Source organism: Coenobita brevimanus, chromosome 80 (genome assembly GCF_032717465.1).
Source record: "Coenobita brevimanus isolate Jiangsu-jjx chromosome 80, ASM3271746v2, whole genome shotgun sequence".
Classification (NCBI taxonomy): domain Eukaryota; kingdom Metazoa; phylum Arthropoda; class Malacostraca; order Decapoda; family Coenobitidae; genus Coenobita; species Coenobita brevimanus.
The window spans coordinates 19,718,223-19,862,401 of record NC_137033.1 but is presented as its reverse complement, the minus strand read 5'-3'; the positions used below and the strand labels follow the sequence as shown (position 1 = coordinate 19,862,401).

The window sequence follows — 144,179 nt, the reverse complement described above, 5'->3', positions numbered from 1 at the left end:
GACTGGGAGAAGAGAGGAGAGGGAGAGGAGGAGAGGTTGTGAAAATGAGAGAGAGAGAGAGAGAGAGAGAGAGAGAGAGAGAGAGAGAGAGAGAGAGAGAGAATGTAGGGTGAGGAAGAAAATGAGAAAAAGAATAAATGAAGCAAAGGGAGAGAGAAAGAGAAAGAAGAGTACGAGAGGGTGAATGGGAAGTGAAGAGGGGGAGAAGGGACACAGAGGTAAGGAGGGGGTCAGGGAGAGAGAGGGAAAGAAACAGGATGGGAGAGGGAAGGAGGAGAAGAGAAAGAGGGAGGGAGTGGGTATAGGGGAGGGGGAGAAGAGAGAAAGAGGGAGGGAGGTGGGAGAGGGGAGGGGGAGAAGAGAGAAAGAGGGAGGGAGTGGGGAGTGAGGAGACTGCCATGTTTCTCTTCTTTATCGAATTTCCTTCAGTTCGTCTTTCTGTTTTCGTGACGATGGGGAATTGCTGTTTTTGCCACGTGTATCTGGTTTTGTTTTTTATATAGTATGGAATGTCAGCATACTTTTTTTGAGAATTATAGGTCGTTTCAGTCTTGGGAATATCGTGTCATGAGGCTGGAATGTTGGAGTTGTTTTGGTTGCTTGCGTATTTGCTGAGTGTAAGCCAAAACTCAAGCACGTATGACTCTGCTGAATAACCTCGTCTGGAGTCATTAGGAATAGTGTTAATTTTGCCCCAGTCATATTTCCAGATATCTTGAAAGGAATGGATGTTGCTGATGGTTTTCTTTTGTTCTTTGGATCTTTCGTCTGAGCTTAAAAATTAAAGAAGTTGCTGTACCACTAATTAAACTCACGCTGTCATACCTTACTCTCACTGTCAGACTGTCAGATATTTATCAATTCTTAACCTCTTCGGCTGTAATCTTTAATTCTTCCAGACTATTTCGCCAAGTTCGGAGAGGACTATTTGAAGTGATAGGGTAACAGTCAATATCCATTCATGCATCAGTAACCTGATTTCTTTCCCTAAGGTCCATGTCATTTGGTGGTATAAAGTGAGAACTACATTATAGAATTCAAGGCTTTAACAGAGATAGTATGTGTCTGTGTGTCTGTGCCTGTAGCCTTTGAATGTATTGTAGTCCTGTCTAGTTCAATGCAGCACTTCCTCCAGTACTGCATGCACCCCACTCTCCCTCTCCAGCTCTGATTGCAGTGTCTCTTTCATCCTACCCAGACATTTCCGAATCTCATCAGTCCATTTGCTTTTCTGCCTGGATCCTTGTCTCTCTCCATCTCAAGGCTCTTACTCCATTTGCCCCATCCACTGTCCGCAAACACTAAATAAACATCCATCAATCATTCAGCCATGCACCACCCTCGAAATATAAACCGTAAAGGATCTGGGCTGTGCTATGTATTTTTGACATCAAAGATAAGAGTCATCAGTCTCAACCCCTGAGTGGCATTTTGTAGGTAATAATCCCTATGTAAACATAAAAGGGTTATCTTTGCTTGTTTTGTATACGTTTATATACAAAAAAATTTCTACTTCCATCCAGTCCTAGTTCAGGCAATGTAACCCTCACATGGAGGGCACACTATAGTATTGTATTCCAGCTAATGCCAGGCGATACTGCTCAGCTGAGAGTGAGTCGCTGGAATCTGAGTGTGTTAATACTGCCACCATTAATCCTCTCACGGTGGAAACAGCCTCAGCATTTTGTTCCAGATAAAGTCGGACGATACTGTTCAGCTGATAAACGAGTCTTAGAATCCTGAGAGTATTAAGCAACACTGTAGTCCAGGTTTCGAAAACTACTCACTTTGATCCACTCATACCATTTCCCACATAAAGCCTGATGCCCTTTACTGCTCAGGATTTACCCTCCAACGACGAGAGATGTTAATCATTTTAATTTTACTGCGACAAACGATTTTTTTTTTTTAAGCTTCAGACTTGCATCTCGTCGTCAAAGGGTTAAAAAAATAAACTTTATTAATCCTTTAGTACTAAAATAAATGCCAGAAATAAGTAGAAAAAAGCACCAAAAAATAAAGTAATGAATAATGCCATTGTAGTGAAATAGTAACAAGTTCTTTAATAAAACTAAGTAGGGCACGGATTATTTTTTTTTTAACCACGGAATGAATGCTCTCCCCGCCGTATTGTTCTGTTTAACAAAAGCCACGCGCCCCACGCCAGTTCATTTAGTTTTTATATGGCATTATCGGGAATGGAGACTGGCTTAATTGGTTTGCTATGGGTTATTTTGGAGTCCTCTTGTCTTTGTCCACCTCTTACAGTTTTCATTGTATCTATCAGTCTGTGTCTTTCTGTCTGTCTAGCTATCTGTCTATAAATCAGTCTGCATGGCTGTCTGTCTGTCAATCTGTCTGTCTGTCTGTCTGTCTGTCTGTCTACGAGTAACTGTCTATCTGTATGAGCTGAGTCTATCTGGCCTTCCCTTTGTTATTTTATTGTCCATGTGTCCTTAACCACACCTCAGTTTTCAGCGCATCTATCTATCTATCTGTATCTATCTCTCTAACCATCTATCTATCTGTCTATCCTAATAAGTACTTTATATTAGCAAATACATGTGTTATGACTAAGGCAATAAAAAATTCATATATCAAATTAAAAAATATAAACTACAGAAATAAGATAAAAAGTCTTTTCTCCGAAGCACAAGAGCACTCCTACGTGACACACACACACACACACACACACACACACACACACACACACACACACACACACACACACACACACACAAAACACCTGAAGAAATGTTTTAATACATATAATAATAATAATAATAATAATAATAAACCTAGTAAACATAAAAAATCAAAATCCTTCAAATGCAATAAATAATAATATGGTAGGCAAATTGTGCTAGGCAAGAGGAGGTGTATTATTCTCTTGAGCTAATGAAGTAATGGGCTTTAATTCACGGTGTCGTCTTTGAGTAATAGGTATCCTCGTTGTAGTCCAGCCCCGGGGATTGTACTAATTATCAGTCATTAAGGTTATTAGTGCCAAAACTGACCGAGACATCTCCTAATGGGTGGGAATTAGCCTCCGGGTAATGACGGTACTGCGAACTGGAAAGAGTAATTGTCACGCAAATGTGTGTCGCGTATGTGAGTCAGCGCAGATTAGTACAGGAAGAAGCTCCTTTGTTTTCATGTACCGGTACTGGCAATAAACTAGATTAAACACTTTCATTACCAGGGGCTTTTCTCAGTATTTCTTTTTTCTACGGTACCTAACGTCTGATGTTCTAAGTTTTCTTTTCTACCTTGCCTCGGACGAATTTAACCGCTTCAGTCCGACGACTTATTTTTCGCCTTCACCAGGGCCACCACGAGACGATTTTATTCATCTTAGGACTGACCATTGAGCTAAAAGAGTTAAATACAAGATTTATTAACCTCTTCACTGTACGACTTCCTTAAATAAAATCGTTCTGAGGTAGCAAGGAGGGAATAGATAACAGGTCCTCGTAGTGAAGTGGCTAAAAATAAAGAAAAAAAAAAAAAACTACTAACTTGACCGTGAATCAGAAAAATGCATTTTAGGGTTAGCATTAAATTCTATACGTATAACTGTATTTCAGAAAATGTTGTACGTATTTGATGATCATAAATTTTCAGAGTATGCGAAAGTAATATTCTAAGGTAAAAAAGAAAGCACCGTTGTCATTTTATTTTCACCTCGGACTTAGGGCCGTATCCTAGATGGCATTAGGGATCTCGTGACATATTATTCCCAGCAATTAATTCTGCACACAACATTAATAAAGAGCATTAAAATAATACAAACACATGAATTATACATTTCCTTGCATTCTCATTTGCCTGTTGCATGTCCCTGACGGAGATGGCTTTCACTGTCTGGTAATTTTCCTTGTCAGTGAGGCGGAATGATCATTAATTCACTGCTCCCTTAACGATGCTGACAGCTCTTGCACCTGGAATAATTCTCATGTTTAGTTTATTGGGGTCTTGATTGCATTGTATCTAGACCTGCTTATGTGTGTGTGTGTTGTGTGTGTGTGTGTGTGTGTGTGTGTGTGTGTGTGTGTGTGTGTGTGTGTGTGTGTGTGTGTGTGTGTGTGTGTGTGTGTGTGTGTGTGTGTGTGTGTGTGTGTGTGTGTGTGTGTCTGTGTGTGTGTGTGTCTGTGTGTGTGTGTGTGTCTGTGTGTGTGTATGTAGGTGTGTGGGTGTTTATATATGTGTATATGTATTGGCGCGTAGGCCTATGTGTATTTGTGTATGTAAACATCCGGTTTCTATTGATCCACAAATCTAGTGGTCTTGGGCAAAACGATATGTCTGGGTGTATTTGTATATTTGGCAGGACGATATTTCCACGCACGCCAAGGGGTATTTGAGGGGTATTTGAGCTTTATCCTTGAATTTCTCTCTCTCTCTCTCTCTCTCTCTCTCTCTCTCTCTCTCTCTCTCTCTCTCTCCCCCCCCAGATAAAAAAAGACAGCAAATAAAGAGAAAGTTATCATGTACTTTATTTCGGATTCCTTGAAGAAATAACTTTGAAGGTTATGTTTCTGAAGACTCTGTTTTGCAAAAGAAATGTCGCAAGGAAGGATTACCGAAGGATTGATGTCGACGCTTCATTTCGATAGGCCTACAGCTGAAAATAATTTTTGAGGCACGTAACGAGGATGGAACGTGTCTGGCCTCTTTCTGTTGTTATTTTCTAGTACTGCACTCTGCTGATATGCTGGAGAGGGACGCCTTCACGTGGTGGCAACGGTGTGATCAGGTGGTGGAGCTGCTTGGCAATACAAACGTCCCACTACTCCCTATCCCCCCAAAAAATGAGGATCGTGTGCAGCAGGAAAGTGGCAGTTTCAGCCTGCAGTGGTCTGGGTTCACATCCAGATGAGCCTATGGACGCACCTAACAGGCTGCCACTACAACTGCACTCTGCTGTGAGGGACGGAGGCTTACCACGCTTGACACCCACAGTGAGCCATAAATACTGATTAACCATATGTTATCAGAGTAACTGTTTCAAATACAGTCAGTCCCTTTAGCAGATAACACAGACAGTATGGATGATACTGATGCTGCATGTGTCACCATTAGTGTCTGGTGTATCAGTAACCATGCGAAATGAGAAACTACACTAAGGAGTAAATTAAAATAATGGCTGCATGGAGGAGGCTGCCATATGCAAAGAATTTATGTACTGACTATTCTAGCATAAATTCTTGTTGCATGTTAACTACAGGATTATACGGTCGTCTATTATGAGTCCAAGCTGGCCTTTGCATTTGTGTGAATGGAAAGAGTTACAATATTTGCTACATCACATGGCTATCGAAACACATATCGGATTTCCGTGCTATAAATATAATGAATAAAATAACCATAATAGAATGAGGCTATTGAATTTGCAGGCACGTTAGCAAGACCATTATACACACATATGACTGTATAATGCCAGCACCCGGTCAGCTTCAATACTGAGCTCTCTAAATCCGCTATCAATCACGGTCTATAATATATCTCGCCCGCCTACCACCAATCATCCTCCATTGGATTGGCCATAACTAGGTAATTAATTTAGTTATGATTACACTCAAAGGTTTATTATCACCACAGCGTTCCCAAGTACAGGCTGATGTAGGGCAGGACGCAATGGCAAGAGTTATGCTATTGTTAACGTGGTCTTGCTTACCTTCACTAGATGCCGTATTATTTTTACCTTATCGTTCCGCATAACACAGCAAGTAACGATAATGGTTTTGTTTTGTTGGTGCGGTTCTGGATGCTGTTTATAGACTGTGAGTTACTGCTACCTCACTGTTTCACAAAGTCAAAGTTGATGTATAGCCGTAAATTCGCCAACACATCTTCACCACCTGAAGCATGAACCATTATCATGTGATGATAATAATATGAAGCTTGTGAGTCCACCCCCCCCCCGGGCTAATTATTGAACTTTTCACAGCGAAATACCTCCTTTACGAAGATGGTGGACTGCAGGAGAAGAGGAACTCAAGCCTGCATTCCACCAGGTTCAATCAGATGAGCTTAGGGTTCCAACTACTGCTGATACTTTTTTTTTTTTTTTTCCCAGCATCAACTAATATTACTGTGTTCAAGAGAAACACTGGACACTAATGATGTCAAAACTACCATAACGTAAAACTTGGACGAAGCATAGTTACCACGTTTTGTTCAAGCCAACGACAGATGATCTATTTCAGGTTTTACAAGCTCACTCCTGTCAAAGGATTAATGAAATGTAGGCAACATTTCCATAAAACTAACTACTGCTAATTACTGGGTGCAAGTACCTGACAACTCAATTAATATTTTTAAATTATTTTTTCCACATACTTTCAACAGCAGGTTCCTGATGATCGTAGTGCCAGTAATTAGATGCCATATTTGTGATTTATTTTCTGCGTTTCACCAGCAATTAACCTTTCCAGACAGGGGAAGTGGCGCAGACAGGGAATATGATAGATAATTTATTCTGGTAACGTCACACGATTCTGTTCAACTGAAGAGAGATGTTTCCAGTTGTTAGCTGTTCTATATGGCCTTCATTAACCCATTCACCATGAGGATCCTGCAACCGCTTCATTACAATTACTCGTTATTCATTTTTCATCAGGCCGGCACTAAATGTTTCATGCAGCGTAAGGGGAAATTTCTTGTTCTGAAGCTAATAACTCAGGGTATATCTAGCCTCCTCAGTTGGAAAGTCTCCCTAAACTTGGTTAAAGTATTCTAGAGATAAGAAGAATACACTGAAAAAAAAAAAAAACATCAAACTGAAAGGATTAAAATGAAGAGAGTATTTATGAACACATGATATAAATCACACATGATGTCCTGCTTTGACGTGTGTGAATTTTAAGTTAGATAACCTTCCATTGATACTGACAAACTACGCCATGTTATTCAGGCTAATTTCAGGCGATTTTACTTAGTAATGGGGAAAAATCAGCCCAGGACTTAAAAAAAAAAAAAAAAAAAAAAAACTGTACTGAATAACTCTGAGTACCAGAGTTTTCAGCAGCTGAATAAAATCGTCTGATGGTCGTCCACAGTACAAGTGGGAGAAACAACCTTTGCGCACCAGTCTGACCGGCCCAAGAGTAGAACTCGAGTTCTTCCACTTAAAAGCTGGACGAACTAACCAACGTTCTACCAGCCTTCCCACTCCCCCCTTCACTCCTCGTCAGAACTTCAGGACGCGGTATTAATTAATGAGTTCTGCTCTAAGTTCCACAAAAACCTGACGGTAATTAACAGTACACGCAGCAACGTCAGGTCAGGCCTTGTTAGCGTGATTCAGAATACTCTCAACAGATGGCGTGCGTCTCCCCCACTACCAGGGGAACTGAATCGTGATATAGCGCAGATGAATTACGATCTAATTTCGGACCAAAAAAAAATGTTGGCAGTTCACGTAGCAAGGAAAACAATTAGTCATGAATTGTTGGCGTAATTTCAGAGTACGTTCATGTAACAGTTATGCTTCTACCAAAGGCAGGGAGTTAGAGTAGCGTGAAAAACGAACCGTAATCTTATATCCACCTGAGAATGTCAGTAGTGGATGTTTTTTTCTTTCAGGCACCGCAGTTAACCTGATTCACCATGATTACGCATTTTGTTTCATTCTTGCTCTCTCCTGACGATTAATCCCTGGCGTGTTATACTGAATTATTTTGCTGACTCCAGACGATTTCACTCAGCACTGGGGAGACCCGTATAGCAAAGGGGTAATTGACTGCAATATCTAACGTTTGGAATTTGAAAAGTTTCCCGAAAGCGGAATAGTCAGAAGGTGGCAAGAACAAAATGAAAAGTACACCATCGCACTGAAGAGGTTAAATTCGGCATTGGGAAAATTTTTCATGTTGAAGGAGCTTGATCGAGATTATTTCTGGTCCCTTCACTCCGGCAGGGTTCTTCAAGGTAAATTTGTACAGTATTGGAGCAGTGAGAATAAAATACATCATAGGTCTTTGCTGTGTAAGGGTTGAGGATATACAGTACTTCTGTTGCGGGCATGGAGGTACAGGCAGCGGAGGGGTGTCTTTCAGGATCATCAGTGAGAATCCTGTGGACGCTGTTTCCATCTGGGATTCAAACTCGGTACATTCCAGCGCTCTTGAATATTACTGGCGTGTCTCTGAATGTAAAGATATGAAGCATCACAGTAAGTCTTGCCGTAAACATAAATTCCACCTCAAATTGTGAGTAATTACACAAAGGGAAAGATATGATAGAGAACTTTTTTTCTGCTTTTACTGCTGTACAACGACAATAACCTCTGTTGGTACGCTGCCAGGGACTTTTTTAGTGTAATCAATCGCTTCATTATGTCTGCAGTAACGTTCAGCTAATGGAACACAGCTCTTAAGACAAAAGAATCGAGCAACAAGATGACTGAGACATTGACATAATCTGAAGTCCACCTAAAACCGGATGATTTTGCCCTGAAAATCAAATTCGGTAATATCCCTAGTCATGTTTTTGCAGAATGAATACAAACGCCAGCAGGCGTCAGTGCATAATAAAAATACAGCTGCGCGATGAATACAGTCCTGCTATAACATAAATTCTACCGAAAATTGCGGGTAATGACTCGAGAAGGATCAAATTCGGTAATATCGCTATCTGCTTTATTTGGGAAATAATCGCAGTAGCTGGCGCGTGTCTCTTGATAAAGGTATTGGAGTCACACCATTCATAAAGTCTTGTACAGTGAAAGAAGTCTTGCCGTGGCCTAAATTCCACCTAAATTTGTTTGTAATTACGCGATGACGAGCAGGTAAAAAGCAGGTAAAGTGAAGTCCTGACCGAGTGCCCTCCTTCAGGACCGTGTCTGGTGATCAATACACTGGCACAACACCAAACCCGCCTCAGCCACGGGGTTGTTTGGGTAAGTTTGCGAATACTTGGGTTTGCCTGGTGTTGCTGGGAAGTTGATTGGGATGTGTGAGAATAACTGAGCTTGTTTGGGACTGTACAGAGATGCTTCGAGTTGTCAGAGAACCACCAGGGTTGCTCAAGAATGTTACGAGTAGCTTGGAGTTCATTAGGAGTTGTCTGAGGTTACCTGAAGCCACTGGGGACGCACAAGATTTATGAGAACTGCTGAGAGGTGTTTGGGAGCTCTTTGGAACTACCTGGGAATAACTGGGGTTGCTCAGGGATACTTAGGCAGTGCTTGGGGTTGTCCGGGGAGTTGATCGGTGTTGTCTGGAGTTCGCCTGGGGTTTTCTATAAAGTAAGGTTGTGAAAAAATAACCGGAGTTGCTTGGAAACGCTGAAGGTAGTCTGAAAGTGCCATGGGATACTCGAGATTTTGAGGTAACCGTCTGAGAGTAACTGGGATTACTTGGGAATATCGGGAGATTATTTTTGGCTTCCTGAGAATGACAGAGGTTGTCTGAAAATATCGAAGTTATGTCTGAGGTGATTTGGGGTCAACTGACAAAGACTAGGGTTCATGGAGACGACTTGAGATTTTGTGAGAATGTTTTATTTATTTTTTTTTATAATCCAATCAGAAACAGTATTTTATCTGAAGTATTCCTCACTGCGACACGGATGAAAGCTAGCGTACGAAAATAAAAGTCTAATGGTACAAAGATATAAGAACACCTACACATTTCTACTAACAGAAGTACTCATTAGCTGTATAATTATGCTCTAATTGTCACTTATTTACAACAATTAACCTGATATTATGCCCTTTGCCTTCGCTTATTTCCGCAATTTCCATATTACACTCGTTCTTGAGATACTCCCTGATAATGCCGTCTCACCGCAGAGGGAGATTAGGGCAGGAGGTGAGGAACGGCCGCCACACACGAAACACATGGATTCGTGGTCTGTTCCCTCCTTGATACACTTGGGATTCAACTAATTTATTGTTCGCCTCAAGGTTGTCGCATTTCTGGTCCTCGTGTTTTTATGTAGTATGCCATTACCATACCCATTCTCTGTGTTATCGACAAGCTACAATTTCTTTATCGTAGCAATTGTATCCCCACGTTGGAGTACAGACCCACTTTCTTTACCCCGCCTACTTGTTTGAAGGTGGTACTGTTCTTCGTCCTCGTATTTCATGTTGTACTTAATTATCATACATTAATTTCTGTTCCACTGTACTTAGCACATGGATTACCTGGATATGCTGACTGCTCCATGTTCGGTATTTTAATGTACAATAAAGTTACAGCTTCTTTATCACACTTATTTCTTTTCAAAGTCATACTCTTTGGGGGCCTCATGTTCAAAGCAGTACAAAATTATCATAGCTGAATTTCTGTGTTTCTGTACTCCACACATGCATTACCTGGATATGCTGGCTTCTGTTTACCTGACATTCTCACGTACAATCCTTTAATTTACCCCACCTGGTAATTGTGTCCTGGTCGTACTGTTCTGGGGATTCATAATTTAGATCGTACTCTATTATCGTGCATTAAGCTCTATATTACTGTACTCAACACAAGGAATGTCTGGCTGGGATTACTGTTTCGTAGCTGGTATAATATCGTCCAGGGATAGAGAGAGAGAGAGAGAGAGAGAGAGAGAGAGAGAGAGAGAGAGAGAGAGAGAGAGAGAATATAATACAGAATCCTGACTGATCTATCCCTGTGCCATTTTCATTATAAGCTGACTTATATTGTCGTCCTTCAGTAGCTTACTTCGCTCAGCTTAGTTGTAAAAAGACATTATTATGACTCTATATCCTTTCCATAGCTCTTTTTCTCGTGATTAATATCATATTTTAGTGCTGATCTATTGATACAACTGATTATTATAGATGGGGAGAAGGCAACAAAAGGCCAGATCAGAGTAAAATCAGTAAAGTATTCTCACCTGCGATGCAACGTCTTTATCGCACCTGCTTGTTTGACTGCCCACGTAATCCCTGTGTTCGTGTTTTCAAGTGGTAATTTCCTTAACTCCTTCACAACACGAACACGATTTTTACCATATCTCCTGCACACTCCGGACGATATAATTAAAACTTGGAGACGTTTTTCGAATTGGAGTGGTTAGATATAGTCTTAGTTAATCCCTTGACTAATTGAGGTGAAAAATATAGTTGAATAAATACGTTCAGTGACAGCATGAATAAAATGAAAAGACGCCACCGTAGTGAAATATGTTAATTCAAGCTCCACACCTACCCACATCATGTACAGCTTCCCTACTGCACACTGCATCTGGCCAAGGTAACTCGAATTGTTGTCGCACAATATCGGTCAGGTGAAAAGCAAGCAACCAAGCAAGCATTGGGCACGTACAAGAAAGCAATCCCAGTAATCCATGCCTGGAATTCCTGGTTGGGCGTAGAGAATTGTTGACGTGATCCAGGGCAGGAAATTATTTTACATCGGCGGCGTTTTTATCCCGTTGATTTTCTCTGTCATCTCTGGGTTGTTGTGGTGATACCCGTGTTCCTCGTTGCATTGCTGTTGTTTTGCTGCTGGGAGAGATATCCTGTAATTGAATCTGTTCCTTTGCTGTCGAGTGTGAAGTTAGCATGATTAAGTCGGGCTGAGTGGCACGACGTCTTGATGTGAATGGGGAACTTGGGTGCTGTTTCTGTGTGGGATGTTGCCTCGCGTGTGCCATTACCCTCATGCCTTCCAGCTTATCCTTTGATATACTTGTACGGCGTATGTCTCCGTACGTACCGAAGAAAAATTTGTTGAGAACGGAGGTGGAGGACGCACAGCCACCCCTCCTCAGACTTGTGCCTTTGATGGCCGTCTGCTTTATGACAGCTGTGCAGTCGATAGGGAAAAAAAAAATTATTTAATGTTCAATAGTACTGTTAAATATTTTTGGGTAACAGAAAAAAAAATGAAATCAATGGAGCGTAGTACTTGGGGAAACGGAGCGATACATTACATTATTCATGCATGAGAAGACAGTGGTCATGAATTTAAAGTGTGCCATGAGTCTGTCGTCAGAAATAAGCTTACGAGTAACTCTTGCCAAACACAGTTAATGTAACGCCGAGGGCTTGCTGTTTAATATTATGCAGATGGTGGACAGAAAAATGGAGAACTGCAGACTGTGGCTGTAAATGCGAAATCAGGCAACGGATAGATCGAGTAAAAATAACGGACTGATCTGACGCTTTTGGTCTCCGCTTTTACTAATGAAAAATTGGTCTCGGTTACCTGATCTGTTATTCCGCGGGAAGTTTTTTTTTTTTTTTTTTTTGAGAAGTTTCCAAGATGACAGCAGAATCCATAACATTTTCCGCAGGCAGATAATCTCAAGAAATCAATGATGTGAAGAGCTAATGAAAGAGTGCCGGATAACTGAGAGTGTGAGAGAGAAGTACGGAGTGAGAGGCAAGTGAAGGAATGATAGTGAAGCGAGGGATAGTGAGTAAAGTGAAGAAGAGAAAGAAAAGGAAATGGAGGAGTGCCAAAGAAGTGAAAGTGTGGAAGAGAAATGAGCAGGCGAGAGGGAAGCGAAGGAGAGTGAAATAAGTAGTGAGAGGGAAGTGAATGAGTAAGAGTGAAATGAAAGAGTGAGGGAAGAATGAGGGAGTGAGAAGCATGAAGAAATGAGAAGTAAGTGGGGAGGGAAATGAAGTAATGAGAGGGAAGTGTAGGAAAGAGATTGAAGTGGTGGAAATTAACTCCTTTATCCTGAAGGTTAATACATATTTTACTCTTGTTGGGAAGAGTAATCTAGCGTATGAGAATCACCTGTTAGTGAAGGGATTAATAAGTCGACAGCTATCTTCTAAAAGGTCAAAAACCCAATCAAGTCGAGTAAACGCCTAAGAAATTACGAGGAGTGTTTGTGGTTGAAACTAAGCTTCAACTGAACGTGAACCCAGTGGACCGCAGAAAACCGGCCACTTCGACTGGTCGCTCCAAGAGATCTTTTGTTGAAGCCACGTTGAAGGGCATCAAAAGTACTGTAAAAAAAAAAAAAAAAATCGTCAGGCTGAAAGGGGTTTACGTTTCGAAGGTGGGGCTGCCTGTTAATGAAGGGGTTAACGCAGGTTGTGCATAACCCCTTAAAGTTCGAAACCTTTCTCTTATTCCACTGAGTACGGAAATTTATTTTTTGTTTTTATTCTGGCCCTCTTCTGACGATTTTATTGAGCCTGAAATAGAATGCCTAAATAGCAAGGGTTACGCACAGCATTAATAAACCCCTTCAATACAACAGGTCTTTCCTAAGTTGAATAAAATCGTCTGGCAGCAGCAGGAAGAAACTGAAAATAAGCATCCTGATTTAGGGGGTTAACCTGAGTAGATGGCCCTCAAAATAGCAAAAGTAAAACGAGAAAATGGGTCCCAGGGCTGAAGGGATATTAAGTGGGAGGATGAGGTCGTGTGGCCCATCCGCCCCTCCTCAGCAGTGGACCGGCCGGGGCTGAGAGGAGGCCAGGACAGTTCAAGAGGATTTCCTGAATTAAATGTCAGCTCTGCTTCAGTCCCGAAAAAAGGTTTTGTTGACATATTTTCGTAACATGATACAATTTTGGATGATTTAAAGCCTACCGAAGTAATCCTATCATTTATTTATTTCTTTAAAGTTGCTTATTGCTTCATTCAGTGCAGTCGGATGAGATCTTCTTATATCTGTGAAGGACTATGGTTCAACTCAAGTTACGCATATGCAAACCATAAATAAACTTCATATCAGAGGATTTTCATGTCAGTTAAGTATATTTACTTCACTGCTTATAACTAAATTCAGGTAAGAATGTATTTAATTGCAATCGTTTCTTCCTGCATACACTTACTAGAAATCTGGATATGGGTGTGGTTCCAGAAACGTCTGAGATGAAAGAAAATTTAAATTTGTAGTTAAATATCAGTTAGTTGTTGATCAGTCCAGTCTCGTTTGAATCAGATATACTTGTACTCTTTACACTGTCTTTCCGATTTCTAAAGTAAAATATATGTATTGGCACAGACATAATACAGACAATAGTAGCAGTAGTAGCTGCAACCACAAACTCAGCTGAATGTCACACCGATGGACTGCAGGCTTAAAATTCTCCTGCAGTCCACCATGCACACTTCGAGGGACAGGGAAGTAAATGAGATACGTTCGTATAACCAGGCAGTTGAGTCCCCCTGTTATATCAGCGCCACCACATGAAGGCGTCCCTCTCCAGCACCAGTATATAGAGAGAACATTGAGTATGTTAATGCTCACTTGCACATACACAGAGTACAGTCGCTGACATAAATATTGATCCACTTCATTACAGTAGATGACCAAACAGTGAGCTATGACTTTCGTAACCCAGTGATGCAATCCTTGGAGTCCGACAAACGTTTCAGAATATTGTGCAAGAGTTACATAATTGTTCCACTAAATAAACGATAATCTTGTCCTCAGTTGTTCATTATAATGCGTATACTTGTCATCCTTGAGAGAGAGAGAGAGAGAGAGAGAGAGAGAGAGAGAGAGAGAGAGAGAGAGAGAGAGAGAGAGAGAAAAGGGAGGGGAGTCCTACCACACACACAGACGTCTCCATCCTCCAAACCACAAATAATTATGCAGGTGGGCTGAAGATCAGACCCGAGTTTCCTGCGGGCGGCTTCCAGTGATCAATACAGAGGCAGCCTGGCCACAACCGGGCTCTGCTGGAGCAGAGTTCAGTCCCAAGACCGGTCAGACTCCTGGACAAACCTTGTTTGGCCTATGTCCCTTTTCGCCTTGCAGTACAAGTGGGGAGGTGGATGTGAAGTGGATTGTTGCACGTCCGATTACAGAGACATATTGTCTTTCTTAGTTGTCTCTCTCAGTGACCCACTTGTTATCTATAGGCGTTAATCCTAAGCTTTCTTCTACCTGAGGGTCACCTGAGGCCACCAGATCCACCTCCAGGACAGACTTCAGGTGATGTTCTCCAATATATTTACAATCGATTGCCTATCATAACTTCGATTTCTTTCTGTAGGCTGGTCAAGGAAAGAAGAAAACAGAATCTTCTCGTATTTCCTGTTCCTCTTACAAAAAGGCAATCTTTGTTACGAAAGGAAAGTTGTCAAATGTTGTATCCATTTTCTACAGGAAGTAAAGGGCAAGGAGAGTACAGAATCTTCCCACGTCTTTAGTTCCTCCTGCATAAGTAAGTCTAAGTTTCAACAGAGAATCGATCTAAAAATGTTTGAGAATCCCACCCTTGACCCGTAATCTCGGCCGTGTGTCTTAATCGGGTATATGATTGGGATGGGGAAAAAACTTTCTGAATAACCCTGTTGTTATCGAGAGGCTTTCATCCTAATCCTTCTTATTCTTTTCGTTCCGCACCAAATCTACCAGACACCAATGGTCTGCTTATTTATTTTTTGCCAGACACTTAGAGATTATCATGATCGAGATTAAAACTGTCCAAAATCCTCGAATAACTCACTGTTACTCTCTACCATCTGTCAAATTACTCCTTTCTTCTTAACTCCACCACTTTATCTTACCACTTTGGAAAAGACCGTACTACATCGATAAGCTGAGAGCGAATTCAATTACTTATTCACAAAAACATCGTGGTAGTTCAAGGCTGACTGCAAAGAAAAGAAAAAAGAATTTGCCCCACCGACATAAAAAAATAAAAATAAAAAAAATAATTAAATACACCAGTGGGTTTGTTTATCTATGTACAAACACTTATTACATTTGCTTTAATACGTGAAAAAAAAAAATCGCTGTCTCCTAGTAAACTGAATTGTTGGTTTTCCGAAAAATTCTAGAGGAGCTTAAGCTATATCTGCTTTTTTAATCTCTAGGGACTGTAGCAATCTCTCGGGGTCAATTTTTTTTGGGATGCAATTCCACAGACAGTCAACATCGGAAATTCGCTTCAAGCATATGATATGAGCCGGTGATTTGGTGACATTATGGTGACGAGATGACTTAAAAGGACTGCTCTGTGTGTGTGTGTGTGTGTGTGTGTGTGTGTGTGTGTGTAATTCACCGTGTCGGTCAGAATCACTTGATGGTCGTGATCGTCAGCTTTTACTCTCCCGGAAGGGAGCTGAGAGCTCATATAGTCCGATCTAAGGGCAAGGCTGTGACCTGCACACACTCACACACCCGTCCCCTTGCTCAAGGGGACAGTAACCGCCCACTTCGTCAGTGAAACTTTTCTCAGCCTGTGCGAGGCGCGAACTCCCGTCTGCCAGATGGCAAGCGAGAACGCTACCACTGAGCCAGCGGTGTGTGTGTGTGTGTGTGTGTGTGTGTGTGTGTGTGTGTGTGTACAATAGGTGGACGTAAAGGTACACACACACACACACACACACACACACACACACACACACACACACACACACACACACACACACACACACACACACACACACTAACAAACAAACACACTGCCGAAGTTGCATACACATGTGGACAGACGAGGGAGGGGAGGTGACTAACATCAACACGCAATGTCACTCTCATTACTTAGTGAGACAAACACACTCCTGTTACTTTACCATATTTATGCATTGACTGTTGACCACGAGTGAAAGCAAGCAGAAATGGAGAAAGAAGCAGGAAGAGAGAGAGAGAGAGAGAGAGAGAGAGAGAGAGAGAGAGAGTGAGAGGAGAGAGAGAGAGAAACTGGTGATTGGGAGAGTAACTAGTGTTCAGAGGGAAGCGTCATGCAGTAGTCAGCATATATAACGATTGAGTGTTGTTGGTGCTGTTGTTGCAGTGCTGGTGGTGGGGAGGTAATTGTCACTTCACTGGGCGGAGGGGAGGGGAGAGGGGGTATGGGAGGAAAAAAGGGAGGCATGGGAGGAGGCGGGAGCATGGGAAGGGAGGAGGCGCAGGGAGAGGGGAGATGGGGGCGTGGGAGGACGAGGGTGAGGCGAGGGAGTGGGGAGGGGGAACGTGAGAGAGGAGGGTGGCGTGGAATTTGGGAGTGTGTGGAACGGAAGGGAGATGGAGGCATGGGAGCGGGAGAGTAGGACGTGGGAAAGGGTGTGGGGGATGTAGGAACGGAGGGGCGGGAGAGTTTATCAAGCCAGTAGTTACTTGTCTCACTTAATTTATGGGGGAGAACGTATGACTGGAATATGGTTGGCCGGATTGTTTCATGGATTCCGTTTTTTTAATTTCGTATTGTAGGTTCTGAGTTTTGCTTCGTTTCGTCAGTTTATCAGTGAAGCTTTATCAGGATATCTGCTCTCTGTCTGTCTGTCTGTCTGTCTGTCTCTGTCTGTCTGTCTGTCTGTCTGTCTGTCTGTCTCTCTCTCTCTCTCTCTCTCTCTCTCTCTCTCTCTCTCTCTCAGATTATATTATTTAGCGACGGAGATACTGTACGAACTAATGGAGTTATATATAACCTTCACTAACAACCAATGAAGGTCTCGTAAGCTCAGTAATATTAGTCTAGGAACAGCAAGAACAATATAGAAAATAATGCGTGCGCCAGTCTTCATATATCTGGGCTTTGTTATTCCACTGAGAAGCTCATGATGTATGGCGACGAGGGAGCAAGAAATATATAAGATCCTTTAGCCATCCAGACAAGAAGATGGCCTAGATTAATGGCTATCGATTGCAAGAGGCTCATTCAAGCACACGGTCAAGTTTTGCTAAGTCCTAATCTTCCTAAGTATACGCCTCGGAGCGATCGATGTTATATCCAAGTCCCCATTTATACTGCTGGGTGAACGAGGACAAGGGAATATTTCTTTGTCCAGGAATTGTTCATCCAGTTGCAAGGTGAATGTGCTAACCAATAAATCATCGGCAGGGAGGGGAAGCTAGAAATTTGCACAGGAGTTCTGTGGACCCAGTGAGGTAGCAGAATCGGTGTGTTTTCATCTGACGAAACTGGTTCTTTCACAACTTAAATGCCGCATGAAATTCAGTGAAGCATAGCTATGAGTGGGGGGGGGGAGGGATTTCCTTGGTTACTAATTAAGGTGACCTTTCCATCTTACCACACCTGATCATCAACCGAGCTGAATGAGGTTTCTGTCAGCTTATAGTAAGAGTGCTATAGTAATTCCCTCTCGCCCACTCCCGTATAGCCTTGTTTATTGGTGGAACAAACAGAGCAGCTATTGTTCCTGAATTCAATGGAAAACCTTTATTAACAGAGTTCCAGAGGTAACTAATGAAACTCAGCGGAGCGGAGAAATGGAAGCAGTTATCTCTACAAGAGCCAAGACTAATAATTGAGCAACATATTCACCGACGGGATTAAACGCCAACTGCCAGAGACTCTCACGTAATCGCGGTATTTAATTGCGTCTCGGTAGCGTGTATCTGGGAATCGCGCAATGCAGACCCACCCCTCCCTACGCCCCTCCGCATGTGTCCTCCTCCCTCTCTCTTTCCCCTACGCCCCCTCCCTCCCTTGTCATCTCCATCCCCACCCCACTCCCTTTCCCTGTCTCATCCCTTTCCCCTTCCCTATGCCTTACTTTTCCTCCCTTTTCCCCATCTTCTTTCCTACGCCCCCTTTCTCTCCCAACTCATCTCCATCTCCACGCAACTCCTTCGTGTCACATCTCTTCCACCCCCCCAACCTCCTTCTCCCCCTCCATCTTTCCAACTTCCTCCAACCTCTCTCCCCATCCTCTGCTGAAATATAAGTAGGTGGTCCTTGCTTCTTATGGAGGGGTGGTGGTGGCGTTACTAGAAACAAACTCGTTCCGCAGTGGAGAGATCCTGGGGTCGTGTCCCTTCTGTATATTCTTTACAAACGTAGCATACTGATGTTCATATATTCAGTAACGTGTGGGCGAAATCACTGGAGCAACACAGCTACAATTCACTTACTCTAACCAGCCGATTTTCGTCATTTTGCAGCCTATATCCAGTACTGAGCTACGGTCCTACATTCCTTCCAAGTCATTTCTTCGTGACCAGGACCATATTCTAGGGCTGAACTCTTATTACAACTCAGTATTCAGGATTGAGAGATGGCAATTTCACGCCCAGATGAACACAGCATAGCGGACGTGGCGACATTATTCATTCTGTGTAAGTCTGCTGAGCCCTAAGAAAAAAAAAAAATCACTTTCTTTGGAATGAGAAAAAAACAAAAAACTTATGGAAGGAAAACGTAATATGAAGAAATACCAGTAAAACTTATTCACCTACAAGTCTGTAATATCTTTCGAAATTATTATTAGCTGAAGGAGTAAAATCATAAGAGGTCACGTATTGTTAGTGGTTATAGGTTATTGTTTGCCGTTGCTTTCTCAGGCCTACCAAATATAAGCACATGTACTCTATCCTCCATACACACACCACAAAGCCAGGCAGGAGACAGGACGTGTGTGCTGGGGAATACCCAGGTCCTGTCCTCCCCACTTACTATTTTTTAATCAGCCCATACACCACTGACCGGGCTAATGTATGGCCCGGCCTGCACTATATGTGCAGGGAATCTTTCAACAACAACAACTATCCTCCATAGCAGAAGAGGGATTTGGGTCGGGCAAGAACTGTTGTATTACTCAAAACAACTTTCACATTTCGGTTCAGTTCTTTCACCATCACACCATGTCTGAATGAAATATCCCAACGTAATCCCAGAATAGACGTCTCGGTATTAGTGGCTAAGTGTCAACGTGGGTGAGTGATGACGCCACCTTGTGTGTGTGTGTGTGTGTGTGTGTGTGTGTGTGTGTGTGTGTGTGATGACGTCACCTTGTGACACGTGGGAGCATTGGTGAACCTCAGGGAACGTGTATACAGTACTAGCTCACGCTCACAGACTGACAAGATCACGATCCATCCCATCCCCACCACACACACACACACACACACACACACACACACACACACACACACACACACACACACGCTTTAGACGGTATTATTCATAGGCGACCCCATTATAGTCGACGAGCTAATGACACCAATAGCTATCATCCCAGCCACACCTCCCTGCCAATTCGAAAACTGTCCTGAGCTGAATAAAACTGTGGAGGTGGGAAGAACAGGATGAGAAAAATGTCATGGCAAAGAAGGGATTAACGAGCAGGTCGCTTTGATTTACTTCATGCTTTATTTCCCTCGTCTCTACAGTGTTTCCCCTGAGACTGAATAAAAGTCATTACAGTTTATGCCACACTTTTTTTTTTCTTTCCCTTTTTTATGCTTCTGCCTCCAGAACTGAAAGCTTCACTTGCTTCTCTTTCCCATTTTTGTCTTGGCTTCCCTCATATCTTCTGTACTCCACCCACTTCTTGTCTCTAAAATCCTTAGGTAATTCTACCGTCACTTATTTTGTCCATATAGACTTGCCACTTCAGCATACGCAGGTCGAACATCAGCATACTTGATTTACAACCTCGCCTCTCCCGTACTCGTTTCAAACTTCCCCACGCCATCTCATCCCGGATATTGTTCTTCATTGCCATTTTCAACTAGTCCACCCACTAATTGCACTGGGGGTCCTTGCCTCACACCATTTTGTCCGGAACTAGAGTTGGCACCACAGTCAGCGTTTTTCCACAACATGAAAACAAAGTCGAGGTAGCGTGAAATTCGGTAAGTTTATGTTATCGAGTTAGAAATTAATGATGGATGCTGGTCAGATTAACCCTTCAATTTGACCACACTGTGCTGTCAGCCAATATGCATGGGGTTAGGGATCTTTATCAGGTATGAACGTGAGGTCCTGCCTCAGCTGAATAAAATCGAATGGAGGTAGCAAGAGTAATACCATACAAAATACGTCATTAAAGTAAAGGGTTAACGTCTTACTAAATATGTGAAGTTAAACGAAATTTCTGATTACGTCTACTACCATCAAAAAAAAATAAAAAAAAATCCAATTGCTTAACTTCCGTCCAAGCGTCTCTCTAACTGGCAAATACGTAATAAAAATAATAAAAATAATCACGTATTCTTAATTCCTCAGAGGGCAGAAAAAAGGTAACATTATCAGTAAAAGGATGAGTAAATTCCTGATCAAGCGGCAGCCAGGTAAAAATAATGATGAACTCGTAATTTCTCAAAGGGTAGAACCTAATATAATCAGTGCCAGGTACGAAGTAGATCAGATTCCAGGGTACATGATTATCGTCTAGTTTATATAAACGGACTGAACGGATAATTTTTTTACACACACACACACACACACACACACACACACCAAGCCACAGTTGTACAAAAACCCAGGGATGAGGGAGTATAAAAAGAAGCGGAAGAGACGCGAGGTGCAGTGAGCGAGCACAAAGGACGTGTGGGATTTATAAAAATATGAAATATGGGAGCGTTCCACACCCGCAGAAAGTAATGGTAGGAATGGTGCCGTGAATGTTGCCGTGAATTCAACGTTGAAGCCGCGCGAAGAACGCCACACGATATTAAAAATTGTGTTGCACAATGGGAAGGCGAAAGAAAATCGTGCAAATGGAGAAGCGAGCGTGTCGACTTTAGCAAACAGGCGTGGATGGGACGGGAGAGCAGGAAAGAAAATTTAGTTCAGTACAGAGGCGGCTTCATCAAGTTACTGAAGTTCTGAAAATTCGCGAAAAAAAAAAAAAAAAGAGGAGAAAAAGTACTCGCTCGTTCACTTTAACTCGGCGGAGACTTTCGTTCTTTTGCTATTTCGTTCGCGTAGCTCGATTGCAAAAGAAAGACTGTGCTATACATCCCTTCCATAGTGCTTTATAGGGTTCATGGAAGTTGAAGGATGAAACAAAATGAACTACAATTTAAAGTCGTAATGTCATCTACTAGAAAGACTTCTAGCACCTCTTTCTGAGCGATCAGTTTTGCATTCTACAAGTAGAAGAGATAGAGATAGAAACATAGATAAGAGAGAGAGAGAGAGAGAGAGAGAGAGAGAGAGAGAGAGAGAGAGATTGATAAACCACTGGGGTCAACGTGTGGCAAAGGGTCACCTCATAACTTCTGAATGGCAAGGTAGGAAAAAATGATGGCGCAGGGAGCAAGAGGACTTTCACCCACTCAACTGCAGGGCGTCGTATTTTTTCGGAGTAAATAAGAATAAACTTACACGTCATTGTTGTGAAGGTGTTAGAGATATGTACTGACAGCATCAATGACGTAACCTTAACATAAGCAAGAAGAAAAATCCCAGGTAGTTGCTGAACCAAACAGGGCTTCGTTAAAGTGAAATACCTTATGAGGGATCGTCCGAGTGAAAACTATGTGGGAGCTAAAGTGAAGTACGACAGAGGTCGTCGACAGTGTGAAAATCCTCGGAGTGTGACTGACTAACAGGGCCGCTCCTAGAAAAGCTACCGAGTCCAAAAGTACGACACTACGAACAGAACACAGGCAAAGTTAAAGCATCCCCCATTTCTCAGACCTGTTGCGTCCCTGTTTCGCGCAAAACCCAGTCTTCGAAAAACACCACACCTTTTATCTACACGAGTTAGGTTTTTCACGTTCTTGCTAACTCCAGACGATTTTAAGTAACTGAGGAATTATAATCTAACCGTGTTGGAGTTAATGAGGGCTTGATCTAATCTTTAAATGTGAGGGGTCTAGAAGAAGCCTTAATTAACCCCTTCAGTAGGAGGAGGTGCTTGCGAACCTTAATAATATTCCCAAAATTAGCAGTGTAAAACTAACTTCAGACGTCATCGTATTAAAAAAAAAAAAAAAAAAGAAGGTAAAACGACCCCAGTTTTTTAGACCTGTTGCGTCTGTCTCGCGCAAGACTTTACTCTTCGAAAACGCCACAACTTTTAACTAAGTGGATCCGATCTGATATATTCCAAAAGATGGGAAACTTTGACGACATCTAATCTCTTTCAGGAGTTATAAATTTCCTAAGCTAGCCAGAAAGCCACTCATTATCTCCCATTTCATTTTTTTGTTATATTAAGGTAGGAATTGGTCTCACTCAGGCTCGAATTACACGGATCAAAGTTAATTAAGTAGCGTTTGGGTAGGTTAGTGCCTGAAATGGTTTGTACTCGTTTCTGTCTATTTTTGCCATTAACAAATCGAAAGCAAGGTTGGAAATATCTGGTTTTCTCTCTTTTTTTTTTTTTTTTAATACGACGTGCGATTTTTGGCTTTACCTCCGATGAAATTAGGCTATTCCCATGGTTATTTATTTGTTTTGACCAATTTTTATTTTGAAAAATTCTGCAAAATAAACAGTTCCTGGGGTGGTGTCTGCTGGTCCATAACTCGGAAACTCGTGAAGTGTGATGGATGTGAAGGCCAAATTCGTTCAGAACACACACAAATTGATTGACAGATTGATGGAATATAATTAAAATCTGGCGGCGCAACTGCCAGAGTCATATGCCGCCGGTACACAAATGACAATAAATACATTTCAGTTAGTTGTATAAAGAAGTTGGTGTAATTACGTAATAAACTAAAATGTTATAAAGCGACAAGCAACGTTCGATGTCAAGCCGGTCATAGGAGTATTCAAGATCAGTGGTATACTAATGGGTCGTCCGCTATTCTAAGTGGGGCTGGTAGATTCGCAGCACTAATTTTTGCTGCTTTTTCTGCACATTACAGTTCATAATTCTCTTTTATGTTAGTGGTACAAATTACGTCGATATTGAAACTGTAAGTAACATACAAGGGAAACAAAGTAATAAGCTGAAAAACAAAACCGCCAACGAAGAGGTATTACGAAGCATCACTTGGATTTATTCCAAGGCTTCGTACAGGGGGGAACACTGCCAGTTAAGTGGGTTAAAAAGACCGAGTGGCGACCGACCTCCAGGCTACTCCCCTCAATTGAATAAAGGTTCGTGTTTATGATATTCTTTCATCCAAACCCACACAACCATGACATTACCATACCCAGACCCTTACCCATGCCCACCATCACACACACTCAAAGACCCTTGTCCAATAGTCTTGTAAATTAGCCTGCAAGTAGCCTATCCTACTATCGTCTGTAGTCAAATAAATAAAATAAAATAAATAAATAAATAAATAATAATAATAATAAAAATAATAATAATAATGAAAAGGATATTTTAAATGTATATTTGATTTATCTGTGAAATAAGGCCAAACGAATAATGAGATTGCGAGATGACACTTATAATGAAGATGATAATCCTGTATACTGGGGAAGATCCTATGTAAATGCGTTTCCATATCTAGTTCACCCACTCAGTACTCCCCCTTCCCATCCCCCCTAATCACCCAGCCATGAGCCGTGTGTCGTTTGCTCCAAATTTCCTAGTGATATCTAAAGCGCGTGGGAGCACAGAACGCTTCAGAATACGGTATTAGATGTTACTGGTCTTTCAGGAATATCACAAAACCTACATTTGCTTAAATATTCAATACTCACCGAAGTGTGAAGTTTGAAGAGGTCAGACGAACTTCATTGTTACTGGACGATCGATTGATGAACTGACTGGCTAACTCACTGATTGACGGTGAGCCCGCTTTACTTCCAGTCATATACAGTGTAATGAAGTCCGTCGCCTTCCCTGGCTCTTTCTGACTAATGACTAATTTATGCGTGATTATGTCAGTGAACAATGCTGCGTATTGTCACCCGTACAGGAATGATAGTATGCATCTCAGTCCGCTACTTCACATTCGAGCGTCTGTGAATCCACTGAGGCGGAAGAGGTGAAAGGACTTTAAAATTTGACTACAGTGTCTGACAAGAATATTGGTTTAGTTTTTAGTCGAGTAATTATGACACTCGTACACATTACACATAAAAGGTTGTTGGACACAGATCACATGACTGTTTCGAAAATAACTGTTCGCTGTCTGTTTATCACAATGAAGTGTATAGGTATTTATGTCCGCAACTGTGCAACATGAATTACAGTGGTAAAGCAATTCGTCAGCAGTCCGATGAGAAGACGTAGTTGAAATATCTCATGCTGGGATCAGTTATTGAGGTACTACTGACACTTATTTAACAGCAAGCACAGTGTTATACAGAGTGGAATTAAACTGCTTTCTGATTATTAAATGTGCGTCTTTCTTCACGTTTACTTTGCATTCGTGATAATATCTTAAGGGCGTGCCACATCGAAGTCACAAACACTTCGTAGATTGATGAGAAGACGGTATGCCATAATGTATGATTTTCCAACGGCACTTTCCTTTGGGAATATTGTCACAAAGTATTCAGTGTTCATATTGTTTAGTTATTAATTTAGTCAACTTGAGCAACCAGCCGTGTAACAAGCAATCATCTTAACAGCTTGCAGGATCAATAGCATCATTCTGTGAGCCTGCGATCACTAATTTTGCTCATAGCTAGCAGAAACAATTACTTTTACATTTATTTTCGTAGTGCCATTTTGAAGTGATTTAGTTTTCTTATAACGTTTACAACGTTTGTTAAAGCCCACATGTTCCACACTGACCGAATAAAAAGAGACGCACGGACCACTAACATCCACGCTCCTCTGGCCTCTATACCACACAGATGTAGGTCATTCCGAGAAGATAACGTAAACACAATTATGCTGGCTCCTCCATTCACTATCTTGCCTCGGTACACACGAAAAGCATCCTTGTTTACGCTCCCTCCCTGCCTACCAAGTTTACAAATAGTGAGTTGGCTCAGGTGTACTCTCCGTAAACGAATACGAGTTTAAGAAGGCAAACTATCGAAGGGATTGAGTGAGAGATGAGCACTCTGGTGGATATAAAACGATATAGACGCGGTGCTATGGGAGTCTAAAATAAAACTGACGCTGGTCCAGATGGTTAGTTAGCATTAATGAGAAAGTGCTTTTCTGTGTGTGTGTGTGTGTGTGTGTGTGTGTGTGTGTGTGTGTCTGTCTGTCTGTCTGTCTGTGTGTGCGTGTGCGCGCGCGAGCGGAAACTTACATAGATACATGGGCGGGGACGTGATGGAGTGGGTGAGGAAGGGGGTAGGTGGGCAGGGACGTAATAGAGAGGGAGAGGAAGGGGAGGGTGTAGCACTGACGAATGAGAAGCGTAACTGACGCTAAGCAATCACTTTGACGAATGGCTACTGGCTCCCTGACTATTATTTCCATTCATGCCGTATATACTCCCCCTGATGTATCATGACTTTGGCTTTTGCTCGGTGATGGAATTTAACTCTTTGTTCATAATTCTTTCACTGATGCCATGTGTTTGTGTATGTATATTTGTGTGTCCCCAGTGTGCTTGTGTATATGTATATGACCTCAGACACATGTGGTTTTGTGTATACTCGCTTGTGTGTGATTGTACGAATGTATGTTTGTCATTGCAAGTGTGTATGTGTCCAGTGATGTATTTGAGTATGTGTACAGGTATAAGTGCTCCGTAATCTGCCTATTTATCTATCTATCTACCTGAGAGAGAGAGAGAGAGAGAGAGAGAGAGAGAGAGAGAGAGAGAGAGAGAGAGAGCGTTCCTACTCATGCCTCACCTTCCTTGGGTCACAACAAAATTTACACCCGGTGTGACGTCACGATCGATGTTATATGAAGCCTCGTGAATAATTCTCCGCCTCGTCAAACATCCAGCTAGATCGCGATGTTGACAATACAGCCATTTTTGATGATGGGGATAGCAAGATCCTGGGGGGCAAGTCCATCTTCAGCTCTGCGCCACAAATATTGACCTTTTCGTATCTCCTTCCTTTGAGTTCCGCGACGCCATTTTTAGCTTTTATTATTCATCAGGCGATTTTATTCATCATACAGGAGACGTTTTTATAGTGAAGGGGTCGGTGAAGTCTTTATCTAACCCCCTATTTCGAAAAGCCTGCCCTAATCTGAATAAAATCGTCTGGAAATAGCAAAAATATACCATTAATACGTCGCGTGATTCATGGAGCTTTCGATTTTTCTGGCTGGGGAATGTCACTCATGCTGATTAGAATAATTATGCGAAGATGATCGCAAAGGAAGTGTGGATGTTCATTATTCTGGCAATTAAAGGTAAACAGCACTACAGGTAATAAGTGATGAGGTACCGCCATGCACAAGATCAATATTCGACAGTGTAGCTAGCAACTTGGACCACTATAAGTCATTCCTCAATATTCAGCGATAACATAGTCTTCATCAATAACATTAAGGAGAATAATGAGGCTTAATATACAAAATAAACCTCTGTGGAAGAAGTGCTACGGTTCCTCTGAGTCACATACAATACGGCCCATAAATGTGGAAGGTAGAATTAAATTGTTAAGAAAGGAATGTTAGAGATCTTCAAAGCCACTTAGAATGCGATCCAAAGGTGTAAAAAGCAAAGTAAACCGCCATGAAGAAAGTGTTACGAGACCTGCAAAGCCACTTGCAACACGATCCATAAACGTAAAAAGCGGCCACAAACACGAGCGCTAACACACGGCCAGGCCCCGTCCACACATTACACTGTAAAGCAAACACACACATCAGCTTTAAGCGCGCGCGCGCACACACACACACACACACACACACACACACACACACACACACACACACACACACACACACACACACACACACACACACACACACACACACACACACACACACACACACACACACACACACACACACACACACACACACACACACACACAAGTACGGACACACCACCACCACGAATCCGAGAAGTCACACACACTGGAGGCTTCAGTCCAAACACACGGGTATTCCTGTGTAAGCTGACACACACACACACACACACACACACACACACACACACATATATGCAGGGGACGGGAAAGGGATTGGTAGGAGCGCGACGGAGAAGGAGGGGGAGGGGCTGGGGGAGACAGAGTATACGAAAGGAGAGTCACAGGGAAGGAAAAAGATGTAAGGTAGGGAGGGAAGAAAATAATACAGAAGAGGATGGAGGAGAGGAGAAAAGAGGATATGAGAAGAAAGGTAAGCGAAAGGAGACCGGAGCTGAAAGGAGGGAGAAAAAGGGAGCAGAGTTGTAGGGAGGGACGAAGGAAATAAGTGAAGAGAACGGGAGGGAGGGAGGGAGGAAGAGAATAAGGAGGTAAAGATGGAGGAAAGGAGAAAAGCTGCGAATGACACGCGCATGTATATCCTTTCAGCTCACAAATTCAGAGGACGGAAGGACGGATTGTTGGAAGGGGGGAAGGGGAAGATACGGAGGGAACTTTGGAGGGAAGGAGGAAGAGGATGAAGGAGAAGTTGGAGGGATGGAGGAAAGAGAAAAGCAATAGAGTTTGAGGAAAGGAAGTAGAGAATATAGATGATGACCTGGAGTGAAGGAGGAAGATGATAAAGCCGTAGAGTAGGAGAGAAGGAGGAAAAAGAAAAGAAAGGAGTTCAGGGAATGGAGAAAATGGGACTTTAAAATGCTAAACTGATGAAGGAAGGAGAAAAAAGGATTGGGTTTTGAAGAGCAAGAGGGAAAAAAATGATGATAGAAAGAGGCTAACGGCGAAAAGGATGATTTAAAAAGCAGGGGTTAAAAGGAAGGGATGTTGATGTTGAGAGAGAGAGAGAGAGAGAGAGAGAGAGAGAGAGAGAGAAGTGTTTATGGGTAGGGGAAAAAGAAGGAAAGTTATGAGTTATTGGTTAAAATAGTTTGGAATGTATGGGGAAAATGAGTATTGAATGACAGGGGAAAAAAAAGAAGGAGTGTTGAAGGGAAAGAAGGAAAAACGATGGAGCGCTAAAAAGAGAGAAGGGGTGTTGAAAGGCAGAGGAAAAAGAGGAAAAGTTAGAAGCTGTTGGGGGAAAAGATTGTTAGAAAGGTAGGGAATGGGAGAGGAGAGCGTTGGAGGTAGTGAAGTGAAATTGCCAGGGGGAGCGAAAAGAGAGAAAAAGAGAGTGACGAAAGAGGAAGGGAGAAAGGGAGGTTAAAGGGGAGAAGAGAGTGTCGTGTTAGAGGAAGGGGGAGGGGGAGAGGAGTTGGAGGATAATGGAGAAATAGAAGAAACATTAAAATTCCACAAACAGATATGAGTAATCTAAAGAACGAAAGGGAGAGGAGAGAGTGGGATAAGTTGAAAGATTAGGGATAAGACAAGGAAATATTATCGGAATGAAGTGAGAATAATTTAAAGAGAATGAAGGGATAACTTTGCCAAGACGTGAGGAAAGGAATTTTGGAAAGCTAATATATAGTCCTTCCGCAAGTATTATAGGCAAACAGCATTGTGATTATGATGACCACGATGATGATGATGATGATGATGGAAAAGAACTGTAGATGAAATTAATTTGATGGGGAGATTATTAATGAGCAACAGTGAGGAGCTGTCTATAGCATAATGGAGTGAGGGGGAAGAGTTGCTAAGTAGAGATGAGTGGGCTGACATCGTGAATGATCAGAAAAGGGAAAGAGTGGATGATTTTGAGAAAAGCTGGAGAAATGAGAGGGGTTGGAATCTGAAGGAGAAGGGCTAATGAACAAAGAAGAACAGAAAAGTATATCGAAAAGTTAGGAAAAGGAAGAACTAATGAGAAACGAGAACGACCAAATGTAAAGACAGGGAATAGAGGGGGCTGAGAAAAGTGGTTAAGTTGAGGGTTGGGAGCGTGAGAGAGATTGGTTAAAAAGGAAGAGGAGAATGAGTAGGGTGTGTTGAAAAGCTGGGGAAGGGAGAAGGCGGGGGTAATAGAGGAGAAAAGGAGGAAGAGCAAACGCCGGAGTGTAAAGCAGGAGAGAAAAGTGTTTGAGAATGGGAGTATGGTATTTGTAGGAAACAAAAAGGTTTGGGGAAAAAGGCATGGAACAGAAGAGACGGAGGTTAGATAACTGAATAGCAGAAGAAATAAGAAATTACTCGAAATGGAAAAGAAAGTGAGGAGGGGGATTGAAAGGGAAAAGGCATTAAAAAAATTAAAACGAAAGAGAAAGACTTGATATAAAAGAAGTACATGAAATAGTGACGACGTAGAGAGAGAGAGAAAAAAAAAAGTAAGAAAAAGGGTCAAATAGGAGAAAAAAAATTGTGAATGAAGAAGACAAGAAGGGTGCTGGAAAGAGTGAAAAATACCCAAACCAAAAGAGAAAGTATACAGATAAGACTGGTAAGAAGAGAAAAAGAGAAGAGTGAGAAAAGACCCTAAACAGAAGAGAAAGTACTTCAAGATATGAGGGAATACGGAAAAGAGTGAATAAAAGGGATCCAAAAGCAGAGGGGAAGGTACTTGAAGCATTGAAGAAGGAAATACCAAAGAGACTGACTGAGTGGATGAAACGAGGGTTCAGGCAAGAAAATAGGGGGAGAAATGGAGGGGGAGGGGAGATGAAAGCAAGAGTTGTGGAGAGCAGAAAGATGAAAGGAGGGATGTTGAAGTACAGTAAACGATAAGGGAAAGAGGGGGTGATACAGAGCAGGCAGAAGAACGTGGAACTATGTGGGAGTGAGGGAAAATGAGGAAAGTGGAGGTTGCTGAGTATACGCAATACTGAAGTCGAAATGTGAGAAGGAGCGTGAAAAAAAAAAAATGAGTAAAGGGGACGTTGTTGAATATGCGGAATGTTGTTGTGGAAATGTTGACACGCTAGAAAAGAATCTTAATTGGTATATAAGGGAAGAAGAATAGAGTATGCAAAATAATGGAAGGCAGTTCGAAATATGAAGCTATGGGACGTATTCTAAGTGACATAGGGGGCTTCGGGCAACTCTTCCCTTGTTTTTTATTTTTCACATTGCACCTTAATATTATGTTATACCTGTTTACATAGTTTTCACTTCCTTAAATCTGAATCAGTGACACTCAACAGGATTTTAAGGAGAAAGGCGGAGAATAAATCCCTGAGGAAGAGGTATTACGAAATCTCCAAATCCACCTGGAGTACGATTATATGTGAAGCCATGCAGAAAAGAAGTATTGGAAGTTTGAAGTGTTCGGAATATATAAAAATAAATATTGACATGCGAGGAAAAGCGAGAAAGTTGTTTTCTTGAGCACATAAGGGAGTCAAAATGGAAAATATAGAGGGAGCTTAGAAAATGAAACTTTTTGAATGCATAAAAAAAAGAAGAAAAATATGTAGATAGAATTTTAGTACATGGAATATTAATGTGGAAGCGTTGAAAAGCGAGGGAACGATTTTAAAGTGCACGTAAAAGAGGGAGAATTATGGAAATGAAAGATGGCAAAAAAAATCCTAAGGCGTCAAAAAGAGGTTATACGGAATTTCAGTGTATGGAATTTTGAGATGGAAGCATTGAAAAGCGAGGGAAACGGAAAAAGGCATGAAGCAAGTGGAAAAGAATGGAGGATAAGAAGAGGAGTTGGAAGAGAGAGAGAGAGAGAGAGAGAAACAGACAGACAGACAAACAGACAGACAGAGCGCAGAACTGAGACTGAAATGGAGTATGGAATGAAGAAGGGAGCGTCAGGAAAGAATTTGAAAAAAAAAAAAAAAGGAGGAGAATACAATAATTAGCTAAGACTGTGGGGGAAAGAAACCGAGACTACTTGAAAATTAAGGAAGAGAAACTAAAAGTGTATGGAAAGGGAAAGTGAGAGTGCATAGTTGAAGAAAATTGGAGAGACTGGAGTATATGAACAGTAAGTGAGCCAGACTTGAAAGAGAAGTGAAAGGTCAAAGAAATTGCAAGAAAGGGGAGCTGAAGGTGCAAAGAAGGGAGCTAGGGATGCGAGAAGAGAGAATAAGGAAAACTGAATGCAGGGGGAGAGAAACTGGAAAGGTTAGACGTGCATGAAACGGGAAGTGGGACAAACCTGGATATGAAGGCGACAGGGCATGGGAAGGGCTGGTGGGATTGCTGGTGCAAGGGAACAAGGGAGGGTTGTGAGAGGGAGGAGAGGATGAAGGGGAGGAGGGAGGGTACTGAGGGAGGGAAAGGGAGTGCTAGAAGAGGGAGGGAGGGAGGGTAGTGCGTTGAGGGAGGGAGGGAGGGAGGGAGCATCGTCAATCATGCAGGCAACAGGAAGGTCGGGTCAGGCACCTGTCAGATTACTCGTGTCTCCCAGGCCACTCCCTCACACCCACACCCACCCCCTCTCATCCACTTCTCATGACCCACGCCCCTCACTCTCTCACCTACCTCTTCTCATCCACATCCTCTCACCCATTCTATCTCACTTCCTCACCCACACTGTCTTACTCACACCCTCACCCTTATCGTCTCACTCACACCCTCTCATCCACACACTCACACTCGTACCCCTCACTCACTCCCTCTCACTCACACATTATCATCCACACCCTCAGACCTACGCTGTCTAATCCACACTCTCACAAACACCCCCTCTCCCACACCCTCTCATCCACTTCCTCACATTCACGCGCAATCACCAACATCTCTCACCCGCACCCACTCACGAATACCCCGTTACCTACACCCACTCACCCACTCCTCATACTGAAAGGGATGGTGTTACTACGTAGTTGATCTTGCCTAATAATCCCCTTCCATGATCGACTATAATCTTCCATCACCACTCTCACCTTCACCCTCAGCTTCCACCCACCACCCTGACCCACCTCCCTCACCCTCCACCATCCACATCCCATCCTCACGCTCTCTTCACACTTGTCTCAGTCGCCACTCTCTCATTTTTCACGGCTTTTGCGTGTGGATCTGGCTGCTTGCTCGTAGAACCGATAACATATTTTGCTCAAACTAAAGCGTGAGGTTCATATCCGGCACACTATTGCCTCAGGTCTTTGGCAACCCGTTTTTTAAATCATTAATGGTTTTTGGTGGTATATGCCTTTTTTTCTCGTTCATTACACTAGAATAGAAAAAAACAAAAGAAGATTTACTCGCTTTAAGATTATGTGGTAAAATTTTAAGGTAAATATTGCAAAAGGTGACATCAAAATACGAACGTTTCTTTTCCGCCTTTTCAACGTTACTGCATTCATTGATTCCTTTCAGTTTCTCTCTTCGCTGCAGTGTTCCATCTCTCTCTCTCTCTCTCTCTCTCTCTCTCTCTCTCTCTCTCTCACACACACACACACACACACACACACACACACAAGATTAAGAAAATCGTCTGGATGTGGCAAGAACAGGTTAAACCCCACCCTCAAAAAAAAAAAAAAAAAAAAAAGTCACAGGTTTCAAAAGATCAACTCGTTCAACTTGGCGACGTTCTTCATGGTTTTTCCCTTTCTGTTCTTCATGGTTTTCCCTTTCTGTTCTTCATGGTTTTTCCCTTTCTGTTCTTCATGGTTTTCCCTTTCTGTTCTTCATGGTTTTTCCCTTTCTGTTCTTCATGGTTTTTCCCTTTCTGTTCTTCAATTTTTTTCTCTTTCTGTTCTTCAATTTTTTTCTCTTTCTGTTCTTCATGGTTTTCCCTTTTTGTTATTCATGGTTTTTCCCATTCTGTTCTTCATGGTTTTTCCCTTTCTGTTCTTCATGGTTTTTCCCTTTCTGTTCTTCATGGTTTTTCCCTTTCTGTTCTTCATGGTTTTTCCCTTTCTGTTCTTCATGGTTTTTCCCTTTCTGTTCTTCATGGTTTTTCCCTTTCTGTTCTTCATGGTTTTTCCCTTTCTGTTCTTCATGGTTTTTCCCTTTCTGTTCTTCATGGTTTTTCCCTTTCTGTTCTTCATGGTTTTTCCCTTTCTGTTCTTCATGGTTTTTCCCTTTCTGTTCTTCATGGTTTTTCCCTTTCTGTTCTTCATGGTTTTTCCCTTTCTGTTCTTCATGGTTTTTCCCTTTCTGTTCTTCATGGTTTTTCCCTTTCTGTTCTTCATGGTTTTTCCCTTTCTGTTCTTCATGGTTTTTCCCTTTCTGTTCTTCATGGTTTTTCCCTTTCTGTTCTTCATGGTTTTTCCCTTTCTGTTCTTCATGGTTTTTCCCTTTCTGTTCTTCATGGTTTTCCCTTTCTGTTCTTCATGGTTTTCCCTTTCTGTTCTTCATGGTTTTTCCCTTTCTGTTCTTCATGGTTTTTATCTTTGTTCTTCATGGTTTTCTCTGCATGTTCTTCATGGTTTTCTCTGCATGTTCTTCATGGTTTTCTCTGCATGTTCTTCATGGTTTTTCTCTTTCTGTTCTTCAATTTTTTTCTCTTTCTGTTCTTCATGGTTTTCCGTTTTTGTTCTTCATGGTTTTTCCCATTCTGTTCTTCATGGTTTTCCTTTCTGTTCTTCATGGTTTTCTCTATGTTCTTCATGGTTTTTCTCTTTCTATTCTTCAAGTTTTTTCTCTTTCTGTTCTTCATGGTTTTTCCCTTTCTGTTCTTCATGGTTTTCCTTTTTGTTCTTCATGGTTTTCTCTTTATGTTCTTCATGGTTTTCCTTTTTGTTCTTCATGGCTTTCTCTTACTGTTCTTCATGGTTTTTCTCCTTCTTCTACCAGACAATTTTGCCCGGGTTAGGAGAGGCTTTTGAACTAGGAAAGTCACATAAACCCCTCATTAACCTGTTCACTTGATGAGACCTTTATTATGAAGGAAATGATCTGTAAGTAGCAGGATAACAGTTTAAATGAAATTACTAGATTGAAGGCCAAGTGACGATTTTTAAACCCCAGAAAGACAAAAATAAAAAAAAATATATACAGGTAGGTAAAAGAAAAAAAAAAAATATCATGAAGCTTGCCTAGTAATATATAAATTCAGGTAAAAATTCATATGTCGAAGGTGTATCAATTAAAGCGGAAAGGTAGAAGGTCATCCATCCTCCCTCGAGCAGGTAGAGAATATAAGCAGTTACACCATTCCATCAGTAATAGATTTTTAGAGGACGAAGTTACGAGGAGTGAGAATATAATACAATTCCCTTCCATCAAGAACAGCTTCCTAGAGAACAAGGGGAGTTACGAGCGTGAAAGTATAACTGGAGAGAGAGAGAGAGAGAGAGAGAGAGAGAGGAGCCTTTTCCCCCTGACAGGTGGGGAGAATAAGTACAGGTGCACCATTCCATCAAGACTAGCTTCATAGAGGACAAAGGAGAGTTACGAGCTGTGAAAATATCCCTTGTTTTGCCCGGGTCTACAAAAGTTACGCCCGTGGCCTTTGTTCCCCCCAGCCGACACAGTGAAGCTTTATTCTCGGCTTTTCTTGAGGGCTAAACTTTTCCACCCAGGGAACACGCCACACAAAACAGTCATACTTCTGCTTTTTTTTTCATTCTCTTTCTCTCATGTGGAGTGTACAAAGGCTTCTAGGGACACATGAGGCCAAAATAGAAGGGGTATGAAGAATATAAGGTCCTGCTATGTATCTGTGACTAAGTGGAGAAATGGCTGACGTTTATATATTACGCGAAAGAAAGAAAAATAAACCAAAAAAATAAAAGGCCAAATTCTAGAGCATGCAAAAGTTTTCATGTATTGTACAAATAAAAGTGAACACTGACAAAGTCACAATAAAGATCCCTTTCTTTGAGGATGCCTGAACGCACACATTCTTTTCGAAAGACTGGGTGTCATAATCTGTGGGAAAGAGAGACAAAAGATGATTCTATAGTTAATGAGTTGCATATATGTAAATCTTAGAGTACTAGTTAATCCTTGCACACGAGAGTTGAGATAAAGAGGTGAGAATGTAGGCAAAGGAGTGCTGTGTGCCCCCCGTAATGGGAGGATAGGGGCTGTGTGAGAAATGCAAGCAGAGTAAAAATGAACAGCAACTAGCATTACAGAAATTAAACAAAAATATTTGAGAGTATCAAGAGTTAAATAAAAAATATTATGGGAGTGAAGCGGTTAATATCATTTCAGAAGCATATGTGGGCCGCTGTCAACAATATTTATCCGTTAATATTCAGTCTAACCCAGGAAAAGGAAGGATTTTTTTTTCTAATCAGATATATAATGAAACTGTTCTCTTCCATCCCCTCCCACGACATCCTACCCAACTTCCTCCTACTCCAGAGCCTCCTCCTCCCAACAGCATTCTGCCTTCACCTCCTACTCCCTTCTCTCTCCTACCTTCCCCTCCCGCAACATCTACCCTTTCCCCCTCCCTCAGACCACCTCCCTGTCTCTTGGTTTATAGGTAAATGTTAGAGGGCACCGGTTACTGCTCTTCTAATGGCCTGAGTTTTTAATTTAAGGTTATTTTTAGTCAGAGCTCACAAGCTCATGACTTGGACCATCTCTTTCGCAATGGCATCCTCTTTAGTATTTATTTGCCTGCAGCTTACCCCAAACGATTAGACTCAGCTGACACCGACGCATAGAAGCCTGAGTATTTATACTGTACAGTCACTATTAACGTTGTCATGGCCAGGACGCCGCTTGTTCCTTATTCCAGCTGGCTCCAGACGATTATATTCAGTGAGTTATAGGATCCTGTGAGTGTTAATGTGTATAGGGAATTGCTTTCTGTCATGAAATTCTTAGTGCACCCGTAAGAACAAAACTTGACCTATTATTCTGCCTCGTCTACTTGACACTGAAGGTACCTGATGACCATCGCTTTCTCTCCTGGTGTATCATATCAAGAACTATTGTCTATGGACAGAGAAATATACATACCCTCTCTCACTTTTAAGAGTATTAGCCGACAGAAGAAAATAAGAAGCTGAAGAGATTTATTATTAGACGATTTTTTTTTTTCCGAATTGTACATCATTTCGTAGACTGTCTTCAAATTAAAGCACACAGATTTCAGTCCCAGTTCTCCTTTGCCCACCTCCAACACTCGATTGACACCTTATTCCATCAGTGCCGTGTTGAATAGTGGGTCGAAGTAACATAAATGCTTGTGGATAATCTTGCAACTTGACATTAAAAACGGCCTTCATCTGTGTTTATGTAATTTACCTGTACATCTGAAACAACATGTCTGATAATTGATTGACATCTGTTCTTCGCCCTACTTTGGTATGAAAATAGAGCCTGAATTTACTGCAATGAAGTTTATCAAGAAGAACGCAGCCGCAGTACTGACATTTTACTGGTAATGTGGGTCCTTTGTTGGCTACATGTGGGACCACTTTGGTATGAAAACCGCCCTCAGACTATCCTCCTTCTCGTCTCCCCTGCCCCTTCTTTTTCGTTTCTCCCTCCTCCTTTTCCCTTCCCCCTTTCCACCTCCTTGCATTCCCTTCTCGGTTTCTTCCCCTCTCCCTCATCATTTTGCGTCCCGCCTCTCAATCTCACCTCCCTCTTCCCTCCCCAGCCCTTCCTCTTCCTCTCTCCCTCTTCCTTTTCCCACCCCTTCTCCCCTCCACGACCCCCCCCCCCCTCCCACCGTACGCACGCAAATGAAACACGTATTCAATTAATTTACCCCTGGAACAACACGGAGCGGCGCCTGATACTATCCTTTTTAATGATACCGTGTAGCAGACTACAGTTTAATCCAGGCGTCCAGGTGATTGGCTTGCTTGACATTTAAGGCCAAGATAAAGTTAACGAATGGTGCACTTGACTCGCATATATTAAAAGACCAAGCGCACACACACACACACACACACACACACACACACACACACACACACACACACACACACACACACACACACACACACACACACACACACACACAGTATTCTCGTGGGCTTCGGTAATTTCGTTAAAAAAAAAAGAAAAAAAAGATCTTCCTCGGTGATTTACCTTGCCAATTTTATTTTAACTTCGTGTTGCATGGTGGTGATGCAAGCTACGTCAAAACCGAATAGGCGTACATATATGCAAGGGATTATTAAATGTTAAATAAAAACAAATAACTTTCATAATATAGGACTCAGATGATGACGGGCTTATTCATTGGCAGTTTCGGGAAGTCATATTGCAAATTTCTGTTCATACTACATACTTCTGTTCAGCTTTATAGATTTTTCTTTTAGTGATTCCCCCTACTATCTCTGGATGTGAACATGGATTTTATAAACAAAATGACCAAAGTGGAATTTCCAGTCTTCTTCCCTCGCCCCGTCTCTTTGTTAGCTCTTCCTTCTCCCCCCTCTCTCTTCCATTGCTTTACCCCTTCCCTCTCTATCTTTCGTTCCTCTTCCATCTACCCCTACTTTTTTTTTCTTTTTCTCTCTCGTCTTCCCGCATTCTTTCCCCATCACTATTCCACTTTCTCATCCTCCCTCCTTAGCTTTCCTTCCTTTCCCTTCCCTCTGCTCATCTTTCATTTCTTCCTCTTTTTTTTCCTCCTCCACATTCCTGGCTAATATATGCTCCAGCTCCCCTACGTTTGTCCACACTGACCCTCTTCTTATTTTCTTGATATTTCTCCACAATTTCTTCCCTTCCATCTAATACGCTCACCCCTCTTTCTCTTGTATTTCTGGTCGTCTGTTTATTCTCTCTCTCTCTCTCTCTCTCTCTCTCTCTCTCTCTCTCTCTCTCTCTCTCTCTCTCTCTCTCTCTCTCTCTCTCTCTCTCTCTCTCTCTCTCTCTCGTTTCCTTTGACAATTCCACCTACTTCACGTAACTCGCCGTCTTTCATTCACTCCATTCCTCTTCTTGCCTCGCTCTGTCCTTCTCTTCACTTCTCGCCCCCTTCCCCCCCTCCTCTTTCAGACGGCGAGAAAAGACCCCCTCCCCGCCCTCACCCCCCACCCCCATTCCCGCCCACGGTAAAAAGGGAGGATGGCGGAGATTGAGATGGTCTGGGAATCGGAACTCCAGATTGGTTGAGGGACGAGAAGGGGAAGAAAAAATTAAAGGCTGAAGAGTGGAACAGATTTAGACTTGGGGTATAAGGAAATGTTACCTTTCTCCTTCTTCCCTCCCCCTGTTTCTCCTCTCTCCCTTCCACCCAAACCCCCTCCTCCCTCACCCCCTCCCATCCCCTCACCTCCAATCTAAACCCAACCACTGCTCCACGGCGCCCAAAAGAAACACGCTAAGAATCAACCCTTTCGCTCCTGTTACATTCCTTTTAGTTTATTTTTTATACATTTAGACTATTTCTCCACCTTTCGTACCGGAGGGGTTAATGAAGGCTTTATGCAGTTCCTCTAGTAAGTAAATATCTCTTTAACTGCATAAAACTGTCTGAGGGAAGCAAGAAGGTAATCAAAAGTACGGCATTGGATTGAAAGGGTTAATACTTAGCTTCTGCACTTGGGTCAGTCAATTTTTACTGTCAAATTTTTCCCCTAGAATACGATCTGCTCAAGTTACTGCTCCATCCACGTCCCCAACCGCATTTCTGGGTGGACGGGGACAGTGTGGATACAAAATTTTTTCAAAGATTATGACCAGCTCCTAACTGAATTCTAGTTTCACTAGTTTGGAGCCGGACTTGCTAACCAATGCACCACTGACTCTTCTGCCTCTACCCTTCCTCCTCCTTCTTCTTGCCCCCTCCAACACCACTCCACATCCTATTTTTCCCCGCAAGAGTGGAATCCGGAGCCAGTCAGGTGGAATCATACCACTTTTAACCCGGGGTGAAGTTAAGAGGATTATACATTTTCCTATATCAGTCCAGTGAATGTTCTTTTTCCCGTCCAAGGCTTTTATAAACTTTGAATGTTTTGGTTTACCGTATTATTTATAGCATAGCAAACGGTGATTGTTTTGGTTTACCATATTTTTTTTATAACATAGCAAACGATAATTGTTTTGATTTGCCGTACTCTTCATAGCACATAACACATAATAAATTTTTGGTTTGCCGTATTTCTTTAACGTAGCACTCGATTTTTTTTTTATTTGCCGTCCTTCTGTAACATAGCACACAATGAATGTTTGGGTTTGTCGTATTTTTTTTTTTATAACACATTGCATACAATAAATGTTTTGTTTTGCCGTATTTTTTGTAGCATACAGTTCATGATATATGTATATATTTTTTTTTACGTTTTCCTTATAGCATAAAACACACGTTAAATATTCAGGCATGCTCTGTTTTCTGTTACACTGATAAAACATAGATTACGATCAGTGTTTGGTCTACCGTATTTTCTATAACACATGCCGTATAACTCTTCAAGGATAAATGCTTTGGTTTGTCGTATGGTATTTTTATAATCACAGGACACGAAAAATGCACTGGTTTGCATTTTATTTATAACACAAACCCGTGGATGTCATTTAACTTTTATGCTTCCTATTCGCAGATTATTTTACTGTGCTTACATTTATTCTCTCTCTCTCTTTCTCTCTCTCTCTCTCTCTCTCTCTCTCTCTCTCTCTCTCTCTCTCTCTCTCTCTCTATCTATCTATCTATCTATCTATCTATCTCTATCTCTCTGAAGCTGGTAAAGTTAGACAGTGCCTTCAATAACTCCTTCAAATATAAAACATCCTAAAATTAATAAAATCCTCTGAAGGTAGCAAGAATATACGAAGTTAAGAAGCCATCGTAGTAAAGTAGTCAATTGTCAACCCCTCTTATGAATTATACTTTGGGGGGAAAAAATACGTGTAACAGTGAAAAATAAGTGCTAGACATTTTTTGCACTAGACAATACTCCCAATAAAATATCAAATATTTTCAGGTGGAGTTTTTCTCTTCTTCCAACACTGAGAATATGTCGCCTTTTATTCACAAATACAATAATTTTTTCATATGGGAATAACGGAATCCTTTGAACTACGGTACTTAACCTTCTCGTACTATCCTTATTTTATTTCATCTAACGCCAGACGCTTTTATTCAGCTGAGAGTGTTAATACTGGTACCATTTACCCTGTCATGGTCGGGCCAGCTCTTGTATTCAGTTCCAACTAAATTCAGAAAATTTTGTTCAACTGTGAGTGACGCGTGAGAGAGCAAATTGCATTATCCGGAATATGGATGTGACTGTGTAAGGTTAATGTGGACGGCTGTGTGGTCATTATACACTCAACTGGTCAAATACACAATGGGACAGGTGTAATGTTTCGCCACTCTAATAAACACACACACACACACACACACACACACACACACACACACACACACACACACACACACACACACACACACACACACACACACACACACACACACACACACACACACACACACACACACACACACACACACACACACACTCTCATGGAAACCTTTTATAATGAAAGAGTAAACGAAGGCTCAATTTAACCCCTCCAGTTCAAATAACCTCTCCTAACCTGAATCAGATCGCCAGTACATATCAAGATTAGGATATGTAATACGTCGTCTGATTAAAGCTGATAATTAAAAGGAGTTAATTACTATGTTCTATAATTTAGCTGCGAAATATACTGTATATACCTTTTACGTGAACGGCTCTCGGTGATTGTCATTTGCTGAGCGTGCTAAATACAAAGGGTGAAGCCTGCAGTGCTTCATCGCTCGCGTGAGGGTAAAAATTGGCACAATATAATAATGAGTCTTTACAGAGGTTAGTGCTTCCTCCTCCTCCTCCTCCTCCTCCTCCTTATCATCATCATCATTATTATCCTGCTTCTTTTTCCACCTCCGTGGGATTAGCTTGGATGGTCCAAGAGCCAAGGGGAAAAAAAACATGATAGTAAGAGAGCTAATCAACACCATACCCAGTGAAATGGGCCACACTCTCATTCACTCAACATTCAAACCCCTGGAATCCATGCTCCACCTCACAGGCACACTTACACATATCTTCACAATTACCCATCTGAGTTCATCCGTGGGCTGATAAATTAAAACGGGATGCCAAACCCCTGTCATGCATTCCTCCGTACAAATTAATCAAACCAGCTCCATCCCTAGTCATATCCCTTGCCTCATCAGCCTGCATACGAATCCATGCTTTCTCGCACTCTCTTTTACCATAGCTATCCACCTCTTCCCTTGCCTCCCACGCCTCCTCCCACCTTTATCTTTGCCAACTGCGTCTCCTACATCTTCAAATGCACTCACATATACCTTTTTCACCACCCTATTCATATCTATTCTCTCTATATGACCATGCCATTTAAGCATGCTCTCCTCAGCTCTGTTGTCCAAGGACTTTCTAATATACTATAGCAGTAGGCGTGTGTGTGTGTGTGTGTGTGTGTGTGTGTGTGTGTGTGTGTGTGTTGGGCAGCCGAAGCTACACATTCAAATCGCACCAAAATTGGCACAAAAATCGCAAAAAATTCGCTGATGTGAAAAAACTTGGTCCCATCACGATTGAGAAAGTTTTACTATATTTAATGAGCGATCACATTTTGACCAAAAAACGCTGCTCCGGGCTCCCGGCATAGGATCTCCGTAGAATTTTTTATTCACAACTATAACTAAAATATAATATTGCAGCGCGAGAGCCCTCCGCAGAGTGCGAGGGGCCCAAAGGGCCCACGAGCAATTGTCTATTCTAGGTTGATTTCGGTCTTTTGCTCAGTTGGTATTTTATCTCTTTACCTGAAATCGAATGTTACCCCGCCTGATTTCTGTTTATTAGAAATCGAGCAAAGATTGTTCCGTGTGTAAAATTCAGCAATTACGTTTCCAGCTACTTCAGAATTCGAAAGCCGATTGTCAGTACTACAACGCATTTTGTTTGCTTGTTCTGGAAGACTCATCTCCCATTCTTGTGAAAAACTCACAAAATTAAAAAAGATATTTCGAAATATATGCTCAGCCGATGATTTACAGAAAGCTTTGGTTACGGACTGAAGAAAACTTTTTATTTGTTGTTAGAGAAAAGAAGATGAAAGCTCTAACCCAAGGCCACCTTGTTATAGTTTAGTAACAACTTTGTACCTGATATCAATAGTAATAATGATGATGATGATGATAATAATAATAATGATAATAGTAATAATAATAATAATAATAATAATAATAATAATAATAAAATAATAATAATAATAATAATAATAATAATAATAATAATAATCTATCTATCTATATACCTAGGCTGCTTCCCCCATGGAAAGGGAGGTAGCCGAGACAGGACGACACACTCCCCATTTACTCATCCATTCAAACACAGTCAATCGCATCTTAGCCCCAAAGGGGAGAAGGGACAGATCCTCACCGCACCACACCACACATGGGTCAACTGCGCAGTGCAGTCAGTGACATCCGCAGCAGGGCCCGACAGCAGAGCTGGTTTACCCCTGCCACATCATAATAGACCCATCCCCTTACTCGCACTTGACCTGACTAGCTAATCAGACCAAATGCGGGAGAATATCCCCTCAGGACTGCGTCATCATTTATTCATTCACAATTTCTCTCCATTTATTTCTGTCACGCACAGCCACTCTTCCTTGCTCAACAGACATCCCTCTCGCATCCAGCGCTCTCTTCACACTGTCCATCCATCCTATTCGTGGTCTCCCTCTCAGCCTTACACCTCTCACATCAGATCTAGTTATCTTTTTCACCAATCGCTTATTATCCATTCTTTCCATATGCCCAAACCATCGCAACACCCTCTGCTCAACTCTACCAGCCATCTCCCGAACAACTCCAGTTCTCCTTCGCACTTCATCATTTCGCACTCGATCCATACGCGTCACTCCACACATACTCCTCAGACACCTCATCTCCATTACATTCAAACTTTTCCTCTCTGCTACACCCATATTCCATGTTTCAGCCCCATATCACGCAGTCGGTACCACAACACCCTCATACAGCCTTCTCTTTATATCCATTCTAAGCGAACGACATCTAAACACTTATTTCATTCCTCCCAGCACCTTTCCTACTTCATTTATTCTAAACTTCACTTCTGCATCTATTCTTCCATAATAATAATAATAATAATAATAATAATAACAACAACAACAACAGTAATAATAATAATGATAAGAATAATAATAAAAATACTAATACTAATACTAATACTAATAATATCACAGCCTAATCCCATCGATGCAGAGCTTCTCTAGATTGGTATGTTTTCCTTTGTCTAGTTTCCTTTGTACTACTACTACTACTACTACTACTACTGCTACTACTACTGCTACTACTACTACTGCTACTACTACTACTACTACAGTTTACGTTCATCATATCCATTATGTAATAGAGAACTGACGCAATTACCTCCTTTTCTTCATCACAGAGACGAAATAGGAATGGCGAGATTTTAAACGTCATTGATACGCTTGGCTGCGTAAAATTCCATCAGATGCAAAAAATGACAATTGGTGTTCCCATCCAGTCCTGTGGAAATAAAAGAACGAGCCAGACTTTTAGAGGAAATTATTTAAAAAGGCTGGTGACAGGGCGAGTCCTGTGTGTGTTGCCATTTTTACACCTCTGTTAAATAAGACTTCATTATATTCAGATGTGTCACCAAATGGACTCTATTCTTTTTCATAACGAAGGGAGGCATTCAGAAACTTTTTAAGGGAGACTGAACAAAAACCTGGTGAGAGAGGAGAGCTATTTTAAATCAGATTGGCCAGGATGCGAGAACAAGATGTCAAATGAAGTCGGGGGAAAATGGGAATGAGGGTGAAATGAACGAAGCATATTGACTATACTCTTTTCACTCTAAGCTGGCCTAAAACTGCCATCACTCCATGCTCATTGCTTAGTTGTAATAATAGATTAATACCAGAATATTATAATGCTGGTCACAAAGAAGATCCATGGAAAGGATGCCGAGCCAAAGCATTTTTTTTTCTGCCATGGAATAAGCTACAAAAGAATGAAATTCTAGGTCAAACTAAGGTAGAAGAACTATAGTATTCTGAACGGTTTTGGAGATTTTCTAGCATCACTTCCTAAGCGGTTTATTTTGCCTATTACATATTTTGTTCTTGTGTTTTATTTTTGTCTTTTTATTATAGACATAAATCGCTGCGCGTAGTAAATATCTTGTAAATTGCGTTATTAAGGGTTCAGGTTGCTACTAAGATCCGAGAGAGAGAGAGAGAGAGAGAGAGAGAGAGAGAGAGAGAGAGAGAGAGAGAGAGAGAGAGAGAGAGAGAGAGAGAGAGAGTACAAACAACTTTCCTCAGATTCTTTTATTTTTCGTCGCTCAACTGTTTGGGAAGGGCGAACATCTGAAACAACGACAACGATTTCTCAGGAATTATGAGTTCACAGCGCTAAACTCCTTGCCAACACCAGACATGGGAGAAGTTGCCTCAGCTTTTTAGAGTTTTTAGAGTCCTTGTGAACGCAAAATATATCAAAGTTATTTTGAGATCCTGTCACTAACAAATTCCTCTAGAACTCCGATGCAGGCCAACATTTTCTGATTTTTTTTAGTTCCTTTCACTAAAATTTCCTGTGAAACTGATCAAGGACAACGTTTTCTAGGGCTTTCACAGTTCTCGTCACTACCATACTCCCTGTGAACACCCTGAACATCGAGAACAAAAGGAACGTCCCCACACTGGTTTCAAGAGTTTTCCCTCGCTAAACACTTTGGGAACGCCGAGCACTCTGAACAAGGGTACTTTTTCTTCAGAGGGCCGAGTGTGTGTGTGTGTGTGTGTGTGTGTGTGTGTGTGTGTGTGTGTGTGTGTGTGTGTGTGTGTGTGTGTGTATGTGTGTGTGTGAATGAAATCGTCAAAATATAGGAGTAAAATCTTGAAAAATACTATACATACATAAAATAGGGCGTCTTCGGGCTTACCTGGCTAATGTCTGTGTTTACTTCCGGCAGGTGGTCATGTAACCCCACAATCTCCTCCACCCTCTCCCCAGCCCCGCCACACCCCTCGCCCCCCTCCCTCACTCTAGCCAACCCCACATCTTTTCTTTGTACTTCTTTGACCCCTCACCTTCTCCACCACACCCTACTCCCTATACGCCTCACCAGCCAACCAGGCACATCTCCCCCTCACCCCAGAACCCACTCCATCCTCATTCACACCCAACCCCACCCCGCCCCGCCCCACCCCGCTGACTTGGCACACTTCCCCATAAAACTCAAAACTCTCCACGGAGCAAGTTTGGAAAGGGGAATTTTCCGGGTCACAACAAAATCTGAATAATAAAACTGGCTCGTGTTTGTCTGGGAGTTGAATGGGTCTTGTTGTAGTTCTTAGTCTCTCTCTCTCTCTCTCTCTCTCTCTCTCTCTCTCTCTCTCTCTCTCTCTCTCTCTCCCTCGGATTTTTACCGACGGACGTTTTTGTTGTTTTTATTGTTGTTGTCATTGTTCCTGCTTCTTTTGTTGTTGTCCGTGACTCAAATGGACAAACTCAATGGAATGCAGGCTAAAGTCACCCGTCTGCCGGTGGGAGTTGAGGAACGTCTTTATAACAGCTGAGTCTGGTTATATTGGTGACACCACGTGAGGGCGTTTCCCTCTAGGAGCAATGCAAATAAAGGAAGAATATGGTCCAAGATGGATGAGGGGAAGGGTGTGTCGGTCAAAGAATGTATGAGTGCGGGGCCTTGTATTACTGATGTCATGCTTATCAGTGCTTGTTTCATAGCTCCTTCACTGCTATGGGGATCTCCTAAGCTAAACAAAATCGCCTGGGGTTAGCGAAAACGAAATAAACAACCCGTCATCTGATCCATGTGGCCAAGTCGAGAAAAGAATGCACTATTTTCTGCTCTGTATGTGTGTGAGGGTTCCGTTTCGAAGCCTTTCCTGACACCATCCAGACATGCGATTTTACCTTGTTATTACAGATGACTTGCCTGTCAGGGGTGGCTTGTGGTGGCCCCTGTTTTTCGTTTTATCTCGGTCGTATGTCTGGGGATGATGATAGTGATTCCTGGGCAAAACGTGTCATGGAATCCGATTAAGTTGATTAAGCCGTCACCTGAGACCCGTCATATCGATACCTGTAAAACTATTCATGACCGGGACAACTCTGCTATTCTAGTCCAAGGCGACGCTATAGTCTGTTGAGCGTGGAGTGAGTCATAGGACCTTGAAGCATTTAATAATGGCACCAATAACCCTTAAATGACTGGAACAACTCTAGTATTCGGTTCCAACTAACAGCAGACGATGTTTAATTCATCTGAGAGAGAGAGAGAGAGAGAGAGAGAGAGAGAGAGAGAGAGAGAGAGAGAGAGAGAGAAAGAGATTCACAGGAGCCTGAGCGTGTTAATGCCTGCAGTCAGGAAACAATTGTACTGTGCTGGATACCCAAGTGTCTACTTAGTATTACAAGATCTGGAAGCTCTGTGATTTGCAGCAGTAGATTTGCAAAACAGTCCTTAATTGCTTCAGCACGTGGTCGTTTATAATCATTTTACTGTTGCTGTTTACTGACGATTTTATTCGACTAAGGGAAGATTTTCGAACAGATGAGATTAGATTTAGGGTAGATTTTAGAACAGATGAGGTTAGATATAGCCTTAATACACCACTTCATTTTTCTTCACTAAACTGAATATAATAATCTGACGGTAGCAAAAATATTCTGAAAACGACGGATTCAGGGACTAATGTCCCTGTTTTTCTCCTAGCGTTTTCTTGCACGTAATAACTATATTCAATACCGCAACAAATGAAGAGATAGCGTGATGTTTGGAGGATACTGCCACCGCCCACACTATATTTTCGTTCTTAGTAAGATATGTAGAAGTTAGGTTTTGGGAAAGGAAAGTTGATGCATACACGGATTTCCTCCGTATCTTTAAATAATTTGGCGATTTGTCTGTTTCACATACAAGGAGAAGCTTTGATAACCAGATGCCAAATGACCCTGTTAAGTATATGACTTTTTCTAATCCTGATCGCAAGCTCAACTTTGCTCAGGTTAGAACATCTCCTATCCACTATACTGCTCTTTTTCCATCTTGAAGGAGAGAGAGAGAGAGAGAGAGAGAGAGAGAGAGAGAGAGAGAGAGAGAGGACAAGCTGTTTGGAGGGCTTTAAAAAACAAGTCTTCGCTGACCAGGACCCAGATTTCACGCCTGACCACCACGCCATCTGGACGACCATGGCCCACGCCTTGTTTTCTAACCCCCTCTCCGCCGACCCCACCACATCCACCATTTATTGGGCCAGTAAACCGTTCCTGGGATTTCCGAAAAAAAAAAAAATGTCTGTTTTATTATTTCTCTCTCCATTGTTTTTATTTTCACCTATTACTTAACAGTCTTTTACAATACATACATTACTAGTACTTTTTTTGTGTTCAGGTGTTTTCCCTATTTTGTGTATGCCTAGCTGTGTTTAGTGATTACTTAATTTTCTTATTGTCGGTACAGTTCTAGTATATTATATTCCAGCTAAACACCAAGGCGATTACATTAGGTGAAAATGAGCATAGGAGCCTGTGTTAAATATGGCTATGCTTTAACATTTTTATGAACTCCTCTACCAGTATCTCTTTGAACTGTAGGTAGTTCTATGTATGGAAATTAAAAAAAAATATGTATTAGCAAATAATGATGGAAAACTGTCCATTGGAGTTTCGATTTCCTGTAAGAAACTATGTGGTTTTTAATAGAAGCCGTAAAAGATTCACTTGGGACTTTCGTATCTAGTTCATGTACTCAGCATGTGTCAGTCTGTGCCTGTGCGTATTGGCGTCGAGTTGCTGAATACGTTCATTGGATGAAAGGAAATATTCACAAGAATATTAACAGTCACATTCTCCAGCGAATCACTCTCGAATGAAAAAAGCACGAGAAAAGGCACAGCAACAAAAGTTAAGAAACCTATTTTACGAGTATATTCTGTTTCAGTTATATATATATATATATATATATATATATATATATATATATATATATATATATATATATATATGTATTTGAAGTTGTGTCTGAGTGTAGGGATGGGGTTAGAACTCACGACTATCTTGGAGGAGTCCCGTTAGCCAGAGATGAGGTGAGGGTCCGAGGAACTAATACCTGTGATGCAGCTTGGAGATGGGCCTCGAGTGAATATTAATTGAACCCATCAGCTGGCTTTGGAGTAGCTGGGAGAAGTAGGGTAGGAGTTAGGGAGTTATAGGTGGAAGAGAGGAGTGGTGGGAAGGAGAGTTGCGGAAGGAAGAGAGTAGCAGTGGGATATGGTAGAACTGCGAGGGGGTGGATGTGACAGAGGGAAGGAGAGGAGTGGAGGGAAGACAGGAGGGGGATGAGAGTTGTAAGGGAGTGAAAAGCTGTAGGGGAAGAGAATAGGGGAGAGGGAGGATTGAATACGAAGCAGAGTATGAAAGCCTTAGTATCAAGTGACAGGAAAGGGGAATTACAAACAGGGTCATTGGGTGAGGGAGTCTGAAATAAAGTAGCGAAGGCAAAATAGAGAGGTGGAGTGACGTGCAGTGAAAAAGAAGTAAAACAGAAGGCTCAGGAAATGTAAAAATAGCAATGAGGGAACGTGAGTCTAGCAAGTTGGCCATTAAGTAGAAATATTTAACGATTGATTTGGTAACTGATGCAGCATAATTAACAGAAAGTCATGGCATGGAAGTCGTGGGAAAGTGTGGAAAAAAGGAAAGAGTAGGAAGAAATAAGAGATAGGGAAGCTGGAAATATTATAGACAAGAAAAGTGGAGAGACGGTATAGCAAGGAACTGGCAAGAAGAGGAGCCTAAAGGAGAGTATGAACGTCCCAGAGGAGTGTTGAAAGAAAGTAAAAATAACAGCGAAAGACGAGACGCTGAAAATTAAAAATATAATAGAAAGACTTTATACACAGGGTAGCGAGGAAATAACAAGACATGGCGCCAAACGCAAGGCATGAGGGTCACAGCAAAGTGTGGCGAGTAAGAAGTAACAAAGACAAGACACGAAAAATTAGAAGAGAATTGGCGAAGATTAATGGAGATTCGGAGTAAACGAGGAACTAGCAAGAAGTGAAGCCAAAAATCAGGTCATGAAAGTCCCAAGAAAAAGCGAATAAAAAAGAGTAAATGGAACGGAGAGAGCGAAACGTGCCACGGAAAGTTAGAAGAGATGTGGCGAAGAAAATTGAAGAGACGGAGTAACGTGGAGTCAACAAAAATTTTGAGGATATGGAACTCTCAGGGAAGTATGAGACAAAAATAAAAGAATCGAATAGCATGCAGGACACATAAAGTAGGAAAAATTATAGCGAAGAAAACTGGAGAGAAGAGTAGCATGTAATTACCAAGAAGTGTAGCTAAAAACATGTTATGCAAGCCCTAAGATATTGTGGAAAAAGGTAGAATGAGCAAAAAGGACGACGGGACAGGGAAACTTGGAAATATACAATAGAAGAAAAGTGGAGAGGCGGAGTAGCATGGAATTAACAAGAAGTGGATTAATAATCAGAGAATGAAAGTTCCAGGAAAGTGTGGAGTGTAGCATTAGCAGACAGGATGGAGGCTGAAAGGACGACGGAGTGAGTTAAAGCTGAGTCCGTAGCGACAAGAGCCCGCCAACTCCTCGAAACAAACTTAGCCCAGGCGCGGTGTACCAGGGCGGGATATTGCACTGAAATAGAAGCCGTAATATATTTAGCATGGTAAACTTCGCAGTACCTCCCTCATAGTGATTTATTCTGATTATTTACACGTTTAGCTCTCTCATGGTCGCGTCTTCAGTATATTTTTGCATATGAAGCCCAACGATGTTATTCACCTGGAAGGAAAGGTAGCAGAGTACGCTTCTTGGCATCTCATCCTCAGCTATTTACTTTACATAATAGATCCTTGCCTTATTTTGCACGTTATTTACTTTCTAATGTCGCACAGTTCGTATCAGCAACAGACAAGAGGATATGGAGGCGTACTATACAGAATAAATAACTGAGGAAAAATTGTCACGAAGCCTCCTGTGTCACTGGGAGTGCGTTCCTGAGACCACAAAGGTGTTAGTGAGCCCAATATTTTCGATAACAGTTTTTGAAACCTACCATGATAATAGGACGCATCGAAGCTTCTGTATCTTTAATGAAAACAGTCGGTAGTGTAGGGTACAAGAATTTTACACTGAAAATTACAGGGCCTGCTTACGTATTCACTTTTTGAGATTTAGTATTACGGGCGTAGATGCTGAGGCAGACATTATACATTCCTGAAAATGATGAGTAGAATGGAAAAAGAATATTATCCATAAGGAATTTGATCATAATATACTATTTCGATTTGATACAAGGACATACTGTATATATAAATGAACTGCTGTTTTAAATTATGATGGAACTGAAAACACACACACACACACACACACACACACACACACACCGCTTGCTGGTGCAGTGGTAACGCTCTCGCTTGCCAACTGGTGGACGAGAGTTCGCGCCTCGCTCAGGTAGCGAAAAAGTTTCACTGACGAAATGGGTGGTTACTGTCCCCCTAGGGTAAGGGGACGGGTGTGTGCGTGTGTGAAGATCACAGCCTTGCCCTTAGATCGGACTATCTGAGCTCTCATCTCCCTTCCGGGAGGGTAAAAGCTGACGATCACGACCATCAAGTGATCCTGACCGACCCGGTGAATTACACACACACACACACACACACACAAGGGTAGACAAGAAAATAAGAAAAGGACAAAGTTCTCATGTTTACCAGATATATTATTCTCTCACTTTCACATATGAGAACTTTCACTACTTCACTCACTTTAAAATTATCTCTATTTCTTGCAGGACTGAGAGACGCGAGCGGTGAAGGGGACGGCTGATGAGACTGGAGGATTGGATTCTACAGACCTCATCATCAATCTTCCCAGCTAATTCTCGTACCTAAATTAAATTCGCGAGGTGTTGTAGTATTAGTCGATGCTTTGCCCTGTATGATTTACAATGTGGTACTAAGGAAGTGAGACCATGTAAGCCCTCTTGAAAAAAATAAATCAATAAGTGTGGTTTGTCGGGGAGATCCGAAAGGGAGAGAGAAAAAACAATGACTAGTGGCGATGGATCCGGGCGAGCATAAGACCAGGAGAAAGAGAAGTAAGACAAAGAGTTGGTGAAGTCGCCCCCTTCGACGACGGCCGCGGAAAAGTGTTGGTGCAGCACAAGTTGATATCTGGCCTGGTGGCGGCGCTATGGTTGGCTGGCCGGGCGAGGCGGTGTGGCCCCCCAGCATCCAATGGGCGGCCAAGCACCACATCCTTCTGGCGGCCCTGCTTGTCCTCTCGTGGCCTCGGCTGCTCGTCTCCGCCGTCCTCGTGTCCAAATGTAAGTACCCAGTTTATCTGGCTGGTTCCAGTGCTAGTGCCGTCACTCATAAAAGTTCATGGGGGTCTGTGTGAGCGTGGGTGAATTATTTTTGTCCATTATGAGACTATCGTTTTTACAATTACGCAGTTACCCTCTTTGTTTTTAATACTCTTCAGTTCTCTCTAGACGATGGATTTGTATATAATGACGTGATCACGCACATACGAACATTCGGCGGGATTGTTTATGCGTCCATGATCATGTAACCTGATTTGCCGTCCATAAAAAAGAAGTGAGGATTACATTCACTCACACACCCAGAGATCTTTTATGACCGACAGTACACCATTTTGCCTGACTGATCCTTGATGACAAGTAGATAAAATGAGAGAGAGAAAAGGAAATGTCTTAAGTTCTCTGCTATGTTTCACCTCGCAGTAGTTTGCAATGATTCTACCCTCATTTGCCTTCTCATTTGGTCCTCATAATCCGTGTATAAGGACACGTACCATGAGACGTAACGCCGAATTATTTTTAAAAAGATATGATTACGTAGGCTCGGAAAAAGATGGAGTATCGAGGGATTAACTGTACCTTTCGGGACATATTCCAGACTTCAGGATTATTTTTAAGAGTCGTAATAAGAATGAACAAAAAAATAAATGTTAAAGCTTTCCCTTTCATAGATGACCTAAAGAAAGCAAAAATCAAGGTCAGTATTTCAGGTGTTTTCATCTATTTCTTTTCTTTTCCTTTTGTTTTCTTGTTTCCCTTTTTCTTTTCCGTTTCTGTTCTCTTTATTCTTTTTCACTTTTTCCAGTTTTATCCCGCCAGTTCATCACCCTAAGTGTAAAGTCCCGAGACACAAAGGTGCTCTAGGGAACGACAAGCACTTTACCTAAGCTGAGACTCATGTACAGTTGAGGACCAAAAGTTTGCCAGACATTTTACTTCTCCTCACTTCCCTCTGGTGGTTAACATGCCTAAGCCGAGAGAAGTTTGGTATGTTTCTCTGGCCATAATGATACTCTTTGGTTTAATGCGTCAGGGAGGAACTGTCATACCTGTAATTATTTAGACGGAGATGAATAATAAATAATCTTTTGGCCAAGACTGTGCATGACCTCTGGCATTATTGGCATATCGTTCTGTCTTGAGTTTTAAGCGCTTGAGCCAAAGTAGAGTAACTCCAGCAGAATTAGCTGTACAAAAAAGATACAAAAAAGAAAAAAAACAAGCTTGCGTGAGAGAGAGCACACTAGTGTTTGATATAGAACATCTGGCACATCGTTTATCTTGAGTTTTGAGAGTTTCATGCTGAGCGAGTCCAGCTGAATTACTAAAGACAAAATGAAAAGACGATAGGCATCCCTGAGAAGTACTGACACACTAACCCTGCCGTCCAAACATTTTCAGTTTAAGGATTCTTTGGATGGTTCCCATATTTTGTTTTAACTAATACTAAATGATTCTGTTCAATTGAGAGAAAACCTACAAGTCAAAAGCTTCAGAAACTGTCTTGTGAAACCTTTTATCTGCTATTGGTTCTCTTTGGAATTCTGTTTTAGCTAACACCGAGCGATTATTTTTTTCATTTAGTGGAGGCGAGGCGGGGTTCTTAGGGCAGAAGGTCACACTCGTCCCACCACACTATATGGAAAACTTTTTGCTGAGAAAACTTTGCCCGTTCTGTGTAAAGGCCCACTCCATCCCTCCCTCCCTCCTTCCCTCCCAACGCCATACACCTCCTCCATTCCACCCTCCTCACATTATTTTGTCCCCTCCTCTCTCACACCATATTCCTCCTCCCTCCTCCCTTTCTTCCTCCCTTCCTCCTTTCTTCCAACCTCCCTCTCTCCTCCTTTCCTCTCTTCCAACACAATACACCCCCTATCTCACACCATAACATCCCACCCTTCCATCCTCCCCCCAACATTTCCTTCCTTCCCACACCATAAACCCGATCCCTCCCTCCCTCCTTTCCCCATTCTGCCATTTAAGACTTCTGTCTCTCCCTCTCTCCCCTCCCACACCACAAAGTCTCAGCTTCCCTCCAGCCCTCCCTCCCTTCGTTCCCTCACCAGTCCCCCTCCTTTCCTTTCTCCCTCCCCACACCAAAACTTTCCCTCCTCTCTCCCTTTCCACACCAAAGCTTTTTGCCCCTCCTTCTTCCATCCCTTCCCTCCCACACCAAAAATCCTTCTTTCTGTCTCCCTCTCTTCCCCCCACACCCCAGACCCCATTCCCCCCCTTTATCTCTATGACTCTTCCTTCTTCCCACCCTCCTCCCCTTCCACACTAAATATCCTTCCTCCCTCTCTCCCTTTCTTCCCTCACCACAACTCCCCTCATCTCTCTCTCCTCTCCCTCTCTGACTCTCTCTCTCTCTCCCTCACTCCCTCCCTCCCTCCCTCCCTCCACCCTTCTCTCTCTCTCTCTCTCTCTCTCTCTCTCTCTCTCCCCTGACTCACCACAGTTCTTCCAGCCTTTTCCCCTCGCGCTTTCTTTTTCGGCCCAACCTTCCTTTGCATCTCTTTTATCTTCCTCCGAGACTCTCCCTCTTCCCTCTGTTGTCCGGCCTCCGCTTCACATCCTTTCCTTTGCTCTCCCCTTCTCTCTTCTCCCCTCCCCTAAGTACCTTCCCTCCAGCCTCTTGTTTCTCGGACAATGGAGAAATTAAGAAACTCCCACAGTTTTCCGAGGGGGCGGTGGGACGAAGTAGAGAAGTCAGGGGCCATCGCCAGAATAACCTCTCTACCTTTTATTATTTTATTTCTTCTGAATTACTTTTGTCCCCCCAGAAGCTATTAAGTCCAGGGAACACTTTTGGGCTCAAATAACCACTTAGCGAGATATCACTTGACGTCTCAGAAAAACTCCTCTTCATTTTATTTCTTTTTCTTTTTTACCACTCGACTGTGACACTTTGATTATAAGGGTCTTTTTGAAGGAAACTCGTCTGTCCGTCTATATGGGGGTCGTCATACTCGCTTGATATTTCAGCTTAAGAGGACCACATTCGTCGCTCATATGTGTGTGTGCGCAGGCGTGCGGTCTAGCTTGTGTGTGTGTGTGTGTGTGTGTGTGTGTGTGTGTGTGTGTGTGTGTGTGTGTGATATCCATACACTTCCCTACTGGTAAATATATAGTAACAATCATTATAATAATGATAGGAATAATAACAATGCTAATATTCATCCATCCATCCATCATCCAATCCTATGTCGCCCCATGAGGAGCGTAGGAGCCCAGGGCTAGGCAAGTTGGCCATGACATTAAGATGAGAGTGAAGTACTACTACTACTACAACTACTACTACTACTAATTATTATTATTATTGTTATTATTATTATTATTATTATTATTATTATTATAATGATAAAACAGCAAACCAACAACAGCAGTGCATTTTATAACAACCATAACAACAGCAATAAAGATGATAATAAAAAGAAATGAAAATCACCCGTTGCAACACACACCAAACAAGCCTATGCAATCCGATCCAGCCTCCCAGATGGAATCCCAGCCACAGCCAGTATATCAAGAGCATCACTAAGAGTTATTCCCCGCGTTAATCTCTTCACATCACACACCTCTCGCCCTGAACCCACTCTCAGTTATCAGGGCGCGGGAGGTCGGCCCTGGCAAGTTGTAGGCGTACAGATTTACGACTCCAGTACTGAACCTCCTTTTTATCCCTTCATCATTATTCAAGGCGAAGGAGAGGTCTGGGGCCCCCAAAATACCACTGTCTGATACTCCACACCAATGTTTTTAGTTTTTAATTCCTCAGTTCCCCACGAATTTTGGTTGTTTCAGAAGATATTATTCGTAAGTTGTTGAGGGAAGTGGCCTGATTACACACAGGTTACAGATGTTAAAAATTACACTGGTATTAATAACCGTACACGTCTCTCACATTTACCATAAAAGCATACATGGGCACATTTATATATCCATACTCTATAAGGATGTAAAAGAGCACTAAGATTTAATAAGACATTCCCACATATCCATCCACTCACACCACACACACACACACACACACACACACACACACACACACACACACACACACACACACACACACACACACACACACACACACACACACACACACACACACACACAGGCCCTTCTGCAGTCTCTGCCACGACAAGAGTCCCAGCGGGCGTTGAACAAGCGCAAGCTAACTTAGTTACAAGCACAGGTACGGGCAAGAAGTGACGAGAGAGAGAGAGAGAGAGAGAGAGAAAGAAAGAGAGAGTTGCTGGTTAAGTGTTTTTTTGTGACTGTGTGTATAAGGACTTTTTAGTGCTCACAAGTGTGTGTGTGTGTGTGTGTGTGTGTGTGTGTGTGTGTGTGTCCTTTTTTAATTTTATTATTTTGTAACATGCAAGTTAATTGTGAAGACGACCATAAGAATCAGCAGTTGTGGCAGTGAGGCTTTGCCTTCTTAATTCCATTACGTTTTAGTGATATTACTTTATGATCATTGCTACTGTTTCTTGTTTATTGAAGTATTAAATAAATGGCTAGAAATTTGAGTACGATTATTATCTTTTCAGTACAAGGACGTCTTTTTCACCCTATTGTTTCTGCCGACAATCGATTATTTTATTCAGCTTAGGAGAGAACTGTGTGAACTTGAGGAGTTAGATAGAGCCACCAGTAACTCCTTCACTACGAGGTTGTTCTTCTTGGCCACGACGGTATAATAACAACTGGAAAATTATGCAAAGAACGTCCTATTATCTCCACGTTTCTCTTATCTCCGGCCCTCCCTCCACTCTTCTTTGTGTCTCCTGCTTCTCCTCCCCCTTCTCTTTCCCTCCTTCATCTTCCTCATCTCATATCTATTCCTTTCTTCCTCTTCTTCTCCTCCGTGTCTCCCTCTTTTTAATTACTTATCTCTTCCTTTCGCCTCCTTTCCCTTTACCAGCATATTCTTCCGCCTTTCCTCTTTTCGCACGCGTCCTTCATGCTTCCCTCTTTCCATTATCTCTGCTTTTCCCCTCTCCTCTCTCTTCTCACTCGTTTTTTCAGTTCCTGTTCTCTCCCTTCGTCTCTTTCACTCCCTTTTCTTTTCCCCCACCTTTATATTCCACCCCTCTCCCTTCTTCCCTCTCCGCTCCTCTCTATTCTTTTCTTCTCTCCTCTCATCTCCCTACTCCTTTCTTCTCCCCTCCATCTCTCCTTACTGCGTCATCTCCCTTTCTGTACTCTCTTACTCTCCCCTTTCCACTCCTCTCTTCATATCTCCTTACTCCTTATTCCCCCTCCTCCTTCCACTCCTTTCCTTTCTTCATCTCTCCTTACTCCGCATTCCCCCTCACCCTTCCACTCCTCTCCTCTCTCTTTCTGTCTTTACTCCTCTTTCCATTTCTGTCCACCACTTCTCTCTCTTTTCCACCTCTCCCTCTTTTCCTCCCCATTTCACCCCACTCCCGCCTCCCCCATTCCATGAGCTCCCCTCGTATCACAGAGAATATTGAGGAATAGGTTGGTGTGCCTGCTGGATATCCAAACGCCACCTGGGAATATCCTACCTCGCTTCATGGACCTCTCTGGAAGCCTTCGTGGTTAGAAAATAGTTGGTCGTCGTCCAGTCTGTGTGTGTGTGTGTGTGTGTGTGTGTGTGTGTGTGTGTGTGTGTGTGTGTGTGTGTGTGTGTGTAATAATAGCTTGCAATGATCTGACTATCTATAGCTAGTCGCCTTCGTTTCGGAAGAGGTGACCAGAAAAAAAAAATCTTCTCCATGCCATTTTGACCTCCGTCATCAGGCTGCCATCTGTCAGACTCAGGAATATTGAGCCTTAATCTCACAGTACCGGGGATCCAAACCTGAAAAAGCTGCTTGTTCAGAAAATACGACAGGTAAGGTTTGACTTAGCCATTATCTATACGTGGATAAATTCTTTCAATGATATTGAGCTTAAAAACGACTAGGCGACACCGCTTTTTCCCGGTAAATTCCCTGGTAGCTCAATAAAATCACATAAAAACATCGTTCATTTAGAACACAATACAGTAACTCAAACCGTCGATAGGATGGTAACGGCACTCTGAATAGTCCAGAATGAAATTTGACCTTCGGTTCCAAAAATCATGTCGGATGCGCCAGGATATAGATCGCTGAGCTCCATTGTTTTCGTTTTGTTATCAAATTTTGCGTTCCAGTGATTCGCCTCGCCTCTCAATACAGCGAGGCAAAAATTGATAACAAAATTTGGAGTATAGCTGGGGCACTAGCAGGCAGACAGGCACCAACATACAGGCACTTGTGTAGATATATAAATACACACAAGTCTTACATACACACATATAAGCATAGACATGAGTGCATAGTGGTACTTATATAAGCAGACAAGCACAGGCACACATGCATACGTAGTTATACAGATTCAGATTCATAAACACGAAAGACAAACAAGTACACACACACACACACACACACACACACACACACACACACACACACACACACACACACACACACACACACACACACACACACACACACACACACACACACACACACACACACACACACACGATTGCAGCCCCCTGTCCGTTTTGATTTAGGTGCACACACACACACACACACACACACACACACACACACAAACCGACAGGGGTGTGGCTCTGTGCACTTGAGACCAGCAGCTACGTAGGCATTGGATGCATTGTTGCAGGACGAGGCTGGCTGGACCCTGGGAGAGTTGGGATGTGTTGCAACATTCACTCAACCTCGGATGCCTTGTGGTTGTGCTGGTGCGAGAGAGGGGAAATGTAGTGCATGTGGTGATGGAGGAAGGGAAAGCGAAGGTGGTGGTAAGAGAGTGATGATAGTGGTGGTGGAGAGAGGAAATTAAAATTAGGTGGTTGTGGTCATGGAGGAACGGAAATGAAGATGGTGATTCGAAGGTGATAGTGGTGGTGATGGAGAGAGGGAGTTAGGTGTTTGTATTGATGAGGACGGCAGAGAGAGGGCACTGTGATCTGGTACAAGGAGATTTGGTGGAAATAGTTGTGGCAGTGGTGAAGAAATAGTGAGTGTGGCGGTGGTGGTGGTGAGGAAAGTGGAAAGCAGCAGTGATGGAGAAAGGGTAATGATGGTGTTGGTGGCTGTGATGAGGGTAGTGATAAGAGAGGGAAATGGTGGTGCTGATGGTGGTAATGGTGATGATGGTGCTATTTATACCTTTTAAATATCGACAATGCATGCGTCAGTAATGGACTAGAGGATATCAACTCCATCACTCCTGTAACCTTTCTTCTTATACGAGTCTTTCTGTCTACAGGCGATTTTATTCATCAGAATTTTTGACATGGAGAGGCTGGATGTCGCCTTCATTAACCTTTTCACAGTGGGTGTCCTTCCTAAGCTGAGTGAGATCTCTTAGGGATGGCGAAAATAAATGAAGGAGTAGCTAGGGGCTTCATTTACTCTACCTCCCATCCCACAGGTTCAAGGAGTTAACTATCTGCATTAGACAGAAATAAGTCGCTGTGAAAAAGATGTTACAAATTCTCCAAAAGGTGCATTCTGTATTAGACAAGAATACGTTCCTGAGAAAGAGTTGTTTTCAAGAAGGTGTAACAGTGTTTTAAAGAAAAATATAACGGGAACTCCCAGAGGGTGTAATGTGTAATGGACAAGATTAAGTCGCTGAAAAGGAAGTGTTACGGAAATTCCAAAAGCCGTCGTGAATACATACTCCTGACGCGACTGAACACCCACCAGCCAAACATTACAACGGAAGCCCCATTGAGGAGGAGCCTGATGGGTGTTTTTGAAGCCCCACATGTTAACAATCAGTCTAACATCACCACCTGGGCTTAATACGGGTTGCCATTACCTGTGTTACTTATTGCCATGTCTGTAGTAGGTGTTGCCATACTTGTATTACTTATTGCAGTGTCTGTATCGTGTTGCCATACTTGCATTATGTGTTGCCATGCCTGAATTACTTTTTACCATGCCCGTATTACGTGTTACCATGATGATGATGATGATGATGAACTTGTATTTATAGATTTCTTTCGCTTTAATGTGCTTCCTGCAATACAAAAAGCGGATTTGTATTTTTAATGAGATTGGTTAATTACTACCAGGTATTTTGATGATTGCCTTGAATGAAGAGATTAATCAGTGTGATGAAATATATATGATGTTGAACACGTAAATAATTCCTAGTTACAGCAGATGATAACCTGGATGTTAGTGGAGAGTGAGATGGAGAAGGACAATGGGGTGTGGAAAGCGTCTGGATATAGATAGGTAAATAGTTAGGTTGATAGATAAATAAATAGATCGACAAGAAGGTAGATAAACAGAGACAGACAGACAGACGAAGAGAGAGAGAGAGAGAGAGAGAGAGAGAGAGAGAGAGAGAGAACATTACACGGATAAAGACTGCCGAGGAGAAAAAATACAGAACGCAGTCAAAAAATCTTTAAATCTTCTCCATGAAAGTCAATTAATATCAGAGGAAAATAAACCTAATCCAACTTTGATATACAAAAGGAATATAATCTTCAAAGGAAAAAGAAAAGTGAAGGAAAAAACTAACTGAAGATTCTTGGTAAGCGAGATTGGGTATAATGAAGTCAAGGTGGAAGAAGAAGAAATTGGAGAGAAAAAAGGCTGAGAGAAAAAAAATAATATGGAAAGAGAGAGAGTTTTGGGAGGGCAGGAGAGGAGAGTTTGAGAGGAGGCTATAAGAGACAGCTGTAATATGAGAGAGAGAGAGAGAGAGAGAGAGAGAGAGAGAGATGCTCAGTGTCAACAGCCTGAAGCCTGCATACAACAAACTGTTTTCAGTATGAAGTTCAGGAAGGGAAAATGGATTTATAGTTTTCCAGATGCTCAGAACACTTCAGCTTTATTCTCTGATATCCATTCACCATCCACTTTGCTTTCTCTCATCCAATTGCCAGTAAGTTTCAAATATATCCTTTTGTTTTTATTCAGTTTTCACTTTCATAGTCTCCCCGTCACATCATTTCACAAGGCTTCCCATTTTTCTTTATATTTTCATGTGCTTCTAGACTTTTCGAGGTAATGTTTTAGACTTGTGTTCATTTTTTCATTCATTCGTTAAATTGGCGCTTCTCTCTTTCCCCCTATGTCATAAAACTTCAAATTTACCATTGTATTTTCATCCACGCTTATCCCGTCGTCACAGAACGTTACATACATGTCCTTTTATTTTCGATCACTGTCGTCTCGTCTTTTATCACAAAACTTCACATATATCCTTCAATTTTCCATCGCCATCACCCTCTTTCCTCATCAGAAAACTTCACATAATATCCTTTTTGTTTCCCTTCACCATCATCTTCTCTTCCCTCGTCACAGAGCTTTATGATTGCATTTTCATTTTCATTCACCACCCTCTCTTCTTCCCTCTTTACAAAGCTGCACACACTATCCTTTTTATTTTCCTTTACCATCATCCTCTCTTCCCACGTCACAAAATTGTCCATATCTTTTTATTTTCACTCAACATCATCCTCTCTTGCCTCGTCACAACGTTTCACATATACCCTTCTATTTTCCTTCTCCATCATCTTCTCTTCCCTTGTTATAAAACTTCACATATATTCTCCTATTTTCCCTCACCATCATGTTCTGTTCCCTTGTCACAAAGCAGCACGTAATATCCTTCTATTTTCCTTCACCATCATCCTCTCTTCCCTCATCACAAAACTTCACGTAATATCCTTTTTATTTTCCTTCGCCACCATCCTCTCTTTTCCTCCCTCTTTCCCCGTCGTCGTCATCCCCAGTGTTTTGCTCCTCTTCCATGGAGATTGACCCGGGTAACGCGATTCGGGACCTCATAAAATCTAGATCTCTCCGTTCGATCGTCAGCAACTACCCAGGGAAGGCATTCGTGAGGGTTTTGAAGTCCATTTAATATCAGGACATATTTTTCGCGTTAATATTCCTATGATAAGACGATTTTATTCATCTGGGGATAAAGTCTAAACCCCCCTTGCTAGGTGATATTTTTTTCCAATTTCTTCGTGCTATCTTTAGACGACTTTCACCTTAGGAAAACTTCTATCTGGAGAGGCTGTGTATATTCTCCATAAATATCACTTCTAAGCTGAAAAAAAAAAAAAAAAAACTGTCAGCGTACAGTAAGAAAAAAACAGCAGTACATCAATAAATAGAAGGTGCTAATTTTTTCTGTAAAAAAAAAAAAAAGTTTTACCCATGTAAGTGCACTGCCGTAAGTAGTTTCGCTTGTTCAAAATATACTACTTTTTAAATTCACTCTAGCTTAGTCGTGGCGTGTTTCGTCGCTATAAGAGTAGATAAAGATATGGAAAAAAATTATCTACTATATTGGCCACACCTGGACCTCATAAATTTGGTGATATATTTTACTGTTTAGTCTTACTGCCTCCAGGCCATGTAGCTTCATCACTGTTCTCTCTCTCTCTCTCTCTCTCTCTCTCTCTCTCTCTCTGGTCATTAGTAGGTGACCCAACTTTGCAAGAATGCTTAGGAGTGCATTGTTAATAATGGAACTAGTAAACATTTTATTCAGGTTACGAAGCATTACTAGTGGAGGAGAGAGGGAGATAGGGAGGGAGTGGGGGTGAGGAAGGTTACTAGGGAAAAGGAAGGATATTACTAGAGGGTGGTGGGGGGAGTGATTAATAGAGAGAAAGAGGGAGATGGAGAGAGAAAATGAAAAAAGGTTTTGGTGTAAGAAGTACATACGAGAAGTGAAAGAAAGGAGATATAGTCAAGAAAAAGCAGAGCGGGAAGGCAAGGCGGTTCTGAGAAGAGCTAAGAGGAGTGATGTTATGAGAAGACAGGCAAGTAAAAGAGAGGAAAGCAGTAATTACTGGAGAGAAAATAATGAGTTAGAGAGAGAGAGAGAGAGAGAGAGAGAGAGAGAGAGAGAGAGAGAGAGAGAGAGAGAGAGAAAAGAGAATTAAAATCGTGGTGAAATGTAGGATACTGTTGAGGATAAATATGTAGGAAGAGATAGAGAGGAAGACAAAAGCGAAGGGAAGGGGAGATGAGGTAACGAAGAGGGGAAAGAGAAGAATTGATTTACGAGTAATAGAGAGAAGGGTAAGAAAGCAGGGGCAGAAATAAAAGAACTGGTGAAAGGAGATGCGAACTGGATGGGGGAGGACGAGATGACCATGGAGTTATGTTATTGTGGCGAGAGATAACAACGATGACAACAGATGAGAGAGACAGGGAGGTGAGACAAAAGATACGTGAGGACCTAAGAGGATGGATGAGAGATAGAGTGGAGGCGAGAAGAGATGAACTAATGAGGTACGATGGAGTGCTGAGGAGGAAAACGATGCTACTGTAGAAGAAGGAGAAAGAGAAGAATAAAAAGAAGAAAAGGAGGTGAGGAGTGAGTAAGTGCGCTGGTAAGTGAGAGAAAGGGTAAAGGAGCGCTGGAGTGGAGGCAAGGAAGAAGAGAAGGTAGGGAGAAAAGAGCAAATGAGAGGCTATTGAGAGCAGGAGAGCAGATGAGAGAAAAGGAGATGAGAGAGTAAGTTAGTAAGTGAGAGGCAGAGAAAAGGAGCGATGGAGAGGGGGAAGAGGAAAGGAGAGGAAGCAAAGAGAAGCGAGCAAAGGAGAGACAGTGAAGAGAGGCTGAGCAGGGAATGATAGTTAATATGTAGGAAGAAGATAGGAAGAGAAGGATGAAGAATCGGTAAGGAGAGGGCAGATTGGTGTGTGAGCGGCTGATGGAAACGGGAATAAGGGAGAAGGAGGAGGGAGAAATAAAGGTGTGAGGGAGAAAAGAATAAATGAGAGGCTATAAAGGGTGTGGAAGGAGGGAAAACACGCATTGTGTGGAGGGATGAAATGGGATGAGAAAAAGAAGTAGAACTGACGGTAAGAGGTTGGCTGAGTATTTGAGAGAGAGAGAAAAAGAAAGGATTTAAGATGAGGTGGAAGATGAGAAGCAATAAGCAGTGGATGACAAGAAAGCAAAAAGTCAGTAAGGAGGTCACAGAATGAGGAGTAAGAAGCCTAGGGGAAGCAGAGCCGGTGAAGAGAAAAGAGGAGAGGAGAAGAGGAGGTAAGGAAGGAGAGATCGAAGGAGAAAGCTGGTGAGGGGCCACCTGGAGCGGGATGAGGGTGCTCAGACGCTGCCTTCCCATAATGAAGAGAACCTACACAGAATATATAAATATTTTTTCCCAACGCATTTCAAGTATTGTTTTTTCATTCATATCGAGTTAATATTCTGACAAATTTAGAAGTTGCTATATGTAGTAGTAATATTGCCCTATAATTTTGTTTCAGTATAATGTGGCATTTATCATCCGCCGTTAAAGTCGGCAAATAAAAGAAAGAAGCATTGCTGTGCATTTTTGTAGGTGAACAGGTTATTCGTACAATTAATAATCCTGTGAATGACCGAGGTGGTGAATTAAACACACACACACTCACACACACACACACACACACACACACACACACACACACACACACACACACACACACACACACACTTTATTATATATCATTCAATAAAACATTTAATGTGTGGCAAGCAAAGCCAACGAGAAGAAAACCCTGCTTGTCCTACTCTAGTTGAGGAGATTTTCTTTCCTCCCGTGACACTGCACCGCAACAAAGAGAGCATAGTTTGAAGTCGAAGAAGAGATGCGGGTAAAACAGGCATGGCGCTGTTTACTGGGTATATTTCATGCATTAAGGGACATTTTATTCATGTTCCGTGTCCCGGCATTTCCCCTCTTTTATTTACAACCCACGGAATGTTAGGGTTTGGTGTTATTTAAATAGTTTTTTTTTTTTTTTGTCTCTACCTACCTGTTAGTCTGTCTGTCTGTCGGTCTATTTTTACGTTTATCTGTCTGTCTGTGTATCTGTTTCTATCTGTCTATATCTATCTATCTATTAACTGTCTTTCTGTTTGTCTGTCTGTCTATGTAAGAGAGAGAGAGAGAGAGAGAGAGAGAGAGAGAGGACCAAGACTGAAAAATATAAGAATGAGCAGAGACGTGTGACAAGAAGATAATCAAGGGAATGAGCAAGAGGAGGAGGAGGAGGAGGTGGCGGTGGTGGCTGTGGTGGTGGTGGTGGTGGTGGTGGTGGTGGTGGTGGTGGAGGAGGAGGAGGAGGAGGAGGAGGAGGAGGAGAAGAAGAAGAAAATGGAAGAAAAAGGAGGATAGCGGAGCAGAAGAACGATGTTAGGGAGGAAGAAGACAGATATACTCAAAGGAAGAAGAAAGGATGAAGCAGGAACAAGGAACAGTGTTTGAGAGGAGGGTGAGGGAAAAGATCAGAAGAAAGGTGGAGAAGAGGGATTGAAAAAGAAGACGAGGGAGATGATGAAGGAGGGAGAAAAAGAAGTGTAATACGGGCGAGAAAGAGGAGGTAAAGAGGAAGATCAGTGGGAGGAGGAGGATCAGAGAGATGGGGAAGAGAGAGGAGATGAGAGAAGGAGATGAGAGATAAGATAGTGGAGGGGAAGGAGAAGATATAAGAGAGAGATGAGGGTAAAGAGGGGGGAGAGATGAGGATGGAGGGAAGGGAGAGATGCCAATATGACGGGCAGGGTAGGTCAAAGCGCATGCTGATGAGATGCGGTGAGGAGGGAGCGCCGCGCCTGCCGGAAGCAATAGAGAAGAAACATTGCCGCTTTCAGATTCTTCCCCATCAGTATTTTAACCTTATGAAGCCGAGGATGTGTTACTTATTTATCTACTCTTATGTATATTTTCATTTCTTTATCTTTTATTTTAGGTTTGCTTTTTCCTCACACTTTTCTTCAGCTCGGTAGACTTGATAGGTTAGATGTCTCCTTCATTCCCCTCCTCCATATTACGGGACTCTTTTAAATTGAATAATATAATCTGTTTGGGGAAGATCAAGTCATATAAAGGCGTCATCTTACTACAAAAGTTAAATGTTTAATAAACAGTAACTTTCAGTGTACGGAACATGAAAATAGGGCATGAGATGCAACTGGGGGAGAGAGAGAGAGAGAGAGAGAGAGAGTGAGTGAGTGAGTGAGTGAGAGAGAGAGAGAACCACACTCCTTTGTTCGAACAAAAGATCAAGCTCAAAAAAAAAAATAATAATAATATATATATACAAAGACAAGGGGAACGTTTTGAAATATAGTCCTTTCTTGCCTGAGCAGCCCCAAGAACAGCGGTGAAAGGGAAGTGGTCAAATATAAGAGCAACACTTCACTCAAGAGGCAGTGAGATCTTATGGAACCCGAGTAACTGAGAGAAAGTCAAGAAGCTCCCGACAATGACAGGGATTCCCAACATTTTTAAAGGCACTCGGGATTAGGTAAGCCGGGTCAGGAGGGATGAAAGGGGAGACTTATTAGGAACAAGAGAGGCGAGGAGAGGAAATAGGAGCAGGGGAGAAAAATGGAGGCACGGTCGGAGAGAAATGTGAGAGGTCAGTAAAGAAGGCTTACTTGTATGTGTGTGTGTGTGTGTGTGTGTGTGTGTGTGTGTGTTTTGAAGGTTAACAGAGAAAGAGTGGAAACGTAACAGCGGAGAGGCACGACCACAGGAAGGATGAAAATGGAAAAAAAAATATTTATATGGGGGTCCGAGAGAGGGGAAATGGAGAATGAGAGGGACATCACGTGAAGAGAGAGGTAGTCGAAAATGAGAGATGGATGGAGAGGAAAGAACTGAGTAGAAGTGAAAGGGAGAAAAAAGGGGGAAAAGTGTGGGTTTGAGTGACTGGAAAGAGAGAGAGAGAGAGAGAGAGAGAGAGAGAGGAGGGGGGAGTAGAAGAGGAGGAGAGGTGGTCGAAAGGGTGGAAGGACAGGGATGGAAGAGAAAATTTTTAGTTGGAAAGAGGAGAAAGAAGTGAAGTTTTGAGTGAGAGGATTTAGAAAAGAGCGACAGTAAGTGAGGAGAGAAGGTCGGAGGTGAGGGAAAGAGAGAAGGGGGGCGTGTGATAGAGAAAAAAGAACCGACCAAGGGAAGGAGGCGAAAGAAAAACATGAGAGAGAGAGAGAGAGAGAGAGTGTGAGTGAGAGAGAGAGAGATTGGTCAGTGGGACAGTAAGTGAGGAGGAAAGGTGGTCGAAGTTGAGGGAAAGGGGAGGAGAGAGGAGGGGGAAGGAGGGATGGAGGGGAAGTATTGAGCCAGGGAGGGAGTGGGGAGGGGGGAGAGGGAGGAAGGACAGGGGATACGGAGGGCGGGTGGGGAAGGGTGGAGTGTGGGAGGTGGGTTGTGGGTGTGGCCACCGGACGCCGCGGGTCAGGGTCGACTACAACATAGTTATATACGTCGATAGAGGCAGGGGTGAGGCAGGAGCGAGGCAGTGGGAGGCAGGGAAGGTGACACAAGGCGAAGCGAGGGGATGTGGCATGAGGTGAGACAGGAGACGGGGAGTTACGGGAGGTGAGTTGAAATGAGGGGATATGGCGTGAGTCGAGGTAGTAGATGGGGAGGTGAGTTGAAATGAGGGGATATGGCGTGAGTCGAGGTAGTAGATAGGGAGGTGACATGAGGTAAGGCAGGAGTTGGAGTGGTGAGCTGAGGACAGGGGAGGTGCAGTGAGGCAGTGCAAGAGCTGGAATGATAGGGGAGGTGAAGTGGGGTGTGGGGAGGCGAGAAGCGGGGAATTGAGGTGAAATGAAGTGAGGTGAGAGGTCCTGGTAATTGGAGGGAGATCAAGCAATTACTTTGCTGTTCATTGGCACAGGGAGAGACAGCCAAAAAGAAGCCGCTCAACACTGACAGTGAATGTGTATATGAAAACAAGTTTGATATTCTGATGGATTACTCGGGGAATATGCATTCATTTTTGCATGCATATAGATGAGTGCATGTGCGTGTACTGTAGATCGTTTATAAGTCTATTAGGGAATTCTTGTGTGTGTGTGTGTGTGTGTGTGTGTGTGTGTGTGTGTGTGTGTGTGTGTGTGTACAGTATGTAAACACACGAGAGCACTGTGCTGGACATTGCACTGTCATTAGTGTTTCATGGCTATGTTTTCACGTGTGTATTAATAACCAGGCGCCATTACCCCAGCCAGGTGACTTCCGTGCTGGTGGCGGGGTTGTGGTGGTCAGTGATGAGGCAGCCACATCATTACACGGCTTCACCCCAGGCCAGGCATGATACTGGTGCTTCCTAATGGCAATGATGTGTTGTATTTGTGTTTATTGTTGTTGAAAAGTAATGATGTTTGTATTGAAGCATTAAGTATCCAGATGTATGATTTTAAATGAGAATACGTAAGGTTAGTTACTGACCACGTTCCCTTGCCAATACAACATATAATATTGTCTCCCTGTCAGCTCCATATAGCACCCTGTTCCCTGCCAACATCACGCATCATTATATCCTTTGTCAACACCATACATCACTTCGTTCCCCTGTCAACACCACACATCACACTATATGCCTGCTAACATCACCCATCATCCCGTCTCCTGCAAACATCACACCTCCCCTGGTCTCCTGCCAACACACACACACACACACACACACACACACACACACACACACACGGCTTCCCCTACACCCGCCTTGATGCGGCTGCTGAATCATACACAGCTATTGACAGCCACATAACTCCACCACTTTGACCGGCTTCACATCCTGCGCCACCGCCAGCTGTGCCGAGCGATGTAATTGTCATGTTGTTGCGCTTTTTTTCTCTTTTTTTTTTTTTTAGGGATCTGACGATTTTTTGTTTTTGATAAATGACTATCCATGTCTTGTTCGTTGCAGAGTAATTTATATGTATAGTGTGCATATTCATTTAATTATTACTTTGGTAAATTTTGCATTGCTGTAGTTTATTATTATTATTATTATTATTATTATTATTATTATTATTATTATTACAGGCAGTCCGTGCCTGAAAGTATGAAAAAAAAAACTTATTCGCATCTCAGGTGTCACAAATAATAATCTAAACGAAACCAAACCTGAACCATCCACAGCTTACTTCCACAGACCACTCTGCAGTTTTCCCCACCCGCCTCCCTTCTTGTCAATTATGCACCACTGACAGCAAAACAATTCCACCATCAACCACTTCATTCCATTTCTCTGTTCCATACAAGTCTCTCCCTCTCTCGAGTGCGTGCTGTGACCTTTATGCATCAAAACAGCCTCCCCATCATTCTTCTACCTCTTTCCTTGCTTACAGTTTCTTCTCACTCCCTCTACGTTTGATTTATGCATCTACTACTATCTACCTCTCACCACCAGTTCTGTCCATGTGGCCGTTTCAGTTAAACACATCCTGTTGGCCCCTTTGCTTTATATTACATCCATATTTGTCTATTATCATGTCGTTTCTCACTCTATCAGACCCTGTAACCCCACCTACATTTCTAACTCTTCCAGGTCTCTCGTATATAGGACCCACATCCCGCGTCGTGAATTACAGTCGGCACCTCAAATCTATCAACAATGATCGTGAACTTGATAGTAGAAATGAATATTTTACCATCTCAAACGTCATTCTCCATTACTTTTGGAACAGTATTTTTTTTTATTCAGTTTAAGAAAGCATTCGTGGACTGGTGTCATTCAGTGAAGTAATCGGTGATGTTAGCTGTTCTTAAATAAGCGGTGATAATAAGTCTTTCTTAATGCGCAGAGAGTATACTTGTATATATATATATATATATATATATATATATATATATATATATATATATATATATATATATATATATATAATGTTGGAAATGAGATAATGCGCCCGATGTCCAAAATATCCCCCTGTGCCAGGCAGGAGTGTATGAACATCATGGAGTGAGCGTAGTGGCAGCAACTTCCTGCTGGGTCACAGTGCCACATCAGGCTGTGATATCCCTAGCAGGTGCTGCTTCAGCCACGGCTTCGTTGTGTCACCAGAGGTTCCAGGTTATTTCATTTTCTAGTAAATGTATTCTTGAACAGGATTCAGTCGTCGGTTTACATATATTAATAAACAATCTTTACTGGAACAGGTGCAAGGCATGTATGAGGAAAGTTTTTTTTTTTTCTTTTTTTAAGACTTTCCCCCATTCTTCATCGATTCATCTCAGCTGGAGAGTTTTCCTTGATTAAAAGAACTTTCTCATCCCACAGACTGACACTAAGATTTTCAAGAAACTGTGTATGTTATTCCAGCCTTCTTTACCCATTATCAGAGTCCTTCGTGGAAAATTTTCTTGTCTGCTCGCTGGAGGCGTGGATGAGTTACGTGCCATGTTTCGTGCCAGTTGTCCTTGTACTACTCTAAAAGCCTGCTGTCTCTCGGAGCTTTGTCCTTATATATATATACGAAGTGTATATATATATATATATATATATTGTTACGGAACAGAGAAAGATAATGTACACATTAAGTGAGAATACTAAGAGTCACTACTGTCCCGTAAAGTTCCAGGTTCAAAACAAAAGAGTTAGGTAAAATTACAAGTTAAAGTTTAATGCTTAAACTAACAACAAAACATTCAGAACTCATAAGGATAATGTAATGGCAAATAAACAGGTTAAATATATGGTTAACTGCAATAGCCTCTATTAACACGAAATTAGCAAGAGTAAATTTAACTAAGTCAGCCCTGATAAAATGAGATACCAGATAATACTCAGTGAATGCCAGATAAATAATTACAGATACAAACTATTATAAAAAATGACTGACATAAAAACCCTACACGAATTACAAAAACTTCACTAGGCCTACAAATTAAACTTATGCATACAGTACAAGAAAAAAATGCAACAACAGTTATACTCAAATTACACACAGCTGCTAGATGGTTGGAGATTTCTTGAGCACTCACAATAATAATATCTGTACAGGGGAGGACAGAGATGTGAACAAAATGAGGAGCAGATCTAAGTAGCAATGATGCAGAGACTGAGCTCATTATATAGGGGCCAGCAGAGCCTGATACAACTTGTAAGCAGGACGCGCAAATGAAGCCATGGGGACAAAGAGCTGATAATCCCGCTCTAAGCAACAGAGAGAACGACTTGCTCTACTATAACGGTAGAAGGGGGGAACTGAGGCAGAACACGCTCGTGATCAAACATGCAGCAACTGAGCGTTAAAATTACACAAAGGATGATGAAATCATAGGCTATGTAACACCTCCCCACAAAGAAAAAAGAAATTTACAAAGGAAATTTCTTATTACTCTAAAACAATCTGTATAAGGCATTACAGACCATGCAAAGGTCTTTCCTAATGTTACAAAACATGAGATCTCCCTAGCACGTTCAGTCATAGGTACTTGCCAGTATCCCTTTAACAAATCAAACTTACTTATGTACCTAGCCTTTCCGATCTTGTCTATGCAATCTTCCACACGAGGGAGAGGGTAAGTGTCTGTTTTAGTTATCTGATTAACACGTCTGTAGTCAATGCAAAGCCGCTGTGACCCACCTGGCTTAGGGACTAGAGTGACAGGAGAACTCCACTCGCTCTGACAGGGCTCAATCATCTTGTGGTCCAACAGGTAGCCAAGCTCCTTCTGGATGAGAGGAACTTTCACTGGGTTCACACGGTAAGGAGGCAATTTAATTGGCTTTGCGTCTCCAACATCGACATCATGCATCAACACAGTGGTTCTTCCTGGAGTAGCACGGAACACTTGCGGGTACTCCTGCAGTAATGCCGAAAACTCCTGCCTTTCCTTAGAGGTAGATGAGAAAGCTTAGTCTGGAGATCATTCATGATATCAGGATTCTTCCCCAAACTATCACTCAGGCTCATACTGCATGGGAGAGCTTCACTTGCAGACTCGGGTGGAACAGCTACAGTGCAGACTGGATTATTTTCGTCCCGCCTGTGATATAACTTTAGCATGTTGATGTGACATAGTTGCTTGCTCTTTCTACGATCTGGTGTGGCGATGACATAGTTGACATCACTGAGTTTCTTCTCCACGAAATAAGGACCACTAAACTTGGCTTGAAGAGGTTGCCCATGAACTGGTAGCAGAATCAAAACCTGATCTCCTGGCTGAAAGTGGCGTAACCTGGACTTCTTGTCATACCAAGTCTTCATCTTCTCCTGAGCAGCTCCTAAATTCTCTCTCGCCAGCTGTAAAGCAGTGGACAGCCGTTCTTTGAACTTCATCACATACTCCAGCAGGTTGACGTCATCTTCCCCCGACAGCCAGCATTCCTTGAGTAGCTTAAGGGGTCCTCTTACTTCATGGCCAAACAGTAGTTCAAAAGGTGAGAAGCCCAGTGATTCATTTGGAGATTCTCTTGCAGCAAACACAACGAATGGAAGACCTTTATCCCAGTCTTTCTGATGTTCCAAACAGTATTTCTTGAGCATCGATTTGAGTGTTTGATGGTATCTCTCCAACGCTTCTTGGGTCTGGGGATGGTAAGCTGAAGACGTGATCTGGGAGATGCCCAACTCTTTCAGAGACCGCTTGAAAACATTTGACATGAAATTACTTCCCCGGTCGGACTGTACCTCCTTGGGCAGACCAAACTTTGTGAAGAACCCTAGCATTTCCTTAACCACGTTCTTTGCTGAGATGTTTCTAAGTGGAATGGCTTCAGGATAACGAGTAGCCATATCAATCATGGTCAACACATAAGAAAATCCTGAAGAAGTCTTAGGAAGAGGGCCCACAATATCCACCAACACACGGGTGAAAGGCGCCTCAAAAGGAGGAATGGGAACTAGAGGTGCAACCTTTTCGGTCTGATTACACTTTCCCACAACTTGACAGGTGTGACAAGACTTACAATACCAGGAAACATCCCTGAAGATACCTGGCCAGTAGAAGTGTTTCAAAATGCGTGCCACAGTCTTCCTCACTCCAAGGTGTCCTGCCAAACTGGAATCATGAGCCACTCTAATGATATCCTGCCTACAAACACGAGGGATGACAACTTGATGTACAACCTCCCATTCACAGTCGGCTGATGCTGTTGGGGGTCTCCACTTCCTCATAAGTACTCCTGACTTTACATAATAACAAGTAGAAGCACCAGCTGACTCTTCCTCACTGCAAGCAGAGTTAGCTAGACCTTTCAACTCAGGGTCAGCAACCTGCAACTCAACCAACTCCTGACGAGACAAATTATCAACACTACGGGGTACTGCCTCATCTGGTGAGTGGTCCAAATTAGCAAGAAAAGTGTCAGCTAGGATAACATCATCATCATCATTATCCTCTAAATCACCAGTAACTTTAGACTTAGCCCTAGTGACAGCACATGCAGGGAACACATCAGGGACATCACAATCATGGGTCGCAGCCACTGGCTCACTAGACAACTGAGGAGCTGGACACATTGACTTCCACCAATATCATTTCCAAGTAAGAAAGTTACACCTGACATTGGGAGTGTCTCAACCAACCCAACCATAACAGAACCATTAACAAAACCAGACTCTAAATTCACTCTGCACAGAGGGACAGAGAAGTAATTATTCCCTACACCTTGTAAGATTACAGTTTCATCAGAGGAATTAACATTAGAGCCTAGAACACTGGTCAGCATAAGGGATTGGCAAGCACCTGTATCACGATATATTTGAACTGATTTCCTGTCATTACTGTCCAGAGGACTGACAAAACCATCAGACAGGAAATTAGCACATGAACTCTTGAGAGTGTCACCCACGTTACTGCTCAAAAGAGGAGCTCCATCATGAGAATTTAAGTTACCCCTCAAAGCAGGTTCAGTTAACTCAGTTAAAGAATTCTGGGAACTCTCAAGAGTGGACACTAGACCAATTGACTGAATATTTAAAGACTCCTTTTTGTTCACATCACGCTGTCTCCTGAAACATCTCTCCGTAGTATGACCAAGCTTACTACAATAAGTACATTTACTTTTCTGAAATCTAGAGGTGAAGCTGGTATTTACTTCCTGAGAAACATCATCTTTATTCTCTTTCCTGTTACCTGTACTCTGAGTAGAGGCAACGTACTTACTCTCAGCTTTCCTTTTTCCTCCAGAATATCTCTTGTGAGTGAGAACATACTCATCAGCTAAAACTGCAGCATCAGACAAATTATCTATTCTTTTCTCATCAAGATATAGGCTTACATCTTTACTAATACATCTTTTGAAGTCCTCCAGCAAAATCATCTGCTTAAATTTACCAAAATCAGAATCCACATTCTTAGAATTTAACCACTGCTCTAACAGATCTTCTTTGATTTTTGCATACTCAACATGGGATTGCTTATCTTGCTTGTAAGTTGTCCTAAATTTTACTCTATAAGCTTCAGGAACAAGCTCATAGGCCTTAAGAATCAAGCTCTTAACTACATCATAATTATCAGATTGATCCTGAGGCAAAGATGCATAAGTTACTTGAGCTTTACCGGTGAGAACAGTTTGAAGGAGTACTGGCCAATACTCCTTAGGCCAATTAAAGCCTGTAGCTACCCTCTCAAACAACTGAAAATACTTTGTTAAATCAGATTCATTAAAAGGAGGGACAAGTTTAACATTTTTAGCCACATCAAAACCATCAGAGCTAGATGATCCAGTTCCACCTTGTTTCATGCGATACTCATGGTCTGCCTGAATCCTGGCAAGTTCAATTTGTGCCTGAGCCTGTACCTCTGCCTCTTGAATACGAGCATTTGCCTCATTAACACGAGCCTCCTGCAGGGCTAGCTGTAACTTAGCTAATTCAATCTGCGTTTGCTCATTTGGAGGAGTTACATTAAACAAGCTTTCATTAATCATGGCAACAATCTGATCTTTAGACTGATGAGAGCGAACAACAAATCCCAATTGTTGAGCAACAATCTTAAGTTCATTCTTTGTTCTGTTTTCTATATCACACACTGTTTGCACATTTGACAAAAAATCTTTGGCTTCACCAAGTGTAGAAATAGTAGCCATCATGAATATATCACAGTCACAAAATATCAAACAATATCCTTATGATAATATCCTGAATATCCTGATATGAGGTCGCCAAATTTATGTTACGGAACAGAGAAAGATAATGTACACATTAAGTGAGAATACTAAGAGTCACTACTGTCCCGTAAAGTTCCAGGTTCAAAACAAAAGAGTTTGGTAAAATTACAAGTTAAAGTTTAATGCTTAAACTAACAACAAAACATTCAGAACTCATAAGGATAATGTAATGGCAAATAAACAGGTTAAATATATGGTTAACTGCAATAGCCTCTATTAACACGAAATTAGCAAGAGTAAATTTAACTAAGTCAGCCCTGATAAAATGAGATACCAGATAATACTCAGTGAATGCCAGATAAATAATTACAGATACAAACTATTATAAAAAATGACTGACATAAAACCCAACATTAATCACAAAGACTTCACTAGGCCTACAAATTAAACTTATGCTATACAGTACAAGAAAAAAATGCAACAACAGTTATACTCAAATTACACACAGCTGCTAGATGGTTGGAGATTTCTTGAGCACTCACAATAATAATATCTGTACAGGGGAGGACAGAGATGTGAACAAAATGAGGAGCAGATCTAAGTGGCAATGATGCAGAGACTGAGCTCATTATATAGGGGCCAGCAGAGCCTGATACAACTTGTAAGCAGGACGCGCAAATGAAGCCATGGGGACAAAGAGCTGATAATCCCGCTCTAAGCAACAGAGAGAACGACTTACTCTACTATAACGGTAGAAGGGGGGAACTGAGGCAGAACACGCTCGTGATCAAACATGCAGCAACTGAGCGTTAAAATTACACAAAGGATGATGAAATCATAGGCTATGTAACAATATATATATATATATATATATATATATATATATATATATATATATATATATATATATATATATATATATATATATATATTAGTATATTAGTATATTTAGGCAGAATGTTTTCTTTTATACAAAAATCATTAAAGACCAAGGCATAGCCATTGTTCACTATTTTTCTGTTGATCTTTTCGAGTTTTCTTACACATTGTTTTACACTATGATTCAGGTTGTAGATAATATGTCCAAAATCCATGTCGTAACTATATTTTATTATTTATTTTCATTTTCCTAGGACGTTTCGTGTATCCTTACACATCATCAGCGACTGTAACATAGATACAAAACACTATAAAACATGACATATACAACATAAACCTATACAATATATATATTGAAATGTACAACAACGACTAATAAAAGTGTAGAGTCACATATATATATATATATATATATATATATATATATATATATATATATATATAAGTGTGTCAGGGGGGGAGGGTACTAAAATGTTGAAGTGCTACAGTAGATTCATGGCTGGCATACTCAGTTTCTCTCATTCTTAGTTGGCGGTCCTTTTTCCCCTGTCTCCCCTCTTTATGCTTATAATCTGTCACACATCTTCCCTCCCCTTTTCCTGTTATCTCTAGTCTTCCTACTTTTCTCTCCTTGGCTTCAACCTGTGGAATAGTTTTGTTAGTTATAACTTTCCGTATACCAAACACCCAGGAAAGGACCAACAGGTCTGTTGCTGTTTGCTTTCCTTTGTATTCCTTTGTACTCTCCCTCTCTTCCACCTCCTCTTCCTCCTTTTCCCTCTCCCTTTCTCCATCCTTTTTTCCTTCTCTCTCACTTCCTCCACACTCCCCACCTAATTTCCTCCGGTGCTTCCCCTGCTCTGTCACATTTACTCTGCACCTCACTCTGCCTCATCACTCCCCAAGCTGGCCTTGTTCGTCTCTTCCCTATCCATCCTTTTGTTATCCCTCCTTGTCCCGACCCTTCTTTTCCCTACATTTCTTCATCCTTCCTCGTCCTTTTCTATTTCTCCTTACTATGTCTCTCCCCACTCTGTCTCTCCTAATCCTGCCTCCCCCTTCATCCATTACCTTTCTGAAAATATCTATCATGTTCTCTCTTCCCCTCACTTTCATGACCTAATCATTCTTATCTCCCTTCATTCATTTGCTCTCTTTTTTGTCACTCCCAACCCTATCTTTCCTTTCTACGTCTTGCTTAATTCCCCATTTCTCGCCCAGTCCACTTCTAACACAGGATATCATTCTTTTTCTTCCTCTTACTTTTCTTTACCTTTCTCATCCTTAACTCTCCCGACACTTCCTGCTCCTTCTCCATCTTTTCTAACTCTGTTTTCGTTCTTCATGTATACTCGTTCCTCACTCTATCCTTACTTCCATTCTTGCCTCTTCTCATTCACCCTCTTCCCTCTGCCTCTCCTCACCCTGTCCCTCCTTCCCCGTCTCTCCTAATCCTGCCCCCCTTACTCTTAAGCCCTCTCTGACACAAGCTATCATTCTTTTCCTTCCCTTCCCGTTTCTTTTCTCTCTCTCCTCAACCTGTCTCTTCTTTGCCACGCCTTACTCACCCCATCCCATCCCCATCTTCCCTAACCTTCTCTCTTTCTCATCTATCCAGCTCTTACTTCCAATCCTGACTTTCTTTCTTCTTCCCAACCTTTCTCACCCTTCTTTTCCTCCCCTTACCCTGCCCTTCTCTTACCCTCTGTCCAAATCTTTCTTCTGGTTCTTCCATACACTTCTGACACAAGTTATCATTTTTTTCCTTCCTTTCCTTTTCCTTCCTCTCACTTCCCTACATCCTCTTCCTTATCTCTCCTTATCTTTCCTGTCCCTTCGTTGTATCTCAAAATTATGCCTGTTTTTCTCACATAGTTACTTATCCTGACACAATCATTCCTTCCTTATTTTTACCTTCCCTTCTCTTTCCTTTTATTCATTTCCTCTCTCTCTCTCTCTCTCTCAGTTTTTGAATTGCAGGAAGGATAAGAGGACTGTAAAATCTTCCCACGTCTTTTGTTTTACCTGTGACGTAATGAAATAAAAAATAGTTACGTTGGGGAGATTATCACGACTTTGTGTGTGTGTGTATGTGTGTGTGTGTGTGTGTGTGTGTGTGTGTGTGTGTGTGTGTGTTTTATTTTTGTTTTGGTGGAGGGATAAACAAGCAGCGTGGGAAACTTTCTATGTCTCTTCATATTCAATCGAAATCTGAGTTGCTCCTTTCCGTTGTCCCTCCCCTGCCCTTTCCCCTACTGCACCCTTTCTCACCCTGTCCATATCCCCTGCCTCACACTGCCTTCCCTGACTTTCCCTGCCCTGTCCTTTGCTCTACCCCTCCATTCCCTGCCCTGTCTCCTCTCTCACCCTGTCTCACCCTGCCCCTGTCCCCTGCCAACGGTAAGGCCAGCAATAATCCCACATCCCAAGCGTAGCAGTGATTCCCCCTTGGCTCTAAGAAGTCCTATGGGAGATGGAAATGGAAGGTTGAAGAAGAGGAGGGAGAAAATGGAGGAAGAAAGGGAGAGAGAGAGAAAAATCGTGAAAAGGATACAGAGAGAGAGAGAGAGAGAGAGAGAGAGAGAGAGAGAGGCAAAGGGGAGAATAATAAGGAAGGGTGAGGGTGAGCGAAGGGAGAAAGAGGGGAGATAGAGAGGAAGAGAGATGAAATGGCGAGCTTAAGCGAGGGAAGGGGAGCGAGAATACGGAACTGGGAAGGAAAAGAGAGAAAGAGAGAGAGAGAGAGAGAGAGAGAGAGAGAGAGGGGGAGGCAGGGGGGGAGTGGAATTATATGATGCTGTGAGAGATCAGGTGAGCGCAGAGAAAGGGAAAGAAAAATCAAAGGGAAGAGATGGGTGATGGCAGAAGGAGAGAAAAAAACAGGAAAGGAGGAGCAGAGAGATGTGAGATAAAAAGAGAGGGAGCTGAGGCTGAAAGGAGAAGAAGTGAATGAAAATGAAGAAGAAAAACGTAGGAAAGATGAGATAGACGGAAGAAAGGGGAGATAAGTGAGGATATTGTAGAAAACAAGGGAAATTAGATGATAGGAAGGACAGAAGGGGGAAGGGAAGACTTAGTTTCTAAGAATGGAAGAATGGGATTAGAGAGAGAAGGAAGAAAGAATGAAGGAAAGGGAGTGAAAGAGAGGTAAGGAATGGAAGGGAGGGAGAGAGAAGGGAGTAGATGAGGGATAGAGAGAGAAGTAGAGGAGAGATGGGGAGGTTGGAGAGAGAAAGAAGAACAGGAGGGGGAGAGAAGGATGAGAGGAAAGGGAAGGAGGGAGAGAGAAGAAAGGGGTAAATGGAGACGGAGAGAGAAGTGGAGGAAAGGGAGAGAGAAGGAGAAGAGGAAAGGGGGAGAGGGAGAGAGAAGGAAAGGAGGAAGGAAATGGATAGGGAGAGAGGCCAGGGAGGAAAGAGGAGGAGGGAGAGAAAGGAAAAGGAAGGATGGAGAGAAGGAGAGAAGGGCGTGGCTGATCTATATACTTCCTGCCCGAGGTGGTGACTTGCCCAAGGAGGGAGGGAGTGAAGGGGGAGAGAAGAGAGAGAGAAGTAGAAGAGGAGGAGGAGAGGGGAAAAAAGGGAGAGAGAGAGAGAGAGAGAGAGAGAGAGGACTAGATGAAGGGGAGAGAACGATGGAAGGAGAATAGGGATTTGAGGGATAAGGTGAAACGAGGGAAGGGAAAAGGAATTCAGAAGGGGAGAAGACAAGACGAAGGCGAGGAGGGAGAGGAGAGGGAAAGGAGGGAGGAAGAGAGAGAACCGCATGAAAAGAAGGGGAGATAAAAATGGAATGGAGTTCAGAGAGAGAGGATGAGAAGAGTGTAAGGACAGAATTTCAGAGAAGATGAGGATAAAGGGAGGAATAGAAGAAGAAAAGGGAAGGAAGGGAGGGAGAGAGGAGAAGGAATTTCGGGAAGTGTGGAGGAGAAAATGGCATGGAGATTAGAAGGAGGGGAGAAAAAGAGGGAAAAGGAAAGTCAGCAGAAACGCAGAAGATAAAAGAAGGAGTAGGAAGGGAGAGCGAGAGAGAGAGAGAGAGAGAGAGAGAGAGAGAGAGAGAGAGAGAGAAGGAAGAAATGTAGGTGATATGAAAAGAGTATGAAAACATAAGAGGCATAGAAGGGAATTGTCTCTTAGCAGTTACTTCATTTCTCCTCTTCATCTAAATCGTCTAAAACAAAAATACCTCTGAGCCTCTCAGCCACTTCTCTTTCACAGCTCACACCCTCCACTTTAAGCCACCCTCCCACACATACTCCTCGACTTTACCTTCCCACTTGTTTCTTTTTCCACCTTTCCCTTTCAGATCAGTATTTTATCTTCACAGTCTCTTAACCTCTTCAACCCGATGACTTTTTTTGCAATAACAGAACAGAGGAAGGAAAAACAAATTAATAAAAATATAATCCATACACCTAGATACAGGTAAAAATCTTACAGTTGGACTTGAACAGCCGTAGGTTGAAACTTGGGGGGGGGGGGGAGGAACCATTCTGGGGAACGAGTTCCAGAGAGATGCACTTCAGGGAATGAAAGAACTCTGATAGGTAGAAGTTCTTCAATATGGCAGTGTGACAGTCCAGTCATGAGCGCTATCTGATGCCAGTGTAGCGCGGGGGAATGCGTGGAGGGGTGGCACAATGGATGCAACTTCGTGCGAGCATTTGCCATAAAATTATCTGTAAAATAATGCAAGGAAGGCAACATTTCTTCTCACGTGTAGGGGAGGCAGTTCGTTAGTAATAGTAGGGTTATTATTACTTTAACAGCTTTGTTCTGAATTTTGTGCAGATGTTTTAGTGCAACCTCTCCGCATCCACTCCACGAGGGTGAGCAGTATTCCACCTGAGAGCCCACAAGCCTCACATCCATAAGTCAGAACTGGCACCAACACGCTGGTGCTCCTTTATTTTTATTCTTATTGTCTGTTTCTTGTTATTGTTTTCAGTGCACTTGTCACGTGTCTGCCATTCTCTAACCTCTCTTCTTCTTCCCCAACTTCCCTGCCATCTTCATCAAATGCAAGCTTCTTCGAAATCAAAACAAGTCCACAGCCCCAATGAGCAAAACAATAATATCACTAACATCACCATATTGGAGGGGCTGCCACCACTTCGTCCCGTTTAATTTTCGCTCTCCTTTCACCCTTTCTTCCTTCCACTTGTGCCACTTTCGAAGGTGTACTCTGGGCCTCTCTCCTACTGTTGACATTCACCGACTTTTAAAACGCCATCTCCACCTCGTGCATAATTCATTGTTCTGCACGTCCTCCTCATTTACACTCTGGTCTCTAACTTCTTTATGTCGTCTTTTTGTTTTCCTCTCTCTCTCTCTCTCTCTCTCTCTCTCTCTCTCTCTCTCTCTCTCTCTCTCTCTCTCTCTCTCTCTCTCTCTCTCTCATTAAACATTAATTTATTTCTCCCAAGCATCTCAGACCATGCATTAGTCATTCATCAAAGCAGTAGTCACTATCATCAATGAGACTTCACGTAACTCACTTTCACCAAGCAATACTCAGCATCGCCAAAAACTCTCACCAGGAAACATTCACTTTCACCTAACATCACTCATGGACAGTCATTTTCACCCACCATCACTCACTTTCACCAAACCTCACTCAAATACTCACTCTCACCAGGCAACACTCATCTTTTCCCAGCCTCACTCACTGACCCTCTCCTCCAAGTCACACTCATTTTCACCTAGTCTCACTCCGTAAAACCCAGTCTCACCAAGCACAAGTCACTTTCACTAAGCAACTTTCAAACCATACCCAATACTCACTTTCAACGAACATATGCGCTCACTCACACTCACTTCCACCCAGCCTCACTCAGCGACAATCACTCACACCAAACAACAGTCATTTTCATCCAGCAAGTCACTCTCTTCACACAGCTCTCACCAAGTCACATTCACTTTCACCCAACCTCTCTCAGCGACACTCACTTTCACCGGGCCACACTCATTTTCCCAGCTTCTTCAATTTCTTTTTCCCTTTTTTTTTCCAAGTTAACTCATAATATTAAAATTCTTAAAACTGTTCCCTCCCAAAAATGCTTAATCTCTTCATATTAATTAAATCTCATTAGTGAAATATTTTGATGCAGGAAAAAATGCTGTGTGTGTGGTGCCAGGTCTCATTAAGTGTCCTGGGTGCTGATGTGTCCTGGGTCTTGATGTGCCCTGGTGCTGATGTGTCCTGGTGCCGTTTTGTGCCTGGTGCCTATGTGTCCTTGGTGTCTGTGTGTCTCAGATGTTGATGTGTCCTGGGTCGATGTGTCCTGGTGCTGATGTGTCCTGGTGCTGATGTGTCCTGGTGCTGATGTACCCTGGTGCTGATGTGTCCTGGGTGCTGACGTGGTAAGGGTTCCACTGACTGGGTGGCAGGAATCGCCGAAATTGTCTGAAAATTTGAAATAATTTTTAAAACTGTTTTCAATATTCCACTCGTTTCATACTTTTGTTGATGCTAATGATCTGTTCTCTTCATGTCATAATTGTCACTTCCTCTTTTGCCTGGGCAGTGTTGTGTCCTGGGTTATGTTGTGTCCTGGGTTATGTTGTGTCCTGGGTTGTGTTGTGCCCTGGGTTGTATTATGTCCTGGGTTGCAGTGGGTCGTGTTGCATCCCGGGTAATGTTGTGTCGTGGCTTGCGTCGGGTAACATGGTGTCCTGTTTAATGTAGTGTGGTGTCCTGCGTAGTGTCATGTCCTGGGTGGTGGTGCTGCGTGGTGATGTGCCCCGCGCCACTCCCAGTAAAGGTGACATGTCCAGGCTAACCCCAAGTCACTCCCACAGTCGCCACTCCGGTCACAGGTGTATGTAGCTCCATTATACACACACACACACACACACACACACACACACACACACACACACACACACACACACACACACACACACACACACACACACACACACACACACACACACACACACCAGTTAACGCCTTTTGGTACAATGGTGTCCTTTTCATCATTATTTTTTCATTAGCTGGCTCACAGTGTCACTCCTACAATCTACAGTAATAGCTATAGGTATGCAATCACACACTGAGATTAATTTGCCCGTCGTTATGTTAATGTCACTCTTATTATACATCTTTTGTTATGTCTCTTTACTTCATCAAGTCCACACAGTCATGTTCTCAATCTCCATTCCTGCTCACAAGTGTTGATAGGTAAATCTCATACTGAGATTAATTTTGTCTCTTTAGTTTTATGACTTTTTTTTTTTAATGTATTTTTATTACCCCCAGGCGATTTTGAGGGGCACCTTAGGGGAGATGCATGTTAGCTTGTGTGTGTGTGTGTGTGTGTGTGTGTGTGTGTGTGTGTGTGTGTGTGTGTGTGTGTGTGTGTGTGTGTGTGTGTGTGTGTGTGTGTGCGTGCTTTTCTTATCCCATCCAGCAATTACCATAATCTCAAATCAACACTTTTCGTCGAAAGTAATGTTACAATAGATATCGTTAGTTATGAAGACGAACTGAGATGAAACACAACAGACCGATGGAACACAGAAAGAAATGCTGCAACTCTGAACATGTGTGAAATATATAAAAGACTGATGGTTGATAGACTTTGAATATCTTACTGGATGTGAGGTACATACAGAACGTTGCACCTCTCCTGTAATCATCAGTACATATTAATAGAGTAATGGTCACGACACATCCTGCACACGAAACGCATCTTCCCGGAGGACAAAATAACAAGGTAGCGTCTCCGTGCTCATGCAACACACACGACAATTTCTCGGCATCAGACATTCTGGGCAGCGACACGGCAGGCTGGAAGTAGTGAGACAGCCGCAGCACACAGCCTGACAGCCGGCATGTCTCCACTACGGCGGGAGACAAGCCGGAGCAATGAATTATGACCCGTGGCTGCGTGTAAGCGATAGTCCGGCCCTACGTCGGTGGTGGAGAGGTGGACTAAACTGAGAACCGAGGTGACACCTCTGTAATGCATTGTTAACAGTCACCTCCGTAATGTTGATTGCATGTTGCTGCCGTTGTGGTGCAGTGTATGATACGAGAATTTATGCACAGTCAGGGACAAGTGTTAGTCTACTATTCCTCTGCGTCTGCCTATCACTTAGGGCATGTACAGTAGCCTACGTCACTTTCCTCCCCGACGCATCATATCAGAGGAAATTATCAGACAAACATACTAAGCCTCTCTCATCTTAGGAATGTAGTCAGAAAAGTAAAGCGAGGTAGAGGGGAAAAGGCAGACGAACAGTAGTCCCCGACTGGACATAATAAATTGCTATGTGCTTACGCGAATATTGTTTACACAGTATTCGAGGGAGTTCTCGTGGACAAAATAGTTACGTGACATTATTTCCAATTATGTACGATGACGACTGCTGGCAGAGTACAAACTTACAGCGAAATTCAAAAGCATGTACTGTCAGTATGTCCACGCATTTCCGAATTCCCTGGGCTATCGAAATAAGGCTAAAATCAACAATGTACCCGATCACTAAACAGACGGCCTGAATAAATCGTGGCATTGGTGCGACACAACAGCAGCCTTCCATTAGCGATATGGAGTAAGTGGCTGTTATGCAACTAACATACGTAAACCATTCGAGTGCTATTGTTGTGTGGAGGGAGGCAGTATGAGCACACACAATACTTGGCTGTGGAAAATGTGGAGTGTGCTGGTTGTACAGTACGCTAGAATGGCACGAGTAAATGTGGAGCAAAAAACAAAGTTTAATTAATTATATTGCCATCACACTTTGTTACTAAGTCAATAATATATATATATATATATATATATATATATATATATATATATATATATATATATATGGAGCCTCTGAGGTTCAGTGGTACAGTGTGCGTTTCGTACACGGGTGAGCCAGGGTTCGCGCCCCGCCAGGGTAAAAAACTTTGGGAGTGTTCACCCGGCCACGTACTGCATTGACGGACACAAGGGGTGCTGTGGTTGAACCAGTGTCGCTTACTATAAAGTATGCTTGCACCCAGTCGGCTTGCGCGGGCTGATTACACTTGGTTCACAGACTACACACACATCCAAAGCCACTCCAACACTACAATTACACTTACAATCTTTGCTCACCCTACATACAATCGCTACCAGACAGCCTAAGCCACTTGGTAGAGATACATTGGCTGTATCGTCCCGACTTCGGTCGAGATAGGTCGGTCCTGCAGTGGATACTCAAACGGCTGATGATATATATATATATATATATATATATATATATATATATATATATATATAGTTGTATATGATTCAACTTTTAACAAAACTCTGATAATTTAGGCAGTACAGATATTTTGCAAATTGGTGAAATGTGAGCTCGGAATACCTTTAAATCTTTGCTAATATGATTCGACAACTGATGAAAAAAAAAAAGAGGTACTTTAAAATATTTTCACAATTATCTCCCTGAAAACTAGGCTAAATCAAGAATATTGATCACCGGTGCTTGCCTGTGTGCATGATGATGGCTCACAAAGACCCTCGAACGCCTCCAGTGAGATGATGATACGCTCCGCCTTTTGTAATTCTCAGGCCTTTGAAGGTGCAAGTGTGCGGTCGGGATTAAAGCAAATATTTACCCTGTTTGCTGCAAGACGATAAATATCTGGGTACACAAGGGGAGCTCCCTGCTTCCACCATCCTCACCTTCACTGCTTTAGACAGGCATCGCTGTTTCATCTCTTACTTTCACCTCGTCTCATGCTCTGCCGGCCGTGAAACTTTTGGGCAAAGCCTTCTCTGCCCCATCCTGTTCGTATGTAGAACTGAAATAGGAACCTGGGTTGTGGATTTGACTGTTGTGTTTCGTGGTCTGGGGAGTAACTATAATTTAGCCAAAGCTGAATGGCTCCTCTTAATGATCCCAATGTTGTTAGTGAAATTCAGCTAGGTCTTCTTTATCTTCTTCCCATAGACTGGCATCACTGTTTCACCTATGAACTTCACCCTGACTCATGTTCACTATATGCTTCGGAGTAGTCTATAATCTACCTTTATTCCTGACCTGAGGAAATCCAAGGTGAGAGTCGGGCCGGTCAGACTGGTGGACACAGTTTGTTTCTCCCTAGTCCTTGATCATCAAGCAATATACTGTAGTTGGGGGTCTTGATGAAACGTCGATCTTGGCGGGTCTCAGCTTCCCTCTCCACTCCACTTTCACTCTTATCCATCACTTTTATTTTCTCTCCACTTCATTTATCGTGATCCCTGCTTTCTGCCCACCTCACCATCACCCAACCTCACTTTCACTCAAAACCCCACCGTATTGAGCAGTTGAGGGTGGGGTAGGAAAAAAAGAGAAAGAAAGAGAGAGGAGGTGGGGGATAGAGAGTAGAGAAGGGAGGGAAGACAAGGTAGAGATAAGAGGAGAAGGGAGGGTAGTAAGGGGGAAGAGGGGGGGAGAGGATTTGCCTGCCCAGACCAACCAACACTGCTAAAATATTTCGGGGGGAAGCTTGCAAGATTTGGCCGCTGAAAACAAAGGGATTTTCCCCCGCCTATCCCCGTTCTTAGCGTCGGCCCCTGAGGAGTCCCGCGCCGCATTGTGATGAAATATTTCCCAACATAGGTCCCTGCTCGTGGGGAAAGGCCTGGTTAAAGTGTCGGGGATAAAGAACACCAACCCTCGTATATCTGACTTTCCATTTGTGGGCTTCCTGTGAGTGCGTAGGGACAGGATGCTCTTTCTCCCTGCTTTGCGATTTTGCCTCGTGTTTTGCGTCGCTCAGTCTGTTCTCTTTTCTCTTTTTCTCTCTCCCTCGTGCCGCTTGTACGCATAAGCCTTGGGACTTTTTTTTTTTCTGGCGCATTGTTCCTCTGATTTTCATTTCTTCCCTATTTCTCTTTCTTCCGTCCTGCATTTTGGTATATTCATTGAGATTTTTTCTTTGAGTGGCACGAGTCTTTCTTCCCTTGACTTTGCAATATATTTTCCGTAATATTTTGTTTTCCTTATTTTCTTTTCAGGCCTTTTTTTTCCAGCTTCTTCCTCGTGCTATGCTTTCCTATTCTTTTTCTTCTTCTGTACGTATACGTTTTGTGATTTTTTCCCTGGTGTTTTCCTTCTCTGCTCTTTCCTCCCCGACCCTCCTCGCTTTTAAATGCCTTGTGATTTTTCTCTCGTTTTTGCTTTCCTTTTCTTATTTTCCCTTCGCCTGGACGTATAAGACTTGTGATTATTCCCAACATTTTGCTTCTCTTCATTTTCCCCCTTCACTGGAAAGCATATTAGATTTCCAATTATTTTTCGTGTTTTGCCTCTCTCCTTTTTTCCCCTTCACTTGCACGCATAAGCATTGCAATTTTCCCTGTTGTGCTTACCTATTCATGTTTCCCCTCTCTCATTTCTCTCTCTCTCTCTCTCTCTCTCTCTCTCGTTTATCCCCTTTCTCATATTTCTCACTTTTGTCACATTTTCCATTCATCCTGCTCCTATTTTTCCTTACTTCGTGGTACGCAATTTACTTTTTTTTTTTTTTCACTTATTCCACAGTTGCCTCTTTCTTTGTAATTTTCCTTCCTTGCTTCCCTGCTCTGTGATTCGCTATTGCCTCTCTTATTCACTCTTATATCTAATCATGCTCTGCTTCCATTTCATTCGTGTTTCATCCATCCTCATTCCGTCATACGTTCATGCAGTTACCAACCTTCCACTTCATTCTGTTTTCCTGCTTCCTTTCTCGGTGTTGCGTTGTTTTTGTTTTTAACTTATTTCCCAGTTACTCTCTTCCTTCTTCACTCTTTTCTTGTGTTGTCTTACTCTGTCGCGATATATGTTATAGTTTCTTCCTTTTTTTTTCTTTGTTTATTCCCTCTGGCTGGCAGGTCTTTCTTTCATTTTCTTTCTTCTTTCTTGCATCCTCGTTTTGCGGTATGTTATTGTTTATTATATTTTTTTCTCTTTCCCTCCTTCCCTTCGTTCTGCTTTTTGTTTCGTTTCTTTACTGTTGGCTTTTGTTTTTCAGTGCTTCCCTTTGTTTCTCAGCTCCTCATTTTCCTGTTTTTGCTTATTAGTATTTCTCTCTACTGTGGTTTGCTTCCTTATTCTTCTGCTCTTTTATTCTCCCCACCAGATATATTTCCATTCCATGTTTTTTTTTTCCACATATATTTTTTTTTTTCTCTCTCTTTGCTCCTCCTCTGGTAACCTAATTTCTTTGTTTCTTTCATTCCCTCAGTCCTTTTTCTTCTCGTTTATTCTCTCTCTCTCTCACAATTACTTTGTTTCACGCACGGATTTTTTTTTTTTCCTATATAAATTGCATACTGTGTAAATTCTATCACGAATTTTCCTCATATTCTTCCTCTGATTTTTTTTTCCTTAGTTTCCCTCATTCCTTTCTCTCTCTCTGTCTCTCTCTTTCTCGGTTTGCGATAATCCTCCATTTTCTCCATTGCAATTTTCCTCAATTGCTTTTTTGTGCGCCTAACTGAAATTGTTTTTTTCCTTTCGTTTTCTTTCTTATCTTTAATTTTTCCCACATCAATAACTTTTTGCCATTATGCAGCTCTTCATTTTTCATGTTCTGCAGCTCTCTCCTTTTTTTTCCAGTTCTTCGTCTGCTTATTCCCTATTTTGTTCACCACTCTCTCCTTTCAGCATATTTACTTCATTATTTTTGGTTTTAATTCGACTTTCCTTTTTTCCATCATGGTCTCGTTTCCATTTTCATGCTGTTTCCTTCAGTTCTCTTGATTTTATCCTCCTCTACGTATCCATAAAATTAACATCGGTGCTTTCACGTTTTTAACCATTCTCTATCTTTGCACCTTTTTTCAATGATCTTATCTTTTCTCTCGTTATTTTTCAATCTGTGTACATTGATAATTTTCTTATATCTTTTTCTTTCCCGTTTTCTGCTTTTAATTTTACCTTCTGTCCTTGTCCTTGCATTTCATCAGTGATCTTGTATTTTCCTGTACCATTATCATCCCTCCTTCAGTCTTAACTAATTCACTGCCATTGCGTCCTTTCTATTCTATTCTTTTTTTTTTCTTCTTCCACAGACAATTTTATTCAATTTGAGGATATTCTCTGTTAATGAGTCGGGTGTTAATTAAGGATAGAAATTTAAGGAAAGTCTCTGTTAATGAATCAAGGATTAATTTAGGATACATAATTAAGGAAGTCTCTGTTAATGAATCAAGGGTTAATTAAGGATACATAACTTAAGGAGATTCTCTGTTAATGAATGAGGGTTAATTAAGGATACATAGCATAGGGAGGGTCTCAGTTAATGAATCAGGGTTAACTAAGGATGCATCATATCTTTCCTCTTTGAAAATAATCTCTCCTAAGCAGAATCGAACTGCCTGAAAATAAGAAGTATAATATAAATGTGGAAGGATTTGTGAGGGATTTAAGCTGCTTGAAATGGAAACTTGGTGATTAGAAAGTTCTTCGTGTGTGATGATATTTAACTTTAAAATGATAAATGGAATAAAAATCGTCTGAAAAAGCACGATTGAAGTAAAGGCGACGCCGCTGTACTCGTACCTAAGAAAATAAAGCTTCTATGAGTGAAACCTTGTTAATAAAAAAAATCCCTCCGTGTGTGATGGTCTGTAACTAAACAAGACTATGCTATAATCCCCTTGTGCCTCACCTAAACGGATTGGCACAAAAGCTAAGCCTCTCTCAGCTTTACCTGCTTTGAAGCTTGTATGCATTAATTATTATATTTTGTCTCCACTGAGAAATACAGGACCTCTGATGAGCAACGACACATGAACTACAGATTCGTACATTCTTATAGGGAATGTCAAGCATGTTTGCATTTTTTCTTTCCTATCTTCCTTCTTTCCTTCTTTTTTTCATTCATTCATTCATCCCTTTCTTTCTTCCTTCCTTTTTTTTTTTTTTTTTTTTTTCCCCTTTTTGGCTACAGGGTTATAAATATCCAGTTTTTACTCGTACTCGCTTAAAGGTCGCCTTTGGAGGCCTCCGCTCGATATCAGTTCCTATTTTCAGTAGAAAGGGGAAAGAAATTTGAATTACTCATGCCATGAGCGAGACGGAGCGAGGAATTTTCCCCTATTTTTATCCTGTTGGGACACCCGTTGAGGAGAGAGAGAGAGAGAGAGAGAGAGAGAGAGAGAGAGAGAGAGAGAGGCAAGATTGTATTGTTTGCTATTATACTAAATTTTACTACAACATTATACAGTTTTAGGAGTAAAAGGAGGGAAGAAGGAGAGGCGAGAGGGGGATAATACAACAAACACGTCACTCCTCTCTCTTCTGTCATGCTGGTAATTTCATTGCCGCACGAAGGATGAATTTACCCTCTGCACTAAAAGTAAATAATTTTTTTGAAGCAAAAGACCAGAAATGAGTCATAAGTCGGGAACCGGTGGAACGATGGAACTGGAAATTGTTTTATTCTTCAAGTCAAAGCATTTATCGATACCTTGCTCTAACAAAAATTGCCCTACGTTGCGCCGTTTTTGCTGTGTTACGGTAACAAACAAACATACAGAAGTCGAACCATTTTAACAAAGATTTGATATTATCCCTAATTATGCGTAATATCGCTGACCCATGTTGTGTGTAAAGTAACATAATCTTTAACCTTCTCACGCCCCGTTGTCTCTCATGTATTATATCATTCAGCTTCACGTGCCGTTATTTAGCTGAGAGTGAGCGTAGGAATCTGTGAGTGTTACTACCGGGGCCATTAACGCTTTAATGGCCGGAACAGCTGTCTTATTCTGTTCGAACTTACGGCAGACAGTTACGTATAGCCAACTGAGGGTGAAACATATGAATTAAATATCTTCCATGAAAAAATGAGAAAAGAAATGGGCACTAAGAATCTCCAAAGCCACGTAGAACATGACCAAAACCGCGAGTATATACAGTATAGTACTGTAGCTGCGAGAGACGAACTGCACGACCACACTGATCTACAGAACTCCCTGATCCCACTCCCTCGCTCCCCCGTCCACACACCATCGTCAATCATCCTTACGGTCGTTTCATAGCCCTTCCTCTCACACCTTACTTCCTTACCCCTCTTTTCCCCCCTTTCCCTCCCCTCATCCTCTTAACTCTCTTCTCCCTTCCCTCACTCCTCACTCTTTCACCCTTCTTCCTCCTTCCACTTCTTCTTCTCCTCTCTTACCCCTTCCCTTTAACATCGCCGACTTCCCTTTCTCCCCCTTCCTCTTCTCTTCATGCTCTTAACCTGCTTCTACTTCCATATTAACATCAGTCTCCATCCCTTCGCCCACTTCTCTCATCCTCTTACTCCTGTTCCCTCTCCCTTTCACCCCTTCTTAGCTGCCGTTCTCCTCCCTTCACACCTTACTCTGTTAATTCTCCTCGCTCTTCCCTCACCTTCTTTCTTACACACCTCTCCTCACCTTGCTACTGCTCATCGCCTCAAAAAGCACATCCCACTTTCGCTTTTCAATCATATCTCTTAGCACTAGTTAGTATTTCCTTCTCACCTCATTATCCTATCTTCCGTCCTTCTCTCTTTACAGCTTCTCCTCCCGCCTCTATCCACCACTTTCTCCCTACAGTCCTCTGCCACAAGTGAGGCCTCTCGGAAAAGTAGGGATATTGTCTATCTTTTGGGATCGTGTAGAGATAACGGTGTCTCTCTTCTTACGCGTTTTGATGTATTGTGTGTGTGTGTGTGTGTGTGTGTGTGTGTGTCGATGTGACTACTGTTCTTGAACTGAAGGTAATTAATGAACCGATCATCTCACGTCTATTTACATCATGATGCTGACCTATCTTCAGACTTCCCATTTGTTTGTGTACTTTAAAATTCTTGTAACTGAAGGGAGTTAATGAACCGATCTTCTCCTTTCCATTTACATTATGATTCCGGTTACTGAAGGGAATTAGTGGACTATCATCTCGCATATCGTTTGTCTGTTTACATTATAATTCCGGCTTCTCCGTTCCCCTGTGACGGCTATATCATCCCACCTACCCCAGCCCACCTGCCCAGTTCCAGTGACAGGTGCGTTTGATTATTGTAATTGGTTGCTTACCCCCACCCAAGATCAATAGAGCCTGGCGAGAGGTGACGGCCGCACGCCAGCACTATAGCTAGTTTGCCTTCATGTGACGGAGCTGGACCACTCCCAAAGCTCAGATTCCAGGTATTGGTTGCAGGAAGTTCGATGGGCCTTAGTTGTGAGATACGAATGAATCTCCTTAGTTACTAGTAAAATTTGCTCCCCAAGCTGAATACACTTAAGCATTAACTAGTAAATAGGGGTCTTTGCCAGGTGAAAATAAATGCACTTTAGACAGTTGGCTGGGTATAAATAATTAAATGACGCAGGAGTGAATGATAAAGAAAGGGCAAATGACTATGCAGACACTCAAGGAAAATAAGATAAGATGAAAATGACCTTAAATGACCTTTCCCTGACCGCCCCCACTCTGCCGGACTTTCCACACTAATCTTATCCTTCACTTCACTTCAATTTCGCAACCCGGATTCCTTTCCCACCTGCTTTAAGAATGCATATCGCTCTCCATTTTCATCCACTTTTATTCAGTGTGATATTTATTAGTGTTTATTGTTTGAGGGTTTGTGTGTGTGTGTGTGTGTGTGTGTGTGTGTGTGTGTGTGTGTGTGTGTGCAGAACATTTATATTACTCACAGCAATAGATGGACAATTTTCATGTCTGTACCCCGTCTGGGAGCAATTTAGAGGAATTACACGGCCAAATTGGGCTTGGTGCACAGTAACAACCTTGCCCTTGTGTATAGAAGAGTTTTGAATTTGCAGGCTAATTGAACCAGTCGGTAAATGCAGTAGAATTTCTAAAAATAGCGCAGGTTACGTATGTCTGTGTATGAACGTAACTCGTGTCATGTTTTACGTATCTCTGGCCCTCTTCGTAACTGAACTTTTGTAAAATGTATAACGCTGTGAAACTGGCGAAGATATTTTATTATTTTTTCTCTGTCATATACAAACCATACTCATGAAAGCAACAAAAAAAGACAAGGAGCGGTAAAAATCCGCCATAGGAACGATTACACTCAAGCTTATTTGACTGATTTCTGACTTCATAAAAATTGTCTGGCGTTAGTATGAAGAGAACAGCAGAGTTATCTTGGACATGGAAGGGTTAAAATAATTTCAAATATATAGGATCGACCCGAAGTACGTTGTGGAAGGCCTTCTCCTTGGTCCTTCAGTTACCTGTACCGTGCACACTCCCTCCCAGACATATTTATAACTCTCCTTAACTTCAGTTGTGTATATGAAAACTTGTATACTGTACGTCAGTCCTTACACAGCTACCAAAAGTCTCACAGTCAAATTAAAGTGTATAGTAAGGTGGCAAAATAAGAACAACAGGAACGAACTGTGATAATAGTTGGCAGGTTGGGAGACTTATTTAATGTACAAGTTGACAAAGATAATTTTCAATACAATATTTGAAATTCGAAATCCAGTGTGGACTCTTTGGACCTTTCTTTGCCAGCCTTCACCGTCTCTTTTATATTACTGAAGGACAATACAATCTTTTATATATTACTGAAATCTCTGGAATTATGGCTCCACCTCACCAAGCAAACCATATAGGCTAAGTTAATACTATAATAACTGTTGTGGTCGGCCTGTGAACTGTGCCCTAAATAAAGCCCCACCACAGGCCATTGCTCTTTGTTCTCGTCCACCGCTACACTTTCTGCTGTGAGATTCATGATGTAAATGCTGCGACACAATACCCAGGTGTGTATGTATTGTAGCAGACGGTGAGTATTGGCATCCAGACGATGACGTAAGAAGATGTATGACGCCATAAGTTGCGTGTAAGAGGACTGCTGAGCCTCTGGGAATAGCCTATCTAGTTTATGCGCAGAGTCTGATACGAAAAATTTACAGTATATAGATAGATAGGTAGATAGATAGAGATAGACATATAGATAGATAGAGATAGACACTTAGATAGAGATAGATATATAGATAGACGAATACTGAGGGACGCTGTATAACCGGGCAGCTCCACCACCTGATCATATAAGTGCCACTACATAAAGGTGTCCCTCTCCAGCACCGCTTAGACCTCTCGTAGTGAAACGTTTAATGTTAACTTCAGCAACCTTTGTCTTTTCCCCTCATTCCTATCATTACAGTTTCCTTTATTTTCTTGTCTTTTTCTGCTTGTCTTATAAGCTCACTCTTCTTCAGCGTTCTTTCCTTGATATTTACGGATTTCATACAACTGAGATTAAAGTGAGAAAAGTACAAAGTGTGATACATACTAATTTGTTGCTTTTCCGTCCACTGCAGGGCCTGTGTCGGTGATGGCAGGGGTGGCAGGTGCTCCTTCTCGTCTACCCTGTGTCGTCATACAAAAGCAGCGAGGAGACACGCCCATCCTTGTCCTCTGGTACAAGGATGGTGCACGCAAACCCTTCTTCACGTAAGTAGAATCAGACACCTTAGTTGCTTCTGTGCTGTTATGATTGTAGTAATGTATAAGTAATGAGGTGATACACTCATCTTCGTTTCCTGGTTTAAGGATGGTGCACGCAAACCCTTCTTTTCACGTAAGCAATTTATCTCCCATTTAAGTAGCAGTATTCTCGCAATCACGTTTTCACGAGAATAGTATAAGTATTTCTCACCGAGTAGCAATACCTCGCACACCTTCAGGTAAAGAAGGAAAATGCGGTAAATAAGATTCCCCCATTACCTTCTGTGATTGGTAATGCCTTCAATACGAGGCGATACAGAAATAAACAGGAAACATTTACCCTCGTCCTCTGATAAAGTATGGAGCCCCAAATCGTTCCTCCGAGGGAGTATTAGTATAATCTCCCTTGCCGTAATACCTCGCATTTCTTCGTCACCTATTACAAGAGTCTCCTGTCTGAGCAGCTGCCTCCACATAATCCCGGAAACTGACAACTATTTTTTATGTAAGCCTATATATTTAGTTCCTTCCCTGGTACAGTAACTAAAATTATAGATATGCCGTGTGTCCAGATATTTCTTGGGTCATTACATACCGATTGTTATATTCAGTGGATAATTGAACAGCATAGAAAAAAGAGCAGTCCAAACACTTTCACTTCCAATAATGGTGGCGGGTTGCATGATGGACAGAGTGGTAGTTTGCACGCCACCGTAACCTGTAATATAGCATAAATTTTTCTTTTTCTTACCTTGAAATAAGCGTCAAAACGTGAAGCAAAGGAAGCATACAATATCGGGGATTCCAGTTACACAAAGGTGAAGTATTAAGGCTTCTGTACACCGAGATCGAAATCGGACATATTCTGTCTATCAATCTATCTATATGTCTTTAACCAGACGCCCTAATCCCGTAAAGGGTGGCTACAAACAAATCACCTTCATGTCGCCCTGTCCCTTGCCATTTCACTGCATTCCCTCCAACTTTCACCTCCTCTCTCAGATACCTCTCTACTCCATCCCTCCATATTCTGATGCCGATATACTCTGGTGCAAACTTTCCGATCACGTAGACCGGGGTAGAAGTTGTAAGAACACTCCTTTCTCTAAGACGAAGTTCGAGACATTTCCTTCATCACTGTCACCTAAAGCATGCCTGGAACTGAGAAGCGGAATGTCCATATTGTGACCCGAAGACTTTATTTTTCTTCTTTTTTCCGACCTTCACCTTAGGACATTTTGCCTCAGAATAAGGGCTTTATTCTGAGTGACAGAGGAGGTTTCGTAGCTTTTAATTTTGTAGAGTACACCTAACATTCTCTTGTTTGCTGTTGATATCCTTTTAATGTCGACACAGTTTGCATCAACAACGCACAAGGGAATACTGATTTTTAATGTGCTGACTAAACCGCAAAGGAGGACGCGTCACAAAGACTCCAAAGCTACTTAAAATATGGCTCGATAACAGATTCCAGCCTCACTGGTACAAAGCCTTGAGTTGTCCAAATCCCCAACATATTTCATAACGAACACTGTGCTGTGAGTAATTGTACAACATTCACAAATTAAGTTACGACCCAAGTGTGATAGAATAGAGGCTTTAAGTTCCTTAAATCCCCACATATTTTATAATGAACTTTGTGCTGTGATTCATTGCAGCACATTAAACTATTGAAGTGTTGTGCGGGGTTATTGACAACAGATCGAAGCTGGCGGTACATTTCAGCGGGGCCAGAATGGGACACCTTTGTGGCGTGGACGAAGAGTGGCACGTGACATGACACACTCTTCGCTCACACCTTGCCTTCTCACGCACCCCACTCACACTGTCTTACTCCATCTGCCTGCCTGTCTGTCTGTCTGCCTGTCACTCTGTCTCGCTCTCTCTTAAATGATGTACACTTAGGGTATGACAGACTGCAATTTTAAGTAAGATGATCTTAACGAAGGACATGTACAGTGAGTCATATTTTCCTTTTAGATATCCATTCCCTCCAAGAATCTGCTCTAAGTACAGTTGAATATTGCTCTTAATACTCCTCTTGAACTGAAATACTAGCTTTACAATTATATAAGCATCATACTGTAAGAAGTTATATGTATTTCCAACTGAGGAATTGACTTAAGTGGATTTTCTGCAGTTCGCCATCCATCTTTTGGGGAGTCGGAGCTAAAGAGAATACGCGGAAAAAAGAAATATGACATCCAGCTGAACGGATTGAAAAGCTCACATGAGGGTGATGGGGGATAATCGTAGCTTGTCAAACCCAGGATTCCCTCCGTTTCTTCACCCACCTTTCCCCCACTCCCCCTCCTTCTTCCTCCACTCTCTTCCCACTCCCCCTACACCTTCCCCCATCTCTCCTCACCTGTCCCACCTTCCTACTTCACTGCCTTGTGATGTGTTTGAAGTTCAGGGGCTAAGATTTGAACGGTTACCACGAACCTTAGCCAAAGGGATTGATCGAAGTTATTTTTGTGCTAAAGTAAAAGCGTAATTTCTGCTTCAATTGTGCCGCGTTTCTAAATGTATCGCACTAAACCTTTTGATTCCATTGACTGTGTGTGTGTGTGTGTGTGTGTGTGTGTGTGTGTGTGTGTGTGTGTGTGTGTGTGTGTGTGATAAACAAAGATGTTTTACCGTAGTTTTCATTAACCCACAAACGCCTATGACACTCAGCTCAATACAGATGCCTGAAGTTGGCTTTACTAAAGTACAGTCGCCATTTTAAAAGTTCTGTCACCTCTCATGCCTTTCTCCCCATGGTCTTTGAAAATCAGTCAGGGGAACTCGCAGCAACCGACACTGATGCCAGGGATCTGTGGACGAATATAGTAATCAGTGTCAGTTTCTACGGATTGACCATAAATTTTCATAGTCCATGGAGAAAAAAGAAGAGGCGGCATGAATTTTGATGCCAACTGTACCTGGGTTGCCCCGACCATTAGAGGGCTCCTGGTGCCAATGGTAACGTTCTCAGACGTTCGTACTCACTATCATCTGCATAAAATTGACAGGCGTAGCTACAACAAAATACTTGAGTGGTTTCAAACGTGAGGCAGTCAGCATACCTTTACCTCATTTTTTAACATATAACACAAGGCCTGTTAGCTTGTCTGTCTGTTCAAAAGGCTGAGTTACACAAATTACAGAGTGAGGTCCCCAGACAGCTTGATGTACTGCTGCAAGTAACACCTATAGTTTACGGAAAATGGAAATTTGTTATACACATTACTTACGCTTTGCGGCATTTCTTACTTTATTTTGTGAGGGAAAGTAGAGAGCAGAAGTTGGAGTATAGCCGGTGAGTTAGTTTTTTTTTTTTTTTTTTTTTCCCTCGGGCACTTTACTTAATGAGGCTTCTTCCACCTTGTTGCCTGGTAAAGATGTAGTGTTAGTCTCGGAGGGTGAGGTTACATAAACCCCTCAAAAACAAAATTATGAAACACATCTCATGGCACCTTTGTATGCTGATGTGGAGTGGGAGAAATGGGACATGAATCAGAGAAGAAAGGATGCTACATCGACAATTCCATATTCTTTCATCTGTGTCGTACTATGAAACTATAGATCAAATCCCTGCATTGTTACAAGGTGTGCGATTCCAGCCCTGCTCATCCACCCCTTTAAATGTGTAGCATTGCTTTTAACGATGTCTTAAGCTGATTAACATTTTTGAACATAGAAATCACCTTTATGAATATTCTGATTTACACTTTTGAACATGAGAATCTACTTATTTCAACATTATTTTTGTTGTGTAGTTTGGAGAGTCAACGTATCCCTGGAACTCCCATTTTGTAACTATAACTTCAGCTCAGCACTCGACGCGGCCACGTATCGTCCTGCTCTTTTTACAGGCGAGTTATCAGAGTGCAGTTTTATGGATGTGCACTCAGGCGCTGATGATGGTAAATGACCCGTAACATTCCCATTTTGTGCATGAAGCAAGTGTTTTGTCGTTGTGAGGGAGTGGATTGTGGGAGTCAGAACGTATTGCCCATGCTGCAACACCGTATATCTGTGGCGAAGTGAACTGTTATTTTAATGACATATCAGTATGCAGCCAACTGAATTAAAGGAGAACATTAACCATCTCACACATTATCTGTTACTTCTAGGTTTCCATGACTAGCACTCAGCTTAATAAAAACATCTGGCGTTATCTGGAACAGGGCGATAGAGTTGTCACGACCATGAGAGGATTTATAGTGACACTATTAACACTCAACTTAGGTTATTCTCAGCTGAACGTATGGTGTTAGCTAGGATAAAGCACAAGAGTTGTTCTGATCGTAAGGGGGTTAAATCATACCCTTTTTCACAGTCCATCAACAACAGCTAATCAAATGGAATACATGCACCCAACCTAAACAATACATGCGAACTTAATGGCCTATTCCTTTGATAACCCAACTACTTTGTACTCCATTGGCACGAGCAGCTAAACTCTGCGTGTCAAGCAAAGTATCACGGTGTTCCAGTACAAAGTTGGCCCCGCACGAACCTGGCCAGTGTTTCAGCCACTAAAACCCTGACGTCACGAGAACACCGCTAGTTTGGCAAAGTAGGTCACATCGCTTACCAAGGTGGGCGAAGTTATTTTACGGCTTCGTACCTGTTTTATACCTTTATTTTACTTGCCAAAGAAGAAAGAAGTTTTAATATAGCTTTGGAAAATAATACCCATAGATAGATAGATAGATAGATAGATAGACATAGATAGAGGGACAGAGATAGAGGTAGAGAGAGAAGGGGTTGGGGATCGTTTACCATTATAAAAAAAGAAGTTACGTTTCATCTTCGTAGTTGATTCATACCTAAAGATGGCAGGACAGTAACCGTGGGAGTTATTTTAATACTTTTATGCTATGCAATTAACATTCAGTAGCATTACAAGACAAGAGAAATTATCTTAATGATCTGCAGTGCGTTTATTCCTTTTGTTCACACGCTTAAATATGGGTTATACTTACTTCCGGTACCTTTAGATCTCTTGCCAAGATACGGAAAATTATTATACACCTACATAGTTACTCTCCGCTACTTGACAGCATGACAGAGTAAAAGTCATTTTACGGCTGTTAGTTCTTTATATCATGTGATGGCTTGCAGAGATAGCAGTTGGTATTTCACGGGTCTACGATTAACTCTTTGACGGTCGAGACACCAGTATGTTATTCCAGCTAAAACACCGTGACTGTGTTCAGTTGAGGGTGAGTATAGGTCCCTGTGTTAATATGGCTATCATTGACCCTAACATGGCCAGGGTAAATCTAGTTTTCTTTGGTGTTCCAGCAGACAGCGAATGATTATACATAACTGAGAGTAAACACAGGAGCCTGAGTGTTAGTATCTATAACAATAATCCTCTCATAGCCAGAAAGCCTCTTGTATTCTGCTGGAGATAATGCCGGGCTAGATTATTCAGCTGAGAGTGAGTTATAGCAGCTTGGAAGTTTTAGGTTCGTTGTATCATTGGATCGCCTGAAATTATGGAAAGGTATTTACGGCTTTGTAATCAGTCCACCCTTTCATATTCAGAGATCGGAAAAAAAGAAGCAACAAGGAAAGATATATATGCGCTATCTTAAAATAACTGATTATGATGTTTATGTGAGGAGAGTCATAGTACTGCAAAACGCGGCATACCTTGAACTTTCCTCTCTCCACTTGACTGACAAGAAAAACACTAAAATACTGTGAAGTTTGCCGGTAAATTACAAGCAAGGAGGGAGAGAGGCACAGAGGCCTAGTGAGGAAGTGAATTTTTGGCAAGGGATCAAGTATTGGGGCTAAACCAAACACTCTTGAGTTGTATTTTGTGGCTAGGGAACGTGTTACTTCTACCTAGATTTATATACAATTCTGTATTTCGTATTGTATGCATCGGTGTATGTAAATTCTGAAGAAAAAATCGACAGAGCAAGCGAAGCGAACAAAACAAATAAACAAGAAAAGTTCTGAAGAAAAAATACAGGAGCAGAACAGAAAAAAAGATGAGTAAAAAAAAAAGGGGAAGATTGATGAAGAAATAGGAAACAAAAATGAAAGCTGCAACAAAGGGTGAAAAGTAAAATGAAAAAAATGTTGCAAAAAGAAAGACAAAAAATAAAGGAAAAGGTAAAAAAGTTCTAAGCAGCGAGGAAGGAAGCAAAAAAAAAAAAAAAAAAAAAAGAGGGGGAGAGGGAGAGAGAGTGTAAGAATACTGATAAAAGTAAGAGCTCAGCAAAACACAGAGTAAAAGAAAAAAATAGAAAATGCTAAAAAAAAGGTAATGGAAGACGAAAGAAAAGCTCATAATAAAAATGGTAGAAACAAAAAAAAAAAATAATAATAATAATAATGTTAGAAGACAAAAAGAGACAGGGAAAATTTTATAAAGAACAGAAAATTGTACAGGAAAAAGAAAAAAAATGAATATTTAGAAAAGAGCACGGGTAGAGCAGGAGTCATTAGGGTGGAGGTCATAGCCTTTAAAACACACACACACACACACACACACACACACACACACACACACACACACACACACACACACACACACACACACACACACACACACACACACACACACACACACACACACACACACACACACACACACACACACACACACACACACACACACAGTCAGGGCCACCAATGAAGGCCTCGTCAATATCCCAAATGACCCGATTTAGCCACTGTTGCTGGCCGTGATCTGCTGAGTTTCCCCTGCAGGCTTATGGCGACGTGGCCGGCTGGGTCTCCTGAAATAGCTCAAGCATTAATAACTCCTGAGCTTCCTTGGGGCTGGGGGTGATGCTGGGAAGGTGAAGCGGAAGGGGGAAGAAAAGAGCAATCAGAAAAGAGGAATGTAGGGTTATAAGGAAAGGAAATATGGAGATGACTATTCTTTCCTTTGTGATGTATGTGTAAAAAAAGACTCCAGTTTTTAATAGCCCTTGGGCTTCCTGGCGGCTGGGGGTATGCTAGGAGGAGGAGAAGCATGAAGAAAGGGAAAAGGGGAGCCGAAGGAGGAATGTAAAGGGTAAGTATAGGTGGGGGATGAGAAAAGATTTACGGAGATATGTTCCGTTCCTTGAGTCTCCTGAAATAGCCCAGACATTAATGATACCTGAGCTTCCTGAGAGCTGGGTGGAGACTGGGAGAGAGAGAAGCATAATGGGGAGTTGGGGAGGGAATAAGGCGGGAGTCGTGAGATTTGAGAAGAATGGGTCGGCGATTTTCTATAGTTATTTGTGCTTTAGTAACATAGGTAACAATCATTGACACCCTCAGACTCTCAGGAAAAAAAAAAAAAAAAACTTCTGACGTATACCAAAACACAAGACTTGTCCCAACCATTGGAGTTAATAATTTCACGCTTCCCTTGAGCTAGCTGGATGCTGAGAGGGAAGCAGGAAGAAAAGGGAAATAAGAAGGCGGAAAGTGTAGGTGTTAAGTACAGTCAGGTAGCTGTTTTGTGTGTGTGTGTGTGTGTGTGTGTGTGTGTGTGTGTGTGTGTGTGTGTGTGCTTTGAGTTCTCCTTGAATTTCTTTTCCGGGACGAGATTTGAACTCTCCCATTTTTTCCGAAAGCATTAAATTTATGGGCTTGATAAGGTTATTACCACCTGAGGCGTTCTTGTCATTGTACCAGCTAGCTGAGGTTGGAACAGTTTAGTCTCTGAGGCGTCGAGAAAAGGCCAGAAAACTGTTATATTACTGTTTTCATTTTTAATTACAATAATTATATTATATAAAATGCAATCCACCCGTTCATTTAAAGATCATCCTTTCTTCTTTCTTTCCCAGCATCGACCTGCGAGAGAGCTGGAACAGGGAGGAGTTCATCGGTAGTGAGGTGGAGGGTCGCGTCAGATGGGAGCTTTCACGGGGCCACCTCATCATAGACCCCCTGCTGGGCTCAGACTCGGGCAGGTATAGGTGTAGGGTGGATTTCCTCGACGGTCCCACCCTCTCTGCCTTCGTCAACCTCACTGTCTATGGTAAGTTTATCGTTAACCTCTCTGTTTGTGGTAATGAGTTTTTCGTTAGCCAGTCTGGCTTTGGTAAGATGTTAATCGTTCGCATTTGTGTCTGTGGTAAAGAGTTTTTAGTTATCCTCTCTGTCTAGGCTAAGATAAGAGTTTTTCGTTAGCCTCTCTGTCTGGAGTAGAGAGTTTTTCAATACCCTCTCTGTCTAGGGTAAGCAGATTTTCATTAACCTCACTGTCTGGGGTAGGGGAATTTTTGTTTCCCTTACTCTCTGTACTAAAGAATTTTGTGTTGCCCTTGCTCTGTATTGTACGGATTTTTTTTATGTGTATTATTCAAGTGGGAGGACTATAGGATCTGGCAGCAAGGAAAGCTAGTGTACGAAGAGAGAAAACTGTCAACAGGATAGGGGATGGAGTGCACCACATAACACTCCATATATAATTCAAGCCAAGACGGGAAAGCCAGAAGATTTATAAGAGCATTCAGAATAATTGTTTGCTGGGGAAATACTGTACAACGGTTTCGACTCGACTCGTGGAAATCTACATTAAACAGTTTTTCCTTATGTAGGTATAATTCTTCCAGTCTATTATACAAGGTTTGGATGATGTGTGAATGAATGTGCAGTCCAATTCACTGGGCCGAAACTGCTACCTCCTCAAAAAATAAATAAATGAATAAAATAATTATAAGGGCACAGTGTAATTTGACCAAGCTTACCTATGATTTTTCTTTATCTTTATGGTCATTATTAGCAAGGGATATTTCGCTGTTGACGAATAATTTATCGTTTTTGAGGAGAGGTGAAGGCTTACAGAACCTCCATACGGACATCCGCAGAGCGCTCTATACAAACATCCACACAGCGCTTAATACAAACATCCACACAGCGTTCTATACAAACATCTCCACAGCGCTCTTTACAAACATTGACACAGCTCTCTGTACAAACATCCACACTGCGCTCTTCATGATATATCGATATCACCCTATTCTCCATAAAATATACAGTGAAACAAAATTCCCTCGTAATCATTGCCACTATTTATATTCGTGTTTTTGCGGGAATTTTCAGCATCATTTACATAGCTGCCTACCGTTGCCTTTTTTTTTTTTTTTTTTTTGGCTCTCATATTACCATGAACATACAGTATATATATTTCTCTCCGTAAATCCTCGTAAAAATAGGCGTTGATTAAAAGCAGTTTGCCCATTCAAACACTGCGTAATTTTATATATCGTCGCCCTAACTCAGCACCAGCTGTAAAATTTTCCATTGTGCCCTTTTCCACCCTCAAAAAGAGAAAAAAAAAAATGATGGAGAAACGATATATAGTTTTGCATTAATCTCCGTAGAATTATTTATATATAAATTCCTAAAGTTTAACACTGCCAGGAGGTTTTAAAGGAATGAGCTGAATGTAAAAAAGCTGTATAAAAGAAACGTGAGCATAGATGTGAGCAATGCTGTGTATGATGGGTGTATTTATGAGATATGGCAAAAGGGTGTAAGAGAGAGGGTGGGAGGGAAGGTTGGAGAGAGAGAGAGGAAAAAAATGAGGAAAGAAAAAAGATGGAACAAAAAGAATGACGGAGGGAAGGGGGGAAATGAGAGGGGTGAGTCGTCAATCTATATGTGTATGTGAGGAATGAGCAGAGCGATGTGAGAGGTGTGTGTGTGAGGGTTGATAGTAGAGGTGTGGAGGAGAATTACATGTTTGATGTATGAGTAGAGGTACATGTGTATGTGAGATGAGTGAGTAGACTGGTGTGGGGAGGTGTATGTGAGGCGTTAATAGAGGTGTGTAGAAGTGTACGAGTATGTGAGAGGTATGAGTAGAGGGGTGTGGGGAGGTGTTTGTGGGAGGTGTTATTAGAGATGTGGAGAGGTGTATATGAGAATTATTAGTAAGGGTATATGTGAATGTGAGAAGAGTGAGCAGGGTATGGTCAGGTGTATGTGAGGTGTTAAAAATGGTCTGTCCTAAGTAAATATACAGATATAGTCCTGTTAAAATGAAAATACTACTTGTAAAGCTCATTTGCCACTTTTATTTGCACTGCTGTTCGTAAGATAAAAGTAATAATATTTTGGAATATATCCTTGGCTTGTAACGCAGGTTGCCAGTGTTTCCAGAGTATATGTATTATTTTCTCTTATACAGGCCAAAAAGACACAGTTTATTTTTTCCTGAGCAAGCAAATTTTACGGTGCCTTTTTTAGACACGGTAGTGAGGCTCATTTTATTCAGTAAGTTAATGTTTATAAGTCTTACATCTGGAAATGATACTCAGATAAATGTATAATGTTAAAAATACCCTTCTAGTATACATATAAGTTAGTGTTTATGACCATGTCAGATAATGTACGATGTCCTTTATTTTTCCAGTAATAATAGTGTCTGTGATTATTGTAGCTGCTAACGGTACATTGACATTTCAGAATACTACACGCAATACACAATATTACTCTTCACACACGCTGAATGTCAAGTACGAACAATATTATAGCTCCACATTTGACTGAAGAGTTGTGAAATTTTTGTATGTTGTGAAAAGTTGTTGGGCTTTGAATATCCCATTACTGGATAGATAGATGATAGATAGATAGATAGGTAGAAAGATAGATATATGTAAAGGGCTCATACACTTGTGCCTCAGTGCAGTCTGCCCGGCGTCACCTTGCCATTCGGATTTAATTGCCATATATCTCACAGGGCAGATAATTAGAGGTCATTCGTTACAGATAAATTCGAGTACCGTGACCATTCCATTACGATGTTTGTGATTAAGGTGTGCTAAATTGACCTGCCATAATAGTTTCTTCTATACCTAATTACTTCAACTTCGTCCTGATTAGTAGTAGTGTGATGATGCATGTTCTTGCCAAATGACCCTAGAAGCAATTTCGTATAACTTGTCTGTGGACGTTTCCTTGATAACAAATACATACTCGCATTCTCAAACATTTCCCTTAACACACACACACACACACACACACACACACACACACACACACACACACACACACACACACACACACACACAATCAATTCTCACCCTACATCACAAAACCATAACATACAAAAAAAATCATACGCAGTTCTCAACCAACACCTGAAAATAATTCCATTCTAATAAAAAGAAATTCCTATAATCACTTTCCAGCTTAAACTTTAAAACTTTTTCATATTTATAAAAAAAAAATTCCATAACCACTTACCAACCTACGCTCCAAAGCCTTAAAATACTTATAAAAAAAATCCATGATCAAGTCTCAGCCTACATTCCCAACCTTCCATACCAACACCCACGCTTGATACACCGGATGAAGTTTTTTAGTGACAGAAATGCTTATTGAAAAAAAGATAGTCATGTTTCAACCTACACTCCCGAACCTTCCATAGCTACATCCACTCTTGATACACTTGCTGAAGATTTATAATGACAGAAAGTGGTTTGATATCGACCCACCGGATCACCTTCCCTTCTGGGCCCGTACAACATGGGCTAAACATGCAAAGTGAAGGCGGGTACCCAAGTCATGCATGTGAAAGCCAGCCATTCTAATACATACCTACAATACGATGATCTTTTTAGTATTTTCTTCATGCTAATGGTAGATAATTTCCTTCAGTTTTAGACACCCCTCGTAATGAACTTATTCTTTTAACTGAGCTTACCTTATTTCTGTCTCTGTCCGTCTGTTAATCTGTCTGTTTGTGTATCTGTCTATCTGTCTGTCTATCATTCTACCAAGCTACCTACCTACCTGTCTATTGCCCTACGCGTTAATCCCAGAAGGGTGGCCGCAAACTATTTTACTTCATGTCACTCTTTCACCATAATATTTTATTAGGGAGGCACTTGATGTGTGTGTGTGTGTGTGTGTGTGTGTGTGTGTGTGTGTGTGTGTGTGTGTGTGTGTGTGTGTGTGTGTGTGTGTGTGTGTGTGTGTGTGTGTGTGTGTGTGTGTATTGACCTACCAGCGGGCAACCCACACACAAACCAGGTAAACTTTGTGTGTCTCCCCTTTAAATTCCCTCCCCCTCTCCTCCAATCTCTCCATCCGCTCTCCTTCACCCTCCTTCCATCTCTCAGCCTCCCCTCTTCATCCCCTCCTCCCTATCCCACTTACTCCTCTTACTCACCACTTCTCTTCCTCTCTCACTTCTGCCCCCTTCCTCTTCACTCTCCTCCACTTCCCAGTCTCCCCTCCTCTCACCTGGCTCTTTTCATTTTTTCTCTGTACCATCCCCTCTTTCTTTCATCCCCCTCCCTTTCTTTCCCCTCAGTATTTTTTTCTTCTTCCTATTTCCCCTCATTTCACTCTTCCCATTATTTTTATCGCGCTTCTCACTTCTTCCCGTCTGCATTTCTCCCCTCCTTCCCATCACTACCTCCTCCTCACTTACCAACTCCTTCCTTCCCGACTCTTTTCTCCCCCCCCCTCCTCTCTCTCTCTCTCTCTCTCTCTCTCTCTCTCTCTCTCTCTCTCTCTCTCTCTCTCTCTCTCCATTCATGCTACTTTACATTCACTCCTGCCTCTGTCACCAGATTATTTATTACAGTACTCTTTATTTATTCACTCCCACCGCAGTCACCACATTATTTATTACATTAGTCTTTATTTATTGGCGCCGTTACTGCCATAAATTAGCATACCACGTCCAAAATCTCCCAGGATATGGCATGGTGGAGTGTCATTATCTAACCCTGGTACCATTATCATTCTTTCTCTGTTATTCCCTCACTGTCACATTTTTGTACCACACTTTCTCTGCCACATATTCTTTACCACAGTCTCTCTGCCACACCATCACAGTCTCTATTACATTTCTTTATGCCACATTCCCTCATCCACACTATTTCTATCACATTCTCTGTACCACACAAAATTTGTCTTGTAGCTCACTGGCAAAATAAGACGGTACTGTAGTCCTATACCCTTACCATAGCACTTCTTCCTGAGTAACACCATATTCTAGGAAGCTACTATAGTAGTGAATTGCATTAATAACAGTTGAGGGTGGCATGGTATGGTAAGGAAGATTGTGGTAGGAGCATGAGTTTGGTAGTGATGGCAGTATAAGCTGGTGTGGTAGGTCATACGTGGTAGCGGTGTGCATGTGGTAGGGTGTATTTGTTTTCACCTGTTAGAGCTGGCCACTCCCACAACATGAATACTACTGTACTTTGTGGATGCATGAAATTTGATGAACCTGTCCATCTTTATACATTATTTTGACATTATTAAATAGGTGCACATCCAATAAAACTACGAGAAAGAGTAGCTCGTCGACTGTCTATTTAAAGAATAGATGTCAAACCTTTGTCATGATCCGTAGGTTATTCATTCTGCCAACTTCATCCCCAATTAACCCCAAACGAATATGTTCAGCCTCAGGAGAAAAATTATGTTGATGGGATTAGTCGACTCCTAACCCAGTCACTGAAAATTATTTCTTCAAAGTTTAAAACGTTGAAGGTTACAAAAATTACAAGAATACATTATCGTAGTAAAAGACATAATTCCTTTGCTTCAGCCACCTCTGTACCTCTCTTTCTCAGACACACTGACACTCATTATGAAGTGGCTAGAATATACTACAAAAATTACGTCCGTCGGTGTAGTGAAAGATTTAATTCCCCAGTCTCAGCCACCTCTGTACCTGGCTTTCTCACACACTCCTTTACCCTATAATAGGATATAAATAGTAGAATGATAGTGTGGCATCATTACAGTGGTGCCGTCCCGTCTGGTGGTGCTGGACGAGAGGAGTCGACAGGTGCCAGCCGGCCTCCTCTCTCCGCTCATGGAGGGTCACAAACTCACTCTATACTGCGTCGCCACGGGGGGTAAGTAGTGTGTGTGTGTGTGTGTGTGTGTGTGTGTGTGTGGACCATAATGAGTTGTCTGGTAAATCACACTAATCTGACTACAATAAAAAGCTTAACCTTTATGTTTCTCCTCCCTATAGGTCATCCCGCTCCCGAGGTGAGCTGGTGGAGAGGGAACGAGCTGCTCACCAACAGGAGCCTGGTGCTGGGTAAGGATGGGGCTCTACTGGGCACCACGAGAGACATAGACGAGTCTGTGGTGGTGAGGCACGTGCGGTCAGAGCTCACCATCCCGGCCCTCACAAGAGAATACGCCAAGGCCAACCTCACCTGCCGGGCCTCCAACAACAACATCACCGAGCCGCTTTCCACCACTGTCTCCCTAGATCTTTACTGTGAGTGTTGTGGGGTCTTTACTGTGAGTGTTATGGGGAGCATTCTAATAATTTTCCCTTCTACCATTACATATTGATAGAAGAGTGGATATACAGTATACTGGAGCTGGAGGGGTAAATGAACACATAAATAGTTATGATATATATATATATATATATATATATATATATATATATATATATATATATATATATATATATATATATATATATATATATATATATATAACACACACACACACACCATCACTTTCATACCCACTATCCTTTCCTATTCCCTTCCTTTCCTTTTCCTTTCCTCCCCTTCGATACCCACTGTTTCGTTCTCTCCTCCTCCTTTCTTTTGCTTTTCCCTCCTTACCCAACGTTTCCTTTCTCTTCTCCTCCTCGCCTTTGCCTTCCCTCTCCGTCTCGTCTCCATTTCCAAAGTGCTAGTACCATCCTTCCTTTTGTCCACAGCCCCGCGTCCTGTTGTGAAGGCTCATTAATTTCTTCCTTTTGCTTTCACTACATTCACTCTCCCTCCCTCTCACTGGGGTATTCACTCACTGTAATTTATGACAGTGAGTGTGAAAGAGGTGGGGTTGTTGCATGTGTTTGTGGGGAGGAGTGTGTGTGTGTGGGGTGGGGGTTGGTAGGGGCTAGATGGAAAGAATAAGAATGAAAGGGTCAAAAGTGCGAAGAGGGAGAGAGAGAGAGAAGAAGAAGAAGAAGAAGAAGAAGATTTGCTGAGAAGGAAAAAAAAAACGAAATAAAGGGATAGTATGAAGGATGGAAAGCGAGATAATAAGCATAAGGAGAACGAAAAGATGGAGAGAGGGAGCGACATGAGAAATGTATGAGAGAGAAATGTAACCGAGCAAAGGCAGAGGAAAGGGGAGGAGAGAAGAGAAAGAAGGACGAAAATTTAGATTGGGAGCAGAGAAGTGGAGTAAATAAAGATGAAGAGAAATGGAAGAGAGAGGAATGAGGCACAGAGAGAAATGAAAAAGAAAAGAAGAAAAGAGATGAGTAGTAAGGAGATATAGCAATAAGTAAGGTGGAAGGAAAAGTTGGAGTGAGGGAAGAGAAAGGAGGAGTTGGGAAATGGACACTGCAAGAAAAGGAAAAGGGAGAAGAAAGAAGACTAGTAGGAACGAGGAAAGAATATAAACGTCAAGCAAAATATTAGCCAAGAAGGATGGTGATGAAGAGAGGGAGTGAGATGAAAGAAGAAGAGAGATAAAAGAAGCATGCTGAGAAAAAGAAGAGGAGAAGAAGAAGACGAGAGAAGCGCAGGAAGATAATATAAGCGTCAGGCGAGGTAATAACCAAGAAGGAGGGAGATGGAGAGAGGGATTAAAGAAAAGTACGCAGAATTGAAGGAAGGTGGAGAAAAGAAATATACTGGTAAAAGAAAGAAAAAAAAGAGGAAAGAAAATGGTAGAAGGTAGACAATAATATAAACGCTAAACGCAAGACAAGATGACCATCAACAAGAAAGGAGATAAAAAGATGGAGATTAAAAATAGATTAAATGAAGATGAGGATGAAGAAGTACGAGACACAAGAGGAAAGAAAGAAAAATGAAAAGAGTAGTAGGAAATAGAGGAGGGTGTTGATGTCAGGCGAGATAATGGGCAAGGACGAAGAGAGATATGAAGAGAGGGAACAAAATGAAGGAAACAAATCGAGAGAAACGAAACAATAAGAAAGGAAGGGTCAGGAAGAAAAAATGGTAAAAGAGTATACGAGAGGAGAATGTAGATGCTTGATAACGGGCACGGAGGAAAAATGGAAAGGAGGGAGGGATGAGAACTAGCAAATAAAATGTAGGAAAAAGTAGGAAGAGAAGAGTAGAAGAGAGTGAAGAATAATTATATTCTGAGGGGAGAAGTGAAGTAGAATAAATAAAGGAGAGAAGGAAGATGATCGAAGAGATACGAGAGATACTGGCCATAGAAGCAGGCTGAGAGAGAAGTGAGAAAGTAAGAGCGACAAGGAAAATAATGAGTTAAAATATGAGTCAGAATGAGAGCAAGAGGTGGTGTGGAGCTAGGGGTGGGAGAGGAAATGGGAGTGATAGTGAGACGAGTAAGAGCGAGAGTGGAAGAGACAAAGGTAGTGGAAGCGCAAGTGAGAGTAGAAGCGAGAAAAAGGAAGAGAGAAAGGGAGGCCGAAACAATGTAAAGAAGACGCTCGAGAGAGGAGGAGAAGGAGAGAAAAAGAGTGAGGAAGAAAGAGAGTGAGGAAGTCGAGAGAGGGTGGAAAACAGAGACATGAAGAGGGAAGGAGAAGGAGCCAGCAAACGCCATAAAACACTGAGGAATAAAGGGCCACTAAATTGGACATAGTGTAGGCTAATTACTCGGCGGTAGTGAATAGGGAGGGGGAGGCTAAGGGGACGAATAAGACATGAGAGGGGCTTTCTCAGTCGAGATGTAGAGGCTTTCTGTTGCGCTAAGGGGCTTTCTTTGGCGGGAGTAGAGTTTTTTTGTTTTGTTTTTTGGAGGGGGGGTAGAGGTGTAGGGAGTTTTCTGTGGCACTAGGAGACTTTCTGTATCTGGTCTGTCTGGGCTTTCTTGCGGTACAGGTGTAGGGGGCTTTCTGTGGCATGATCGGGGTTCCTGTGGCACTAAGGGGCTTTCTCTGGCAGGATTGGAGGAGCTTTTTTGTGGTAGGGGTGATGAGAGCTTTCTGTACCGAGGGCGTTGTTGTTGTTTTTTTTTCTAGTATGGGATGGCTTTCTGTGGCCAGGGTGTGAGGGGTCATCTGTGGTATTAGCGAGTCTGTCTGTAGTATAATGGGGCTTTCTGTTGTATAAGGAGGCTGTCTATGAAAATAGGGAGACCTTGGTGGCGTGAGGTACAGGGCCTTTTTGTGACAGGGGTGTAGGGGCTTTTCTGTGGCAAGATGGAGGGTTTCTCTGGATGGGGTAATAGATTTTTGTGGTATAGGGAGCCTTTCTGTGGCATGGTTGTATGAATATTCTCCATAACTACCATTTGTTACTGTGACGCCTTTTTACCTTCGTTCCTACTCTTAACAGACGATTTCATTCAGCTAAGGAAAGGCATCTCGTAATGAAGAAATTATTTTTTGGCGACCTCTAGATGATTTTCTGCAGTTTACAGGAGACCCCTCATAATAAAAAACCACTTGGACACAATCACAGTTTGGACTCACATTCACGAACACACTTTCGATGAATTCCTTGTAAGATTATTATTTTTCTTTTTTATGGAGGAAGAATAAGAGGCAATGAATAATTCTGCTCTATCTTATCCGTGTCCTTCCTGCGATATATTATCTTAGTAGCGACAGGGATTTGATCGTAAGAGTGTTTGTGATTCTTGGCAATTCTCCCCAAGCAATTCTAACAACGTGAGAGGAGGGGACAGATAACCAGGGCAGAATAATTAATGTACCCGGATGTAAGGTGTATAAAGGAAAAGAAAGAAGAAACGAATATATATGCCTTAGTTCTGAGAAGTAATCGATTTTGTACGTTTGTGATTTTCGAACATTCTCTTCAAAAGATTCTGAGAACATTAGTAGGAGGAAGAACAGATAAGCCGTGGCCAGTGAAGAAAAATAAATGAATCCGGAAGTTGTCGAATGCATAACGAAGAGCAACGGAGAAATGAGAATAAATGTTTAGTTGTGGCTCGAAATTGACAGTAATTTCTTGAATCTCAACCCTGCTCAAAAGATCGTGGGTGATGTGCAGGGGAAGTATAAGACATAACAAGGGCACAGAAATGTAGATGGCGGGAACATAGGAGAAATGAAAAAAATCTTTATTGCGACAAGAGAGCGATCGTAAGCTTATGAGTCTCAGCCTTTCCCCTCGAAAGGACTGGAGAGTTTCAGCAGGGGAACAGCTAAAAACAAATAAAAAATGGGACCTAGAAGATATCAAATGCAAAATAAGTAACAAAGAAACGAAATTTTATCTTTATTACGAAAGATTTGACCATTAGCTACATTTTATCTTTTTTATGACAAAGATTGGATCGTAAGTTATCCTCAGACGGCCCTGGGAGCCTTGAAGGGGGATGGATAAGCTATAACCAGGGCAAAAAAATATAAATGGCCTGAAGGTGCATAATGAGGAACAAAGGAGAAACGAGTAAAGCACAAATTAAAACCATCCCAAGACAGAGAGCAAGATGGAAACATAAAACCGGAGGGAAGGGGAGATAAAGATGGCACATTAGCCGAAATGAGACGCAGGAAGGGAGCGAGTCAGGCCGAATAATGAGCGGAAAGTGGAGGTAATGAAACACGCAAATATACATTCACGGGAGTCGGTATGGAGACCCGGGAGGCGCATTAACCTTAGGGGGCAAGGGAAGGGGGGGGGGAGACTCAGGATTAATTATGACCGCTAAATCTTGCCCGGAGAGTAATGACCGTGAGGGAGAGAGAGAGAGAGAGAGAAAGGGATCTAGTTACAAGAGGAGAGGTCGAGGCGGCACCACAGTAGGTCATGAGAAAGGAGGTCAGGACGAACAAATTAAGCATGGCAGAGGCTTTTAGTCACAGGAGAGGTCGATGTAACGCTGTGTCATTGGAAAGGTTAGGACGAGAAAAATTCAAGTAGTAAGGTTTTGTGTGTGTGTGTGTGTGTGTGTGTGTGTGTGTGTGTGTGAGAGAGAGAGAGAGAGAGAGAGAGAGAGAGAGAGAGAGAGAGAGAGAGAGAGAGATTACAATGATCGGAGTCAAAGAGGGAGATCAAGCTACATTGAAGGATGTTATGGAATGAGGTCAAGTAACAGGAGGAAAGATCGAGACATCACTAAGTCACTAGAAAGAAGGTTAGGCGGAGGAAAGGTCACGAACTGAAGATATTAAAAAGAGAGGTCGGGAGAGTACAAAGGTCACTGGACACAATGCCAGCGAGGATATGTTACGGCAAAAATTATGATGAGGGATGTTACGGCAAAAATAATCGCAGAAAGACACGGATCTGAGAAAGCCAGAGGTAGAAGACGTTGAGAAAAGAGAAGGTCAAGGGAAAGTGTTGTTCAGGATGAAAGAATGTTAGGATATGGTTAAGTCAGATCAAGAGAAGACATTTTGATGACAGAGACTTTAGTTGGGAGCATTGTTTTCACTACTGGCTGAACCGTTTTTTCATCTGTGAGAAACACCTCCTCTCAAAAATGGAGGTTTGTCATGTTTTCCTGTACTCATGAGCAGATGATTTTCTTCAGCTGGATATATAAGTAAGATGTTGCAAAGCTTGAATAAGAAATTATGTTAAAAGTTAAAGAGCCAGGATCATATAAAAAGGTTAAGAGGGCATGACAACCAAAAGGAAGGAAAACAAGTGGATTATGACACTCAAAGGAACAGTAATCCTTCCGGGGGTATTGTGGCTGTGATGGGACGCGAGGACGAGAGGTGGGACGGCATCCGGGGACGAGAGGGGGGGGGAGAGGCTAGTGTTTGTAAAAGTTTCCCCCAATTGGTTTTGTGGGAGGCAAGTTTGACAGTTTTATCAGAGCAGCAGCAGCAGACATGACTTTGGGGAGTAAAGGGAAGTGTGATTGTGTGGGTCGTTTTTAGGAACCAAGGACCTTTGTTTCTTCCAACTCGTCGTTCTGTCCGTGGGCGAGATATAAAGCAATTTATGAAACACACACACACACACACACACACACACACACACACACACACACACACACACACACACACACACACACACACACACACACACACACACACACACACACACACACACACACACACACACACACACACACACACACACACACACACACACACACACACATTGCTTCTGTTGATTTAGTTGTTTCTTTAGACGGGTTTTTAAGGGTTCTCTTTCCCTACCACTTTCCTTCACTCTCTAACTTTTCCTTCCCTTGTCTCTCCAAACTTTTCTTCTCTCCTTTCTGTGTACTCTCCCACAGTCTTCGCCACTCTTTTATCTGTGTTCTTTTTTTTCCTTTCAATCATGCCTCTTTCTTGACCCCTTCAATCTGGCGACGAACTATTTTTTTTTTTTAATTGATTTTTGCTCCTTTCAGACGTTTATAGTCACCTAAGGATAGAGTTTTTGAAATGGAGGGGTTAGGTATAGCCTTTAATAACCACTTTACTGCTATGCGTCTACTCTAAGCTCGATCAAATTACCTGGTGGTACGACGATTTTAAAAAATATATACATCTGAGAAGTGCAATGAAAATGATGCGGTTTTTCACTCTATATAGTTTATGGTTTCATTATAAGGAAAGTAGAAATCACAAAAACCATAGACAGTACCATGACCACATCTGAATATATTTGTGGTTGTAACTCTCGGCTAATCGGGAAGGTGAACCCAGTGGACTGCAGGTTTAAGTTGCCTTTACCTGTATTTCACCATTCTCCTCCATGCAGGGGATTGGGAAGTAGCTGGGGGAAGTTTGTGTTGCCAGACAGTGGAGCCATCCGGTTAGGTCGGTGCCACCACATGAAGGAGTACCTCTGTAGCACCAGAGTACCTTTGTAGCACCAAATTCTTTACTTGCATCCATTAAGCGATTTTATTCCTCCCAGAGAAGATGGGTCGAAGCGCAGGGATCATATTCTTTGAATTCCTAGAAAAAAAATTAAAGTAGTCTGCCTGGTCTAAATGCAGATCATGTTCGTAACTTCAAAAGAGAGAATGAGTGAATGAAAGAATGAAAGAAAGGAACTTAGTCTAGCCCCAAGTTATTTCAGGAACAAAGTTGTACCTATCCCTCGGGTTCCGCACTTGTGGCTTTAAAGACGTACCAGTGTAAAGGAAATGCACCCAGAGAGAGACAGAGAGAGAGAGAGAGGGAGGGAGGAGGGGGGGGAGACAGGCATGCAATTACAAACTTACATTATGCACAGAATTTTACCCCTGTATGTGTTAAGTTAGTAAATCTTTTTATTCTGAGTGAATAGTTCAGTTCCAGTGATTTAATGGTCGTCCAACTTTTTTTCTGTCTTAGCTTGTGCTTACCCACCTACTCACCCATTCATTTACCTCCCTAAACACTTACCCACCTACCGACCCTTTCACCTACCTTCCCAAACACTTGCCTACCAACCCACTATTCACCTACTTTCTTATTCATACACCTGCACACCTGCCTACCTTTGCCACTCACCAACCACTCTCCCAGCACCCACCAACGCACCCTAATCCTCTACCTCCTCAGTGGGCCCCTCCAACGTGGTAATACGGACGCCTTCTAAGCCTCTAGCGGAGGGAAGACAAGTGAAGCTGGAGTGTCTGGCGTCGGGGGCACATCCGTCTGCCATCATCACCTGGGAGAAGACGCGCGCAGGGAAGTCCACGTTACTCAAGGCTAAGGTTAGTAGTGGGGCTTCAAGGTAGGGTCCAAGGGTAAGGTTCAAGGATAGTGCTGAAAGACAGGGTTAGTAAAGGTTCACAGTCAAGGATAATAAGAACTCATGGGTAGGGTAAGTATAGGTTCAAAGGGAAGTTTAGTAATGGCTCCCAGGTATGGTTAGGGGATTCAAGGCCAAAGGTATAAAGGGCTCAAGGACAGTGGTATGAGGGGATCGTGACTAGATTTGTCTGAGGTTCAAGAGAAGGATTAGAAAAAATCAAAGGCCAAGGTGTGTAAGAGTTCATTGGTAGGGACAGAGCAGAGTCAAGGCCAGGGGTTGTAAGGCTTCAAGGGTAGGCTTAGGAGGGGTTCAGTTGTAAAGTTAGTTGGGACTCGTGGGTGGGATTAGGATAAGTTCAAGCAATATCGGACTTCCCTTATTGCTAAACGCTGTATTCATCCCTGCCTGGCTGGTTCAGTCTCGGGCCCTGGGGAACCGCACGGTGTCGATAGTGACCTTGGTGCCGACGGCGGAGGACCACGGCGCCGTGCTGACCTGCCGGGCACACAACCCTAGCGTCCCCAACAGAAGCGTACACACATCCACAGACCTCCAAGTTACCTGTAAGTACTGTGCTATGTTCATTTTACTACTGGACCATGAGCACGACATCGTCACCATTGCCATCTTTATTATCCATTCCACGTTGCCTTTAAGTTTTGTGCTATGCTGCTTGTACTACTCCCCGTAAGCCACATATCATCCCTTACGATCCGCCACCAGACTTCCACCAGTCAGAAACTACCTCACTTGACACTAGTGCACCTAGCCAGACTGCGATATAGTCATCACCCTTCCCCTGCACAGTAATGTCGTTTGCTTAGGAGGTTTCGTAACACATCATCTCCAGCACCTTGATAATATTTTGAACATTAATGGCATCTTTCTGACATCGACATAGGTTGCGTAAATAACATGCAAGAAAATAATGAGCAATGGACAGTATATACCGGCAAGAAATGAAGTACTACAATGTCTCATGTGCCACAGAGAGCACGACCTGACCCACGCTGATATACGGTAGAGGACAAAAATTTGCTTACTACTCCACTGCGTCTTTTCCACAGTTATGGTACATCCGCCATACTCCTCCCTGATGCGCCATGTCAAAGAGAGTCACCTTTTGGCGGAGAAAAATTCCAAACCAGTAAATCGCCAGGAGGAGAAAGTAAAAACAGAATGTTGATATGTTAGCAGAACTTTTAGTCCTCAGCCGTACGACCTCCAACCCTTTGAACAATGCCCAGTCCCTCCCACTCCCACCCACGGCACTGACACTGACATACTCCCCACACTCTATTGCACTCCACCCACCCACTCACTCACACCAGCAGGCCCACTTATACCACTTATACCAATACTTCCCCTAACACCAACACTTTCGGTTCAGGCCCGCGTTTTAAGTGGTGTGGGTGAATTTTTAGCACCTCTTCCTTAGCGATTTATTTTTCGTATTACACCTGAAGTTATCTAGTAGATTTATTTATGTCGTGTTAAAACCGACATAGTTTGCATCAAGGGTATACTGGGGTGTAATGTGCAGAGTAAATCGCTAATGAAGAGATGTTACGAAATCACCAAAACCACATAGGATACAACACTCATACCAAACCTGAGGGACGCTTCAACAGTTTCTTTTTTGGCTAACAGCGAAAAATAGCTCCAACATGGTAAGCTTCATTATAGAGGGTGTGTAGGTCACTGAAGATACTCGCACTATGGCAGCCTCTCTACGAATCCTTGCGTTAGTGGATCTCGCGTTCACTAACATCACTGCCAACGGTGACTGGAAGAGGTAAAAGAGGAGTAGCGGTGTCGTTAGTTGGCATCCTCACAGATAATAGATAGTGTGCAAGCAGCCTTAAGTTTCACCAGCTCTCTGCCTCTCATCTCATAATTTCATGCTTACACCTCTACGTATATCAACATTTCCTTTCATATTTTCCCTATCACCGACTCAAACCAACACTCCTGCTCACATAAACACATTTTTCCACATCAGCACCCGCTCACTCACAGACAACCACACCAATACCTTCATTCACACCAGCTCTCTGATTTTCACCTCACCAGTAAGTCCACTTATTCAAGCATTCTTACGCACACCAGTACTCCCTCTCATGCTAATATCCAGGCTCATACCAGCTCTTTTATCACAACATACAAATATTTCCACTCACACCAGTGCTCTTAGTCACATCTACCAGCTCTCCAACTCAAACCAACTCTTTTATTCACACCTCACGAAAACCCACATTCACACCAACTTTTATTCACACCTCACCAACACTCACATCAACTCTCTCATTCAGTCTTCACCAGTGCTTCCGCTGACGTCAACTCTCCTAGTCACATCTCACCAACTTTCTAACCCAAACCAACTTTTTTATTCACACTTCACCAACTCTCCAACTCAAACCAAGTCTCTTATTCACACCTCACCAGCACTTCCATACATAGGCAGTCTCGCTTACTCGTTCACCTACACTCCTGATCAATACCTGACGCTTTTTCACATATTCTTCATTGATCATTCAGAATATTTTAGGTCCAAAACAATTCTCACGTACAGAAAACACACTGACAATCGTAATGCCTCCATACCATACAATGACGTACTATATTCTCCCCTACATTTTTTTTACCTCTTTCATTTTCAGACATAAGTTAACTCATATTCGATGATGTCTGTTATATTTTTGCCTTGTTGTTGCCAGATGCTTCCATTCGGGTTAGGAAAGGTCCCGCATTCTAAATTGTTATATACATCCTCGATGAACTCCTTATGTATGATGATATCTCGTATACGTATATACTGTATGTTTTACCAACGCCAGACGAGCATTGTCAACTGAGGAGAGGCTTTTCTTACTGAATAGGTTAGCTGTAACTTTCAGTATCTTTCAGTAAAATAGAATTCTCATGTTCCTCTTCGTACAATTCAATTATCACTTTTTCTTTTAATTTATATGCATTTCCTCGGTCTATTATTCAGTCACTCTCCAAAAACTCCATGTATTATGCCTCAGCATTTTCATTTTTCATTTCCTCAACCATTTTGCCTTTCCTCTCACCTGTCCTACTAGTCTATTTATTTTCTTACTTTGTCCATCATTCCAACCAGTTCAGATTTGTTTCAGGTCATATCGCACTAGTCTGCTTTTATTCATTTTATCTCACAAAATCTGATGTTGTTTATATCTCACTTTCTTTCCCGATTCCCAGTTTATTTTCTTCTTTCCTGTAACTTCCCTTGCATTTTCTGGCACTTTATTCTTTTTCTAAACTTACAAAGAGTCTAACCTTTCTCTTACTTTCCCCCGAACCAGTCGCGCCCCAAGTGGAACTCCATCTGGGAAGGAACCTAGCGGGTCGCCCCATCACGGAGGGTGAGGACGTGTACTTCGAGTGTGAGGTGAAGAGTAACCCGCCCGTCAAGGAGATCATCTGGAGCAGGGATGTAAGTGTCGACTCGAGTGACGGTATGTGTGTGTGTGTGTGTGTGTGTGTGTGTGTGTGTGTGTGTGTGTGTGTGAGGGGAGGGGCTTAGGCAGAGGCTCATCGACACATAAGCATTAAACAGACATCAACACACACACACACACACACACACACACACACACACACACACACACACACACACACACACACACACACACACACACACACACACACACACACAGATAGGACGCTAATTTAAGGGAGAATATCCACGGAAAGGGAGGAAAGGGAAGAGGAAGTTGGACAATTCAGAGTACAAGGGGAAGCTTGAGTGAGGGGTAATTAATAGGGATCAAGTGAGAGAGAGAGAGAGAGAGAGAATGGGATTTGGGCAGGAGGAGGGATAGCAGTAGGCGAAATAGCTGATAAGGAGCAATGATAGAGGAAAGCAGGAGGAAGAGATAAAAAGTTAAATACCAGACTACACGTATAATAAACACAGTGACAAGGAATTTTCTTTTCATCCTAGGCTTCCTGCTACCAGACGGCTGTATTAAGCTCAGGAAAAGCTTTGCAAACTGGATGGGTTTTATTTTGCCTTCATTAACTCCTAAACTGAATACAATCGTCTGGCTAGAGCAAGAATAAAAATCTGTAAATGATGGTGCGGTAAAAGGATTAAAATGAAAGAACCACCAGCGCCTTCGCTATCGTAAGGTCCCGTCTAAGGGGTAACATAATTGATTCACGGCAGCATGAAAAATGAGATGAAAATCGTTGTCGTGGTGAGTGGGAAAAAATTGCCTTGATATGAAAGCACCCTACAGTTTGGCAGTATCTTCCACGTAAAAAGTTCGAGCAGGGAACAAGGAGAATAACAGCTCAGCAGATTCTTCTTTCCTTCACCATCTTCTCTCTTCCTCGTAGCGCCTCACCATCAGCCATAATTGGACGCTCTGTTTATTTATAACATCTTCCGGTTGCCCATTGCGGGTATATTACATTATAAAAATTAATAATTGCTGGATTTTTTTTTTGAGTAAATTTTCTTTCATATATATGCCAAAGTCTATCATTCAATAAAATACTGTACTTTGTCCCTGAACGACGTTCTGGCCAACAACTCTTGCTATCTCTCACCTCTCCTCCCATAAAGTCCTCGTCCTTTTCAGTGCCAACCCTGATTCAGACACAGTGGCTTGGCTTACTCTGGCCTACCCTCCTACTCTCGCTTCACTCTCGCTTCTATGTACCCTTTCCACTTCTCCTCCTCGCTTGCCCGACATTTGCTGACCTTACTTGTTTTCTGTGCCCTCTTTAGCTGCTTAGGAATTCGCTCAACAGTACGAATTCACCTGGCATTAGAGAAAATACACAGGGTTCAGTAGAAAGGCTGTAGTGAAACCGTTTAGCCTTTTAGTTGGACAATTTTAGGGGTTTTCAAATGTTATTCCTGCTACTTTCGGATTAATTTTCCAAGATTTGGGCAGACTTCGATATGAATGAAAAGTTATAAGAAGCTATATGGTGCTTATTTTTTTTTTTAATATGGCCGTATTATATTATTTTATTATTACGGACGCTAAGAATATCATAATGGTACGCGTTTCTTATTTGTTTTCAGTACCTTTATTTTTCCTTACGAGGTATTGTAAAATATGATATCAGAAGCCAGAGATTCGTCACTGAAATCGACGATAATTATTGTATGCATTCCCCCGTCTGCTCCAGTTTGTTGAAAGGAACTTGTGTGTGTGTGTGCGTGTGTGTGTGTGTGTGTGAGAGAGAGAGAGAGAGAGAGGGAGAGAAGGTGTCATACCAGGTCCTTTCCATTTACGTAGACAGACAGCTTCCAAATTCTCCGCATCTTCCTCTCAACAGTCCCCCTTCCCAAGTCCCCCTCAGGTCCTTCCTTGCTTCCTTGGCTGATCCTTTTACGGGGATTGATGAGTGTTCAGGGATGTCGTCAATATGGAAATGGGAAATACATGGGTTGAGCTTCTTGGGGTGGGGGCGCAAGGAGGCAGGGAAGGGGGAGAAGAAGAACAGGAGGAGGAGAGAGGAAGGAAGGCAGGAAGGAGGAAGAGAGGGAGAAGAATAAAAGGAAGGAAGGAGGGAGGCTCATCGATCACCGTGTCTGAGTGAGGGTAGGTTAGACTGCCTGGCTGGACATAAGAGTAGCGAAAGGGAGAAGAGCTTAGCAAGGGGGAAGAAGGGATGAATCAGGGAGAGAGATGGATGAGGGATGAACGAGGGAGAGAGAGGGATTAGGGCTGGGATTTTAAGGGGTAATGGAGTAAGAAAAAATGGGGTGGATGGGACAAAGGATTAAGTAGTGGAAGGGTAAAGATAATAGGAGCTAAATGTAGTAGGAATGAAGGACTAGGGTCTTTCAGTGGATGGGAAGAGCAAAAGGGTTTTTAAGGGGATGATAATGTAAGGGAAAATTTAGGGGAGAGAGATAATGAAGTGATGAGGAGTAGAGGCCTGGAGAATTTAAATGTAATAGAGGTAGGTGGATAGGGGAAAGAGGACTAAGGGTGGGAGAAATGATGGAATGGAGAGTCTCACTGTGGTTAGGAAGGTCAGAGGGATGGGGGAAATAGAATGAGAGGATGGACGGAATGAAAGAACAGGAAAGGAATGTGCGATAGAGTTCGGAGAGTGAACAGAGGAACAGGGAAAGGAGCTGATGGTATAGTAAGAGTGAAAGTTTGGGGAACTGGGGAATGGAGTGGCGTCAGAAAGAGGCAGAGGATGGGGAGAGGAATGAGGCGGTTGTATGAATGTAGAGCTGGCAGGCAGCGTCAGATGAAGATGACATGTGGAGGGGGGTAGAGAAACAGGATAGAGGAATGGGGTGATGGTAACGTTGGAAAGGCAGTAAGAGGGAATGTGGTGATGGTGGGAATGTAGTATTCGGGAGAGGCAGAGTACAAGAGACAAACAGAAGGATTGGGGTTCAGGGATTAAAGGTGTGGTAAGATCGAATTTTCGGGGACTGGAGGGGGAGTAGGGGGAGAGAAAGATGGGGGAGAAGAGGTTCAAGAATTAATGTGGTGGGAATAAAAGTGTGGTAAGGGAGGGAAAGAGGGTTGAGGGAAGAGGACTGAAGGAATGGTAGGACTGAAGGATTGGAAAGATGATAGTCAATGGCGGAGAAAAGAATTTAAAGGCGGAAGGACTAAGAGTGTGCTGGGAATGAGAGATGAGGAAAGCTGGACGTGAGAAGAAGAGTAAAGGTAGATGAGGAATGACGGGGAGGGATAGAGGAATGGGGCAGGAAGGAAAACTGAGGGTGACAGGAATGAAGGGTTGGCAGTAGATGAGCAGAAATGAAGGATTGAAGGACTGGACAAAAATAGGATCCTGGGGGTGGTAGGAATAAAGAGCTGGAGACTAAAGGAGCGGTAAACAAAAACGGAAGAATAGAGGAAGGAACTAATTGAACGGTAGGATGGTGAGGTGCTAGGAAATTAAATATTTAAGTACGATGATTAAAGAAATGGTCTATAACTTTTCGAGTGTTAATCTCGTCAATAATTATACTAAAATACTTGGTTTTCCTTGACAGTATAAGATCATCCGGTGTTTTCCCCAATAAAATGCCTAGTAAATTCGATACTAGTGAAAGCGTTAATTACGTACCTCAGGACGACGATGCTTTTTTATGCGGAGGCAATCTCTGGGAACTGCCCTGTCCGTCTGTCTGTAATTAAAGTTTTTCACGAAGGACGTGCTTCACTCCCATAGACGTCGGCGACTTTAGCGACGCCCCAGATTAGCCCCATGAAACTCACGAATCTCTCTTTGTTTAATTTTTGTGATCTCCAGACCGTTTTGTTCATATTTGACGAGGTCTTGTGTAGTGATACCTTTAAAACCAATTTCCCTTCACCCCCAACAGCTGGAGTCTATGGAAAAATAAATAAATAGAAAGTTAGGTAAAATCATCCAGGGTTACCCAGAATGCATATAAAAGACGCCACTGAATTGCATTCTAATCTAAAGGCACAAATCTTCTACCAAACGTCATCCTATAAATTCATATAACTCTCATGTAATTAAGTCATAAGTAAAGCCTTAAATAGCCGAAGTAGGAATGGCATAACGCTTAAGACAATTAGGCGTCGGATATCATGTCGTAGGACCGGAGTTTACGACAAAAATAGCCCAAGAGAAAATAAGCACACACGCAACCTCATTTGACCTTGACCCCATTGCCGGAGAGGTAAAGACAATCACCCTTTAAATGGAGGAATGGCGTGCAAGTTTATTAGTTAAGGGGGATGGGAGGAGGGGAAAGATGGGAGAAACGGAGGGGAGAGATGGGAGAAACTAATGAGAGAAATGAGATGGAGGGAGGAAGGAGGGGTGGTTAAAATGGGGGAAGGATGATAGGGCAGAGGGTTAGGGAAGAGAAGGGAGGAATGGAGGGAAGAGATTGGATGGAGGGAGGAAGGAGGGATGGTAACGGCAGGAGGAGATAGGCAGGGTAGAGGAAGAGAGGATAGAAGAGAGCAAAGGAGGGGAAAAATGGGATGGAGGGAGGAAGAAGGGATGGTGAAGGGAGGGAAAAGAAGGTAAGGTAAAGGGATGAAGGTGGAAGATGGGATGAAAAAATAGAGCAATTATAACACCAGCACTGACTATGAACTTGGCAGGTTGGAAATGAGCCTTTTTTCAGTTGTAAACACATTTTCACATTTCATTCATGTTTATATATAATTATTTACTTTTGCCTCAGTTGGAAAGGTGATAAGGAGCAGGGATGGGGAGTAGGGAAGGGAAGGTGTTTTATAATAATTACTACATCAGTAGTTATTTTAGCCTTGACACGTTGAAATATAATCCCTATTCTTATCTGAACGCATTTTGGTACTAATTCATGATCCCACCAGACTGTGTATCTAAATGAACTATTATGCTGCTATTATTGCACTTAAATATTTAATGTAGGTAAATAACTCAGACGATTTCATTCACCTCAGAGAAACCCTAAAATTCTAATAACCGTATAATTAAAACTTGGAGGGCAAAATCATAGGGGATCCCCAAATTCTGACAGTCAAATGCAGAACCAATGATGAGAGTAAAGCGTGTATGGTATCTGTACATCATTGGTGAATGCACCCTGTAACGTGACATACAGGCTATTCACTTTCAATACTGACAATTGTTCCATGCATCACCGTCAGAAATAGGGGTTTTGACTATACTTCCTCTATCACAGTTTTAACAATGCGACTTTAACCGATGTATATTTGAGGTGGCAGTAATTAAAACGTGACCATTCATTGTAACTTCCAGACAAATTCAAAATGATCTAAGTTTTACCTCGCGTAAAGAAAAATTTAGCAGCCATGAAAAATCCTTAGAGCAAACGCCGTCAATAACGGAATCAGATTGTTCTTTAATAACACCAGATATAGCCCGACGAGTTACCTTAATCTTGACAGGAAAATTTAGAATGACCCATTTTTTCTCACATGAAGATAAAAAAATAAGAGTCGTGAAAAACGTGAATAAACAGCGTGATAATAGAGACAAAGTTAATTCCCTTACAACAGTAATCATGATCTGTACGATTCTCACATGCATGGATACTGAGCAACCATAAAACCCTTTGAAGTAGTCGTGTCACAACAGTCTCCAGCTTGCTTTTAACCCCTTGTGTTTGGTGATATCCCCTTTTTATTCTACCTCTGTCTTCAGGTTATTATATTCTGCTCAGTATTGATTATCTTCGAACTGTAGGAAATAAATATAGCCTTGATAAACCCTTTCATTGTAAGTGGACGTTGCTAAGTTGAATGAAATCGTCTGGGAGCAGCAAGAACAAAAAATCACCAACAGTATTCAAGACATTAATAACATCAACTAAAACATGTCCAATAAATGTGACCTTAGCCATTGCGATATGAAACATATTTTCCTTTTTTTTTCCCCTCAGAAAATTACGAACCGTGATAATCCGTGAATAAACAGCATCAATAACAGCCCCAGCTTGCCCTTTTCCCAGCCCCCTTCCCCTCCCCTTCTGGAACTCCAATAACAGCCTGATCCTCCCGGCTGAGCGCCTTATTTCCCCCTCTGAATATACAGGTTGAGCTGGGACGACGGGTGGCAGGTGTGTGTCCTCCTGTAAATATGGGCGTCCCTCTTGCACCATCTCGTGGATCTTCTTTTTCCTCCTGCCTCCCTCTTCTGCACTTCTTTACCTGTCTCTTTTTCTCTCTTCCACTTAAATTTCGTTTTTCTTTCTCGTGCCTCTATGTCTCCCATCTTTCTCTTTCGTGGTTCCCTCTTGTTTTTCTCTACCTCCGATGTTCTCATTCCTCTTTGCTTTCTGTATTCTTCTTGCTCTTTCTCTCAGCGTCAGGTAGTATTACAGGAGAAAGAAAGTATCATAATCTCACCGCTTCTTTCCCCTCTGTCTAACTGTACAGGGCGAGGTGGTACTACAGGAGAAGAAGGCGGGCATCATCGTGTCCCAAAAGAACCTGGTGCTTCAGATGGTTCGTCGCACCTCAGCTGGCAACTACACCTGCACGGCATCCAATCCTCTAGGCACCACCGTCAGTAACACCATGCCGCTTAGTATTAGATGTGAGTAAAAGAATGTATTTTCCATTTATGCTGTTATTTTCATTCTCTTCACGCTGACTTCTGTTTATTTCTTTTTTTTCGGGAATACCTTGCTACTTAATATTTGCTGTCAGTGTGTGTGTGTGTGTGTGTGTGTGTGTGTGTGTGTGTGAGAGAGAGAGAGAGAGAGAGAGAGAGAGAGAGAGAGTGTGTGTGAGAGAGAGAGAGAGAGAGAGAGAGAGAGAGAGAGAGAGAGAGAGAAAAGAGAAAGAGAGAGAGAGAGGAAAGAAGGAAGGACGAAAAAATAACGGTGTAATAAAGGTGTAGAAAGTAATGTTTACTCATGAAGCTAATGGCCTGGACCTGACTAAAGAAATGGCACTGGAAAGAAACCTATTCGCTCACTGCTGAAGTCCAGAGCCAGGGTAAAACAATGTGATCCTATGTGGCACCAAAACTGAAAGGTCATGTGTCATTATTCGTCTCTTAAAACACTGAACATTGAAATTCGTCTGCTACAAAACGAATCAGATTTTAATGCTGCACACGCGACCTCTGCTGTGTTATTTTCTTTCGCTGGCAATAATTAACCTGGAGTGGGATTCTCAGACATATTTACGATCGATTCCCTGTCGTAACTTACATTTATTTTACCAGGAAGAACTAGGACATGGGAAGATTCTGCGCGCTGCTCTCGTTGACCTTCCTGTGGAAAACAGTTATTACCTAGTCTTTTTCCTCTCATAACCAAGATTTTTTTGTTTTGTAAGAGGAACAGAAGACATGGGAAGCACGGACACTCTCCATTCTTTGTCCTTCCTGCATATGCAAATCAGGGGTATGACAGGGAATTGGTCGAATGTTAGACAGTCCCACACCTGCTTTAGAAATTTATAAAACGGTGACATCTTTGACACAGGGTATAACAACTGACATTAAGATTGTTTGTGGGTACCGAACATGGCATCGTCCTTTGTTTTACATTGTTCTAAGAAAAGTCATTGGTAGGTCAAAGTAAAGCACGATGTACAGACCAATTTAAATGCTCTCCTATGACAATTTATGTACGTGAAAGTTGTATGGATTTTTTTGTGTGTAATTAATTTGTGTTTCCTTCTTCTATTCATCTTCTGTTAAAAAATGTAACTCATCTTTAAAGGTGCAGTCTGCGGTTCAGATATAAACAATCCACCTTTGTGATTAAAATTCAGAAAACCAGGTACAGATTCCTTCCTCTGATACCAAGAATTGCAAACAATTTCTGGCGGTACTTGATGCCGAGAGCGATAGAGGGGGTCAGTCATTTGAACCATCTACCCCTATTAAATTGTTATCATTATTATCCGTTCATTACTTTGCATGTCCTTTATAATACCTGCCATTGCATAAACTATCTTATAACTGTCCAATCTAACTCCCTCAGCCCCACCTGCCTCACTGACATTCGCCACAGTTATAATCATTTTCATTTGCAATAATTTGACTTGTAACATTGTAGCTCCTCAGCATTATTTAACCTACAGCACTCTTACCTCAGCTATCATCAACCAAATCTCTCTGATACGTATATGACTTATCCCTTCTACCTCAACTAACATCAATCATATCTTTACAAAACCTATCTGACTTACCCCCTTCCACCTCCCCTGCCGCCCCAGACCTGCCAGTGTGCATGGAGGGGTTGCAGTCTGTGGCGGTGGCTGAAGGCGAGGACGTGCGTTTGACCTGCCGAGTGGACGCTCAGCCTGACGATCACCTGCGCTTCACCTGGTACTTCAACAACACGCTGGACACGGTGGAGGTCGAGAGTCACCGTGTCCAGGTCAGGAAAGGGCACAGCTTCCTCGATTATACTCCCAGGTAAATTTTAGATACACCTATACGCTTATTTATATGTGCAGCAATATAAGCAGCAAAAATACAGCTACATGAAAATAATAAATCAAGTCAGGAATGGCCACAGGTTTGATAATATTCCCAGGTAAATTTTAGATACACTTATAAGCGTCCGATTAATTATATATCTGTATTTATAAAGGAGCTGCATTGTTTGTTTGTTTGTCTATACTTCAGTCACGCCCAAACCAAGGACCAGAACCCCCAAACCCATATATATTCTGAATATCAGGATGACCCAAGGATGGTTTTTGGCGGGTCAAAATTCAGATCTGGGTCATTTGAGGTCACCGGTAGGTGTGCTACAAGAACATAAAATAAATATAGAAGGGTCACAGATTCGTCAGTTATACTCCGAGGAAACTATAAGCCTCTTGTCAAAGCTTAAACATGCAGCAAGAGTATTATAAACCACGTCAGGAAAAAACAAAGAATCCCAATTAATCTCCCAGGTAAATATCGAAGCCTGTTTCAAGATTATATTCATTTATCTGTCATATTAATTCTGTGTTACTTATCAGGACAGTAGGGGCCTGGGGCTAAGCTATTTAGCCCAGATATGTAAGGCGAAACTGACCAACTTGTTCTTCCCTGGGTGACATCACGTAAGAAATAAACCCCAACAATCTCTCTTATGGGTCACATCAGTTTGAAGCGCCTAAACCCATTAAACCAACAAGCAGTACAAAAATATAACAAGAGTATAATATTAATGGGTTACAGAGTCTCAGGGGATTAAGATATTAACACTGCAACTGAATTAACTCTGTCTCTCTCATCATGGTTCATTATTTTTTCATACCCTTTTCTTTTTTCGTCAAGGAGAGCTTTTATGCTTCATTATTTATTGACGGGCCATCGGCAGCTGGGACGGTTGAGATGGCTACCGATCCTTTTTCCTTTTTCCTCGCCGAGAATTTCAGATTTTTTCGTTTTTCCTTTTATATCATTTTTATTTTTATTAGCTGCGGCCAGGCCATCAGAGTGATGTGATATTTATGTGTTCAGTACGATGATGTACGAGTATTTTCATGGAGAGAGAGAGAGAGAGAGAGAGAGAGAGAGAGAGAGAGAGAGAGAGAGTTCTAACCAAATTATTCATGAAGGTAGAAAACTGAATGCACCTAAATGCACTTATTGTATTCCAACTCTAAAATATTTCGTCGGTCATAATTTGCAAATAGTTTTTAAAAGTTTAGAATATTTTTTACACAATACGAGATTTTTCTACGAGAGATCTCCCATTACCCTAATTAAAGAGTGAAACAGCGGAAGGGATAAGATATAAAGGGACGTATTTGCACTAAAGGGATGAAAAGGAAACAATTAGTACCCTATACGTTCCCAAATTGTCCCGTAAAATCATTGACATCACCTCCACTCCTTCTCCTTACATCTACAACCACTGACATCACTTCGTCTCCTCCTCTGACACTACATCCACTCCCTCTTCTGACACCACTTCTACTCTCTCTCAAAACATCACTTTCACTCCCCACCTTACATCTACTTCCATTTCAGTCCTTCCTGCCACTCCAAGACTTTTTTCCTCAATCCAACCCACCTTCTGGGCATTCTAAGACTCTGCCATCACATCAGTAGACTTTCCCTCGACTCCAAGCTATACTCTGCCACGCTAAACCTCACTTCTGCCATTCCAAACCTCCCTCCTGCCACTTCAAGCCTTCCTCATGCCACTCCAAGCAATCCTCCCTCACTCAACATTCGTCACCACTTCCTCCTCCAACAGGTCGGCGCGGGACTACGGGACTCTCTCCTGCTGGGCCACTAACATCGTGGGCACCCAAGCCGACCCCTGCAGGTTCACTGTGGTAGAGGCAGGTTAGTCGAGAGATCCCTACACTTTCAGTCTCCCTAGATTTTTTCTTGTCTTCTCTTTAACCTGTCGGTTTCTGTATATTTTCTCCCTGATGTGTCGTCTGCAGTCAGCTGTAAATAGTGCCCAGTGAAAAAGAACCTAAGAAGATTACTGCAGTAGGCTGGAAGGACCGTGCTAGGCAGATCCTATAAGACCGTGGCTACACTGTTAAAGTAAAACAAGGACAGTCAAGAAGGAAGCCACGCATTTGGATACTCATCATACAGCCCTTCACAATTCTCGGTTCTGATTTTAAAAAAATCACATTTAATATTGAAACAAAAGTTTTTTCACTTCACTGTTGACTTAGGTTTTCCATATTATTTGGTAAATTGGAGAATCGACACAAGTGAAAAATACTGCAGTTTTTAAGGACCTTCCTTCTTACCCTTAGTTCTATCATAAGTTTAATTTTTGTCTGTCATCACCATCACCATCACCTTCATCATCATCATGATCAATCACCCACTTCCTTCTCATATCATTTATTCCTACGCCACACGTTCACGAGAGTGCATAAACAACTGTTGTAATCGTCCTCATTATCAGTATCGTCTGTTATTCCTTCAGTTGTTACCTACTGTGCACAAGTAACTGTGCCATCATCGTCATCGCTTCGCATTTTTTGACAGGTCCTCCAGAGCGCGTGGCTAACTGTGTGCTTGTGAACCTAACCATGGGCACGCTGGAGGTTGGATGTACGGCAGGGGGGGACGGTGGCCTGAAACAGAGATTCGTGGCCAGGGTGTACGCCGCCCCCACACACACGCTGCTGGCAACACTGGAGGAGGATGAGCCCAGGTACAGTATTATAATTAGCAAAGGAGCGTAGCAGAGTTCTAAGTTAAAGGTAGCAATATTATAATCAGTAAAGAAGAGTAGCAAAGTTCTGCGTAAAGCACAGTGTCTTTAGTATTTACTTTTTATCAGCAGCTGTATCATCTTCGCATTGGAGCTCAGTTATTTGCTACAGTAAGCGAGTCATTTTAGTAGCTAATCATTATCATAGTCAGTGTCATATTCACAATGAAACCGAGCCATTTCCTACGATAATATAGTCACCACAGCAGTCACTAATCACAAAAAGTGTCGTATTCACGGAGGTGCGTAGCCAGTTTCTGCGACAAAGAATATTCCTTTGCATTTGTTCATAGGGGATTTTAGCCAGTTTCCACGATAAATGATGATCCATATTAGTTTATTTAGAATATTAATTTTGTGAATGGTCGCATTTTCTACTTAAATTATCACTGTGGTTTGTTTGTGAAGAGCATGGTGGCTGCCTGGGTGAATATAAAAGAATGAGTAAAAGCCAAAGCATATGCTAACGAATGCTTATCGCCCACCATCACTGAAAAACTAGATCAGTAATCCTCTGGCAATCGTAACCATCTCATCGTAGCTTCGCCAGAATCGAGAAAAGTCTTGGGCTTTCGCCCGCCGCGTTTCACTGTCTCTGAGTTCCTGTCTTTTAAAAACTAGATAGGTAATTCTCTGGCAATCAGAGGCATATAATCGCAGCTTCGCCATACTTATTAACCAACAAGCCACATATCCCGGGATACTGCCCACAATGTTTGGATACAATTTGCCCATTTGTTTTGAGATATTTTGGGAATAGAGACACACGCAAACACCAGGTGGGCAATAACAAGTATTTTCACGCAACTTAGCCTCAAGCATACCCATGACTACTATCCCAGGCTCCACATTATGCATAAGATCATATTCTGGGTGGCATATGAGGCTTTGCGTCACATCTTCTTTAGCGATTTAATATGCACATTATATTTTGTCATTATCTTTGATGTTACTAATATCATTTTAATATCGTCTGTCTGCATCACTAACATAAAGCAGGAATTTGAGGTGTAACGTGCAGAGTAAATTGCTAAAGGAGAGTTGCTATGTCGACCGATGAAAGCTTGTGTTTATCGCCCTCAGATTCCACGTCATGGGTCTGACTCCCGGCCAGGACTACCTCATCACCGTCACGGCCGTCAACGCCAAGGGGGAGAGTCCACCCGAGGAAATTGACGCCGTACGCCTTAAAGTGAGTGCCAGCTATTATCTTTGTTGTTTTCTTGTCGGCTTAGTTTTTTCTTTTTTTTCCTAGCAGGTGTTTCTTGCCAGTATTCGCCTGCATATGACACGTGAATATTCACTTGTATATGATTTACGCCACTGTTTGTTCCTGTGTTGAAATTCATGACCTCCTACCGTCTCTTCCAGTATCTGTTCACTGTTAAAACATTAAGTTCACTTCGCTGTTTGCTCCCACAGTGAAAATCTGGCAAATTCGACCAAGGACAAATTTCAGCCCTCAGGGGACAGTGATATACCAGTAATTAAGGGAATAATTGTGAGTGACACCTGAAGATTTTGTTTTGCTGATGGACACTCCTCAGATATCTGTCAACTAAAAAAGGGAATCATTTAATGTCGAGAATCACCATGGTTTAAAAATAAGTGTTCCTCAGTAATATCGTGTTACTCCTCTAGCTTGTTTATTTCTGTAATAGCATAAAATGATGAAAGTCTCACCAATGCTTCAAATCCATGAACAAAAAGTATTAAAAATGACTCATTGTCTCAAAAAAAAAAAAGGGGATCCAAAAATGCGAGGTTGATCACACAGAGGATATGAGTCAATCCCATTTTACCCCCTCCGAGGTGTAGGAGCCCGAGGCTAGGTTAATGTAGTCTGCAGGAAGGTGAGGAGAGAAGCAAATGTGTCAGCGGTCACATTGTACGTACACATCCAAGGTAAAGAAAAAAATATGACAGTGGCACAATGCTCCATGGAGAGGCAAAGAGAAGAGCAGCGGTGTGAGGTTGATAATAGCAACGCAGGGGATGGCGGAGCAGGAAATTCTTGGAGTAAACGAATAAAACTACATAATACTGAAAATCCAAGACCAAAAATGATTAATGAACTCCACAGAAAGAAAGGAGCAGAAGTGCGAGGGTGTTAGCACAAAGGGGAGGCAGGAAATTTTTGGCGTAAATTAATGAAACACAACATAATACTGAAAACCCAGGGCCAGAAAAATACTGAAAATGACATAGTACTCCACGTAAACACGAAGAGAGGAGCAAAAGTGCCAGGGGTGATATCAGAAAGGAGAGGCTGGAAATTCTTGAAAATGTAAAAAAGCGCCATATTACTGGAAACCCAAGACCAAAACTGATTAAAGACGTCCACGACAAGGCGAAGAGAGGAGCAAAAATGCCAGGGGTGATAACACAAAGGGGCGAAGCGGGGAGGTTAATCTTGTCAACAATCACTTCTTCCCGCGCCTCACCCCGGCAGTGTGGGGAATGTTAAGCAAGACAGACAATTGGCTCGTTTGACTAAAAGTTCCGGCCTTCGTTAAAACTTGGTGGGCAGTCCAATTAGAACAATACCGAGGGAGCATCTCGTAGAAGCCCGTATTTCTGCTCGCTTCGGAGGTTACGCAGTGCCATTACCTCAGCGATTTATTTTGCATTTAGAGGAAACATCGCGTATAGAGCCATGTTTTGGGTCGCTTTGGAATTTACGTAATGCTATTTTGGGGCGATTTATTTTGTTTAATTTTTTTCTTTTTGTACACCCCTGGGGTAATCAGAATCAATACTGTAAATAAGTAAGAGAGAGAGAGAGAGAGAGAGAGAGAGAGATTTTGGATGTAATACGCAAAATGAGTCGCAAAGAAAAGGGTGTTGCGAAGCCTCCCATGCGACCTAGAATCCCGGTTATAGGTAATTATTAAAGTAGGGAAGAAATTTACCTTCCAGCTCCCCTAGTTCGTAATTTTTGAATATTCGCAGAGGCGGCAAAAGTTATTCACGTAACTTCAAATTATGTTAATAATTTATAGGATTTTCCTGATTCTCCCCTTCCGAAGTATTAATAGGAGTGAATTAGCTCGCGATTTGCTATAATACAGTAGAGGTACGTGGGAAGTATATATATTTTTTTTGAGAGAAAGAGAGCGGGAGAAATGTGTTAATATGTATGAACAAACTATGTAGTATAGCAGTAGTATCGGTAGTGGTAGTAGTAGTAGTAGTAGCAGTAGTAGTAGTAGTAGTAGTAGTAGTAGATGATGGTGATGATGATGATGGTGATATTGTTTGAGGAAGGGCCTGTCGTACTGAAAGGATTTACCAAGGCTGTCTATGACCCCTCCAGTTCGAGAAGCCTAACCTAAGCTGAATAATATCATCAGTACATGGCCTTAATAAAATAAAGTAGAAAATGTGTAGAGACTAAGTTAGCGAGGACGAAGTGTTTACCTGTCTGGTGTGTGCTTTGATCAGGTTGCCGAGAAGCGCATGGGTGACGTGTCCGCTCCGCCCGTGTCTCCTCTGGTGGGCGTGTTTCTGGGGCTGGTGGGCGGATTTGTGCTGCTCCTTCTAGCCGGCATCGTCCTCACTAGAGTCTGTTCCACCAGGTAAGTTTCAGCTCTGTATTTCTCCTTCTATTCTGTTTTTTGTTAGTCTGTTCCACCAGGTAAGTTTCAGCTCCTCCTGTACTTCTATTAGTCTGTTCTTCACTAGTCTGTTCCAGCAAGTAAGTTTCAGCTGCTCCTGAATTCCTCCTTGTAGTTTGCTCTTCACTAGAGTCTGTTCCACCAGATGAGTTTCAGTGCCTCCAGTATTTCTCCTTATATCCTGTTTTCATTTGTCTGTTCAACCAAGTAAGTCTCATCTCCTCCTGTATTTCTCTATGTAGTGTATTCTTTACTAGTCTTTGCTCCCTTAGGTGAATGTCAGTTTCCTCTTTATTTCTCCTTATTGTCTTCTTTTTGCTGGACTCTGTTCTTTGCTATCTCTGCTCCGCCAGGTAAGTTTAAGTGCCTTTTCTGTTCTTTGCCAGTTTCCTGTTCATATCTGCGATGTGTATACGTGTTATGCCTTCCATTAACAGATTATAACACCCAGTTTCTAGTTCTTTCGCTGATGTGTGTGTGTGTGTGTGTGTGTGTGTGTGTGTGTGTGTGTGTGTGTGTGTGTGTGTGTGTGTGTGTGTCTTATAACTTGTACTCTTGTCCCCGGGGTGTGTACTTGTAGGTGTTTTATGTACCCATGACAGTATAACATCCAGACCTTACCCGTGTGTGTGTGTGTGTGTGTGTGTGTGTGTGTGTGTGTGTGTGTGTGTGTGTTGTATCTATCTTATAACACCCTACTCTCTTCACCAGGATGTGTAGGTGTAGGTGTGCCCAGAGGCGAGGAGGGGCGGCAGACAAGGGCCACAGTTCCTCCAGCAGCGCGTCGAAGAAGGTGGCCGGGGGTTCTGCTCTGGACGACGACGAGGATGACGAGGAAGAGGACGGACCCGACGTGGTGAAGGCGGCTAATGGTGAGTCAGAGGGTACGTGTTCTGAGGGACATTTGTGTCTTTGTAACACCTCAGTTCCCTTCAGTTGACTCTATCCTGCTTTCACCCCTCTACGCTATCACCTGTAGAGTCTCGTTCGTGCTTTTCATGGCCTTTTTATTTTTATTTTTTTTTGCCTGTCACACCATTGCCTTTCTCTCTCCCTCTCCGTTTCCTGAGTGGCATAAAGGCATCAAAGCACCTCATTCTTGGCGAATTATTCTGCGGATTACATCATCATCCTACCCACCCGTCTGTTCAGTGAATCCATATGTACTATGTCTACCTACCTACATGCCTACATACTCTTCTATATCTATCTGTCTGCACATACTCATCTATATCTATCTGTCTGTCTATCTGTCTATCTATTTATCTGTCTGTCTGTCTATCTGTCTATCTATTTATCTTTCTGTCTGTCTGTTTATTTGTATGCACTAACGCCTCCATCCCTCACTCCCACAGAGACAGCGCAGCTGCTAGAGGGCCAGAAACCTCCTGAAATTATGCCGGCAAGACGACCCTCCTTCCACCCCACGGTGAGTCGCTCAGTTAGGCAGGCAAATAGGCAGGGAGGCAGGCAAGCCGACAGACTGGCAGGGAGGCAAGGAAGCAGACAGGCAGGCAGGGGATGAACAGATAGACAGGTAGCAAACAGACAAGTAGGTATGCAAGAAGGTAGACAGACAGACAAGCAGGCAGACAGATAAGCAGACAGGCAAGCAGGCGGACAGACAGGAAGGCGACAGAAAGGCAAGCAAGATGTGAACCAGACAGGCGGCCAGATAGGTACATATGTAAGCAGATTAGGCAGAAAGGTAGGCAGGCAGGTAGGCGGGTAGAGAGGCAGGCATGTAGAAGGTGAGGTATACAAGCACACAGGTAGGCATTCAGGTAGGCAAGCATGCAAGCTAACAGGCCAGCAAAGGGCGAGGGGAAAGGCAGGGGGCGCGAGGCAACCAGGTAGTGAGGAGACAAGGAGAAATTAAATGATCACTTCAGTTATTCACCGATAGTAGCGAAATGTCTTGCTCAATTACTCTTTATTCAAGGCTTATAATTACGTCAACATTAGAACACATCAACATAAGAAAAGATAATAATTGCAGTAGACTGGGTGGCCCATGCTTGGCAACTCTTTGATGATTTTAGCTGAACTACTAGAATAAAACTAGAAGAGCAAAGAAAGTTCTCCCTGCCCACTAAACCTTCCACCCGAAACTAACAGGAAAAAGTGAGACGGTACACAACACAATACGGAAAAACTGACTTGGAAATTAAAGATCGCGTGTAATAACTTCGATTCATTATAGATTACATATGTACCCCAAGTCAGGATCAGTAAAATGGAGACTTCAGTGCGTCATGTCTCTTAAACCTTCATAACCTGTAATTGATATTCCTGATAATGAAGATAAGGATACAGGAAATCATTATACTGATGATTGTAATTATGATAATGACAGTGGTGGAAGTAGTGACGATGGTTATGATAATGTCTCTGAAATAAGGACATACAATGGTGCTGTTAAAGGAAACGCAGATAGTGATGATTATATTAAATACAGACATAGAACTCTTTCAGTCCAATGACATCAGTTTTTTCCTACTCTTCCTGCTTCAAGATGATTTTACAGAATTCTGGATTTTTTGTTTTTTAATGAATGGATCACAGACAGTCTTTAATAACCCTATAACTAGCAGATGTCTCTCTCTGACTCCCAAAACTCTTCCGGTAGTAACAATGAAGAAGAGGTCATCAGGCTGAATGTACCAGTTTCATCGGGAACTCTGGTTGTAATTACGCCAGCTGAGGTCATTTATCATCCTGTTGATTAATTGCTGCTTTGCACGGTAGAGTCATTAGTAAAGATTCTCTCATTAGATTGCATACTGTTCTTTCTTTCTTTCATGTGGCCGACTCCGCTCATAGACTACATTCATCCCTTGTCAGACTGTGGACAACGGAAAGATGTCAGGACAACTAGCTATTCCTATTTCTCATACCACTTTTCCTCTCACTGTTCGCTAATGCAGTCCTCCTGTCACATATGTTTTTTCTTTTCTTTTCGTTTTATCCATATCCTATTTCCAGCTATTATCTTTTATCCTGCCATTCATGATCACGTCACTTACTTTTCCTTTCCTCTTTTTCTCTGTCATCATATCACTTTTCTCGCGTCCACCAATCTTCATCCATCCCCTATCAGGTTGTGGTTCAGCCAGGGAGGACGGAAGGGTGTCAGCTGGCCCCCAATGGCACAGGCGGTCGAGGGGTGTACATGGACGTCGTTGGTGGCTCGTTACAGTCGGATCAGCACGAGAGTTTTGTGTAGGACCGACCCAACCCCCTTCAACCTTCAGCCTACGTCTTGGTGTCTCTTTGGTGCATAATACAAGTGAGGGTGACTGGGTTTACTTATCTGTGGGGCTGTAGGTGACCGTGTTGTGTTCCTGTGCTGTGTACAAAGTGGTGGTTAGAAATGATGATATTGGTTGCTTATGTCGGTGAACGTGTTCTGAGCTAGCGCTGCACACAGACTGAGTGAAGATAAAGCAGACATTATACATTCTTCGACTGTGAAGTACCACATGTTTGCTGAGTGCTGAACACAAATTGATCACTAGGAAACAGTTTGTCTTCTCGATATTCGAGTTGATCTGTGACCTGTGTAATGAATCAACAAGCCTTCCACTTTGAAATGTTGGAGCTGTGTCAATACACCTGTGCTACTTAATGTATATTGATGCTGTTCATGGAAGCTGTATCGTTTCGGCAAAATACTCACGTGAAACAATGAAAAGCTGCCGTTGGTCACAAAGATAAGGGGATAATGGTGAATGATTTGGTGTCCGCTTCGTGATAGTATGCAGGGAAACAGAATCAAGGAAAAACTATCAGAGTGATATTCCGTCGATAGGAATAACTGAGCTAAAATCACAGTGGCCAAGAGCAGAGACATCTAGGTTGTGTGTTCGCTTAGTCGAGAGCGTATGAGGCTGGCGAGGAAAATAGTAGTGATTTGTATGTTCCCGCAATGTATAGAGGAGGGTGGTGAACAGAGAAACTCATCAGTAAGTTGCCAAAGAGCGCAGTGTGCAAAGGAAAGGAATATAAAATGTGGACCTAAGGAGTTGTGGAATCAAGTGACTCATGTGGGAAGGAGAAGGACGAGAAGTGTGGAATTAGGAGACATGGCAACGTATGATGGGGTGGTGGTTGGTCACTCCTGCCCTCATAACCGTCATATTTTTGGACTGTTCTGTGTTTTCTACGGAGAAGATATATATAGGAAAACTTTTTCGTAAATATTCAGATATTTGTGGCATACGAGTACTCTGAATTAACCAAAAAATATATGAAGTATGAATGTGCATTTCCGTGCAGCTTCAGTATTACCTAATGCTACAAAAAAGAAACCCCAAATTAACGAGATATTTCAAGTTCAAGAAGGAAGTATTTTCTGTCGCAGTTCAGGACGCAAGAGAGCTAATCTGTGTGCGAGGAAAGCTGGAATTAACGAGGAAGGATGGTGGGTGTACATAGTGTGTGTTGACATTGTATATGATGCCTTCAGTAGTCCAAGGTAGATCCATATCATAGATTTTATATGGACTCGGTGGTGTGCTTAATTTTTTATGCATGTAAGAGTATATAGTGGACCGCTGGAGTCGCTAAAAAATTTTATATATATAATTATATATGAACTGCAAAGTCCTTTCTTTGCAGACGAAAGGCCACTTGTTCCTCATTTACTCGAATCCCCTTTCTCATCTGCCAGCATTTTCTCCTTCACCCCTCCCTTCCCCATTTATCTTTCCTCCCTCCCTCCCATGCCTCCCCCTTTCATTTCCCCTTCATCGGTCTTCATAAAAATATTCCTGCCACTCAGATTTTTTTATTTCCCCTCGTCAAAGTTCACACCCTGCCGCACACTCCCCATCTCCCTTCCTCTTCCCTTTCCTTTCCCTGCCCCTTACCCATCACCTTCCTCTTCACCTCCTTTTCTTCGCCCTCCCCTCCCTCCCGTTGTTGCCCATTCCCCTCCTTTCACCCATCTGTCTACCCTCCTCTATCCCTGTTAGCTGCCCAGCCTTGTCACCCTCCCCTTCCTCAGCTATCCGGCCTCCCCTCCCCTCTCTGCCATCAATCTTCCCACCTCTCCCCACAATCTACACACTTGAACACACAAATCTATAACCAATACCCCTATAATCAATCCCCCCGTAACTGGTCCCCTTCTCAGTCCTACACTCGAGTCATTCTCCTTCCCCACACATATTTTTTCCACTACATCACATCCCACACTCAAAATTTCTCTTCTCTGACTTACTTCACATTCCCACCTCTTTCCCTCATTAACTGTATCTCTGAACCAACAAGCCAATAAGCACTTCCCCGTTCCAGTCCTCCTCCCTTCCTAATCATCCAGTTATCTTTTCCAGCATTCCACACTGTCCATTCCAGATTATCCCTCGCCTGTCTGTCACTAGCCTTACTTATCCTCAAATAAATCTCATGTCAAAAGCTTGAAGCCACTCTCTGTTTCCAACTCCACCTCTTTACAGTCCACCCTATTTCACCTTTTCCAGCCCTTTTTTCCCCTTTTTCATAAGAGATAAAATTCATCTTTTCTTCTCCTGCTGAAAGACATAAACGAGGAACTCTGTATGGGGTAATATATTTGAGTGGATCGTGAGGCTTTTTTTTTTTTTTTTTTTTTATGCGTGCATGTAGAGAGTGCAGTAATGGATATAAAGAATGACTGGCTGTTGCGTGACTGTATCATGCGTATGTGGTTGTAAATGAGCGTGTGTGAGGACCCATGTACTTGTGTTTATATGACAGTGCTTTGGTATGATTGTATGTGTTTTCCTTTTTAAGAGCGAGCCTTGTGCGCGCGCGCGCGCGCGCGCGTGTGTGTGTGTGTGTGTGTGTGTGTGTGTGTGTGTGTGTGTGTGTGTGAGAGAGAGAGAGAGAGAGAGAGAGAGAGAGGGATTCATGACCTAAGCACGCGCCTGAGTGTACCTATCTGACTGCTGTGTTTTATGGCCATTATTTTCGCGTATGTGCGTGGGTGAGTGTGCGCGAAAATAAACATACATCATACATATCCGCCAATCGCCAATGGGCCCCAGTGGAGATATTACTTCGTGAATGTATGGCTTTATCTGTATTTTCCAAGACATATCCCATCACATTTCTCAGAGTCAGGCAAGCTACATATCCCAAATGGCCGTATTCTGGGTGGGATAGGGGACTCCGTAGTACCTCTTCTTTAGCGATTTAGTTTGCATATTACGCCCCCTTCTCTCTCTCTCTCTCTCTCTCTCTCTCTTCCTTCCAAGACTAAAAATATACAAATAGCACAAAGGAAAATACCAAGGAGTAATAAGCTTAACAAATAGCTAAGAAGAATTTGCTACGAAACCTACAGTGTCACCCAGTATACGTCCTAAAGAATGAACTACCCCCCAGTTTGGTCGATGTATATGTAGAAGTGCTTGGTGGATCAGAATTTTCTATCAAAATATATATATACATACATATATCTATACATAAATGCTTATATGAAACTACTGCAAGTGTGATTGACGGATCGCTGTATGGACGATGAGAACACATATATTTTCGATTACGCTAAAATTCCGTCGACATTTTTAGAAGGTTGTTCCGTGTCGCTGGTAAAGGAGAAAAGAGCCCGTATTCTCTTCGGTTAAGGAAGCTCCCTAACACCTCTTCCTTTGCGATTCATTTTTGTATAAGGATGATTAAAATTTATTTGTATTTTACATATGCTGAAAATGGTGGCACTGGAATGGTTTAAGTGACACAGATGAGGATTGTCAGGAGTAATAGGCAAAATAAATCGCTTAGGAAGAGGTATTAGAGAACTTCCATAATCGACGGGAATAGGGGCCAAGGTTACTCCAGCGATTTTATTATATGGAAAATGGACACAGAAAAAAAATATATGAAAACTGTATCTTAGACTCGAGCTTCCAGTAACTGATATAATAAACAGGACAAGAGTTTTTTGTGTATGCTTGTGAGCTGCTAATTGCTTCAGGGGAGAAAATATATACATACCTTACAGACGATCCATTACAAGTGGAAATGGTGGGTGGGAAAGAGACACTAGTTAGAGTTTGAATTCGGTATGTTCTCCAGCGTTCCGTGCTACACAGAACCCACCAACTCCCTGATGATGGGTTTTGTGCAGCCCGAAATGTTAGACAAACTACAGTATTCAATATTTAACCTGTGTCTCTCTCCCACCCAACATATAAACCTTGATCTAAATGCACAGACAAAATTTTGATAAATTCCTCGTCGTAATTTGTGTTTATCTTTGTTGTAGGGGAAAAGGATCTTCCCGTATCTTGTTCTCCTGGCAAAAGTCTTCTTACTTGTGAGAGAAAAACATATCGTAATCTTTTTTGTCTTGCAGGAAGGACAAAGAAACGAGAGCAGAGAATTTTTCCATGTCCTTACTTAAGAGAGAAAAACATATCACATTTTTTTTTTTTCGGAGGGGAGGGGTCTGTAGGAATGGCGAGAGAAGAGGACAGAATTTTTACTTATCCTTACTTAATAGAGAAAAACATATCATAGTCTTGTTTTATCTAGCAATAAGGACGAGTAAAGGAGAACACAGAACTTTCCTATGTCTGCTCTTCATCCAGGAAAAACACATCCTAGTTACTACGAGAAATTAATCATTGACTTGTCTGCGCATCGAGGCCTCTACTTATAAACCAAGAGAACCAGCAGTGTGACTCAAGGTAGGAAGTCAAGATTAACACTTTCTGTACGATGATGTGGTGCTGGAGAGGGACGCCTTCTTGTGGTGGCGCCGGTATAACCAGGCGGCTCCACTGCTCGGTTATACAAACGTCCCTCAAATCCCTCCCTATCCCCCGGAAGGAGGATATGGATTTCAGAAGTGCGTCCTCAGCCTGTAGTCCACCAGGTTCGCGTCTATATGACCTGGGATCATCATAACAAGAGTTTGATGACATTCATTTTATTGTTTTTTTTTTTTTTCTCACCAGCATGATGTACCTTGATTAAGAGAGAAGATTTTCGAACTGGAGGAGTTAAATAGTCTTCACTAATTCCTTCACTAGGGGGTTCTTTTATAACACACACACACACACACACACACACACACACACACACACACACACACACACACACACACACACACACACACACACACACACACACACACACACACACACACACCGTTCGGTGGTGCAGTGGTAACGTTCTCGCTTGCCAACTGGTGGACGGGAGTTCGCGCCTCGCTCAGGTTGCGAAAAGTTTCACTGACGAAGTGGGTGGTTACTGTCCCCCTTGAGCAAGGGGACGGGTGTGTGCGTGTGTGAAGGTCACAGCCTTGCCCTTAGATCGGACTATATGAGCTCTCAGCTCCCTTCCGGGAGGGTAAAAGCTGACGATCACGACCATCAAGTGATCCTGACCGACCCGGTGAATTACACACACACACACACACACACACACACACACACACACACACACACACACACACACGACGTATTTTTATTCATTTGTTTTTTACAGCTGAGATGGGATTCGAATGAAGGGATTAGATACATTCCTAAATACTGCTTTTCACCAAGAGATATGAAGGCAATGTCTATCCTCTCCAGTCCAGAAAGTCTCTCTAAAGCAAAATAAAATCATTTTGAAATAACAAGGACAAAATACAAGGACAAAGTCATCGGAATGAAGGGGTTAATCATATGCAGTCACACGCCGCCAGTATGGAAGGTGCGGGTGAGGAGATGGAGAGGGAGGATGTGTCAAAGAGTCACAGAGGAACACTGAACAGGGAAGCGCGGGAGCGTTCAAAATGAATATACCTTCTTTGTGTACAAGTTTGAGTTAGGTGTCGCATTTCCTTTTGTAAATTCTTATGCTGTGATTACGAACTGCAATGGCTATTATATGTATATTTTGTATAATAAAATGTGCAAATTACTTGTTCTTACTAAATCCTTCATGCTGTAATATATATAAAACATTTCATGTTTTGCAGACTTGTGTTCCATTTTGCTCTCTCTTTTAAATTTGATTGCTCTTCTTTAATTATGTCTGCATCTAATCCCCTTACAATTCTTAAGACCCTTTTGTCTTTTTCTAAGCTGTTATTCATTGCAGTGATCTTTTGTTATTGTATTTTCCCTTCATTATTTGTCTGTACCTTTTGCCAATCGTGTACCAGAGTTAGTTTTCTTTTATCTTATCTCCCACATTTCTTTGTCGATCTCTTATTCTTTTTGTCTCCCTTCTCCCTCTTTCTTCATTTTAAGCCGTGATTTTCTTCACATTTTCTCATTATTTTTCGTCCTATCCTCTCACTTCTCTGCTTTCTCTCCTTCTCTACTCTGCTACTGATATCCCTTCGATCTGTTGTTGTTTTATCTCCCCTCTCCCTCTTTCATTCTTTTTCTTCACCCCCTCCATTCTTTCCATTCTTTCTAATCTTGTATTCCTCTTCCTTTTGTATTGTCAGCTAACTTTTCTCTCTATTTTTTCCAGCACTTTACAGGAATAGAAACAAGTGTCAGATATAGAATCCAATGTATGTATATTGCCTGTTTACTTATGCATCAGATCTTCGACACATTATTCATTTTCCACTAAAGTTTATTTTTAACTGACCTTTCTATGAGAGCTACACGCTGGAGGCTCGGTGTGTTAGTCTCTCGCTTAAATTTTTTACAGTAAGTGTCAGTCTCATTCTTTCTAAATACATCTGTCTATTGCATAAAATTGTAGTCTACATCAGTCGCTCTCTCAGTACGTAGCTCTAAATTTCTAACTACGTTTGCCCGTCTGTCTATCAATCTTTCTCCCTTCCATCCTTCTTTTCTTTGTTGTTTTCTCTTTTTGTGTGTCTTTCCATACATTTATCAGTCTTCCTACCTAGCTATCTGCCTATCTATCTGTCTTCTATCAATCTAACAAAAGATCCATCCATCTAACAACAGATTAACACTAGAACATGACGTTGATCTTGAACAAGTCAATGGAAAGGGTATAAAGTCGTAGTATTATCTTTTTAAACCACTGTGGCGCGTGAAATAAGCAGCAAACGGACGAAAATCTAGGACAGATAAGAACATTATAGAAGTCTCTCCTGTGCTGAATAAAATCGCGTGGAGGTAGCGAGAATAAATCAGTAAAACACATCACTTTACTGAAGGGATTAAAAAAAAAAAAAAAAAAAAGCTTCATTTATCCTTTCATTATAAGAGGTTCATTCTAAGCTGGACAAAAAATCGCCAAGGAATGAACAAGAATATTACAATATACGTCAACTGAGAGAAGAAAATGTGAAAAATTGTGGCATCATGGAAGGGGTACTAGACTCATTTCAGTATCTCATCTCGAGGCAGGTACTAGAGGGCGGGCTTCAGGTGTTTCGAAGACTCTCGCTTGTCTGACATAACAGATTTACAAGGAAAATAACGCTAAAGGTCCCTCCTGTAACTAAGATTAATGCTGCAGGACGGAAAAGGGTAAGAGTAATAGTGAACTCTCC

At 42.2% G+C, this 144,179-nt stretch overlaps 1 protein-coding gene across 1 annotated transcript; it reads left to right on the top strand.

Moving 5' to 3' along the window:
• The first annotated feature begins 83,286 nt into the window (after positions 1-83,286).
• On the top strand, positions 83,287-136,940 carry LOC145409291 (synaptogenesis protein syg-2-like). Its single transcript, XM_080279769.1, has 17 exons — positions 83,287-83,332; positions 93,710-93,842; positions 101,636-101,829; positions 107,567-107,680; positions 107,803-108,057; positions 115,237-115,391; positions 115,851-115,995; positions 118,762-118,892; positions 125,323-125,482; positions 127,120-127,321; positions 129,108-129,199; positions 129,869-130,037; positions 131,181-131,289; positions 133,542-133,675; positions 134,426-134,586; positions 135,070-135,143; positions 136,815-136,940. Exons 1-17 carry the CDS (start codon positions 83,287-83,289, stop codon positions 136,938-136,940), a joined length of 2,400 nt encoding a protein of 799 aa, XP_080135895.1.
• The last annotated feature ends 7,239 nt before the right edge of the window (positions 136,941-144,179 follow it).

Excerpts from the sequence above, each read along its gene's own strand:
- LOC145409291 (XM_080279769.1), top strand. The coding sequence starts at position 83,287 with ATGAATTATGACCCGTGGCTGCGTGTAAGCGATAGTCCGGCCCTAC. Across the intron at positions 83,333-93,709 it reads AAGCGATAGTCCGGCCCTAC|GGCCTGTGTCGGTGATGGCA; the intron begins GTCGGTGGTGGA and ends CGTCCACTGCAG. Across the intron at positions 115,392-115,850 it reads CCACGTTACTCAAGGCTAAG|TCTCGGGCCCTGGGGAACCG; the intron begins GTTAGTAGTGGG and ends TGGCTGGTTCAG.